Source organism: Choloepus didactylus, chromosome 7, assembly GCF_015220235.1.
Source record: "Choloepus didactylus isolate mChoDid1 chromosome 7, mChoDid1.pri, whole genome shotgun sequence".
Classification (NCBI taxonomy): Eukaryota; Metazoa; Chordata; class Mammalia; order Pilosa; family Megalonychidae; genus Choloepus; species Choloepus didactylus.
In genome coordinates, this window is record NC_051313.1 from 22,925,923 (window position 1) to 23,070,101 (window position 144,179).

General features: G+C 41.7%; 1 long non-coding RNA gene across 1 annotated transcript; it reads left to right on the forward strand.

Annotated features, from left to right (window-relative positions):
- Positions 1-19,589: 19,589 nt before the first annotated feature.
- Positions 19,590-87,608, forward strand: LOC119540373. Its single transcript, XR_005218083.1, has 3 exons — positions 19,590-19,669; positions 76,688-76,787; positions 87,375-87,608. It is a non-coding gene; the product is annotated as an uncharacterized LOC119540373 (long non-coding RNA).
- The last annotated feature ends 56,571 nt before the right edge of the window (positions 87,609-144,179 follow it).

Consider the following 144,179-nt stretch of genomic DNA (forward strand, 5'->3'; position numbering starts at 1 on the left):
ATTGAAGTAAAAAAGAACACTGGGTACCTTTGTCTGTTTGTTTCCTTCCCCTATTTTTCTACTCATCCATCCATAAACTAGACAATGTGGAGTGTGGTCCTTATGGCTTTCCCAATCCCATTGTCACCCCTCATAAGCTACATTTTTATACAACTCTCTTCGAGATTCATGGGTTCTGGGTTGTAGTTTGATAGTTTCAGGTATCCACCACCAGCTACCCCAATTCTTTGGAACCTAAAAAGAGTTGTCTAAATTGTGCATAAGAGTGCCCACCAGAGTGACCTCTCGGCTCCTTTTGGAATCTCTCTGCCACTGAAGCTTATTTCATTTCCTTTCACATCCCCCTTTTGGTCAAGAAGATGTTCTCCGTCCCACGATGCCGGGTCTACATTCCTCCCCGGGAGTCATATTCCACGTTGCCAGGGAGATTCACTCCCCTGGGTGTCTGATCCCATGTAGGCGGGAGGGCAGTGATTTCACCTTTCAAGTTGGCTTAGCCAGAGAGAGAGGGCCACATCTGAGCAACAAAGAGGCATTCGGGAGGAGGCTCTTAGGCACAACCATAGGGAGGCCCAGCCTCTCCTTTGCAGCAACCGTCTTCCCAAGGGTAAAACTTATGGTAGAGGGCTCAACCCATCAAACCACCAGTCCCCTATGTCTGTGGTCATGTTAGCAACCATGGAGGTGGGGTAGGCGAATACCCCTGCATTCTCCACAGGCTCCTCAAGGGGATACTACATCTTTTTTTTTTTCTTGTTTTCTTTTTTTTTTTTTTTTAACTTTCCCTTCTTTTTTAAGTCAACTGTATGAAAAAAAAATTAAAAAGAAAACAAACATACAATAAAAGAACATTTCAAAGAGACCATAACAAGGGAGTAAGAAAAAGACAACTAACCTAAGATAACTGCTTAACTTCCAACATGTTCCTACTTTACCCCAAGAAAGTTACATAATATAGCAACATTTCTGTGAACTTGTTCCTACTATATCCATCAGAAATTAACAGACCATAGTCATTCCTGGGCATCCCCGGAACGTTAAATAGCTTATCTGTTCTTCTTGGATTATTGTTCCCCCTTCCTTAATTGCTCTTTATTGTTAGTTCCCCTACATTCTACATTATAAACCATTTGTTTTACATTTTTCAAAGTTCACATTAGTGGTAGCATATAATATTTCTCTTTTTGTGCCTGGCTTATTTCGCTCAGCATTATGTCTTCAAGGTTCATTCATGTTGTCATATGTTTGACGAGATCGTTCCTTCTTACTGCCGCGTAGTATTCCATCGTGTGTATATACCACATTTTATTTATCCACTCATCTGTTGAAGGACATTTGGGTTGTTTCCATCTCTTGGCAATTGTGAATAATGCTGCTATGAACATTGGCGTGCAGATATCTGTTCGTGTCACTGCTTTCCGACCTTCCGGGTATATACCGAGAAGTGCAATCGGGGGATCGAATGGTAGCTCTATATCTAGTTTTCTAAGGAACTGCCAGACTGACTTCCAGAGTGGCTGAACCATTATACAGTCCCACAAACAATGAATAAGAGTTCCAATTTCTCCACATCCCCTCCAGCATTTGTAGTTTCCTGTTTGTTTAATGGCAGCCATTCTAACCGGTGTTAGATGGTATTTCATTGTGGTCTTAATTTGGATCTCTCTAATAGCTAGTGAAGCTGAACATTTTTTCATGTGTTTCTTGGCCATTTGTATTTCCTCTTCAGAGAACTGTCTTTTCATATCTTTTGCCCATTTTATAATTGGGCCGTCTGTACTATTGTCATTGAGTTGTAGGATTTCTTTATATATGCAAGATATCAGTCTTTTGTCAGATACATGGTTTCCAAAAATTTTTTCCCATTGAGTTGGCTGCCTCTTTACATTTTTGAGAAATTCCTTTGAGGTGCAGAAACTTCTAAGCTTGAGGAGTTCCCATTTATCTATTTTTTCTTTTGTTGCTTGTGCTTTGGGTGTAAAGTCTAGGAAGTGGCCGCCTAATACAAGGTCTTGAAGATGTTTTCCTACATTATCTTCTAGGAGTTTTATGGTACTTTCTTTTATATTGAGATCTTTGGTCCATTTTGAGTTAATTTTTGTGTAGGGGGTGAGGTAGGGGTCCTCTTTCATTCTTTTGGATATGGATATCCAACTCTCCCATCCCCATTTGTTGAAAAGACCATTATGACTCAGTTCAGTGACTTTGGGGGCCTTATCAAAGATCGGTCGGCCATAGATCTGAGGGTCTATCTCTGAATTCTCAATTCAATTCCATTGATCTATATGTCTATCTTTGTGCCAGTACCATACTGTTTTGGCAACTGTGGCTTTATAATAAGCTTCAAAGTCAGGGAGTGTAAGTCCTCCCACTTCATTTTTCTTTTTTAGAGTGTCTTTAGCAATTCGAGGCATCTTCCCTTTCCAAATAAATTTGATAACTAGCTTTTCCAAGTCTGCAAAGTAGGTTGTTGGAATTTTGATGGGGATTGCATTGAATCTGTAGATGAGTTTGGGTAGAATTGACATCTTAATGACATTTAGCCTTCCTATCCATGAACATGGAATATTTTTCCATCTTTTAAGGTCCCCTTCTATTTCTTTTAGTAGAGTTATGTAGTTTTCTTTGTATAGGTCTTTTACATCTTTGGTTAAGTTTATTCCTAGGTACTTGATTTTTTTAGTTGCTATTGAAAATGGTATCTTTTTCTTGAGTGTCTCTTCAGTTTGTTCATTTCTAGCATATAGAAACATTACTGACTTATGTGCATTAATCTTGTATCCCGCTACTTTGCTAAATTTGTTTATTAGCTCTAGTAGCTGTATCGTCGATTTCTCAGGGTTTTCTAGATATAAGATCATATCATCTGCAAACAATGAGAGCTTTACTTCTTCTTTTCCAATTTGGATGCCTTTTATTTCTTTGTCTTGCCGGATTGCCCTGGCTAGCACGTCCAGCACAATGTTGAATAACAGTGGTGACAGCGGGCATCCTTGTCCTGTTCCTGATCTTAGAGGGAAGGCTTTCAGTCTCCCACCACTGAGTACTATGCTGGCTGTGGGTTTTTCATATATGCTCTTTATCATGTTGAGGAAGTTTCCTTCAATTCCTACCTTTTGAAGTGTTTTTATCAAAAAGGGATGTTGGATTTTGTCAAATGCTTTTTCAGCATCTATTGAGATGATCAATTGATTTTTCCCTTTTGACTTGTTAATGTGTTGTAATACATTGATTGATTTTCTTATATTGAACCATCCTTGCATGCCTGGAATGAACCCCACTTGGTCATGGTGTATGATTTTTTTAATGTGTCTTTGGATTCGATTTGCAAGTATTTTGTTGAGGATTTTTGCATCTATATTCATTAGGGAGATTGGCTGGTAGTTTTCGTTTTTTGTAGCATCTTTGCCTGGTTTTGGTATTAGATTGATGTTAGCTTCATAAAATGAGTTAGGTAGTGTTCCATTTTCTTCAATGTTTTGAAAGAGTTTGAGTAAGATTGGTGTCAGTTCTTTCTGGAAAGTTTGGTAGAATTCCCCTGTGAAGCCATCTGGCCCTGGGCATTTATTTGTGGGAAGATTTTTGATGACTGATTGGATCTCTTTGCTTGTGATGGGTTGGTTGAGGTCTTCTATTTCTTCTCTGGTCAGTCTAGGTTGTTCATATGTTTCCAGGAAATTGTCCATTTCTTCTACATTATCCAGTTTGTTGCCATACAGTTGTTCATAATATCCTCTTATAGTTTTCTTAATTTCTTCAGGATCTGCAGTTATGTCACCTTTTTCATTCATTATTTTGTTTATATGGGTCTTCTCTCTTTTTGATTTTGTCAGTCTAGCTAGGGGCTTGTCAATCTTGTTGATCTTCTCAAAGAACCAACTTTTGGTGATATTTATCCTCTCTATTGTTTTTTTGTTCTCTATGTCATTTATTTCTGCTTTAATCCTTGTTATTTCTTTTCTTGTACTTGGTTTAGGATTGGTTTGCTGTTCATTTTCTAGCTTCTTCAGTTGATCCATTAGTTCTTTGATTTTGGCTCTTTCTTCCTTTTTAATATATGCGTTTAGTGCTATAAATTTCCCCCTTAGCACTGCTTTTGCTGCATCCCATAGGTTTTGGTATGTTGTGTTCTCATTTTCATTCGTCTCTATATATTTAGCAATTTATCTTGCTATTTCTTCTTTAACCCACTGATTGTTTAGGAGTGTGTTGTTTAACCTCCAGGTATTTGTGAATTTTCTAAGTCTCTGATGGTTATTGACTTCTAATTGTATTCCATTGTGGTCAGAGAATGTGCTTTGAATAATTTCAATCTTTTTAAATTTATTGAGGCTTGTTTTATGTCCCAGCATATGATCTATTCTGGAGAAAGTTCCATGAGCACTAGAAAAGTATGTGTATCCTGGTGATTTGGGATGTAATGTCCTGTATATGTCTGTTAAATCTAATTCGTTTATCAGATTGTTTAGGTTTTCAGTTTCTTTATTGGTCTTCTGTCTGGTTGATCTATCTATAGGAGAGAGTGATGTGTTGAAGTCTCCCACAATTATTGTGGAAACATCAATTGCTTCCTTTAGTTTTGCCAGTGTTTCTCTCATGTATTTTGTGGCACCTTGATTGGGTGCATAGACATTTACGATTGTTATTTCTTCTTGTTGAATTGCCCCTTTTATTAGTATGTAGTGGCCTTCTTTGTCTCTCAAAACATCCCTGCATTTAAAGTCTATTTTATCTGAGATTAATATTGCTACACCTGCTTTCTTTTGGCTGTAGCTTGCATGAAATATTTTTTTCCATCCTTTCACTTTCAGTTTCTTTGTGTCCCTGTGTCTAAGATGAGTCTCTTGTATGCAACATATTGATGGTTCATTTTTTTTGATCCATTCTGCGAATCTATATCTTTTAATTGGGGAGTTTAATCCATTTACATTCAACGTTATAGCCGTGAAGGCATTTCTTGAATCAGCCACCTTATCCTTTGGTTTATGTTTGTCATATTTTTCCCCTCTGTCTATTAATATCCTTTATTGTACCCATACCGAATCTCTTTAGTACTGAACCTTTCTCCAAGTCTCTCTGTCCTTTCTTTGTTTCTCTGTCTGTAGGGCTCCCTTTAGTATCTCCAGTAGGGCAGGTCTCTTGTTAGCAAATTCTCTCAGCATTTGTTTGTCTGTGAAAAATTTAAGCTCTCCCTCAAATTTAAAGGAGAGCTTTGCTGATAAAGTATCCTTGGTTGGAAATTTTTCTCACTCAAAGTTTTAAATATATTGTGCCACTGCCTTCTCGCCTCCATGGTGGTTGCTGAGCAGTCACTACTTAGTCTTATGCTGTTTCCTTTGTATGTGGTGAGTTGCTTTTCTCTTGCTGCTTTCAGAACTTGCTCCTTCTCTTCCGTGTTTGACAGTGTGATCAGTATATGTCTCGGAGTGGGTTTATTTGGATTTATTCTATTTGGAGTTCGCTGAGCATTTATGATTTGTGTATTTATGTTGTTTAGAAGATTTGGGAAGTTTTCTCCAACAATTTCTTTGAATACTCTTCCTAGACCTTTACCCTTTTCTTCCCCTTCTGGGACACCAATGAGTCTTATATTCAGACGTTTCATATTATCTATCATATCCCTGAGGTCCATTTCGATTTTTTCAATTTTTTTCCCCATTCTTTCTTTTATGGTTTCATTTTCCATTCTGTCATCTTTGAGGTCACTGATTCATTGTTCAACTTCCTCTAGTCTTGTACTATGAGTGTCCAGAATCTTTTTAATTTGGTCAACAGTTTCTTTAATTTCCATAAGATCATCCATTTTTTTATTTAGTCTTGCAATGTCTTCCTTATGCTCTTCTAGGGTCTTCTTGATATCCTGTCTCCCGTACTATGGTCTCATTGTTCATCTTTAGTTCTTTGAGTAGCTGCTATAGGTGCTGTGTCTCTTCTGATGTTTTGATTTGGGTGCTTGGGCTTGGGTTATCCATATCGTCTGGTTTTTTCATATGCTTTATAATTTTCTGTTGTTTTTGGCCTCGTGGCATTTGCTGAACTTGATAGGGTTCTTTTAGGATTTGTAGACCAATTGAAGTCCTTATCTCTATTTTATCAGATCTACAGCTTCGTGGAGTACACTTTCTCTAACTAACCAGCAGGTGGCGTCCACGAGCCACCTTTTCTCCACTAGCCAGTTCTCCCCTGCTTAGCCTTTTTGGTGAGTGGGGGAGTGAGTCTTGTGGGGTCCAATTGGTGTACCAAGCTTGCGTTTGTAGTTGGTGTTGCCTGCCCTGTATATGGGGCGTGTTTCTGGGCAGTCAGGGAGGGGGGGTGGCCCTAACAATCCAATCTCCCTGGTGATCCTAGAGTTTTAAAGCTGCTGCAATAGTCTAATCCTTCAGTTCAGTCCTGCCACAGTTTTTCTCTGCCACTGACCCACAAGTCCTTGGTATTGGCGTATGGCTCCTGAGACTTGCAAGTGGGCCCCTCTTCCAGGCTGTGCACCCCGGGTCCTCTGTTGAGGGATGACTGTGCTATGTCACAGGTGAGTGCCGTCCCCCCAGGGCAGTTCTGGGCTGCTGGGCTGTGTAGGGAGGCTCCCAGTCTGCTGAAATGATGGCTGAATGGGGCTTTGTTAATTCACACTGCTCCACCTTCCCAACTCTGGGACAATCAGCTGAGGTTGCAGGGAAGGCTAATGTCCACGGCCAGTTTTGTGGTGTGTGCCTGTTATTTGAAGCACTTCCGTCACCCTGGGTTGTCTGGGGCAGCTCTGGGCTATGGGGTTGGCGATGGGCAGGAGTGTTTCCTGTCCACCAGGATGATGGCTGTGAGCGGACACCCCCCTTTTCTTGGGAAGTTGTGTTGTTTAGTGAATTTTCTCAGCCACTGGATTATTGCCTTTTGTCTCAGAGCTCTCTTAGTTCTGCTCTTGACTTGACTTGCCCAAATTGCAAGTCTTTGAAGCTTTCTGTATTGGGCTTCTTAGAGTACTTGTTTTAGAAAAAGAAAAAAGGATTAAAAAGAAAAAAAAAGGGCCCTCCTCAGAGATCTAATGGGTTATTGAAATGCTAAGAGACAAAGCAACCAGGGCCATTAAGGAAAGGTCCACAGGGCAGAGAGATCAGCTTTTCTTCGGGATTTGCATATGCGCCTCAGGGCCTGAGCTCTGCCCTTCCCCTTTCTATGTTCACCAGAACTCCAAAAATCCTCCGCTTTTATTTTGGAGTTTTTCATGTTGTTTTTTTTCTATGCCTGTCTCCTCTCTGCTGGGCTGGCTGCTCTCAGATTCTCTGGTGTCTGGTCTCAGTCTATCTATGGTTGGAGTTTGGATCAGTAGAATGAGTTTCCGATAAGGGCTGCCACTGCAGTTCTCCCTTCTCCTTCCCGGAGCTGACAGCCCCTCCTCCCACGGGACTGAGCCTGGCAGGGAGGGGCGCGGGTCCCCTGGCTGCAAAAACTTACAGATTTCGCTGATCTCAGCAGTTCCACGTTTTCATGAGTGTTGTATGAAGTATGCCCAAAGTCAGATTGCTCTGTGGTGTCCAGTCCACGCAGTTCCTGGCTTTCTACCTACTTTCCTGGAGGAGTAACTAAAACATACAGCTCACCAGTCCGCCATCTTGCCCCGCCTCTCTATTTAATTTTAATTTTATTTTTTGGAGTAATGAAAATGTTCAAAGATTCATTGTGGTGATGAGTGCACAACTATATGATGATACTGTGAACACCTGATTGTACACTTTGGATGATTGTATGTTGTGTGACTATATCTCAAAAACATGCATTAAAAATAGATCAGAAAACCTCCTCCATGTAGTAAACACTTACTTGAATTAAGGTGCATCATTAGTAAATGCTGTATAACTTTTTGCAATTTATAGAGTTCTCCACCTAACCCACAAAGGACTTTAGGATTTGAGTAGACTATCCACAGCAAAGGTGTAGAATCCCTGTGAGAAACATTCCCTGGGAGAATGTTTCATGCCACCTTCTCCCAGCAGTCAGGAGATTTGCCTGAGATCACACTGGCCTGCGGGGAGCCGGCCCTCTGCATCCCTCTCCTGATTCCCCATTTCCCGTGCGTTTCTTTCATACACTGCCTCAGCTCAGCGAACATTCCACCATGGCTCGCGTAGCTGGGAAGTAGCGTGTGGCACCTCTTGTGTCAGTGGAAGAACCCAACCGGTCTGTTTTCAGTGTGAGCGGAGCAGCCAAAACCACTGCAAAGAAGGGTTGGAACTCTGATCTCTCACGAGCTCCCAAGAAAAATAATTGCTTCTGGAAAAGGATTAATGATTTAAGTAGAACTCGTTATCTGTTTTCTTGGGATGAACTCCCTGTTATTAGTCAATGCAAACTTGCTTGGGTACCACATTGGAACCAATGACAGAGAATGTCGGTTCTGCAACTTATAAGAACCATAAAGCAGGCACAAGTTCATCTCAATGTTTCCATGAATGGTGACTTTTATTCCAGTTATTTGAAGCTTTCTTGATTATAATTACTTGAAAGGGATCCAGTTAAAGCAGCAGGATTCTGCGGTCAATGATCTTATTTCCAGTGACAGAAAATATATTTCATAGAAGAGCTATGTCTATTTTTCTTAACTCTCTTTCTTGGCCACTTAGCCAGCATGAAGTCCTGGAAAATATTCTCCACATGCTCAAGGGTGGGGAAACTGTGCATGAGTATATGTGCATGTGAGTGTGTGTGCATATATGCGCAAGAGAGAGAGACAGACAAACAGAAGGAGGGGAGTGAGGGGAGGGGAAAGAGGGGAGGAGAGAGAGACAGAAAGAGAGCCAGCTGCCTCTGAGTGTGTTAAGTAACAGTAAGCATGGCTGGTTAATAGACCAAACTGTTAGGAATGGCTTTAAGGCTTAGGTCTGGTTTGGGCTGCTAAAGAAATGTCATTTCAGTGATGTGGGTGTTACATAGTGGGTTCTGGTAGATGAGTCCTTGGAGACAGTGGTCAAGGCTACGATATCCCTCTGGCAGGACTCAGACTTTGCCTCCTCCACAGAGGTTGTCTCCCACTGTGCAAGGCTGGAGCACACAGTGAGGTCCGGCCTCTGGCAGGGCCAGGGTAGGGACACAGTTGTTGGGGTCAATGGGCAAAGATGTGTTGCTGCCAACAATGAAGACAGTCATTGTTAGAAAGGTGTACAGGATAGGAAGGTCGATTCCTGGCTTCTCTATGGTGACGTGTGGTAACAAAGGAAGCAATTTTTGGAGGAGATTGAAATGTCTATGGGTATGCAAAAAAATTTTACTAGGTATGTCAAGGATTGCAAGCACTGATTTCAATAAATAACCTAGGAAATGGAATATCAGTTAGAGGTCTTACCATTTGACAAATTTAATCATTTTCAAGACAGTTTTTAGGTCCTCAGGCTTGTGGGCCATAGACTATTTTCATGGCTGGATCACACTCTTGGGTTGTAAGCAGTAGCACCAAAAGCATTAAAAATGTCCACAGACTTGATTGAACAGTTGATTCCAGGAATTTATCCTAAATAAATAGTTAAGAATAAGTGCAAACAATTAACTGCAAGAATTGCTTTTGAAACTTGTTTGTATTAGTTGAAAGTCAGAATAAATTAAATGTCCAAACCAGGAATTTGTTAAGTAAATAAATTATGGTGATCCTCATCACATTTAGTCATTAAAAATGACAGGATAGAAATATATATATTTACTCTGAAGCATTTCAAGCTCACAGAAAAGCAGAAAGAACGGTACACTGGATATCTGTTAACAACGTGCTACTCTCTCTCGCTAAACTTCTGAAAGTAGCCTACAGATGCTATAACATCTCACCTCTCGATACTTCAGCATGCCTTTCCCAAGAGCAACGGGGTTCTCTTGCACAACACCACCATTACGATATCTAAGAAAATCATCATTAATTCAAAACCATCATCCTCAAACAGACATACGCAAATTGTCCTAAAAAAATCCTTTACAGCTGTTTTTGTTTGTATTTTTTTCTAATTTTTGGATCCGAATTCCAATGAAGTTTCATTCATGGCATTGAGTGTTATGTATTTTCAGTTCCCCTCAATATAGAACAGTATCCCTCTGTCCTTCAATGACATTGGATCCTTTGGACCGTCCAGGCTGGCTGTCCTTCAGAATGCCGCACATTCTGCATTAATCTGACTGATTCCTCAGGATTTGATTCAGGTGAGACATTTCAGGCAGCACACACCTTGGGTGCAGTGAGCACCTCCCACTGCATCACATCAGGGGGCTGGAAATAGCAGTCCATCCTCTTGTTGGCAAAGCAAACCTTGACCATTTGCCTAATGGGGTGGCTACCAACAATCTTCATTTTCATGCACATTACCCTCTTTGTAATTAAGATGGGGTGATATTTTGAGATGTAGATGCATATTTATCAATATGGAAAGATGTTCGTGCTCTATTAAATACAGATAGTAACTTATGAATTATAGGGATCTCAATTTGTTAAAATAATACACTCCCAGAGCAAGTTCTAGAAGGATATGTATTCTAAGGCATTTACAGTAGTTGTATCAAGATTGTGTGATGTTAGGTGATTTTTATTTTTCTCTTTATTTGACTATTTTTCTTAACTTTCCTATAATGGCTATATACAATTTATATAATTTTTTAAAAGTTAATAAAATGGATTGGGATGCAGCCGATGTTTTATAGTCTGACCATTTTAAATAGCCTGCCTGCTTTGGTGACACTAATGTTAAATATACTGTCTGCATAGTTGAAGCTAGTTTTATTATTATACCAGTTTCTACCAGGCATATTTCCCTGGGAAGGAGCAGTTAAATTAATTCAGGATGGAATGCTCATCCTACTTTTTCCTCCAGAATTTTAGTATGTATATCTTCATAAGTCCAGCGTGCCAGTCACGTAATTTAAAATAAATTCATTCCAGAATTTAAAGCACCAGTTTCTTTCTTGCACCAGGATACGGTTAAAATGCCATAATTCTGCCCAATATTTATGCATTTTGCCCCCACAAGTGGCCTTGAGGTCACTTGACTTCTTCGCAGTTGTTCTCTGACTATTTCCGTGGAGGAAGTAACTTTACACAGCATAGTCATGGGGTTCTGGCGAGTCAAGGTCAGGGGACCTAGGCTCATCTTGTCTGCTGGCACGTAAGTGTAAGCCAGGTGGTGGGGCCACCAAAGACCAGTGGCGGAGGACTCAGGGACAAGGCTCTGGAAACTGTCTTGGCAAAATCACAGAGCCCAAGTTGGCCACATCCTTTGTTATGGATACGCCGTTGTTGTTGCTGGAAGCAAAGGCTCTCCATGGAAGCTGACCAGGCAGGAGGCACCGATGTTGGGTTCTCTCCTTGGGGAAATCTTCATTTCATCACTTGGAAGGCAGACAAGCTGGTGCAAAGGGAAACCCACACCTAGTAACTGATACACAGCCTTGACGTCCTGCTGGGAGAGTAAGAACAGGGAGAGATGGCATTCTGCAGCCCATCAACCGTAAGCAGGATGTGAGGAATTAAAAGAGAGTTGCAGTGGGCAGTCCAAGGCTAAAATTACCTACTGAAGCCACCTGATATTTTCCCCTTAAGAACAAAAAGAGCACCCTTTGCATATACTTTTAAGAATAAACCCTCTGGAATAATATTTCTGGGGAATATAATTAGATTGCTTCTAAGGCAGAATTGGTGAGTGGTGGTAGAGTGCTTGGCTTCTTCTATTTTAATGCCGATTCCCACCAACCCTGGTACCCCATTTTTCTTACTGCCATGCTCCTTCCCACTTATACCTTTGAAATCAAGGAGTAAACTCACCCTGATAACCAATGTGGAGTTGAAAGAACTCTAGACTAAGCATCCGACCTGGGTTCAAGTTTCAGTTCCATCACATATTGGCTGTATGAACTTGGACAGACCTTTTAACTTCTCTGAGCCTCAGTTTTATCATCTGTAAATGGGAATCAAAATCCAGTATTTAGCATAGGTCTTGATACCAAATCAGAGAAGAGAAGGGGATGGGAGCTGACATTTATTGAGCATCTTCTAAGTGCCAGGCTCTGTGCTCTGTGCTAATTCAACACGAGCCCAGGCTATGGTCACCATTTGGAGTCTAATGTGTAGACCTGTTGAGTGGCCTGGCGAGATGGGCCTCCCAGAAGCCTAAGCTTGTTGAGGAGGATAACAAGCTTATCCCAAAGGAAGAGCAAGTTCAATGGACAAGCTTGGTGCCATAACAAGTTATTAACAGGGAAGAGTTTCTGAGAAAAACATAGGTTTATCATTCATATATATAGCCAGGCACAGCCCCTCACAAACTTACATCAGAAGACTGTGAATAAGTGGAAGGTATATGTGACAAAAAAAAAAAAAAAAAAAAAAAGGAAAAAAAAAACATTTTAATTAAAACATTGTGAAAAACCTAGGCACAAGCAGCAGAGCTTTCACACCTTTGTAGAAAAAAGTAACAGCAATGAGAGAAACATGGCATTCTCTCTGTGGTAGTTTATATTCAGGATTCCCATCATCACTTCCTTCCCTTCTGATAGGCCATTCCCCTGCTGGGAAGTGGAATCTCTTCCTTCCATCCCCTTGGTTCTGGACTGGCCTTAGTGACTGGCTCGACCAATACAATGTAGCAGATGTGATATCCAGAGATTCTAGGGCTTGGTCATAAATAGCCTTGCAGCTTCCGTTTGGGTTTCTTGGGATGATTTCTTTTGATCTGCCGTGTAGGAAACCCATCTACCTTGAAGCTGTCATGCAAGAAAAGTCCCTGTCACATGGAGAAGCCCTGGAGGATGAGATGCCACATGAAGAGAGCCAGAAAGAGGCCAAGGGCCACTGAGGCACCAGCCATTTGAATGCAGAATCATCATGGAAGAGAATTGTCCTCTGCTAGAAGCCTCATGGGAGTGCCTTGGGGATCAGAGATGAATCACTCAGCCAAGCCCTCCCCAAATAAAGGAAGGGAAGGCTATCTGGTGTGTGTGTGTGTGCGTGTGTACGCGTGCACTGCAAAACAAGCTTGAAAGCTATTTCTGTAATATAAAACAGGTTTTAAAAGTTATTTCTGTTAGATAATATAAAAAAGCTATGGGTGGGAGTCAGGGGTGATTGAGATAGCATGCCCAAAGGGGAGAGGACAAGAGGCCTGTAGTTTAGGCTACAAACAACCTTCTGGTTATACTTGGGGCTTCCATAGGAAGAAATTTCAAACTAAGTCAAGAGGCAGGCAATACCTTGGGAAGTTATGGGTGAGTGCTCACAGATATCCTTAGAGTTCAAATCAAGAAGTCTTCAAGAGTTCAAATCAAGAAGGCTTCGAGAAAACCCAGCTCCTTCATGTCCAGAATTGGTCCTGGCATTCCAAGGATTTCTGGGATTTATAGTGAAGTGGCTTCAGTGTAGGGGACCCTGGGGCAGTAGAAAAACTCCTTATATGCTGTTTTAGTTTCCTGGGCTGCTCAAGCAAACATGCTCTACCCATGCAATGGGTTGGTTAAAATGATGGGAATTTATTAGCTCATTGTTTTGAGGCTAAGAGAAAGTCCAAACTGAAGCATCATCAAGGTGATGCTTTCTTTCCAAAGACTAGCATTCTAGGGCCGGCTGCCTGCGATCCTTGGTCCCTGGCTCCTCTGCCACATGGCCATGCACATGGCGGCCTCTCCCGGCCTCTCCCTTCTCTTCTGGGTCCCACTGAAATTCAGCTTCTTGCTTCCTGGGGCTTTCTCTGTCTGAATTTAATTCTGCTTATAAAGGACTCCAGTAATAGGATCACGACCCATCCTGAATGAGCTGGGTCACACCTTACCATCAAAAAATCCTATTTATAATGGATTCACACCCACAAAAATGGATTAAGTTTAAGATCATGTTTTTTGGGGTGCATACAGCTCCAAACCACCACATATGCCTATGACTTATTTCATTTGCTCAGAATAAATGTTTCTTCATTATGTAGGAGAGCAGGCTGAATGGGAAGTCTCCTTGTGAGGGAGTTACAATGAAAATAAAAACCATGTGAAAGTGATTGAGTATAAAGAAAGACATCAGGTCTTTTTGGCTAATGGCCATCAGCCCCGCAAGGCCCCTGCCACCTGTTCTGTGTGTAATAGCTGCACTGGCTGATGGCGAGCAGATCCTCAAAAGGGGTGTGGTCCTGATGTTCCAGAATGTTCAGGCTCTCTTGGCAAGAACTGAAGGATACATGAAGTGATAATTTGGCCGCAGTGTTGGAATTACAAGGGAGTGGATGTGCTGGTGCTGAGTTGAAGCAGACATGTCTGCAGATAGAGCGATACTTTTATTCCTCGGATCATGGAGAGGTTATCACAGCTCTACTACATGACAAGTTTACGTCAATTGCTTTTTCAAGGAAACATCCTCTTCCTCGTTGGTTTAGGTGTGCGGACACACGAGTCCCAAAGCAGGAGACAAGTGGACACAAGGAGGTAATTATTCCTTGTATTTCTTATATTTGACCATGCCTTGCACCCTTGGATGTTGTTTGTGTTGAATTACTTTCTTATTAGCCAAGAAAATCATCACTCCTCTTTAGAGAGCCATTGTGCTCTATTTTTCTGTGGCTTTAATTTAGAAAATTGGTTTTCACTAACTTGAAAACAATGTGTTTACAGGCTCCGGGTTGTCTGCCCACTTGTGAGTGGGTCTTGGGTCAGGTCGCTCAGATTCTCACAGGATCCATTACTCACCTGCATTGTGGTCTGTCATGTACACCGTGTGCCAACTGGAGGTAACTGTATAGCAGGCTTTTGTCCACTGCGAAGGAGCAGGAAATCAAAGGTAACAACCACTTCCTCACAAATTCAGCTCTCCGTCTCACTGAGTAGATCCTGGTTTGATTACTTAAACACTGAAGAGAAAAACAAGTTCCAACCTCTGTGGGCACGCAGAAGCCAGGATGCCATTTGAAACCTTCTGGGGCCACTGGTGGGGCCTGGTTTTCACCTAAGTCCATTGCAGTGTAAGAGAATCTTTCTATAGGAAATTAGTAATTGAATATGTTCATCGTCAGAACATGCAGGGAATTTTGTTAACCATCACTGCACAAAATACGGGGCAGTTGAAACTGGAATTTCCCTTTATGCTTAACATCCCTGAGATTGGTTCCCAGACCCAGGGCAAGCTCAATCACTGCCCTGGGCACCGCTGTCGAAATTGAAGGCTTTGCCTCTCTGAGTCTGCATCCCTGTGGATGGGAGCATGGTTAGTCAGGACTGCATGGCCCAGTGGAAATGAAAAAGCTGCACACGTTCAGCTCTTACTGCCTCTGGAGATTTGGGGCAGAAAAGCTGATACAGTGTCTGGGCTGAGACATAGTAAGACTGAGGCTTCATATAAAAAGAAGATGGGCAACTCCTTGGGCATGCTGATGATGTCCAACATGGGCAGAAGAGAGATATAGAAAAGAAAACACCCAGATGTGCACACACTTTGCAGGGAAGGTCCAAGGGCTGGGTCTCCGATAAATGCTACTATTAGGGTGATGTACAGAACTTTGCAAGTTCTTTGAGATTACAGCTACAAAAATTCAAGGAAAGAAAATCAGAAAGCAGCAACTCAGGAGAGATGCAGAGAAAGCTCCAGGGATCTGAATTAATTAGCTTGACATCTGGTGGGGGAAGGGCTATATTTTACCTCCCTATAACCGAGCTCTCTTGTTTCGGCATGTTCCAAACAAATTTTTTTAAATGCAAATTTTATTGAGATATAGTCACACACCATTTAATCCACCGAAAGTATACAATCAATGATTAACTTTATCATCCCATAGTTGTACAATCAATTTTAGAATGTTTTCACTACTCCAAAAAGAATAATAACAACTAGACATAAAAAAAGAAAACCCCAAACACCTCATGCCCCGTATTCTCCCCTATTGTTGACCCCAAGTATTGGTGTGGTACATTTGTTGCTGTTAATGATAGAATATTAAGTTATTACTATTAATTGTAGCCCGTAGTTTGCAGTAGGTACTTTTCTCCCCATATACCACCCTATTATTAACTCTTTGCAAAAGTGTAGCTTTTTTCTGGTCATGACAGAACTTATTTATATTTGTAGTCCAAACAAATTTAAGGGAGGACAAAAATAGTTCTTCAGGAAGAAAAAGTGTGAAAGGAGGTGAAAGATAAAGAAGGACAGGAGAAGAGAAAAGTAAGCTATAATAAAGTCACTTATTCAAAACTTGGAAGCAGAGGGTGTGTAAGAATTCTATCCAAATCTGTCTATCCATCCAGCCTTCCTTACATCTGTCCAACTAGGGAAGAGAATAAGAGAAGCCAAGTCTTGCTGCCATACACCATCCTTTGAAAGTGGTTTGCTTTTTTTAATGCTTCCCAGATGAGTGCTTTAAAAATTTCTATGTGGTCCTTTCAAAATGGAGCCTTTGAGTTGTTAGGGGCGAGGGAAGAGGTGGATTCAGCCTGAGATGGCAGTTGTTCTAACCAACGACTCCTTTGCTGATGTGACGCCGTAAGGAGAAGCAGGGAGTCGGGGGTGAAGGGACACAGACCCAGCTTTCTCTCTACTTTAATGCCTGGACTGGCGACACCTTTGGTGAAGCCCAGTGGGGAAACATATCCCTGTCCGTGTTGTATCGTTGGGTGGATGAATAGAGAGCTTTTGTCTCTTAGGATGTTAGTCCAGCACCTTCCATCAGAATTAAGTTCACTTGCAAATTTAAAGCAACCCACCTCCCTACAACCATTCCTTCATCCCTGAAGGATTATGTTACTGTAATCAAAGAAACTCCAGATAGCAAAGGGCTTGCAGGTTATCCGGTTCATCCTCTGAGAGTGCAGGTTTCTCCCTTCTGCACAGCCGCCGCCGAGTGCTTGGTCCTGGTTTCCAGCGTCCTGAGGGAGGGAGTCTCCGTGCCCTTCCCCGGGGAGGCCGCTCTCTAATCCAGCACTTCTCGCCGCCAGGAAGGCTTCTCTGATACTCATCTCGAGTTTTCCCTTCTTTAGCTGTATCCCCTTACAGCTGGGCACAGCCTTTGTCCCAAGCCTCCCCCGGTGGCTGCAGGCCGTGTCCCGCCTCTGTGGACTGCACTGATTAAAACCCCTTTCATGCTGTTCACTCTTTTACACCTCTGTCCTCAGCTCCGGAAACTGCACAGTTGCTTTTGGGGGTTTGCCCTACAATGTTTTGTTTGCATCTTCCCACATACGTGAACATGGAGCAGATTGTCTAATCTTCAAAATAAAGTAGGGTGTTTTTAACAACTTGTTTTTGTAACTTTTGTAATCCCCCCCCCCAAAAAAAAAACCTACTTAGAAATTTCTTGTGTGTCTCCCCATGGGCTTAATCTTCACAGATCAGCTTCGTGATAGGCATGACAATGACAAATTAGTGTGCCTAGAAATGAGAGGAGGAGATATTTAGTAAAGAAAGACTCAGCAACAAGATAAAAAGTCAACTTTAGGGGAAAAGCCTGCAGAATTTTCTGCACTGCAGCTTTGTTTGGGTGTGTATTGTCAGGGACATCGAAATGAATGTCTTCCCTTTCATCATGAGCATGGACTGGGGGTGGGGGCTGGGGGAAGGCTCCTGGAGGCACCCCACAATCTAGGAGGTAGCCTGTTCATGATGCCCTGAGCTCAGAGCCACCCATGGGCAACTCCACATTCCTGAGTCTTCCAGATGGGTCCGGGAATTATTACACGTATATTATGTCTAACTGGGAGGGTCCCGGATACCATATCTGATGTGGAGGGAGAGCCCCTCAAGTGGGAGGGAGAAGCAGGACCTGATAAGGAGAAGCTGGGGAGTCTGGCAGTGTTCTTATGAAAAGCCAGGGCTCTGGAGGCAGACTGATGTGTTGGGGTCCTGGCTCCATCACTCCTTGAACTTGGCAAATGACTTAATCTCACTTCAACTCAGTTTTCTCAACTGTAAAAAGGGACAGTAATCATAGATACGTCATAGGATTTTGGTAAGGATTGAGTTCATGCTTGTAAAATATAGCACAGTGTCTGGCATATAGTAAATCTTCATAACATGCCCTCTCTTTACCTAGAATATGTCCCTGAAAGTTGAAAAAGGCTTTCCCAGATTTACTTATAAGGATGCCCATTGCGGTAATGTTTATAAGAGTAAAAAATTGGAAATAACCAACATATCCAACAACAGGGCAGCAGAGTGTGGAAATTTTTAGTAATAAATTTCATTAACAAACCATTTAAGTTAATTTAGAAAAGCAGAGTACAAAGTTGTATAAATAATGTGATCACAATTTCAAATATACATGTATATATAACTCATATATATATTCCACACAAATATACAATATACACACATCGAAAAAAGATTAGCTGTAAATGCACCAAAATGTTAACAGGGATTCTCTAATCAAATTGTGTTGATTTTTTTTTTTTCTGTTATCAGCAGGTATTATTTTTATTTTGCTATTTCCAGAGATGGCGTGTTTTATTGTCTGGGGAGAAATGGCCTCTGTGAAATAAACTTACATAATTTATTTTTAAAAATATGAGTGAAAAACATCTCATCAGTCTAAGCTTCTACAAAGCCCTGTTGCTCCATAGTCAGCATTTAGAATGCTTTTATCATCAGCCAGAAGGAGAGGTGGAAAATGAAGGCTGTCATCACGCTGCTCATCGGAGGTGGCACGTCCACCGTCACGGCCCTTACAGCTTCCCTACCCCGGAGCTCTCCCCACTCTTTGCTCTTGGCAACTTCCCAGAGTTTCCTTCTTTATACAGGTCAGACCTTGTCACCCCCTCTGCAGACATAAGACATTATTTATTGGCTTCAAAATCGATGGCTCCAAATTTGAATTCTAGCCTCTACGCTTGAGCATTTCATGACCCTGAGCATGGGGAAAGAAGGAAGCAGAATCTATATTTATTAGGTGTACCAGGATGCCTTTTATGTAAAGGCCAAACTACAGCCCACACAGCCGGAACGTGGCGGGGTGGTGACCCAGATCCGAGTCCCCTGTCCACCCCCTCGGCTCTTTTCTCTGCCTCTAACAGTTGGCCTCTTGTGGGTCACTTTTCTTGTCTGTAAAGTAGGGGTGGTAATGAGGGGATTAATGAGGTAAACTATTTCAAAGTGCTTGCAACATCATGACGTGTGTCCAATTTGAAATGGCGTGACTGTGTGAAGAAATGGAAAGGGCAGACTTAGAATCATGAACAGAACTTCAGGGTCCTGAGTCCTGGACTAGTATTCCCTCCTCCAGTACACACTCTCTCTGATACATTCTGTAATTATTTCATGAAAGGAAGGATTTCGAAGTGAATGCATTGTCCTGGTTTAGAAGTTTAGGAGTAAATGAATAGCTTAAAAAAAAAAATAAAGGAGTATTTCAGGTTCAGGTCAAAAGGAATTTCTGACCCTGATAAACCTTTTCCCTTCTGTGTCTATCCTATTTGGTGTTCAGTGTCATATCATGAAAGATATTTTTAAGTGAAAGAATTGACTGATACTGATGATTTTAAAAGTGAAACCATATGCCCAGTCACCTCTTGTGAGTGAACAGTTGAATGGCTTCTGATGTTTTTTCAGCCTTTGCCTTGTTTGGCTTATTTAGGTCACACAAGCAGCACGGTCAGCGGCTGGGTCTTTTCTACATCTTGTCAAACCCTCAGAATATCTGCTGGATGCCCAGAGAAGCTAACGCCTCACGGTGTCCTTACTGCGGCCTCCTGATAGGTGAGTAAATCTTCTCGGGGTACCCTGACTCGGGCTACAGTTTCACCTCCTCCTCTCAGAATAGTAGACACTGGACAAATTATGTTTTGCAAGTGGGTTATTTTAAATAGCTGAAATGCCATATCTGATATGGCCCATGGCTATGATATTTATATTATGGGCAACATCACTTTTCTCCTGCCAACCCCAAGGTGGCCGAAGGAGTGCTCTGGCTCCCGCGGTGGCTAAGTGCTACAATATGCTTTGTGTCTGTCCCTCTGACCTTGGGAACCCAGAGTCGGTTTCTAAGGATTTCACTGTTGGCTTCATGCATCATGCTGGGTCCCTGCTGTGGCCCACATTCTGAATGTTTTTCTAATGACTTTTCAACTACTTCCTTGAAAAAAATTGTTCATTTTTTAAATCATCTGTTGGTAATTAGGGTGAACAGCTATTTGTCTTCTATTCTAAGACCTAGACCAGGGTTTCAAGAGCAGTGATGTTCAAAGTAACCTCTATTGTGAAGGTATATCCATTGGGAGAATTTTGGTATCACTTAGATTCTTCGATCTGGTCAATACCTGGTAAAGTTGTTGATAATGACAGTGGAAAGCTGTAAAGTGATTTAAAGTTACAAAGCAACCTGTGGCTATTAGTAATTCATCCAACAGAATTTCCTAAGGGTCTACCGTGTGCTAGGTACTCAGGATTTAAATATTAGTAGTGCATGGTCCTACTCTTGAAGCTCTTTGGGAAGTAAAATACAATATTTTACTTGAGCAATAACCTGGTGAGGTAGGATTTATGTTTCTCAGATATGATTATTTTGGCTGGGAGAAGTTCAATGGCATGTCAGCATTTTCACATTAGTAAGTTACACTTTTAGCTTCAGTTTCCCCATCTGTAAAATGCGGGAAATAATTCTATTTGCTTTCTCATGGTATTGTGAGGATTATATCAGATACAGTGCTTGTGGTATATGGTAAATCTCATTAAATGCTGCCTCTAACAGAAATGACAGGAATAATTATGATTACAGCTATACTATGAAGCTTGCTTACAGCTATACTATGAAGCTTGCTAACTAGGCATTTTTATAAGATCCTGGAGAAAAATGTCATGTTTACAGAGGTGGCATGGCATCAAAGAGGTTAAGTCAGTGTCCACTTTTTGCTGGTGATTATGGTAAATATATATGACTTAGATACATTCATTTATTTATTCAATAATGAAAATTTATTACACGTATATTATGTGCCAGACATGGATATGGGTGCTGGAAGCTTACATTCTAGGAGCTATTTAATCTTTAGAATAATCTCGAGATATTAGTATTACCAATATCTGCATTTTACAGGTGAATGAAATGAGACTTTGAGAGGCATTTAATTTGCTTAAGCTCACCTGGCTGGTAAGTGGCAGAGCCAGGATGCTAATTCAGGCCCTTTGCCATCAAGTGGTGCTTCTTCTATTAGTCTTTAGCAAGAGAGCACCTTCATCCCAAGGTCTGCTTTCCTTTCTTTGATGCAGGGATGGAAGTGACCACAGATCACCATATATGCTAGGCAAATGGTAAGTCTTATGCTATTCTAAATAATTTATTCTGAGAGTTCCAAACAAGAAAGTTTTTTAAAAAGTAAGAAGGTCACAGATTGGTAAATTTCCTTATTGGTTTGTTTTATAGACGGGTCAATGCTCATTCTTAAAATCACCAAAAAATATTCAGCAATCACATTTTTTTTTTCTCACAACCAGTTCACTGTCTAATAACATGCATGCCTAGAACCTCTTTCTTTTCATATAGAATAAATGTTGAACATAAACTCAGGCAGTCATTGGCTAACATAGGACTTTTTCCATGATACTCAGCAAATCTGTGTTGAACTGAATTAAGTTCTTTTGCATTCTAAAACCAGTGGAATTGCGTATCAGCTGATCTGCATTCTTCTTAAAAGATCATCCTTTGTGTATACTACTTGAAGAGAGCTATTTAGTCCAGATTAGTTCTCTTTTCTTTTGGTAAATGAATTCTAAGTCCCATGTCATTTCCTCTTGGGTATTATTTATTTTACCATTTTAAGGTTATATTTGTAATTCAGCCCCAGTCTTGCACCTAAGGTGCTTACTATACAGTGTTTTTGCCCGGCTTTCGGATAGAATTGCTCCCTGTCTGGACCTGCACGTTTTACCCCCCTAATCCAGCACAGCAGGGTCCTGGCAGCCACTGAGGGGGTGTAGGCTTGTCCCATACATCCAGAAGTAGGGGCTTGAGGGCCAACAGATTCCTCACAGGGTAAACTTTAAACACCCTAAGAACGCGACCAAAGAACCTACCAGATCTCCTGGAGAACTGGCCTGGTTCATAGTCCTTTCATTCATATTTACAGTTCTCTATCTAGTCTTTTCCACAGAACTCCTTGAAAATGTGTAATCACTCTCCCCACCCATGATACAAGGGCACTGAGTTCCAGATAAATGGAGTGAGGCCATCACTAATTTCCTATGGCTGTCTTGAATCTTAATCCTGAATTCTACCCTCCAAAATCAGCTGAAATTAAGTAGCATATTTTCCCTCTGTTCCCAGTTTCATGGATCAATATCTCTAATTGGTCTATTTGTACTGATTAATGTTCTCGAAGGCAGATCCCCTACAGAACATCATACGGTACAAACTGAGTCTTTCCAGCCTTACCATCCAGGGGGCAGACGGGTGGTGATAGCATCATGACTGGAACGTTGCAGGCTCTTTTTGCCACTTGCTAATGTGTGCCCCCCCCCAATAATACTTGTCTGAGTTGGAGGGGGTGTTGCATGTGTGTTTACCCCTGTCCCAGCTCTTTCCAAGTCCCTCCACCCATCTGCTTGGCATCTTCATGGATGCTCTGGATGCCCAGCCATGAAGTGACCTCTGGTGATGAGGGAGAATGCTGTGTTATGCTTGAGCAGAGGAGGCTTAGATCAGACCTTTCCATGATCCCAAGCTTTACAGAGTTTTTAGATAAGGGTTCCCATCTCCTTCACTTATAACCTTCTTCCTTTCAAGGTTGGGGAAGGGTGGGCACCAGTCAGGTGGGGAAATGAAGTAACAGACAACATGTTGGCTCCATTTCTCCCTGCGGCCAGTGCTTCTCTCACCCGGGCTCCCAGGAGGCCCCTGGGCTGCAGACAGACGGAGGCAGAGTCTGTCCCACCACTTGGCCACACGTACCCAGATATATCTGAGTCCCACTTAGATTCAACCCCCCTCTTGACTGCATGTTCCCAAGGGGACAATAAACTATTTATAAGTACTTTTAGGGAAAATCATTTAACTGTAATGTCAGTGATGGAAAAACTTTCACATGTGAATGAAATGGAGCCTCTTTGGGGCAGAGAAATGAAAGGAAAGAAAACATTCCTGAATTTCTGGACGATGAACTAATGGTAGTAAGAAAATAACACTGTTCTGCATTCAGTACAAATGAAGCTTCTGCTTAATCAGAATCTCAATGAAACGCCATATATCGTTACTGTCAGTGAACAATTGTTCAGGAAATAGAGAAGAAATCTAAGTCCCATACTCTGATATCTATCTCCACTTGCAACCTGTACATTTCAGAAAGCAATGAAAAATGAAACTAATCACGGTGTAAACTAATGGTAGATGTTTCTCACACTGATTCCCTCTCCTCACCAGGGACCTATTTTGGGAGATGGTCATGAATGAGGATAGACCAGACACACTTGTCTATGTGTGCTGGGCAGGCTGGGATGGGTGTCGGCTTGTGCCCAGAGGGTCTGGATGAAAGGAACAGCTGCCCTTAGGGAGCAGGACTAAAGCTATTACCCTGGCAATTGCCAGTGAAAATTCTTAGGTGGCTACTCCTAAAAGCTCAGTATCCATTTAGAAATTAATTGCATTTGACGTTGGAAGCACACATCATGGATCTCATGTGGATGACACTCCTTTGAGGTCTACAATGCTCACTGCTGTGCTGCAGATGTGCTCAGACCTTGTAACTACAAAATATAATTGGGATGATCCAGTTCTTTGCAGCCAGCAGATGGGAACCAATCAGCGGGAATCAGGAAATGGGAGGAATCTTAAAAACTCCTCAGTGTGGGTTTGGGGAGCTCAATCACTTTCCCCAGAAGTGTATTGTAATGCCCAATTTCTCCCAAAGATGCTCTTATTTTGATGGCAGCCACTTACAATCATCTGCAGTAATTTGAGCAATTATTCTGGGTTAAAGCACTGATTTTCTGAGAGCTGTTTTTTGGGTACTACTTGGTTCTTATATTCCTTGTTCTGCTTCTTTTCCTTTTTGTCTCACTTTACAGGTTTATGGATTCAGTACTTCAGAAACTGTGAGCTTAATCCTGGGAGTAGAGATTGAAATTCTATGCTTTAAATAACATTTTTTCAACTTCCGGGCTGCTGCTACTCTCTAAGATGACTCTGTGGAATCATATTGCAGGAAGTGAGTTGGGGACTCTTGTGGTCTGCCAGACTCCTTTACTTGCCCTACACGTACCACTTGTCCTTTCAGAGAGTTTGTGTATTTCCCCAAGGCAGCCCAGCTTCACTTGGCTCCCATGCCTGTCAGCTGACTACTTGGGTTATATGTCCTGACGTTACTGGACTTTGTGTGTGTCTATTTTTGGTTTGTGGATTGCTGGACTTTCGTTGCATATTCAGAGCAGGTTGTTTTCAGTTAGTGCATTAGTGAAGGTTTTCTAAAGAAACAGAACCAATAGGATATTTATTTATTTGTTATAAGGAATTGGCTCTCCTGATGTGGGGACTGTTAAGTCTGAATTCCATAGGGCAGGCTGCAGCTAGAAACTCCCATAAAGGTGATGTGGAAGTCTGCAAGTCTGCAGGGGAAGCTAGCTAGCTGGAAATTCCAGCAACAAGCAATGCTGAAGTTGGGGAAGAAATTCTTCTTCTGACCTCTGAAATCCTCAGTTCTAACTTTTAAGACCTCCAACTAATTTGATGAGGATACTGTCCACATTGCTGATGGCAGTCTCCTTTGCTGATTGTAGATGCAATCCCTTGATTGTAGATCCAAATTGCATCTACAAAGTACTCCAAATAGCCTCACAGTAACAAGCAGGCCAGTGCTTGACTAAACAACTGGACACCATAACCTAGCCAAGTTGACACATGAAATTAACCATCACAGTTAGGGTAGAGAATTTGGAAGACAGCTATGCCAAAACATCTCTATGCATTGAACTGAATGTGAAAACAAGCTATAAAGATTTTACTTAATGAGAATCCTATGCTTTGGTGAGTTTGCAAAGTGAGTTTGCAAACTCAATAGCAACCCAATTTAGGGAAGTTTTACAAATATAAATAGAATTCTTCTTCATTTCTGTCTTTATAGTTACACCATCCCCTTGAGGATGCAGCATTGGAGTAACCAGTGCTTTAGTTATTTGGGAAAAGTAAAATTCCCCTTGCCTAAACTGGTCTTTTCTGTGCTTGGAATACCTCACATTTACACTCAGATTCAGTCAAATAACCCAGCCAGTATCTAGTATTAAAATCTTTGAAAAATTGCACAAAAAAGGAAAGAAAGAAAAGGAAATAAAGAAAACCCTCTTTCCCTGCCAGCCCTCCCAATCCCCAACACCACCAGAACTTCCACAGTCTTAAATTTGCTTTCCGTTAAGACAGTGATTACACAGCAGCTGTTCAGCCTCTTAAGAGAATACACGATATGGTAATAAACATCATTTCAGAAATATGCTTTTTGTCCACTTTACTAGGAAGCACAATAAAATTCTGTATGTTCATTACACTTTTTACTCCAGGCACTGATTTTAACGAGGGCCCCATTGCAATTGGTTCACTCTCTACCTAACAAATGGAAATGTTTGTTTTGTCTTTTCAATTCCAGCCACCCCTGACTTGAATTCTTTTATGCAGTGTATTGTAAAATGCTCTTTGAAGTCCATGTGTCATCCATTTAAAACGAACACTGCAGGTCAGCATGCACTGCTCCTGTCTTCAATTTTGCTCAGTGTCCCAGTTTCTCTGGGGAAGGTTCAACTCTGACAATACCCTTCACTTATGGTATGGCAATCCATGCATAATGCTGGGTTTACCAGATAGAATCTGAAATTTGATGGCAGCTAGCTTGCTGATTGTGTATGGAATTCAATTTATAGGAAAATAGAAGGGTGATGATTTTAATAATGTCAAATGTCTTGAAAAGTAATTCCTGGGTGTCTCATGGGACATACATACTTAGTGGTGTGCGTAACAGTCAGTGTGACTCCCTTCCTCTATAGCTCCAGACAGTCCTGGGAAAGGCAGGGAGAAGACAGAGTGATTCAGGAAAGTTGTTTGTGGATGCAGATATATGTGGAAGGGGAAAGGAACTGGCATTTAAAGATGTCCCAATATATTTTTTGGGACTCTATTTGAGAGCACAGAAGTGACCAGATTTGTCCCATATGCTAATGTTGGATCTGGACTTCTTAAAAGTTACAAGTAAAATATTCTTTAGGAGACCATGTATGTATAGCCATAGTGCTGTATGGTTTACAAGGCATTTTTAAAAATCTCTTTTATATTAATTTAATCTTTACAACGTCATTCATAAATTGAGACTAAAATTTCTATTTTCTAACAACAACAGAACACAGGTTTGGAGGAGTGATATTGGGTTCAGACCCCTGTTCTGTCATCTCTTCTAACCTCCCTGATTGGGCTTAGCACGGTGACAGGCACATAGGGGCTCAATAATTATTTGTCCCACCTTTTCCCTCCATCCCATCTTTACCAGTTAGAATGATTAGCTTTAGGGAAAGAGACTGATTGTAAAGCTGAAGCTCAATACCATTTGTTTATTGAATAATCAAGCTAATGAGTTTTTCAACTTGGTTCTGGTGATAATCAGGGAGGGACTGAATTGGGCTTGTAGAACATAAGGGTAAAATTAGTCATTGAAGAGAAGGAAACCACAGGGCACCAAGTAATTTGAGAGATGTTTTAATTATTAATATTTATAATGTGACATATTATTTATAGTTGAGTTGATAGATGACATCAACCATTTACTTTTTATATTTATAAATTTATCTAAGCCTGTGATTCACTTAACACTCGAATCTTGAGCCTCTCATTTATGAAGTAGATTGGTCTGACCAGTCACTGTTGAGTTGAAGGAGACTCTGAAAGCCACCCTGCCTTCCCCTGCATTTTACAGACAGAGCCAGTGACTGCTTCAAGATCAAGCAGATAAAACTGGACCTGAACCCAGAGCTTGTCTTTTGTTACATGACTTCTTAGCCCTGGACTAATGCATTTTCCATTATATATTGCAGGTACTTTGACTTATTTCTGTGAGTTAAAAAGAAGTGGTTATAAATTACAATGTGTGGCCCTTACCTGGATCCTGCTTCAAACAAACAGCAACTTTTTTGAAATGGTGAAATTCAGGAGACAATTGCAAAATAAACATTGAGCCGATACTAAGGAATTAAAATTATGCTTTTAGATGTAATCATGGTATTGTGGTTATGTTAAGAAAAATATAGAGCTTATCTTTAAGAGATCCGTAGTGAAATATGAATGAATGAAATGATATGAAGTCTGGGATTTGCTTCAAATTATACAGAGGAAGTAGGGAGTGGGGGGGGTAGATACATAAGAAACAAGATTTACTGAGTTGATAATGGTTGAGTTGGCTGATGGGTACAGAGGTTCATTATGATATTCTGTCCATTTTAGTATTTGTTTCAAATTCTCCATAATTAAAGAAAAACATATGACTGGTTACATTTATGTGTACACTTGGTGTTTCCAGTGTTGGGTTTCCTTTTTGTCTTCTGATCTTGTGTGTACCAACAAACTGTAGGTTTCTATTTGTACTTCTCCTATGAAATGGGTCTGTTTATTTCAGAAAGACATTATGAATCACAGAATTGCACACGTATGCCTTTTTGTTCTCATTGTTAGAAAGCTTAGGACAACAATTCTGACCTACCGCATTTGCTCGTTCTCTCATTCACAGAGCTGAGATGACACTGAAATGGACTTCTCTGTTTTCTGCCAACTTTTCCACAAGCAGGAAATCTAGGAGAGTTAATTTTGGAGGCTGTATGGTGTAGTGACTAAAATCGCAGGAATTAGATGGTCTGGGCCTGTAGCTCAGCTTTGCCACTAACTATTGACAAGTTGGTTTTTCTGAGCCTCAGTTTCGCATATGTGCAATGGGAATAACAGTATAACTCAACTCAGAGATGAATGTGAGGATTAAATGAGATAATACTTTTGTGCCCTTAGGAACAGGATCTAGTACATGGAAAACACTCAATACATTTTTCATTTATTATCAACAGATATTTATTGAATGCCTATATGTGTTAAATGTTAGGCTGGGAAGGGAACTTTCAGTGGTGTTTTAGCTTTGCTTTGGGTTGTAGCTTAACAAAAATCGTCACAATTTTTTTCCAATCCAATTATTTTTAACCGTTTTTTGTGATATTTTATATTATTTGTATAAGCCTTCATAAATTCTTTTCAGAATAAGATAGGTTAAATATAATAAATAAATAAAAATATTGCTTCTGAGATTATGTTTATGCCTAATTCTAGGCATATGCTAAGTAATAACTTGAGGGGTGTGCCGGTTTCAATGTATTATATCCCCCAGAAAAAGCCATATTCTTTGATGCAATCTTGTGGGGCAGACATAATAGTGGGGATTAAGTTGGAACCTTTGGATTAGGTTGTTTGCATGGAGATGTGCCCCACCCAACTGTAGATGATAACTGATGGGATATTTCCATGGAGGCGTGGCCCCACCCATTCAGGGTGGGCCTTGATCAGTGGAGCCATATAAATGAGCTGGCTCAAAGAGAAGGAACTTAGTGCAGCTGTGAGTGACGTTTTGAAGAGGAGCAAGCTTGCTAGAGAGGAACGTCCTAGGAGAAAGCCATTTTTTGAAACCAGAACTTTGGAGCAGATGCCAGCCACATGCCTTCCCAGCTAACAGAGATTTTCCGGACGCCATTGGCCATCCTCCAGTGAAGGTACCTGATTACTGATGTGTTACCTTAGACACTTTGTGGCCTTAAGACTGTAACTGTGTAGCCAAATAAACCCCCTTTTTATAAAAGCTAATCCGTCTCTGGTGTTTTGCATTCTGCAGCATTAGCAAACTAGAACAAGGGGTAAAGTAATTGATAAACTGGTCACCCCCAGGTACCTGCATAATTTAAAATTCAAAACCACAGTACTGAGAGAACAAAAATCTGTAATCAATGAATGCTGGAACTTGCGACAGAGAGAATTGCTGGATTTCTAAATTGAAATTTATCTCTTATTGGCTCTTAACTCTCCCTGCTATTATTCTGATTTCTTTATATCTTCCACCTTTCCTATTTAATTTCTATCCTATTTAATTTTGCCTGCTTTTTAAAAATGTCAGCAGGGAAATCAACTATGTCATTATACTATAGACCTCTAATGATTTAACAAGGTTTGATCCACAGTATTAAAGAACTCTTCCCACTATGATGGAGTCCATTGATGGTTATTAGCTGTAGTGGTTGGCCAGAACCCATAGGACATTCTCGGGTACACAGTGATGTATGGGTCCTCCTATGCATGGATTTCTAGGTCCTTCCTAAATCACAACTTGTTAGGCATGCTGTCTATGAAAATGACTGATGCACATCAAGGATCAGTCAACTGGATTTCATATTTAAAAAGCACCATTGGTTTAAAATGAAAAATTTCAATACAGAACATAAAATAAGCAAACACCTAATCTTCGAAAAGAAGCTATAGTTAGACAATACATTGCATTAGTGTCAAATTTCCTGATTTTGATAAGTGTACTGTAGTTTCGTAAGAGAATGTTCTCTGTCTTAGGAAATGCACACTGATGAGTTAGGGGTAAAGGGACACCATATATCCAACTTACTGTCAAATGGTTTAGAGAAAGAGTGAGAAAAAGAGGAAGAGAGCCCAAATGGTGAAAAATGTAAAAATTGGTCAATCTGGATAAAGGGTGTATGGAAGTTCCTTGTCCTATTCTTGAAGCTTTCCTGTGCATTAAGATTACAAAAAGGAACTAAAGAATTCTTTACTTAAAATGGTAAGATATTTTTGGAATGATGTTTCACTCTAGAGATATATTTTCTCCCGACTTGTAGTCACTGTTAAAAGTGTGCTTCTCTGCCACAGTCAGAGGAAAATGTCTATTAGCACTAGTGTATCCTGGCATTCAATATTAAGCTTGGTATGGGAATGGAACTTCGAAGAAAGGATGCAAAATAAGGCAAGTTTCTGGTATTTAAAGGCCAAGTGAACTTTTAATGGTGACATCATGATCATCACAAACCAATTACATGAAATGACCTCATTCTTCAGATTCCATAGAGTTAGAGTAGGTAGTTTTAATTACTAATTCCAGACCTTCCTCTCCCACACAGCACAATGTTTTGATAAGAAATATGCAAATAACAAGTCATTTTCTTCACTAAACTTAAAGTGAAGTACAGTAATTGTGCTGGGCCATGGCAAAGGGGTCCCCCACTATCTACCACTCTTCCCAACAGCAAAGCTACTAGAGGAAATTTCAACCCACATCTGAAGCTATGAATTGAGAGGTTTTCCTCAAATGGGTTAATTACCTGATCTTCCAGTCTGTGGGAAAATATATCATAAGGGTAAAATCAACAATTTCCACTTGAAGCAAGCATTGCTGGTGTTGCTATCCACTGAGTTTGTATTTTAAAATCATTGTGCATAGAAGCATGTGACTGAGGGTTGGGATTCTACAAAAATACATGCATATGATCAGAAAAATTAGAGCAGTCTTGGAAGTTGTAAGTTGAAGTGCCAGTGAAAGATTGATTAGAAGTCATTTCAAACATTTATTGGAATCATGATAGCTCCTTTAAGTATCCCAATTTAGATATGTCCTTAATCTTAATCTGCATGTCTGTGGTTGTGAACCCATTGTAAATAGGACTTCTTGGAGATGTTATTTTTGAGTTAAGATGTGGCCAAAAAATGAATGAGGGTGGATTTGAATCCATATTCCTGGAGGACTTAAAAAGAGAAGAAACCAGTAGCCGGGAGTTGGAGAATGCCACACAGGAAGAAGCTAGAAGTCAGCAGAATCCAGAAGAGTAGACCCAAAGAGAGAGCAAGATCAAGCAGAGATGCAAGCTCAGGAACCCCAAGGATGGCTGCAAGCCAGTGCCAGAATGCTACAGATTCCAGGGGAAAGCAGCCTTGCCATTATCCTGATTTTATACTTCTTCTAGCTTCAGAACTGGGAGCCAATAAATTCTTGTTGTTTAAGCCAACCCCTTGTGTGGTACTTGTCATAGCACCCTGGCATACTAAGACAGCGCCACACATGTGAAATAAGAATCTATTGCAGGCAATACATCATAGGAGAGATGAAAGGGAAGAAGAACACGTGGTTCCTGTGATCAGGTTGCATGTGGTTCTAATGGAGATATAAGATGAACACAGCTAAAGCAACAGAAGACCGGGTTGAAGAGGGCTAGTCCTGGAGTTGGTGATCTCAGCTCAGTCCCCGATTAGCTGTGTGACCTCAGGAAACTTCTCCATCCTTCCTAGTCTGCCATTCTCTCATCTGGGTATGAGAGGTTGCTCTCCAAGTTCCCTTCTAACTCCAAATTGTATTTTATATTATTACATTATTAAAGTCTCTCTCTCAAGTGGTGATAGCATTGCTAGCAATTTGTTATATACGTGAAACAATTTCTTAAAGATCTGCTAGTCTTATACAATATAAGAAATTGTTTCTGAAATTTTAAAATGAAAGGTTAGTCTCCTAAAGTTTTTAGCAAACTTTACTCAAGTAGATTAGAAAACTCTTGGAGTTTGTATTTTTAGCTCATTCTGGCATTCAAGCCTCAGTTATGCCAGTTGAAAACGACATTGTTTTTTAAATGCCAGAATATGAAATAGTCTTAACACATAGATGCAATGATTGAAAAAGCTATTAATATAATGCTAACACGAATAAAATGAGGTACATGTTATCCAACCCTAGAGAAAGAGAATTTGAAAATTCAATTAAGTAGGAAGAGTTGGATGCTCCCATGAGAAGTGACATTAATTACAAGCTCACAAACTATCACTGCGGTTTTAATTCCAGAACATGTTTATCACCCCCAAAGAAACCCATACCCATTGGCAGTCAATCCCCATTCCCCCTCCCCCACCCACACACCCCTTCAACTTGAGAACCTGGGGGAGGGAATCCCTCCTCTCCCCAAAACAAAAGGAGTTGGTAAACATGCCTGTGTAATTGCTATTTCTTTGTGTTACAGATTATAAAGTTTGGTTTTGTTGCTTTTCACCATATAGATAGGCCCACTTCAAGAAAGTCTCATCTGTGAAAATCCCTACTTACAAAACATGTCAATTCCAGAATGATCATTTCCTTCAAGGTTTCTTTACACAGCCAGCCCTGTAAACACATGGAAAATATGAGCTGATTCCCCAAACATGTTTACTATTCAAAGTGAAGTGTATAGTAATATCTTGTTGAAGATCCCAAGAAAAACAAGCAAGTAAACAAGCACAAGAAAAACCCTTCAAAACTCAGAGATGCTAAGGATTGATTAGAAAATTAATTCCATGGAAAGTCTCAAAAATTAATTCCATGGAAAGTCTCAAGACAAAATTATGGTCTCATATTTTCAATGGCAATATATTAGGTCTGCAGTCCCTTAGAGACAACTCTGAAATACAAAAAGCTTGGAAACTAACTTTTCCCCCAATACGTTTGATGGCAAGACTTGAGCTGACCTGAACACTTAGGTAGAAAACCTGACTTGAACTGATGTGAGTCTCTTCATCTTCTGTTTATCCCACTTAATGTTGACTATTTGTGCTTTTTACAGCAAAATATGTTCGTGTTTGATTGTTGAGAGCTGTGCCAGACCCCACTGGAGTGTTATGTCATATGTAGCAGTTACACATATAACCTTTCTAAATAAAAATTTCTGAATTTTGAAATATCATGTGGCCACACAGATTTCAGATGAGCGATTGTGAACAATAATATTTGTAGCTAGTTCTTTGAGCTGACATTTAATCCTCCCTCTATATAGATTTATTTTTAAATCAGTAGTTCACACTAATGGTGTAGGTTTTGTTTGATTTTTAGGTGTTTCTCCTTTTGCCTCTTTTAGTTTTCTAAGCATGTGATATTTCTTCTTTAGCCTGCTAATATGGCAGAATACATTAATTGATTTACAAATATGGAGCCCCACTTATATCTCAAGAACAAATCCCACTTGGTCATGGCATAAAATTCTTCTTATTTATTGCTGAATTCTATTTGCTAATATACTGTTAAGGATTTTTGTATCTATATTCTTGAAGGATATCAATCTGTAATTTTCTTTTTTTGTACTGTCTTTGCTGTTTGTATCAGGGTAAAATTAGCTTCATGAAACAAATTAGGAAATATTCCCTTCTCTTCCATTTATGGAAGAAATTGTGTAGACTTGGTGTCAATTCATCTGGGCTTTGAGACTTCTTTTCTGGGAGTAACTAAATTACAAATTCAATTTCTTTACTAGTTATAAGACTATTCAGATTACCTGTTTCATTTGCGTGACTTGTGTTACTCTGTGCTTTTTGAGGAACTGGTCCACTTCATCTAAGTTGTCAAATTCGTGTGTAGAGTTGTTCATAATACTTACTTCTTATCTTTTTTGATGCCTCCAGGGTCTGTGGTGATATTCTCGGTTTCATTACTGACACTGGTGATTTGTGTCTTCTCTCTTTGTTTTTGGTCATTCTTGCTAGTGGTTTGTCAAGTTTATTGATCTTTTCAAAGAACAAGCTTTTTGTTTTATTGATTTTCTCCATTGTTTTTCTGTTTTCATTTTCATTGCTTTCTGCTTGTACCTTTATTATTTTCTTCCTTCTGATTACTTTGGGTTTATTTTATCCTCCTTTTCTAGGTTCTTTAGCTTGGAGCTTAGATTGTCAATTGAAACTTACCCTCTAATCTAATGTAAACACTTAGTTCAATGAATCTTTTGAGAGGCACTCTTTTCCTCTTTGATCTGGCTCCATTCTGTTTAAGTGTGCAATTCAGTCACTTTTAGTATATTCATGAGGTTATGCAATAAAACCATGATCCAATTCCAGAATATTTTCATCACCCCAAAAGATGTCCTCTATCCATCAGTAGTTGTTCTAGTTTGCTAATGCTGCCGGAATGCAAAACACCAGAGATGGATTGGCTTTTATAAAAGGGGGTTTATTTGGTTACACAGTTACAGTCTGAAGGCCATAAAGTGTCCAAGATAACATATCAGCAATCAGGTACCTTCACTGGAGGATGGCCAATAGTGTCCGGAAAACCTCTGTTAGCTGGGAAGGCACGCAGCTGGCGTCTGCTCCAAAGTTCTGGTTTCAACATGGCTTTCTCCCCAGACATTCCTCTCTAGGCTGCAGTTCCTCAAAAATGTCACTCGTAGTTGCACTTGGGATATTTGTCCTCTCTCAGCTTCTCCGTAGCAAGAGTCTGCTTTCAACGACCATCTTCAAACTGTCTCATCTGCAGCTCCTGTGCTTTCTTCCAAGTGTCCCTCTTGGCTGTAGCAGCTTGCTCCTTCTGTCTGATCTTATATAGCACTCCAGTAATTTAATTCAGACCCACCCGTAATGGGCGGGCCAACACCTCCATGGAAATTATCCAATGAGAGTCATCACCCACAGTTGGGTGGGGCACATCTCCATGGAAAATCTCAAAGAATTACAATCTAATTAACACTGATAGGTCTGCCCACACAAAATTACATCAAAGATAATGGTGTTTGGGGGACATAATACATTCAAACTGGCACAGTAGTCACTCTCCATCCCCATCCCCACTGGCCCCAGCAAGCACGAATCTGCTTTTTCTCTTGGTGGATTTTCCTATTGTCTGCCTATCATATAAATAGAATCATACACTGTGTGGCCTTTGTATCTGCCTTCTTTCACTTAGCATGTTTTCAAGGTTCGTTCATGTTGTAGCATGTATCAATACTGCATTTCTTTTTTACATGGCTGAATATATTCCATTGTATGAATATACCACATTTAAAAAATCCATTCACCAGTTAATGGACATTTGGGTTGTATCCACTCTTTGGCTATTATGAATAATGGTGCTATGAACCTTCATATATATGAATGTGTTTCTTTTTTTTTTTTTTGTGTGTGTGTGTGTGTGAAAGGAGATGGTGTCATTTGTTTTGCTGTAGAAGTCAGGAGGGTATGTATGGTGTTGATTTAAATAGCTCTTTTTAGCCTGAGATCTTCTCTTCTTGTTACCCCATCAATCATCTAGGTGAGGGGTATCTGGGTAAAGGATGATGCATTTGAACAGTATATCTTACTTTTTATTCCCCCACTCTGGTCATTAGACTACTGATTCTAAGTTTTGTTTATTTCTATCTGATTCAGGTTCATGGCTTGAAGGGGTCCTTTTAATTCAAGACTTATATAATGATCTATGAATGAAGAAGCCAACTCTATGCAAAGCAGTAACATAAAATTCACTAAACAGTCAACAATATGATACTAGTAATCATTTAATAATAATATTCAATAGTGTTTCCAGTTACATGGTACTTACGTGGGTTCTGTCCCAAAGGTAGAAGGCTACCTCTCCTGTAAAGCCCTGTGCAACCATTACTGGGTCTTGAGCAGGCCAATGATCTAATAGAAGTTATCACATTTTAGAAAGAAAATCTGGCAATTGTGCAATAAAGAGATGGAGTGAAAGAGAGATGGACCCAGGACTATCTGTTAAAAAATGTCACAGGAGCAAAGTGCTTTATAACTTGCTGGTGGTGGTATGAAAGCAAGTTTGAAAAATAACACAAAAGGATATCAGAAGGCAGAATCAAAGGAACATGATAATTTGATGAATTATTTTTAATTTGGGATGAAGGAAACGGAGTGTTAGAAATTGTTTATTAAAATTTACCTCTTCTAGGGGGCCTGCTCTGCTTTTTTGCCTGTGCTGTACTGCCCTCCGTTCATGAGGACGCTGAACGCCTTGGTATATTGCTGCCTTCACAAAATGCCAAGTTGCCTCATGCTGTGTGTAGTTGCTTCTAAACTAGCCTGGATGCTCCTCAAAGGCAAGGTCATTTCACTTATTTCTTTGTGCTTCGTGGAATCTGGTTCTGGTCTTCTGCGCACAACAGGATTTCAAAAATATTGCTGATGGATCAATTGACTTACAGGGGAAAAGAGAGTAGAAGAGAGAGAAAACCACTGCAAGACTGATTCAGGGAAATAGACAGAGTTTCCATTTTTCCTTCTGATGGCAACAGTAGAAATAATCAAAGGAGACTCACTGTGTGAGGTGGATTCTTCTAGAACAGACCACCCCGTCATTTAATCAAGTCTGGTCAGTGTTCCAAGGAGCTTTTTCTTCAGGCTACAGCCCTGTGCATGATTCTTGGCCAAAGGCCTTCCACAGTCTTCATTAATTCACAGGCACCCCCCCGAAACACACACATGTGCATATACAAATGCATATAAATATGCACACGTGTACACACACACACACACACACCCCAGTTGGTAAAAAAAAAAAGGGGGAAAAAACTATATTGAGTTAAGGAGATTGTTTATATGTTTCAGTTTTTCAGCATCTGTGGCTGTCATCTGTTTTCAGTTTGGTCATTTTTATTAAGGCAAAGTGGCACATGCTGTCATAGGAACTGTTCCAGCTCACGCTTCCCAGCAGGTCACCGGGCATCCCGTGGTGGGCTGAGACATGATATGTTTCCTGCCAGTGGTTGAGGTTGAGGGAAAACTGCTCAGCATCAATTTCTAGTTCAACATGGAAACAGACATGCCATGGACAGACATGTGAAATGCTGAGAGAACAATTACTCCATTTAAAGAGTTGGTCTGTTAATTTCACGAGTAATGATTAAGCATTCATAATCCCTCACAGTGATTTTAATTTCCCATGGCAGTTAGGTAGCTGGCCTGCTATCGGGAAGCTTGACCTTTGGGTTGTGTCCTTCACTTATGGTCCACCCACGTGCCCAGTCTGCTCCCTGTGACCCAGTTCCAGCCTCTGGGACCAGGTCACCTGGCTTTGGGAGTATAGCTTATAGTCAGAGGAGAGACCAAGCTAATTGGTCCATACTACAACCAAAGCAGTGATTTTGAGCTTCATTACACCAACTAAGTAAATGACCACAGTCATTTGGAAGTGGAGCCTGGCCACTGTAACTCAGTCACTGGCAAACTCTGGGATAGATTCACTTTTTTATAGCCTTCGAAGGAGTATCTGGTAGTAGTTGAGGCAGCATATGTGGATCTTCTCCCATGGACATCTCATCAGACAACAGTGAAGGACAAAGCAATGCTCCATGCACATTTTCCTACAGTAAAAAATGTGGCAGATATCACTGACTTTGAGAGTAACCATCTTGCCCTCTCAGCCTGGAAAATGAGGAGAAAGCATGGTGGGGTCTGAGACTGGAGATTCCTGGATATTTGGCACCCTCTCTCAGTGCCTCCCAGGCCATAAGGCAGCCTAATATTGTCAGAAGATGGGCAGTGAGGGACCTAGACAGAGACCAGCAGGGGCCCTTTAAAGGCAAGATGTCTGTCCAGGGAGGGTGGCTTGGGCAGCTTGGCCTGAGTTGCCTCCCCTCAAATGTCAGCAGAAGCCCTCTTGAAGGTATCTGAGAAATTGTGCTACAATCCTTCCATTGCTGCTATGATAATGAGCTTCAAAAAACTTTTGGATGCTCTTCCAGTTTGCTAATGCTGCTGTTTTGCAAAATGGATTGGCTTTTATAAAGGGAGTTTATTTGGTTACAAAGCTACAGTCTTCAGGCCATAAAGTGTCAAAGGTAAAGCATCAATAATAGGGTACCTCCACTGGAGAAAGTCCATTGGCATCCGGAAAATCTCTGTTAGCTGGGAAGGCACGTGGCTGGCATCTGCTTGCTCCTAGGTTAAATTTCAAAATGGTGTTCTCCAAAATGTTGCTCTTGGTGTGTTTTGTCCTCTCTTAGCTTCTCCAGAGCAAAGTGTCAGCAAAAGTCTGCTTTCAATGGCTGTCTTCAAAATGTCTCTCTTAGCTGCAGCTAGTGTCTGAGCTCCTTCTGTCTGAGCTTTTATATGGTTCCAGTATACTAATCAAGACTCATGCTGAATGGGCAGGGCCACACCTCCATGGAAACAATCCAATCAAAGGTATTACCCACAGTTGGGTGTGTCACATCTCCATGGGAAAAAACCCAATCCAAAGATCCCAACCTAATCAACACTAACATGTCTGCCCCCACAAGACTGCATTGAAGAACATGGGGTTTGGGGAGGCATAATATATCCAAACCAGCACAGATGCCAAATGTTGAGGCTCTTCTAGACTTCCCACCCATAACTTGGGGCCTCAGACTGAAACTATGACTACTATTTCCTTGATAATCATAGTAACTTACCTAAGTTGCCTCCCTGATTCTGCTGTCTCTGTAGGTCACTAATTCATTTGACCTTGGGCAAAAGCTTAATCTCTGAGCTTCAAGCCTTTTCTGTAACTCATGGGGAAAACACTGTTCTTCTGAAGGAAGGGAAACAATGAGGACTGAAGTCTTGCTTGCATGTGGCTATAAAGTAGATAAAATATGTATGGTGTGTACTGTGGTACTCTGCTTAGCCCTCTTCAAGGCTGGTGCACCCAGTCCCTGGCTGGTGGGAGTACAGGTTGCTGATAGCTCAGAGCTGCCCCTCTCACTGGGAATTTCCTTCATCAGCAGAGAACTGTCTCATCCAAGTTTACACCCTTTCCCAAGGGGTGGGCTGCAACCAACAATTAGCTTCTGTAGGGATCTACAGGTCTGTCCCCTTTGTTTCATTTTGGGACAGCTCTGAAGGGCCCTCCTAGCTCTGAGCTCACCATAGAATCTGCTGGAGTTTAGCCTGTACATTCTTCCACACACTTTGACAGGTATATCTCCCAAGAGCATTCCTCAATGAATCTTCTGTGTGTAGTGTTCCATTCCACAGTTGAAGACACTTGGTGTCAGGAATGGTTTCTGGTAGTAGACTGTAAGAAATGAATCATTTGCAGGCTGGATGGCAATGAGTACCCCATTACTGCTTGTAGGTGGAATATGGATGGCCCCTGGCATGCTATACTGGTGTCATTATTAAAAATTTCACTGGTGGTAAACTGAGTGGGGGTATTGGTGGAAAGGGACACACTGGTACTTGTGAAGTATGAGGGAAATTGTAACTATAGATGTTGGGGTTTGAATCATGTCCCCTGTAAAGACATGTCAGCCTATGGGTATGAACCCATTTTAACTAGGACCTTTGAAGATGTTACTATTAGTTAAGTAGTGGACTCGCTTGTAAAGAGGATCATATTTAGATGAGGCCAAATTGAATCAGGGTGAGCCTTAAACCATATGACTGGAGACTTTATAAGGCAGAGGAAATTCAGACTCAGTCAGAAAAAGGCACAGGAGGAGACCAAGGAGATAGAGCACCGTGAGTTGGAGACAGATGCAAGCCAAGCAACCCCAAGGATTGGCAGATGGTGGAAGAAGGGATCAAAGATTCAGAATTGGGTAAGCCAACAAATTGTGTGGCATTTGTCATAGCAGCCCTGGCAAACTAAGACATAGAGGTACTATGGGATTAGGTGGCCATTGTTGAGCATTACGTATTCACCAAGGAGAGATAATGACAGGCTCAGCTGATTAATTACCAAATAAGGCAAAATGTGAAATTGGAGGGCCTCCTTGGCAGCATTTAGGAAGTCCTAATCTCTTACAGTTGGCAGGCAGACAGACAGGACCAGGTTCAGGACTTCATCATTAGAGAAGCAGAGCTCCAGAGAAGGTTGAATTTCCATCCTATCAAGGTAAGTGCCCAGATAGAAAGAGAGCAGAACCCTGAGGCTTGGACTGGGCAGTTGTGAACTTTGAAATCCCCAATTCCTTTAAAGCTGCTGGCCTGAAGAAAGTGAACTATTTCCCCTTTGTTAAATATTATGGCTCTTCTTTCCTGGAAGATCATGCAGTAGTTGCTACAATGAGTGCAATGTTTGTCCTCCTCATCATCTACCCTCCCCTCCCTTCCTGCAATCAGATAAATAACAAGGATCAAATCTCAGCACAGCTTGACTGAGGATGTGCTGGGCCTAGTAAGAGAGGAGAGGGACTATATGCCAAAGGAGCTGCATGGCCTGGTTTATATGGAGCAGCAGAGATGGGCAAAGCATGTGTGGGCCTGGATCCTGAGGGGGACCAAGGAGCAGCAAAGCATCAAGCTGGGTAAGAGAGAGTTATTAACACAGGAGCACTCTCCTTTGACACAGGATTAAACACCCTGGCCAGGACTCTGGGGGAGAGCACCAACATGCTGCAAGGCTCTTGGAAGCTTGGGGAACATGGCGGCCCACACTAAGGAAACTGGAAATGATTGAACTTTCCTGACAGATGGTGGAGGGAGGGATCAAAGATTCAGAATACCAGGCATGCTAGCATAGATATGTTATGTAAAGCTGAAAACCCCACAGCTAGCTCTATTCCATCGAGGACCTGGAGGACCCTGTGTTTTCCAATATGGGGTGCCTGAGAAAGGAGCACCAGCTGTCTTGGGACAACCAGTGGGCCTTTGTCCTCTGCAGGCCAAGACCGATGGTAGGAGATGCTGGGCTCTCTGACCACAGTGGAGCTGATAGGATCTCAAAATAATGGAGGCCAGCAGCAGTGCCTAACAAGCAGAAGCTGGTAGACACAATTATTACAGTGAGTGGCAGTGGTGGTCCCAAGGGTTCAACCTGCAGAGAGCTATGCAGACGGACAGTCAGAAAACTGAGGGAAGCTGCCCCACTAAAAGTTTCTTGACTGATTTAGATCCAGGATCTGGAATCCACTGACCAAAGGAGAGGCTAGGTACCTGTGAAGAAGGACCCTGCCACCTTGTGGCAGGTGTATTTAGTAGTAATCTCCCCCAATCTTTCCCCTATGGCCATTTTTTTGAGTGCATTAAGGGAAAGGAGAATGCTCATTAAAACTTTCAAGAATTGTTGGTGACAGGGTCTGAACTGTCATGGATACTTTATCCAAAGTATCATCATGATCCTCCATTAGAGTTAAGGCATATGTATGTCAGGTAATAAGTAGCATTATGTTCCCACATCCATTGATAGTGGTTCTGCTCAGTCCATGGACCTACCTGATGGTCTTTTTCTTGGTCCTTGAATATATAAGTGAAATGAACATACCTGGTAGCTAGAAGAACTCAACATTATTTTACTGGCTTCTGGGTAAAAGCTATTGCAATGGGAAATGCCAAGTGGAAGCTTCTGGAATTGCCTCCCTCCACCACCTACAAAGATACTAAATAAAAAACAATAATGCATCCCAGGGAAAGTAGTAGAGATTAACAGCACCTTAAAAATATGAAGAATGCATAGGTGGTGGCCTTGGACATTTCGCAGTTTAATTCAGCACACTGGCCTCTCTAAAAATCAGATGGATTCACCAAGTAGCAGTCCCTTGCAGTTGCCTCATATAGTATCTTTGCTAAAGCAAAGTAACATGTTCTGCAACCACTGATCTGGCCAATATGTTCTTTTCCAGTTACCAGAAAAGAGTATTATATGCAGTTCACATTCAGGTAAAATAGACAACACTATACTTTTACAGTTTTGCCTCAGGATTATGATAATTTTCCCACTTGCTTTCTGAAAGGAACTGAACTGTCTGGAAATTCAGTGGTTCCATATATTGATGAAATATTGCTCATTGGAAAGGATCAGCAGGAAGTAGCAAGTATGTTGGAGGCCAAATCAGAGGATGGGAGACAAACCCTATGAAGGGTCAGGAGTTGGTAATATCAATGAAATTGTTTAGGAGACCAGAGTTCTGAGGTGTGTTGGGACATCTCCCTTAAAATAAGGACAAATTGTTGCATCTCACACCTCCCACCATTATGAAAGAAACATAAAACTCACTAGGCCTCTGGGTTCTGGAAGCAGCATAATCCACTCTTGGAATATTTCTTGGCCCATTTACTGAGGGATATGCAAGGTTGCCAGATCTGAATGGGGCCTAGAGCAGGAACGGGCTCTGCAGTAGTTTTGGGCCATGCAATTTAACGGAGTCTATGGTGCTAGAGGTAACTGTGGTGGCAAATTTAGTATTTATGGCAGATGCAATAGGAGAATCACAGTGTAGACATCTAGGGTTGAAGAGCAAGGCCAACATGAAAAGCAGCTCCTGGCTTGCTACAGTGCCTGGGGAGAGATGAAGCAGCTGACCACGGGACATCAAGTTACTTGTAGCCAGTGTGGCGCCTCTGGAGTTAGGTTCTGTCACCATCACTGGTGCCCCAGAACTTCTCCCACAGCTCACACAGTGGAGGGAAGCTGACGATCAGCTGCAGAGGAGAAAAAGGCTGAATGTAGTTGTGGTTCAGTTTGGGCATGTTGGTAAATGTTGCACCTCTCTCCTTCCCTCTCCTGTTATTTATTTCTTACTCGAAACCACAGCCCTTGTTGGTCATCTTGTAAACATTTATCAAATAATCATAATATAATGGATCCTGGTAATGGGACATAATGGGGATGTGAGAAGTTCGAGTAAGGAGATACGAACCCCAGAGCCTCATGGGCCAAGTCTCCTGAACACCCTCCTTGGAGAGGGTGCTTCACTACGTATCTTGCAAACATAGTCTATTTAATCATCTCAGGTGGGCCCAATTCCCACATGGCAAAGAAACTGATGGTCACAACGAGAGATTTTGCTTTCTCATGTGCCACATGATCTCTTCAAAGCTTCCTCATTTCACAAGTATTGCCCAGCAACCCACTGATGGCGGTGAGCAGTACAGTTAGCCTGCTGTTTGTTGGGTACTCTTAAAAAGGAGGTGTGTGTACTGTATCCTAAAGCTGTTTGAAGGACAAGCAAGAGTTGAGCTGCTCCTTCTGAGCTCTAACTCCAATCAAGACAATCTTTGCATCAGATAACAGGAATTTTTTTTTTTTGGAGGAGCGGGGAGGGAGTGAGGGAGAGTTGATATTCTCTACAGTTCTTTGACTGAACGGGAATGGTGTCATTACTTGTTGCTGCATTTGTTAGCAAGGACATGGAGAAGCATTAACTGTAAGAATCGTAGTTTTGGAGGTAGTCTTCTCTAAGGAACTCCACCATCATTTCCTTTTCTGCTTTTCACTATATCATAGTCATGGGCAATATTTCCCCAGAGTGACATGTACCTAGAGAGCTACTGCAGGATCTGTTTTGTTTTGTGGCTTACAGCATGCAAGGGAACTGGAGAGAGAGACTTAGGGAGACAGGCAGAAAAGGAGAGATGCAAAGGCAGATATATATAGAGAGACCTATAGAGAGACAGAAACAAAGAGAGACACACAGAGGAGAGGAGGAAGTGGGAGGGGAGAGGAAGGGAAGGAAGAAGCTCTAGTAGAGGGAAAAACAAGGCCACGTCCTCTCCCGCTCCATGCCAATGGGTAATGTGCTGCTAGGAGCAGTCGGCCAGGAGAGCTGTGGGTGGGGGCCAGCGGGAGGCGGGCTGTGTGGCAGAGGGGTGCTGAGCAGGGGGGAGGGGCTGGCGGAAGTGGGCAGTTCTGGGAGCAAATTGCTGGAGCCAGCACAGAGCTTTGCTAATTAAAGCATAAGATCCGTGAGGTAAGGAACAAGTGACTAAAGATCCCTCCAGAAGCTGCTCTTGGGTTTTGAGGTGAATGTGTTTCTGGCACATTTGTTGAAATGAAAAAGATTTAAGATTGTAGGGCTTAAGAGACAAGAGAGCCCCTAGTTAAAGTACAACAAAAGGGTCTGTCCTTCCCCTCCCACCCCCAGGCACCCTCCTCTAGGGTGTTTGGATGAGGAGGTCTGCATCTGTCTGTGTCCGGCTTCCTTCTCAGCTGTTGCCTCCATCTCCTTACTCCACCCTGGGCCTCTCTCTGCTGCCTCTGCCACTCCTGGATCTCGGGACTGTCCCTCTCTTGCTTTATTCCCCAATGTACTGTTACTACTAGGGTTTAATGCGCAACAGCTTTCATTGAAAGTTTGGGAAAAGAGGAAAGGGCTGGTAGAATGTGCAATAATTTGCAACACCTCAGAGCATCTTCTTGCCTTGTCCTTCACCAGCTGCCACGGGGCTGGGCCTCCTCTCCCCTGACCTCTTGGAATGTTCTCCTCTTCCTCCTGTCGCTGGTCTGAATTTCAGTTTCCCCTCTGGAGTGTCTATCCTTAAGGACCACAATCAGACAGGAGGCCCAGGCTCCCCACTCTCGCTGTTGCTGGACTTCTGAAGGATTCGGGGATCACATCTGCTCTCTTCAGCCCTTCATAGTCCCTCTTTTGTAGGGAGGCTTGGATACAACGCACTTCACCCCAAGCAGCTTCCTAACTCTCAGAGTGAAGCATGATGCGTCCTTGAATTCTAACTCCTCATTTGACATTTTTTCCGTTCACTGTCTTTTCTGTTTCTGGGGGCCTGTGGGAACCCCCAGCATAGGGCATTCCCCAAGGGCCTTGAAGATTGCACACAACAGCTTGTGTAACCTAGGTCAGTTGAGGTTTGACCTATTCTCCTTGTAATATCAGGTGCTAAATGTAATCTATACCCAAAACTACCTCCTCCCTGAGACTCCCTGAGATAACTGTTATCTACAAGATAATCTATAATCCTTCTCTCCCCCTTGTTGATTACAATCAACCCCTCCCTACATTGCATGACTCCACTCCCTGCCTTATGCTCTATACCCATTGGAATGTCGAGCCCTTATAACCAGCCAAAGGGCGGACTATTTCCACATTGTGCTCTGAACACACCGCCACTCAGAGCAGATCCTGAATCCATTCAGAGAAGCTCCTGATTTCAAGGCAACGAGACTCTACTTCCCCACCCTGTAGGTAAGCCCCATAATACAGGCTCATGTCTCAGAACATGTCCGGTGCTTTCTTTAGTCCTTTGGCTACAAAAGCCCTCTCAGGCTGTGACAGGGCCCTGAGCCCTCTGGCTCACATCAAGCTAATTCTGTAGATCTAAGCTGGGGGCATCTGCTCAAGACTTTGATCCAGCCTCTCCCCCTCTAAAAGTCTAACCCAGAGCCCAAAAGAAATTAAGAAATAGGCATGCAATTGCATATTTGTGAGAGGAAAATGTAGAAAAGAACTTGTGCATTAACAGGGGAAGAATTGACTAAATTTCAGACCATAATACAATAAATTACTATGCAGCCATTAAAAAAAGAATGAATAGCTCCTGTGTTAGCTTATCTAGAACAATAAAATGAAAAACCAATTTATTAACCAAAAGTTTGAATGTGCCCATCTCTCTTCTTACAAATACAGAATAATTTGAAACCAAATGATAAAAATGAGGGGACTGAACTAAATATTCCCAAATAACCTTTCAAATTTGATTATTTTGAGAATATGTATTTACATGCAAGGTATAAATAAGATTTTTAAAATATAAAGTGCCTACAATGACTTATGGAATATATTAAACACTTACAACATATAACTCTTATCTAAAAATTTAATTGTATCAGTTAGTGTATCCTATTGCTCCCAATTTCTTTTTTGTTGCTGTGTTTGAAGATGCTTATTGGTTTAAAAGTATTAGTGAAATCAAAAATTCTTTTCTAGAAACTTCAGAAACAATATATACTTAGAAAAATCATTCTTTCTTGATTTGTTGATATCTAGTTAAACACATATATACAGCACTTAATAACATTTACTGGCCAGCAAATTAGCCACACAATATCCCTGTGATCAAGGTGGGATAAGGTAGGGAAAGAGACAACTCCAAACCCCTCGACCAGGGCTCAACACTGCTGGTGCTGGTTTAACTCCAGGTAGTCTTATCTCACTAGGGCGGGAGTTGTCTGCACTTGCCTGCTTCTCATCTCCATGTTGACCCACCCAGGACCACTGAGTTTAACAGATAAGTAAATGAGTAGGAGGAGAGAGCTGGGACTGGTATTTTGGGAGCATATCTATCAATGAAGTCATTGACCGTTTGCTACACACCCTTTAGCCAACAGATTGTCCTGCCTTTATCTGACATGAACCTACGGAAATCCCAGCTGTAACACTCTGACACAAGACCAGAATGCTGTTGAACCCATAGTCTTATAGTATATTCAGAAATGCAAGATTCGGCCCTTTAAGAAACTGAATTAGCTTTCAGATCAAGACAAGAGTCTACTTATTCCAAGGAAGCAGTAATTCAGTAATAGTTGTCCTGGTGGCCTAAAAAAGTCAGGGCTGCTTCCAAAGGTGCCTGATTTACTCCTGGGATGTGATTTATATACTGGGAAAATCTGATGTGGTGTGTCTTTGTTCTGGGAAGCTCGGAAGCAGGTCAAAAACTGAGAATTCAGCACATGATCTAGGAATACATTGCAAAGATGCAACACCACTTGAAACGAAAATGACAAAAGCTCCACATTCTGGAAGAGATTATTTGGTGCATTTTTATTCCTCTTCCGTTTTGCAACCCTTGATCTAGGGAAGCGAGTTTCTCTAACTGGAGTTGCTGCCAGCCTAACAAGCCTTTCCCACAATATCTAGTGTAACTCAATCACCGTGCGACAGTCTCTGAAGGAACTGATAGCGACTACCCACACGAGAAAGAAACCTCTTTACTTCTAGAACACTGTCCCTTTCCCTTTATTCATTCTCTTGCCGTGTCTGTTTTCAGTCTGTCCAGGGAATGTTAGAGATTTGAGTTAGATGTGTATTGACACTCAAGTGCGGAATGTTCCCATTTCTCACCCTGCCAAAAGTGGCTAAGAAAGTACAAGCCAGGAGCATAAGATGTAGTTTGTCACCCGGAGTCTTCCCTCTGGGACAACCCGCTCCCCTCTGCCCCCCTTTCCCACAGCCCCAGCCAACCCTTTCCTTGTTTAGCCTTGATTTTGGTGTTCGGAAGTTTTGTTAGTTAATGGACAACAGTTTATGAATTAGGGATTATAGAGCAGCATGAGAAAGAAACAGAATTGGGGGGTCCTTGCTCTCAGAATGCCTAAAATCAAATGGTTCCATGTCCCATAATCTTTTTCCTCTTTCTTTTGGAGTCTTTAAGGATAGTCTCTCAGCTGTCCTCCTTGCTTTCCTGGGTCTGCCTTGGGGCACAGTGAGATAATCACATATTATTTCTCAATAAGAAAATGTGGACAGACTCAGAAACCTTTGTAGTGTTAATCAGCAGCTGCCGTGTTGAATCATGTAGACATTTATATGGCCTTGGGACCAAGACCTTAGAAAATAGGGAATTTTGACCAGCATGGTCACCAAGGGGAACTAGTAACCTTTAAAAAAAAAATCTAGAAAACCTCAAATTATGCTGCTCTTAGTTTTGTCATCTGGCTGTTTGCTGATGAAGTGGGCTTCCAAGCCAGGTGATTCTCCATTTGGGGCAGTCAGCAGTATTTAGAGACCAGAGACCAGGACTTCTGCACCACAAGTCCAGCTGGCAAGCCAGGATTCTCCAGCCTGGAATGTGGGATGCAGGGATCCAGGACAAACAGGACCAGGACAAACAGGACATTGAGCAGGAAACTAGGTTCTGACTTGTGGTTTCCAGCCCTTCAAATTCTCAGAAGTGCATAAACCAACATGCCTGCTTCATGCTCTGTTAGCTGTAGAATGTATGTTTGGGGAAACTGTTTCTACAGCTCCTACTCCATTTTTTCCATGGCTTGTCTGCACTGGGACACTTCCAATTTTTCTATCTCCCAGGAAGGTCAAAGGATGATTCCTGTAACTCTTGATTCCTTTATGGTGCTTGACATGTAGTAGGTGCTCATAAATATTTGTTGATTAAATAAGTAATTGACCAAGTAAAATCCAAAGAAAAAGAACTAATTTCCAGAGCTCTAAGACAGTCATCCCCTCTTGTAGAAGGGCAGAAAGTCAGTCTTAGCTGATTTTACTCTTCTGCACACATTTTGCTTTCTTACTAACACTTGCTGGTTAGTGACTATGCTTTCAATTAGTGAGGAGGCTGTTTAGGGATGGGTGAGCCTGCCACATTTACGTTTGTTGAATATTGCAAACTCCTTTGAGTTCAAAAAGCCCAGCGCATGCTTGGCAAGGCAGTTTCCCCTCAATGTTTTAAGAGCATGTGGACTTAGATGGAAATTTAATCTGCATGTTCATTTACACGTAACTCATCAAGACATTTTAATTAGCTCTTTGAAGTGTGGAGAGTCCTTTCAATCCATTTTATAGAAAATGTTAAGCTTTTCTGGAGTTTTCATGGGAAGCTGAGTTTGGCCAAGATAAGCTTACTGGATACAAGACCCCCCAAATATTTCATATTGATGTGAATCTCATATCCCATATCAATGGGTTCTGTTTCTACACCAACCTATTCCTTCATTTTTAAAATTGATTTTATCTTTAAACTTCATGGATAGAGGGACAAAATTGAAGCTTGAAAGGGAAATAACATTATGAGCTTTTGATAGACAAAAGTTGGACATAGTCAGCCTTCCATGGCACTCTAATGGAGGACAATGGTGGTACGGTCAATTCAAACTGGCCCTAAGGAAAAAGAAAGAAATTATTTCCTATGGTTTGGGGATGACTAGTGTCTCTATTATTTGATGAACATACCCAGAACCATTTGTTTTATTTCCATTAAATCCATCAAATAATGGCATATTTTGGCAGAGTGGCATGGCCATATTTGCTGTTTTCTTAGGAGGATGTGGCAGTTGTAGAGAGTGGATCTGAGGGAGGGCTGGTTTAGATGGTTCATGCAGTGGTCTAGGAGACAAGGTAGAAACAGCCACAGATTTGAGAAATACTTGGAAAGTAAATTAGCAGGACTGAAGGACTAGGCAGATGTAGTGATAGTAATTGTGGGAGGGAATGTAGGGGGAGAGTAGGTTGGGTATGAGAGAGAGATGGTGAGGTCAACTATAAGCATGCTGACTCTGACATCTGAGCTAAGATGTAAGGGAGATATTGGGTTTATAATTCTGAAACTCTGGGGAGGGTCTGGGCTGGAAAAAAATTGTCAGTTACCAGTTTATAGCTGGGTAGTCATAGGCAAGAGGTGGGTGAACTCATTTGTGAAGGTTAGTAGTCCGAGTTTGTAATTTTGGTGAATCAGTGAAGGAGGGCTGGAGGGGGGTGTGGTGTAAAGAAGAGGTAGATTGGTAGAAATACAAGAATGCTTTTAGGTTGAGGAATAGGAGACTGTAGAGAAAGGAAAGTACGAAGATTTAGGATTGGGATGGAATTTCTCAGAGAAAAACGGTAGGGACAGGTTGAAGGACTGGGTTAAGACTGGGTAGAGTTTCAGCCTGTGCGAGAGCTGAACCCAGAGGGAAGGAGAGGAATGAGCAGAAAGATAGAGAATTTTGAGGTGGATATATGTGTATGTATGAATGTGTGTGCTTTAATTTTCTCAAAAAGTAGTAGACAATGTGGTTGGTCAACAGTTAGTAATACCAAAAAGCTTAAAATATGAGAAAGCTTGAGAATAGTGAGTGGTAAATACACACAGACACACACACACACACACAGACATATTGATGTGGAATAAAACATAAATGAAATATTTGCTCAGAGAAATGAACAGAAACTGCCCAGGCACAGATTAAAGGTCTTCAATTTCTAGTGACCCTCAGTTGCAAGTGGCAAAAAGCCAATCAAGCCTTCAGTAAAAAAGAATATTTATAGGCTCTCAGGGTTGGACATCAAACAGTGTCCTCAGGATACTTCAGTCTCTGCTTTCCTCTGAGTTCTCTTAATTCTAAGGCAGGTAGGTGCTCCTGTGTGGTAGTAACAGATCTAACTTACATTCAATTTAGAAGGATAAGATTGAGCTTGAGGTGCTGGCATTTAAGATTTCTGATGTGCAACCCTTCTGCAGGATAACATCTTGTAGGCTCACAACCATATGAATGATTAACTCAAGTAGGGTAGAGATGCAAGTAGTATGGATCATAGAGGCCAAGGAAATGTGGGACCAGGTTCAGGGAAACATCACAAGGACACATTCAAGATGATCCTGGAGTTGGGGTAGGGAGACCTGCTTTGAATTAGATGCCAGAGTTTTCAGGGAATGAAAGGGAGTGACTGGGAGGTTGTTAATGCTTGTAGGAAGGAAAAATGGTACATGCTACAAACAGATGGCACAAGCAGGTGGCTATGTTTTCCCTCAATGAAGACAAGGATGAAGTTCAGAGGAACATTAGAAATTAGGAAAATGCTGACTTTCAAGTGACAGAAACCCAAATACAATTAGTTTAGACTAAGAGGCACTGATTGCTATAAGTGGTCCAATTAAGGGGAGGTATGGGTAGAGCAACCCCCAGGGTGACTGGATCGGGGAAGTCATCCTCAATGGCACTCCCTTTCTCTGTCATCCATTTGCATCTCATCACCTTTCAGCTTCTGTTCTCAACAGTATGACACCTCTCATGCTATCCCTCTTAGCTCCAATGTGAAAAAATTCAGAGGAGACTTCTGGAACAGCCCAATTCTAACTGGGCCAATGATGTGGGGAAACTATGTTGGTTGAGTTGGGGCCAGAAGCTCAACTCTAGACCAACCACTATGTCTGGAGAGGAGGGACCTGTATGACTTTCAGAATAAGAGTCCACATTTTTATCATGGCCTACAGGCCTTACACAATCAGCTTCACTGCATCCTTTAATCCCCTCCCAGTCACACGGACTCTCTGCTCTTCCTTGAATACATCAAATGTGCTTTGGGATGACTATCTTTGCCTCTGCTCTTCCAACAGATATGCTTTCCCTCCAGATGCCTGCTGACATCCTCCCTCACCTCAGTCAGGCCTCTGTTCATGGAGCATCTCCAAAGAAGTGTCTTCCCCAATGACTCTATCCAAAATGGCGCTGTTCCCCCACTAATCTCTAGCTCTCTGTCTGTTTCTTCATAACCTTTGCTATGACATCTTCTATATTTGTTTTTATTGCCTCCTTCAATAGACTGTAAGCCCAATGGGAGCAGGAAATTTTGTCTGTTTGGTTTATTGCCATACCTTCAGCACTCTGAATACTGCCTCAAGGTAGGACAACTCTAGTGAGATTTAAACCCTTGGGCTCACTCTCCCCACAATTGGCCAAGGACCGCATCCTTGCTGGCTCCTTCCACTTCCCCATTCTTCCTGTTTCAGTTTCCCACAGCTGCTGCAAAAAATATCACAAACTGGTTAGCGTAAACAAGAATTTATTGGCTCACAGGTTTGGGGCTAGAAGTCCAACATCAAGTTATCGCCAGGCCATGCTTTTTCCCAGAGACTGTAGCATCCTAATGATGGCTTGCTGGCAAACCTCAGGGTTCCTTAACTTGTGGATGCATCTCTGTCTCTGTCACTTCTCCGGCTTCTATCTACATGCGGGACTTCAGCCATATTTGATTATGGCCCACCCTCATTCGGCTTGGGCACACCTTAACTAATAACATATTCAAAGATACTGTGTACCAATGGGTTCAAACCCACAGGACTGGGGGTTAGGGCTTGATCTTGTCTTTTGTGGGGGGTCATGATTCAATCCCTAACACTGTCTCACACCCTGCCTTACAAGATTTTCCTGAGACTTTCCCCATAATAAATCAGGTACAACTGAATTCCTATCTGAGGAACTGCTCCAAGGGACACTGACTTAAGACATTTGTATTCAAGTTATTTGCTTTATGTATTTTCTACTGAAAATTTTAAAATCAAATCATCTACTCATTAAGTAGGGGCATAATAAATTATCCTGGAATAAATGATGGATATGCAGTCTCTTCTTGAACCATAAGGTTGAGACTCTGGCAGAGGAGGAATGTACCAGAAGAAGAGGGTGATGTTACCGTGGGCAAACCAAATAATCTGATTCTCTGATGGACCATTCCTCCTGGCCCATGGAGCTTGGGATATTGAATAGAAGCATCTGTTCTAGCAGTTCTTGGAAGGAGAACCCAGTTTTGGTTCAGGCAAGGGAGTGAAGGAAACAAACATCCAATAAAGAAGTGAAGGGTGTGGAGGGGCTTGTTTATTTTGGCCAAAGGGAAGCGTAGAAAGGTTTGGAGGATCAGAGGGAAGATACAGGAGAGAGGAGGAAACAGAGAACAGTATGGAGATGAGAGTTTGAAGAGGAGACACTCCTGGAGAGTGCTATGCTTTGGGTGGTAGCAAGACATGACAGGGAGGAGATTATATTGATTCCAAATGGTGTTAAATCTGGACTAGTCGCTTTAGATTTGGCCTCATTGGGGTAGGCTGGGAGTGGAGCAGTCCCGGCAGGGTGATGAGCCAGCCGCCTAGGCCTCCTGGTGTCTGGTGTCTGCTCACAGCTTCAGGGACAGTCTGAGCAGCAGATTCTTAGGAGAGTAGGACCACAGCACCTGCGAGGGGAGTCTAAGAAGCTTGCATTTGGTTAGAGTCTTAGAAGATTTTGCCTCATGTCTATGTTAAATATAGAAGTTCAAACAGGAATTTGAAATAGTGTTAACATTAACTTAGCAGTGCTAAGTACAAGCAATTATCAACCTTTCAAATGAGAGGGTCAGATCTCTACAAGCCAGAAATATTTTACTATGAATCTAGGATTTACTCAGGAAGCTAATAAAATTTCTGAAAATTTCTGCAAAATTTTGTGTGTATGTTTTTATGCCTGTTTTGGTACAGGATCCTGAACTTACACAAAATTCTCAGAAACTTCCAGGATTCCAAATGATTAAAATCTATTGTTATAACTTTAGCAAATGAACAGACCTCCCTCCCGGTTTTTTGAAAGATTTTACATTAGTCCCATCTCTGTGGCTAGTTAGCTAATATTGACATCTGTTGGAGCCTTACCTTGTTATAATGTTTTGTTTGGAGTATTACTAAATCATTGTGCATCTGTCCTTACCAGTAGCTTGATGACAGGGAGAAGCATTCTTCAATAGGTTGGGTAATGAGTAGAACACTCCATTTTAAATATTTTAGTTGCTAATATTAAATAAAAGCTAATACTAAAATAAAGCAGGTAACTCTAATACAGATATCTTGTCTTGTTCCCTAAATGGAGATTCAGAAAGAAGGATTCAGTTGTAAGTTATTTATTGAAGGAGCATTGTCAGAAAACCCTCATAAGGGAGGGCATGAGGCAGGATGGGGAAGGAGCTGGAGTTGAGCAAGTATGTGGTCCTTGGACTGATTGTGGGGAAAGTGAGCCCAGGAGATTTCATCTCACTGCAGAATTGTTCCTCTTTGAGGCAAAAGGGCCAGGCTTTAGTATCTTTGTGTTAGTCAGTCATTGGACACCTACTGGCTGGGCAGGAGGGTAAGATAAGGATGTGATGGTGGTGACAGTGTTGATGATGGTGATGGTGGTGGGGGTGGGGGTGGTGATGGTAGTGATGGTGGTGGTGATAGATGGTGGTGGTAATGGTGGTGGTGGTGGTGATAGTGGTGGTGATGGTGATGGTGGTGGTGGTAGAGATGGCAGTGGTGATGGTGGTGGTGATGGTGGTGACGGTGGTGATGGTGGTGGTAGTGATGGTGGTGGTGATAGATGGTGGTGGTGATGGTGGTGGTGATGGTGGTGACAGTGGTGATGGTGGTGGTAGTGATGGTGGTGATAGTGGTGGTGATGATGGTGATGATGGTGGTGGTGAGAGTTGTTGTCATAGTTTCTCAAGGCTGCCATAACAAAGTACCACAAACTAGGTGGCATAAAACAACATAAGTTTATTGCCTCACAGTTCTGGAAAAAAGTCTGAAATGAAGTTGTTGGCAGGGCTATGCTTCTTCTAAAGTCTGTAGGATTCTGGCACTGGCTTGCAAGCAATTTATGGTGTCCTTTGGCTTATGGCATAACTCAATTCCTTCCTCCATCACATGGCCATATTCTCTCTGTCTGTGTCCAATTCTCCCCTTCTTATAAGTTCACTAGTCATATTGAATTAAGGCCCACCTTAATCCAGTTTGGCCTCGTCTTAACTAAAAACATCTTCAAAAATTCTGTTTCCAAATAGGATCACAGTCACAGAACCTGGAGTTAGGACTTGAACACATCTATTTTGGGGGACATAATTCAGTCCATAACAGTGCTGATGATAGTGATGGTGGAGATGGTGGCAGTGATGGCAGCGATGATGGTGACGGTGGTGGTGTAACCACTCAAAGTTTCCTAGTGAAGTAGAACCAGTCAGCCAAGGGCAAGTCTCTGGAATCTTTACATGTGTAAGCCATTAACCATGTGGCAGACTGAGTTACATACCCCAGAAAAAAACTGTTCAAATCTTAATCCAGTCCTCTGGGTGTGAATCCATTGTATATAGGACCTTTTGAAGATGTTATTTTAGTTAAGATATTGCCAGCTGAATCAGGATGAGTCTTAATCCTATTACTGGAGGCTTTATAAAGAGAAAGCCATGGGATGGAGCCAGAAGCCAGAAGTCAGTGGGAACTTGGAAGAGAAAGGAGAGGACATTGCCATGTGATGGGAAAGGCAAGGAACCCAAGGACTGCAAACAAGCCAGAATGCTACCAACCCTGGGAGGAAGCAGCCTTCCAGCCTCCAAAACTGTGAGACAATAAATTCCTATTGTTTAAGCCAACCCATTGTGTGGTATTTGTCTAGCTGATGGGAAGCTAAGACAGGTTTGGTACTGGGAGTGAGGTGTTGCTATTACAAATATGACAAATGTGGAAACAGCTTTGGAATTCAGTTATAGGTAGAGGTTGGAGGAATTGTGAGGTGCCTGATAGAAAAAGTCTAGATTGCTTTGAAGAGACTGTTTATAGAAATATGGACATTAAAGGTATTCCAGTGAGGCCTTATAAAGAAGTGATGAGTGTATTATTGGAAACAGGAGGAAAGGCGATCCTTGTTATAAAGTAGCGGAGAACTTGGCTGATTATACCCTAGTTTGTTGAATGAAATTGGAACTTGTAAGTGATGAACTTGGATATTGAGGAGATTTTCAAACTAAGTGGGGAAAGTGTAGCCTGGTTTCTCCTTGCAGCTTATAGTAAAATGGAAGGGGAAAGAAATAAACTGAGGATTGAACTGTTGAGCCTAAAGAAATCAGCAACTGGTGATTTGGAAAATTTTCAGCCTAGCCAGATAATGTGCCCTGAGACTAGGGCCAAAGTGGCTCCATCAGGGCCTTCCCTGAGCTTCTGGAAAGTGAGTTCCAGAGAACAGGGCTCCTCTTGAGGGCTTAACTGAATAACCTTTTGCTAAAGAGGATGTGGCTGAACATGGATCCAGTCAACCATTTCAGAGGAGGTCATAATTGGAAATGCAATTATCCAGGAAGGATCTGTGGAAAATCCTTTTGTCTGATGGTTTGGATCTCCTTGAACTAAACACAAAAACAAGGTTTCTGCAAAATTTTTATGGACAGAAGCATTACCAACCTGGACCAAAAAGAACAGAGAAGGGATGAATTGAAGGAAGACTGATCCTGAAGGGTAGAATCATGGAAGTAGAGGTCAGAAGAGAGGGCCCACTCACATGCGTGGAAAGGGAAGGCACCTGGAGGAGGCAGACCAGCTGCCCAGCCCAGGTGTTTGAACAGGGTGGGGCTCCCACCCCTGGAGAGAGATTGGCTGCCACTCCAATGCTTGGAGTGGGTGGAACTTAGGCCCCAGAATTTGAGGAGAACATGGCCACTGTGCAAGCACTTGGGAAGGGTGAGGCCTTCTACTCCATCAGAGGACAAAGCATCAAGCCTCAGGTGGATCTAATGAAGTTTGTCCTGCTGGATTTCTAACCAGTTTGGAAAATTAGTTAGACCTATTTTCCTTCCAGTTTCTCTGAAATGGGAATGCCTATCCTATGCTTGTTGCATCATTTTATTTTGAAAGCAGATAATTTGTTTTCTAGGTTGCACAGGTCCATGAGACAGAGAGAAATTTTGCTCCAGGAAAGACCACACTCATAACTGATTTTGATGAAACTTTGGACTTAAGTTGAAATGACTTAAGGCTTTTGGGATGTTGTGATGGGATGGATGTATTTTGCATGAGAGAAGAGATGTCTTTTTGAAGTCGAGAGGGCACACTGTTGTAGTTTGAAATATGTACCCCAGGAAAAAAACATGTTTTTAATCTTAATCCAATTCCTGTAGCTGTGACTCCACTGTAAATAGGACCTCTTGAAAATGTTATTTTTGGTTAAGGTGTGGCCAACTGAATCAAGATGGGTATTAATCCTATTATTGGAGGACTTATAGAGAAAGCCATGGAGAGGGCTAGATATTGTAAGACAGCTGGAATCCAGAAGAGAAAGTAGAGGACATTGTCTTGTGATGGGAAAGGCTAGGAACCCCAGGATTGCCAGCCAGCCAGAACACCACTGGCTTTGGGAGGAAGGAAGCCTTCCATTTCCAAAAGCATGAGCCTATAAGTTCCTGTAGTTAAATCAACCTATTGTGTAGTATTTGTCATAGCAGCCTGGGAAACTAAGACAATTCGATATTTTGCATTCTTTGCTTTTGGTACTAGGTCCTGGAAATCTGGTGTGCAGCTCGTCTCAATTTGGCCTAATCACTTTTCAAATGCTCCATTGCCATGTGTGGCTAGTGGCTTGCATTGGACGGCACAAATGGTCCACTTTTTTCAGGAGTTTTAACTTGTGTCTGGCTAAGTGTGGTTTTCTGTCTTATTTCTCTTTTCTATTGTCTCAATTCTTCAAATTTTGTTTAGTAGGTGGAAATCTGCTCCTCAAGGGCTTAACAATGTGCAATAATAATGAAGAGGCCTACAAAGGCAGATGAGGGCACCCAAGAGTCTTTGGTGTCTGTCTGGAGAATGCAAAAGAGAAGCAGACTATCTTTTTAAAAATAATTTATGATTGTGATAAATCTAATGAGTCAAGAGCCCCCGTCACCAAAAATAAGATGCTTCCCAATAATTGCAAATGTTGAATCCTTGAAATGTTCCAAGTGAATATGAGTCTCCAACACTTTATTTTAGCCATTCCACTGGCCTGGAGGTAGTGGGGGCAGGCAAGTCTGAAGACTCACCAGCTCATGGAAGCAAGCCAATGGGAAGCTGTGGAAGATTGGTTCCAATTAGTCTGAGGTTAGCAAGATGTTTAGCCTCATTCCTGCCTAGAGGCCGGGTGCTAACACTTACGTAATGCAAATGAAAAAGTAATGAAAGCAATTTACATATATAGGGCTTCCATGTAAAATGCTTCCATATGCATTATCTCCTCCCATCTTTGACTTGGACTTCAGAGGTAGGTAGGACTTGTATCATCTCTCCCCATTCTACAGGTCACTGTGGTCAGTAACTTGCCTCTGGTCACATGGTTACAGTGCCCGAACCTGGACATGAAGAAGAGTCTTCTGCCTGTTACCTAGTCCCGTCACACCCACACTATGTGGGTGGTTGGGATTGCGAGAGATGCAGAAAGCTAGATGTCAAATCGCTTTTACAGTTATACGGTCAAGACTTTTCTTTCTTTTTCCTGACAAGCTCTAAGTAGAAGGCCCTTCCACTGCTTTGAATCCATTATACATGGATTTACCTTTGGCAATTTGAAAAATTCTGGGCATTATGTTGCTGCACAAATTACACCTGCATGCTTCTCCTTTCTGAGTTTACAAAAGGCATTGGATTGAGACTCAACTTGCCCTTGGCAGAGCCTAGCCACTCTCTCTCGAGTTCGTAAGTCCCACGTATAACATGTACCCAAGAAGAGGAACTTGAATTTGGACCCAGAGCCCCATTTCATTCTTTTAGGCTGTGTGTCAGAACTGGGTGAGAATTTTAAGCCCAGAAGGACAAGACAGTTCCAAGTTTTCAAAGACAAACATAAGGCCATCATTTGGCTTTTGAATATCATGTAACTTGTGGGATACTAGTTAAATAAATTAACACTCAGAAGGTTTCAAACTTTCAGTGTCTCAAATCTTACTGCACATTAGAAAATCTTCAGAAACTGCTACAACTATACTGATTCCAGGCCCATCCTACAGAGATTCTGAGTTAATTGATTTGGGGTAGAGCTCTGGGTATTGGGGTCTCAGATTATTTTATTAATATTTCGAGAAATATTGTGGTGGGGTTTTTTTTTTTTTTTTTGTAAAACAAAGCAAATTTTTAATCTTTACATCCATGCAAAATCTTAAGTATTCCTGGGAAAATCAAACCATTTCAAAAATGCAATGTATCTGCTCTTTAGGAAACTTGAAACAATACCTCCTTCTGTGCACCAACCTTCTTCCCATCCCCACACAAAAAAACTTACCATTTTCCAATACGGCTTTTAATTTCTTCAAAAGGTCAATGTTGCTTAATAGAAAAACTATCCGTTATCACACAATCACTACATTGACCTTATCTTCCCCCATTTCAAAGCCCAATGTTGGTTTGTATTTTTGAGTGGGTTTTTCATTTCCTTATTGCAAGCTTGGGAGGCAAACTTCACTAGCACTTTATGCTCTGCACATATCTAGAGACAAACCATACACACAGAATAGGATGTTTGTGTTTACAACCTGTTTTCCAAAGTCATTGCACTATTTGGCATCCCCACCAGCAGTATATGAGAGTTCCAATTCCTCCACATTTTCACAGATAGTTGATATGGTCAGTCTTTCTAATTTTAGCCCTCTAAATAGGTGTGTAGTGGTATTGCGTTGTGATTTTAATTTGCATTTCCCTAATGGCTAATTATGTTTTGCACCTTTCCATGTGCTTACCTGCCATCCATAAATCTTTGGTGAAGTGTCTGTTTAAATCCTTTGCCCAAGTTTTAAATTGGATTGTTTCTTTTCTTACTATTGAGTTTTGAGATAAACACACATATGCATAATATACATATATACATACATTTTATATATAATACACTTTTGAATTTTGATAATGTCTCCTCTCCAACCTGTACAATCTTAGAACAGGGAAATTTCTTAAGAAAAGAGGACACATTTTAAATATGTAAATTCTTGGCATCCAGTTGAGATGCAAGCACTTGATGGATACTTAAGCATTTCATGGTGGTGAAGAACAGTCGATATGTCTTGCTCACACATTTGGAGACTATGCTTCATAGAGTTGAATATTTTTTTAATGTTGAGACCCTGGATCAACCTAATCTTATTTAAAGAGGTCTATATGTACATTATATATCATACAATTTGCAACAAAAATACTTTTAAGATTTTTAGAGAATGAAAATTTGGTAGTTTCCCCCAAGGATTAAATCAGGGAGCATTTGCTTCTGAATATTTAGCAATCTATTTAGAACACCAGTTTAATATTTCCCATGGACTGTCTTTGTAGACCATGTTATGTAATAAATATACAATTTTTAAAGTACTAGGGTCTGTTTACCAAATGCAGAATGTGTTGGTTATATTGGCAAAGGGTAGAAAGTTATTCTGAAAATAACTCTAAGAAGTTCAGAGCAATTGGCAACCCGAACTGAGCTATCTTCCAAAGCTTATTGTCCTTGGGAATAAACATTGTTTGAAAAGTGAAGGGGAATAATATACTAAACTGGCTGTGGAAGCTCTGTGGGTGTTGGTTGACTCAATCACATGCAAGTAGGTTGCAGCAACTCCTGTACAGCTGTGAGAAAAGATTATCCTATCGGATAAAATGATACCACATGCAGAATTGTGGCACACAATACTAGTCCTTTTAATTTGAGCTTAGTGTCATGTTTAGATGCAATGGACGATTTCCAGCAGAACACTTGGTCTTGAAGATTCTCCAGTTCTTCTTCACTCTTTGCTGGATGTCAACTAAACAAACCCAGAAGTTCCACTCAAAGAACCACCCATGAAGATGCCTCAGCTTTGTTTTATCCCCCAATTCTGGTGCAACTAGATCTGTCTGGTTGCAATTTTAAGTTAACTTCCTTTGGTCTCACCATCAGAACCCAGTTGTTTTATCCCACCTGAATGACAAAGCTTCCCAAATGAACATCTAGACTTTGGCAACTACATGATTGAGTGCTTTACTCATTTATAAAACAGACCTATTTTGTTAGAGCTCGCTTGTTTTTCAGATGAGATTTACATATGGGATTCTATGTGTTTCTCTGTTATTCGGACAATAAATTAAACCATCAGAATCTTATAATAACCATCACTACCACCATCCACATGACGATTCATGGAGTGCTTACTAGGTCCTAGACATTTTGAACATGTTATCTTTAATTTTGATGATAATCTTGTCAGATAGGTCTTAATTCACCTATTTTACAGGTCAGGAAATAAAGCTATGTGCTTTTATTAGAATATGGAAAAAATAGTGGAAGCACCACCATCACTATCATTAATAAAAATTTTGAACAAGTTCATGGTACACATGAGAAGATAGTGTAATTATACTCATTTAAATGCTTGAAAATATGAAATGGATTCTAAAGGCTTTAAGATCATTGGAAGTCTCTGCAACCACTTGAAGAATCAAGCATTTCAACATCTATTATTACCATTTTTCTTCTTGGTAAAGAGAGAAAAGGATTGTTTACTTACTTACATGAACTCCCAAAGTTTTGTTACTTTGCTTCTTTTGCCTTCAAATTGAATCAGTATTATGTTTTTTAATTGATGCTTTGCTCTTTTTAAAATTTCACAATCAAATATTATTTCATTTATTGGTATTGGAAAATGACCATTTAAAAGCCTTCCATTCATCCCATTCAGACACAAATAAAGAGGACAACTTCCTAAAGCTAAGGAGAACTGTTAGGAATTGAATCACCTCCCACTCAAAAAGCTTGTTCAGGTCCTAATTCTGGTCCCATGGGTGTGAAGCGTTTGTAAATAGGACCTTTGAAGATGTTATTAGTTAAGGGGTGCCCAAACTGAATTAAGGGAGGAAGGCCTTAAGCCAATATGTCTGAATCCTTATAAGCAAAGGAAATTGAACAGAGAAGAGAAAGCCATGGGGAGCAGACAAAAGCTGGAAGTCAATCAGGAAGAGAAGGGAAAAGATGCCACCATATGCATTACATTGAGATAGAAAAGCCAAGGAGCCCCATGATTGCTGGCCAGCCAGAAGATACTAACCCCAGAAGGAAGCAAGCTTTCTAATCTCTGAAACCGTGAGGCAATAGATTTCTGCTGTTAAGCCAACACATTGTTATGTGTATGTCAGAATGTGGGAACAGATAAAGCTGTTATAATGTAGACATCATTATTTGTGGGAGCTGGCAAGGTCAGATTAGATAGAAATTGATATCATACAAAATTTATCAGTTCCTCTTACGTGAGGAAATGAAAGAAATTAATATTGTGTTACTGGATTATGGTAGTTTATAAACAGGAAGTGCATAAGCTTTACCAAACTCAGCAAATGATAGGCATTAAGCACTCAGATTTTCACATCCCTTAAAAATTTGTCTGATATGACACTGTATGAGGGGAGTTATGAGAACTGCATTTGGAAATCGTTGTACTCTCATGAAATTCTATAACATCTCTTCATAGCACTTAGTTCTGAATTATCCATTTATTTGAGTGATCAGATGACTACTGGCTAGTTCTCTCACTAGACTGCAAGCTGCTCGATGCAGGTGCCACATCTCCTTTGCTCACCATTGTACAACTGCCCAGCATAGGGTCTGGTACATAGCATCTGCTCAAGAAAATTTGTTAAATAATTGTTAAATGAGTGAACAAATCCTTGTCCTGGGGGATTATAGTCTGAGAAGGAGGCAAGTTAGACACAACATTTGTATGCCTCCCAGCTCCACAAGTTGGAAGAGGTCAGGGGCATTGCTGGTGGCCCATGAGCTACAAGGGCCTCTATCTCCTTCTAATTCTTTCCAGCAAGACTGAAGAAAGAGGGTGGGATAAAGCATCTAAAATTACCATGTTATGATCAAAATGAGGAAAGTGACTTTCAGTTTCTCAGAAGAAATAGTAACTTTTCCATCTGAGTTGGGGCCAGGGACCTACACCCAGGGTACTCTCCTTTTTAGGAGATGGGCCATGAGACTCTTCTTCTAGAAGCCTCTGGGGAGTCACCTCTCTTCTGCTGTCCTATCCACTTAAGATGAGACCTGCTCAAGCTGCAAGGTGAGACCTGAACTTGTGGTGAGTTGATGCTGTATGTACCCCAGAAAAATATATTCTTAAAGTTAATCCATTTCTGCGGGTGTGAACCCATTATAAATAGGAACTTTTCACAAGGCTACTTTGGTTAAAGTGTGACCCACCTCAATTAGAATGAGTCTTAATCCTATTACTGGAGTCCTTTATAAGAGAATGAAATTCAAACACAGAGAGAAAGCCATGGAAGCAAGAAGATGAAATCGACAAAACCCAGAAGAGAAGGGAGAGACCAGGAGGCATGGCCATGTGCCTTGCCGTATGGCAGAGGAGCCAAGGATCGCTGGCAGCCAGTCTTCAGGAAGAAGGCATCGTCTTGACGATGTCTTGATTTAGACATTTTCCCAGCCTCAAAACCATGAGCAAATAAATTCCCATTGCTTAACCTGACCCATTTTATGTTATTTGCTTTGAGCAGCCTAAGAAACTAAAATACACCCTTTTCACTTCCTTTCAAAGATAGGAAACAGAGTCCTAAGTTGAACATGGAAATCAGTGGAAAGTGGAGCTCCATCTATGCATTTTTAATAACCATCTTGGTTGAATATTGAGTACATTTTCTTTATATTAAGAGACAATAGGTTGGCAAATGAAAACCAAATTGAATAATTCAGCCCAATTAAAGAAGGAAGTGTGAAAAGTAGCTTTAGCTTTGAATATGGAAAACTTTGTGATGTAGATTATTATAATCAGCCTCTCCATGTGCATTTGTATTTTAGAAGACATAGTTAACTCTTAAAATAATAAAAATAAACCACCCATGCTATATAAAACTCTGTTTTTTTTTTCCCAAATAAATAGTTAGGTAAAATGCACAAGTAAGTAAGTTTAAATCACAATGAAGTTCCAGTAGCAGTAAAGTCATCCATAATAACTTGGTACATGATGCCATTTTTAATGTATGTGGTTATAAAAGACCTTTGAAAAGATATGTCAGAAAAAGAGGAGATCCCTAAGAGCAAAGAAAGCAGCACATTCCCTCTTTCGACGTCACTCTGCCTCCAGGTCTCTGAGGCCTGAATTTGGGGAGAGTGAGCAGGCACATGACTGATTCCACTTGCCAGGTTGCTGCAGAGGGAAGAAAGCCAACCTCTAAGGCTTGTGGTTCTGAAGAAAGGACTCCAGGGCTCCAACAGCAACCTTGTGATGCTTTTGTTGTGTAGTTTCTCCCTGGATCCCTTTATCCAGGTTGTCATTTTTACTCTCCTTAGACCCAATTGATGATTTCAATGATTTCTCCAATATAATCCTTGGGTCCTGGTTCTGATCAGCAGAATAGATGTTTGTTTCATTTTTCAGATATGCCCTTGATTGGTTCCTCATTCCCAGCCTCCATATTTTGCATTTTTTCTGAAAGAACAGCATTTCCCATATGCTGTATCAATCCTGTAATTGATCCAAGCCCCTTTATATTTGATTATACTGCCGAAAGCAATACTAGTGCCATTTGCTCTCTTAAAGAAAAATGTATGTCTCTTCTGAGTAACTGTCTATACTCCAATGCAACTAAAATCCTTGTGCCCACAAATGAGCATACCATCTGAATGAACAGATACTCATTTGTATCTGTGCACTATCCTTATTTGAAAACTCAGTGTCCAAAATTCAAAAACTCCAATTTGACAAAGTAGATTTGTAGATTGAATCATTGGCAATGTCACTTCTCTCTGGGTGCTTCTTTATGCTTTTGTTTAAAAGTGTATTCTATTTGGTTGTAAGTTTTCTTAAAAGAAGCCAGCACCATGAAAAAATGTTTAATAAATGCAACTGGTTGGCACAAGCATTGCCTTTTGGTACTGAGAGTAGAAGATATGCCCCATAGATGGAAATTGATATAGAATCAGAATTTCAGAATACGAAGGAATTTTTGAGCATCTGGTTTTACATTCTCACTTTTCATATGAAGAAACAAAGATCAAAGATATTAAGTGTCTTGTTATTTCTCATTCTTTTGACTAAGAATAGAGAAGAGACTTGCCGGAGTTTATAGTTATTAGCATATTAGCTGAAATTAGAACCAGTTCTTCAGACTTTCAGTCCACCATGCCACTTCTACTCCTAAACAGGCAGTGGGTTCATTAGGCATGGATGGGTTTATTAGTAAGATGTGTTATTTTGTATAAGCAGAGGGTAAAAGTGGGAATGGCAATAGTTGGATGTGCAAATAGTAGGGCAAGGGGGTAGATTACTGTATTTCTTACATTCTTTTATTGTGAGTAAATTAGATTTTTTAACTCAAGGGGAATCATCTTGACTATATTTAGCAAATTGGGTGATAAAAGATCATGTAAAGCTATCTAGGTTTATGGAAAAGTTATCTGGGTTCAAGTTTTATCCTAAATTGAAACCCTGTTAGTTTTCCTGAAAAGTATACTGAAGTTCAAGAATTTTTCTATTTTCTTTCCCTGTATTGATTGAAGAAGTGGCAGAAATGAAGTTACAATAAAAAAAAACTGATTACAGGAAACATTTTTCTAATAAACTAATCCTGTAGCAAATCCCAAAATTAGTATTGGTAGGAAGGAAAATGGTTGTCCAAAGAAGACATGATTCTCCTGATGATTCCTGCCAAAATTCCAGCTGCAGGTTTATATAGAACTTTCTCTTGCTTATCTAAGCACAATTTGAATTTCGCATACATTGGGTCTTCAAATCGAATCTGAATTTTTTTCACCAACACTATCCTCCCCATATTCCCAGACCCCCTTTTAGTCCCTTCTGCTGACCCCGTGAATTGGAAGCTCATCAACCTCTCAGGTCATTTTCAGGGATTGCAGTAACAAGGGGCAAAAATATCAGGGCTTCAACTCTGTCCAAGTTCAAGTGAACACAAGATCACATAAACAAAAACACACAGGGGGTTTGCAGACATAACATCCATCAATTCCTTTGAATTGATTTTATGTCTATAAGCACATGAGTTTTCATAAATTTATTAGAATAAAACCAGGTTTCAGGGTATTAAGTAGAAATATTGGGGGAAAAATTTTAACCAAAAATAATCATGCCTCATTTAGATCTCAGGAGCTATTGCTCTTTGACAAAGCAGTTGCAGTTTTAAGTAATGGGCAAGTGGGAGCTATATGCACTTTCCTTGGCAGAGTTGATGTTAAATATTGAATTATTGCTTTAAGCAACACATTAGCCAATCCTTCCTTTGATGGAAAAAGTACCTACATCGAATCCTTTAAAACCCCTCTAGGGCATATTTGTGTGGGGGCAGGGGTGGGGGTGGGCACACAGTGTGGGCCTTGCGTATGTGTGTATATTTAGGGGATAAGTTGACAAAGGTTGGCTGTCCTTCCATGCAGTCTGTGCCACAGTAAGAATGAGATGCTGAATATCCCCATGCTTGAATTTGATGAATCTCAAACAAATTGGAGGGTTTTAAAAACTGTTTTCATATAAATGGGAAAAAAAAAGGTGATTTGATTTTTTTAAATGTCATAAGTTGCCAGCAAAAGTGGAGGATGCCTATTTAAATTTGAACTTCAGATAAACGACAAAAAATTTTTTAGTAGAAGTCCGTCTCAAATATTGCATGGGACATACTTATACTAAAAAATTACCGCTGTTTATCTGATGTTCAGATGTAACTGGGTATTTCGAATTTTTATTTGCTAAATCTGGCAACTCTTTAATGAAGTTAATATATGGAAGTCATTCCTTCAACATCATTTAGCCACTGATTAAGCATAGCTCAACTGTGCTGTTTAAAAGGAAGGGAGTTATTTCAACAACAAACACTTCAGGGAGTTACGGTCTGCTGTTATGTCAACAACAAAAAGCTCATGGGCTTGATTTTGCCTCGGTCTTATTTTATTGAACAGTACAATCCAAAACCTTTGCAGTTCCTGCATTCATTTTGAGGAAGGATGCCACAGTTTAGCTATTCTCCTTTCCTCGGAGACAAAAGCTTTGAGAAATTAGGACCATATTTGAGTCCTAGATACACAGAAGTATGCTTTTCAGCAAAATGCAATGTATTGTTTCAAGCTGATTCCTCCCCCCACTTTTCCTTGGGAGAGAAGTACAGTGTCTTAAACTAAAGCACACTTCAGTCTTCTCCCCGAGCTTGTCTGGTGCCAGCAACCACAGCACAGGGCTTTCATCTGAGCTTCAAAGTGCCACTGAGGGAGTTTGGGGGCTGGGGGTGGAGGAGAAAGGAGGGCAAGCCGAGAATGCCGAAAGGGAAACAAACAAACAACAAAGAAAAACGGGCCAGGTCGGGCAGAAGGAGAAATATCCAATCTTTCAAATATCACGTCCCCAGGGCTGGGCTGCAAGATGCAAAGCCCTTTCCAGTTCTCCACCATTCTATATATTTTTTGTTACTGCCACTTCCCATGCTGAGAAGATTCTTGTCATCCCTCACATATTTTATCCACAGAAAAGCCTGCCCTGCCCTGTGCTCGGTGATTGAGGCTGTGCCCCTGGTGTGCCACTCTATCAGCCGTTCCCAAGGCTGGCTAGCCTGGGAAAAGCTGCATGGACACGTTCCAAAATCAGCATAACATGCATTATTGTTCTTACTCTCCCTGATTAGAGTGCACACAATGAAAACAACAGCGACAGCCTCCTTTTCTAACCCTCCTCCCAGGACAAGGCAGTGCTTAGTCTGTTTTTTTTTCTCTGGGTCGTCCGAAGAGTTAACCGCTTCGGTGCTGGGGGTGCCCCAGACCTCACCGCAGCCGCCCTGCCTGCTTCTTTGTGATTCTGGGAGGTCACTCGCCGCCTGGGCGCAGTGGGGAAGCAGACAGGCTCGCCCTTCCTCTGGAAATCTGGGCAAGAGTTAATGCACGAGGCAGAAAGTCGAAAGCTGTGTGTGGGGCTGCTTGGCCAGCTGTGGCACACATTCCAGGACCGCTCGCTGCAGACCTGAGTTCGGTCTGGCTCCCTTGGTTTTTCTTATGTGAAGTGGGGACAGATGTAAAGAGGTGGGGGGGGGGTTGGTTTGGGGGGACTGTTGTTTTAACTTTTAAAGCCACAAAACCTGCCTGCCTAAAACCTAACTGGGTTTAGTTGTTCAGTCTCAATTAACCATATGAAGCTCTTCTCAACCTTCTCTGGAAACCTTAAATAAGATCTTTGTAAACTTTTGCAAGTATGTGGGGGAATTGGGAAATTGGGTTGGGAATGGCAACTTTTACTTTAAAAGCTACCCAAGTCCTGCTACAATAAATATTACAGTGAAAAATCTGTTACAAAAAAAAAAAAAAAAAAAGGAAGACTTCCAATATGCAACTCATGAACTCTTTGTTTAAAATAGTGGTGGATACATGACATTCCAGTATAAATGAAGAATTTCATTGCTCTGCTGGAGTGTACTGTCATGTAATTGACCTTAATTTAAGAGTGAATGGATGAAAGGTCGGCAAGTCTACCTGGCATCTGTCAGTACATTCAAAGCTCTTTAAAGTTGGCTCCCCTTAAAGATCCAAGTTTCTTTGAGACTGGGCCTGAACTGAAGAAATGTGTCCTTCATTTAATCTTTGAAGTGCTGGTTGTTAGCGTTTGGTTATGTGTTTGTTTGTGCATATGGATGAGCACAGAGATGGTACTGCGTAATCAAGATCAGCTACATAATTGGCAGGGTTCAGTGCAAACTGAAAATCCAGGATCCCTTGTTCTAAAATTATTGGGACTTTCAAGATGGTGATAGCATGAAACCATGTGAGGGCCCTTTGCAGTGTGCGGCTCTGTGAGATCACAGATCAGACACGGGTGATGCTGGCCTTGGGTATAATCATTACTGCACTTGGACTGAAGTCACTAGATTCATGCCTGGAGCTTTTGCGATACTTAGGAGAGTTCAGTTCAATTAAACATTATTGAGTGCTTACTACCTGCCAGGTGCATCGGGCGGAGCTGTCTATGGTATATAGATTTATAGGCTGTGGGTCTATCCTTAGGGATTTTACCATTTAGACAGAGGGCTGAAATTAGTGCATAGGTGACCTCAACAAAAAGCAAAACTACACAGAAGAATGGGGAAAATTGGGGCTAAGAAGGGAGTGTATTTGGAAGGAAAGCATCAACAGCAGCAGATATCACACAAAGGCTGAGTGCAACTGAGACATGATACAGGTATGGATAATTCTATTTTTTGTTTGTGTTCATCAACATGCCCCTTCCCCTTACCCCCAATTTCCTTTACGCTCACTTTGCAGGTTTGGAATTTACTGATTTCATTTTTAATTTTTTAGTGGTCACCCATGCTTTTTTAACATACACAATGATACTGTTTCTTTTTCTATCAAAAATCTAAAGATATTTGCTCTATCATTCATCCTTCCGAACCTGACAAGGATCCTCACTTTCAAAGACTAATTTTAGCTGACACAATTTTTGGTTGAGTTTGGGGGGTTGCTATTTTGAAACCGGTATCTTTCGATATGAATTGCATTTTTCTATTTTATTTTTTAAATATTGGTTGCAGGTTTTTAATAAACATAAATAGAAATTAAACAAAAAACTAGTAATTCCCATTATTTTAAGTTTGGCATCATCTTAGATATAAGATACAAAAATTTGGATTTTATTTGACCAGGCATGGGCACATATGTTTCCTTTTTTATTTGGGGGACTTATTAAATGAAGGAACAAAGAAACAAAATTGACAAAACAGTTTCCATTTCCTTGGTCTGTTCCAAGTTTTGTATGTACCAGCTTAATATTCTGGATTTTTTTTGTTAGTATAAATTTTACTGTGGAAAGTGGAGTTCAGATTTACTGCAAGTGGAGTTCAGATTTACTTATTTTTCTCCAAGGTGTTAAAATGTGAATGTATTGCCTAATTGAAATATAGAAAAGAAAGGTGAGGGAATATGGGCAAATTAATATGACATGAGAACCCTAATTATGTCGCTCTTTGAGATTGGTATAAAATATGATGATAAATTAGTAATCAAACCTATTCATGCTAGTTATCTTTATTTGGGGTCTCCTGTAACTCATACTCTTCATATCCCACACAGATATTCTTAGTCTGTAGAAATATTTCATGCAACCAGTCACAACTCTAGTTGAAAAGGACTTTAGTGCCATTGTGGAGACAGCCATTATTTGCTGTTTCTGATGTCTGTCCTGAGACCAAACATTACATACATTTTATGGCCTGGCTCAGGGATTGGTCATGAATTTGCCTTCAGCCCAGTCAAAGAGATGAAAGGTAAATGTTTACCTTTGAGTCGCTATCCTTGACTTTGAAGTACTTTTAGGACATGAAACAAATAGAGAATGACCCCAAGCAGTGTAAGCTCTTAGAAATGCAGGGCTTCCCTGCTGATATGCAAATGTATCTGCCCAGTTAGAGACTGGATTTCATTCTCCTGCTACTTAAAAAAAATGATCCACAAGATCACTAAACTTAAAAACCCATTGTCATTGGTTTGTCCACACAAGCGGAGGCTCCCTTTTTCTTCCTCCTTTTTCTTTTCTCTCCTTCTTCCACGTGAGGCCAGAGGCACGTCCCAGCTGTAACACAATGCTGACATAAATGACATTTTGGCATCCATGCATCATCTTCCAGAAATGGATTCCTCTTCTCTGTTAAAATTGTTGGTCAATGATTTGTCTTGCTGCAACTACATGATCTCAGGTGTCTCAAGAAAAAAAAAAAAAAAATTAAAAGAGAATAAAATGAAATTAAACAAAAATTTCAAACCAACAACAAAAACAGAATTGTGTTACTAGCCCAAGTCATGGTTTTTCTCACCAACCACAAAAATCTGTTCCTTTATAAGTAAAGTTTATTCCTTCAAGCACAGGTTATTTTATAGTCTCTTTTATTCTACTGTGGAACTCTGTGGATGTAAATGTTGGTTAGAATAAATTAGACTATTTACATTATTGCATTATATCACTCGTATTTCTTTCCTGGAAATAGAACTCTTTGCTGGTGCTCACACTATTTAGTCAACCCTTTTTGAACACGTGTTTAAGCAGTCTGGGTGCAGAGACCTTTCCTCATCGATAACCTCTGCGCACCCTGAATTGTTCTAACCATGGATTAGCTGTCAAAGTCAGAAGTGGAGGCAGAATGCAAGGAAAATTATTGGAATGGGAGCCAGAACTCTTGTCGTTTGACTTTGGCTGCATTGCTTAGTAGCTTTGGGGCAATCAGCCCATTTCTCACCATCCCCACCTCCCAGAACTGATGTGACAATTGAATGAGCTAATGGATGAAAGTGCTTTATAAAGTGTACTGAAATTTTAGTTGCTAACTTTTTTTTCATTGCATGGAAACTCCGTGAAGATGAGATTTACTATTGAACCAAATTGGTTTACAATGAGCAATGCTTTTAGAGGCTTATTTATTTATTTTTATTCACCTCTGCTTTAAGCATTATCTTTGAAGCTGTTTAAGAGGGGTTCCTTCCCCTCCAAAAACTCAAACATTTAAACCTCAGTAATATCCCTTAAAATAAGCCAGTGTGCTTCACCAGTTGGGCACCTGGCTGCCAGCTGGAATTTGCCAATAATTAGCCAATTAACTTGTAGGTAAAATAGGGGAGCTGGAATAGAACTCTTAGGATAGTTTCCAACTTTAACATTCTATAATTTAATTATTTTAAGATTCTTCCATTAGTATTCTTTTTAAGTCCATGATGGCTCTCTTTACTCTGCTAATGAGTCATATACCAAAACCCCAAGTCCAGCAACAGAAGGAGTGTTAGATCTGGTGCAGTTTGTCTGAGCCCATCAGGCAGAATCACCCTTGCCTCAGTGTCATCACCAAGGACACCTCACAGCCTCCTCCTCTAACTCATCCTCCAGCCAGGTGCTGCCAGAGTGAGGTTTCAGAAACAGACCTGATCATGCCACATCCTGTATAAAACCCTCAGTGGCTCCCCTTGTCTGCCGTAGAGTGTGGCCTGTGACTCTAAACAGGACCCTCTAGGTCAGCCTCACCTGCACACTTTTCCCTCAGGAGATGTGAGCTGCTCACTGTTCCCCCCATCACATCACCCCCACCCCCATAGTTCCCCCTTTCTGTAAGGCTGGAAAGGCCCCTTTTCTGCCTAGAGCATTCCTATTTATCCTACATAGTCCAATTCAAATAGCATCCCTTTTGAAAAGCCATTCTTGACTCCCTTTGCCAGAATTAGCCATTTTCTTTACTGTAATTCCATTTAACTCATATTTATTTCTATTTTTGCACCTACCATTGAATTATAATGTGGGAGTTCCCTACTAGATAGAACTGCTTAAGGATTCAGGTGAGATCCCATTTCTGCATTAGAACCTGTACCTTCTTTATTCCCAGGTATTGAGCACACGGTAGGTGCTCAAAATATTTTGTTAAATTGAATTAAATTATTGCTTCTTGTCAAGGAACTGAAGCCAGCAGTCAGGTTCAAATGGTTTTTTTTATGTGGTGGCTTTTGAGTTAATGAAATGGTGAGACATGCTTTGGCACAGCTCTCTGGCTCACCTGGGTTAAGTTCCAATGCAAACGGCTGAGTTGTTGTAACTTGCCGTAAAACACCCACTACCCACTGGGCTGTGTGCTATGGGCCCGTGGAAGGCAGCCAGGCCCAGGGCTGGTGTGTACCTGAACATACTTGGGTTACGTTTCTGTTGCCATGGCAGTTAGGCAGCCTCTGTAATTACTCCCTCCAACTGGCAGCCTTGCCTCCCAGGGTGTATTCCGACCAGGCTGGCCTCCCAGACCGGCAGCTCTTGTTTGAGTTGCCCCCAGGTCGCCTGGGAGCTGCCATGGAAATTGCCTAAGTCCACGTTGCTGGACTGAGAGTTGTAAATTCTCAGCCACATTAATAAACATGGTAACCGATTGGGGGAAGAGCGCCTCAATTGGGGTATCATTTCATTACTTGGTGTGCTCACTTCTTCTGCCGTCCTTATAAATCAGACCCTTTCTTTTTTTGCTGGATAATGCTAGGAAGTGAAAGATCTGGTTCCTATAAAGGACTAGGCTGGAGCAGGGAAGGAAAAGAAAGGGGTAAAGTGGACACTGCTGGGGATGATGGAGGAGAAAGCACACTTGCTTCGGGAAGAAAGGCAGTGATGCCAGTGATGGAAAGAGGGATGGTGCAGAGCCTGGCTTTTAGCCTACAAGGGTTTGTAAGGCTGATGAGGTTGGTTTCTCATCCCTTTCTAGTGTCAACACAAGCATCCTAACCCCACGAGGAGAGCTCCCTCTGATACCACTAACTGGTAATTGATATGTGCATTGCCTATATTTGTGGTTGTCTTGATTCAACAAAGAGTGAAGCTTCCTGGGTGCAAGATCTGTCTCTCATCCCTCTTTGTCATACCTGTCAGGGTTGCTTACACCTGATCTTGTGCAATGACTTTCGAGCCTGGAGAAACTGGAGCATAAATGTTGCAAGTGTGAATCCTTATCCTCCAGGGAGGTGGGTCTTTAAAAAGGGGCTCAGTAACAATATTGTTTTTAGAGGAGAATCCTGTATAGTGGATGAAAGAGTACCTATGATATCTCCATGTTTATTTGAAAACTAATTGTGCAAAGTCTGAACCATCAAATGGTTTGTGCAAAGCCTCAATCATATCAGGGAAGAAAGCAATGATATTCCCAGGGGAACCTCATTCAGGAGGAGGGGATATTGGATCTGGAGGACAAACACCAACCCTGTGCTATCCATCACCATAGCGGCCCCATGTTTTGCGTGTCTCTGCTCCTGCAGCTCTGAAAGTATACACAACACAGATTGCCAACTGCCCTTTGAAAGGGGTGCAAAGAGAGGAGGGAAATTGCAGTAAAGGTTCTTATCAAAGGCAAAATGCAAAAAACAAAACAAAACAGAAAGCAAAAAGCAAAACAACAACAAACAAACAAAGAACACCAAAAAAAAAATCAAATTTACACACACACTCACACTTGGGTTCCAAGGAGATGCCCACATCTGAATAGAAAGCCGGAGTGAAATCCCATGACTTTACCTTATTACTCCCCTTGGCAATGGAAGTACAGTCATTACGCAATCTTCAGAAGCACTGTCAGGAATAACCAGGCTTGTAAAAATAAAAGAAATCACAGTGGATAAATGGATTATTAGAGGGATATACTACCAGAGAGCTTAGAATATATCCTCCATCTTACATGTACAAACTTTATAAAGGCACAATTTAATGAAAAGTTCTATTATAAAGGGTTAGGTCCTATTATAAAGGGTTAAGAGAAACAGCATACTTAAGAGACTATTTCTAAAAGTTTTCTGTGAGGAAATGTAAGATACGGGCAAGGAACACCATCCAAACCCAGGTCTTAAATCTCTTCTCAGGTGGTCAGCATGGCTGCTGATACACTAATGGGTCCCCAGTGACATTTCTCAGCTAACAGGCTCGGGGTACCGACATGTCATTTCCTTCCTGTTGCAAAATGCCAGTGCCCTCTGACTGTCTTTCACACCCAGCAAGTTGTTCTGGTGCGCCGTCATATTAGGAAGCCACCCTATCAAAAAGGCATACGAGTCCATCCCAAGAAATGTCAAAAATATTGTAAATATTAGTGATGGGCCAACGTCAGAAGTGTTGCACTTTTAGTCTGGGAAAAGAGCCAAGATTTTGTGAGCTTATATAAACACTTTTGGTCTCGAAAAATTAGTCTGCATATCTTGCAAGAACAGGTTCTCTCCCAAGAATTACAATAACATTTTGGTTAGGTGTACTTGAAATGATATTTTTTGGGGGCAATTTTAGTTTTTGCATTTTGGCCCACAAAGGTGTATATATTTTTAATAAGAAAACCAAATTGGTTTTCATTGTCCAGAAAAGTTATTTTATCTCTGAAAATTGGACAAGAAGGTATTTGCCAGCTTTTATTTTACTAAAATTAATTCAACATTTTCAATGAATTCTAATGCAAGCATTATATTCAGGAACAATGCAAGTATGTAACAGGATTCTCCTGATGGATACTGAGCAGGTGTGAATTGATTGTAAAGCTAAAACAATACACTGTTAATACATTGTGTATTGCACTTAATTGACACTGATTTGGACATATGCAGGTAATGTTTTCATTCAAATGCAATAAGTGTATTTAAAGAGTATATCTGGTTGAACACCCTTTTCACTGAGATCCCATTTATCTGTAAACCATGGAAATATGGTTTTTCAAAGAAGACTCATTTAGATTTCAGTTGCAAATCTAGTAAAGTGTAAGGGAGGAGACATATAGTACAGAATTTCTCAAATTACATTCTTTGGGATATAAATACAGTACTCCATGGTAAAATAATTTTTGGAACTAAAGTCTAGACACATTTCTTTACAATAGGACTTTTCAGAGGCTTTGGAAAGCAAACGTTCAATTAGATTTCTTGAATCAGGGATCATCCTGAGAGATTGAGTGGATGTGAATCAATTTTTGGGGTGTACTATTACAGTGGAAAGTACATTATAATTGGGATGAGAAGATTCAGGTTTAACATTCTGATTCCATCCTTTATTTGAAGTGTGACTTTGATAAAGCTATTACAAGTAGGTTGGGAGGAATGACCTTTAGCGGTTTTTGTCTTTAGCATCTTATATAAGTTTTCTATACAAGGGCTATGTCTTATTTTCTTTATTTGTTGGACATAGTGCCTGACACTCAGCAGACCTTTGATAAATATTGATTAAATTGAACATCTGCTTTTAATTTTTGGGAATCATTAATTCAACCAGTTTATCACTGTGTTGCTCATTTCTTCTCCCTGAACCTCAGTTTCCTAGTTTATAAAATTTAGACATTTGATTGTTAGATTTCAAGTCTTTTCATTATTAGCATTATTATTACTATTTCTGATAGTGCACGAACCTTTCTTCACATGAAACTTTATGCAGCTATTCAGTGTACAAAGCAGATAAAAAGTGGTGTGGCTCTGCTTGAATGCCTGGGGACTGCACAAACTGTCTCCATCCTCTCCAACCCTGGCCACCCTGAGTTTTATCCTTGTCCTGGAACCCCTAGGGCTTCTCTAGAGCATAATTTGAGCAATCCTTTTATAATTAATCTCTGAAGCTTCTTTCAGGGCAAACATCTTAGATTTTTTTCTGGAGCGTTCTTATTGCTAAGACTAATAAGCTTTGGGGAAAATAAAAGGTAGTGCAACCTCTCCCTATCTGGAAAGAATTTACTCTTTTCATGAAACAATCACAGTCTGAAACAAATGTAACAGAATCAAGCATATACAAAACTTAAAATACCAGCTCCAATTTTAGCTTCAGTAACATATTTGAAAATCAAAAAAGAATTTTTTTTTTATTTCCCTATGTATAAAAGACCTTAAAAACCTACAAGAAACCTCTATTTATCCTTGGATTAATTTTTATGGTGAAGACTGAAATAATTATTGTACTTTATCATGGTTTAATATTCCCTCATCACTGTAATTCATATAACCAAAACCAGAACTATGTAAATGTTCTACATAGATTCATAAAACCAAGAGATCGGTTTATTAATTATCAATGCATATTAAAGTGGCTAAAATTTATCTTAGCATTTCAGTTAATACCTGGTGAAATGCCAGTGAGAAAAATATACTTGGGAGGCAAATTGCTGCTGAGAAATTACCAAGAAACATTTCAGCGACATTCTCACAGGAGACTGTAGGGCTTTTTTCCTGGTACATATATTTTTTTAAATGAAATTTTATTGAGCTATCTTCACATAACATATAATCATTCAAAGTGTACAATCAGTTGTTCACAGTATGGTCATATAGCTGTGCATTCATCACCACAATCTTTGAACATTTTCAGTACTCCAAAAAAGAAAATAAAAATTTAAATAAAAAAGAACATCCAAAACATCCCCCCATTCTTCATTTACTTTTAAAAAATACTGTTTTGTTGAGATATATTCACATAGCCATCCACAGTGTACAATCAGTTATTCACAGTACCATGATACATTTGTGTTCATCCCTGGTACGTATTTTTTAAAGAGACTAACAAGTCTACACTGTGGGTCCATATCAGCCTCTCGGAAGATGACCTCTTGGAGATTCAAGTGTTACTGATACTATAGAAGGAGCAGGCATGCTGAAGGCAAGAGCCACTAGCTGTCATCCTCTATGCCTACAAGCTGTGGGAATCACTACCCGTGTTTATAGGGTCTTTATCTTCCTCCCTTATCTTCCTCCTTCCAGGTGGAGTGGACTCCAGGCAGGCTGGTTGCAACCTTGAAACCACCAACTTCATCAAGCCTAGTTTCCTCATCTGCAAATGGCATCAAATGTGTATTAGGAGCTTGTTGATTTAAAAAACAAGTAGTAGAGTGCTTTGCAGATCACGTTGTTTCCATATGAAGATTTGTGCCAGATACATTTGAAGACTGGGCTGTGTACCCAGAGAGGGATATTAGTATTGGTTTACTGTGGCGTCCTGGGGAGAATGTTTTATTCTACAGCTCGTGATCCTGGGATTGCTTCAAGAGTGAAAGACTTGGGTAGGGAAGCAAGCAAACACATAAAGCAGGCAGATGCCTCCAAACTGAGGGGCAGACGAAACAAAACCTTTCTAATTTTGAGATTAAGGGGGGAAAGTAAAGGTAAAATAAAATAATCCCAGAAGACCAAACTATGCATTTGCAAATTTTAATCTGAGCACATCAACCAAAAAAAAAAAAAAAAAAAAGAAAAGAAAAAGAAAGAAATCTGGAGCTTATTTTTTTGTGGCAAAGAGGCGATGTGTGAGTACTTTCTTGAAAGCACAATATGGGGAATTTAGAGTATAAGAGGAGAATGTAAGAACCTTTGAATAATCGCCATGTTTCACTCAGTATTGTAAATTGTGTCAGTTTCTGGGTTTCACAACTTGCGGGAAACAGGGAACTTGGAGTGTCTTTAAAGATGATTAAAAGAATGGAAAATAAGTCTTTGGAAGAAAGGATTGAGGGTATGGGCACAAATTGAAAGGAAAGTGAAAGAAAAGCCCTTTGAACATGAACATATTTAAATAATTCTAAAGTCTTCATTCTGTTTATTGCTTCAGATTATTTTATGGAGAAGTTCCTTTCAATAGAAGATTACTAATATTTTATAACACTTCCATAAGCAAAGTGTGAAGAACCAAACACAGCAAATGAATCAAAGTAAGTTCCAGAGGTAACTACCATGTTTTTTCTTTTAAATTAACTATCTATGTAGAACACAGAACTTGTAACCTTCTAGTTGATGAAAATTAAAGTTTGTGTATACCGTATGATGTGTACATATGAAGCCCTGCTCTTCTATAATTGCATTGTGTCCTGCTCAGATACTGTACTGGGTTAACTTTTCTCTGAGTCACTAGCAATTTATGACAGACAAGTAGAGGAATAATTCACGAATTTACTTTAAAAACATAACCTGTAGAATATGTTAGGAACAATCTAGCTCTAAGAATTAGTTAAGTGAGGCAAGCACCAATAGAATTAAAACTAGTTTATGCAGTGTGGCCAAAAGGGACGGAGGGTGCTATATATTAGTAAGTATCTGGGTGTGAATCTTGGTTCTTGGTCCTTGACCTTGACCAAGGTGCTTAAACTTCTCTGAACCTTAGCATTGCCATCTCCAAAGAAAGGATATATATATATATATCTCCATAAGATTATTCTTGGTAAATGAGAAAAAAAACTGTAAGAATTGAAGAGATAATTCACTTTAAATATTTGAACAATGCCTAGCATGCAGTAAGCTCATTTAAAAACTAAGGCATTTTTATTATTCTATGAGAAAGAATCTAACACAGTGCCCAGCACTCAAAAGTATTAGTTGAACCTGAATCTAATAAAACAGACTAAAAAGAAGGGATGGAACTCTTCAATATAGAAACATAAGTATTAAAGGGAAATATGTTAGAAACTTATAAAATCTTGAAGGGAACTGTTAGGATAATTAATCATCCATTTGCCAAATCCAGCCATACATGTTAAAATGGGTAGAGATATTGATTAGGTGAATAAAAGAAAAGCTCACACATAACACGTATTAAAATTGAAGGCTCATTATCCCAAATCATAGTAAAGGATAAAATTATAAATAGATTCAGGAAGGGTCAATAAGAGATAGATTCCTGACAGGCTACCAGAAGATACAGGTGTTTGCAGCATGTCCCTAGCCGCTGGCGGCTTCTACCATGGGTGGGAACCACACCATTCCACTCTGGTCCTTGCACACTGCATGGCAGAAGCTGTCCCCTTTGCTTTTGCTCACGGAGGCTGACCACGCCCGGCCATGGCTGTGAGGTGTCATCTAAGGCCACTGCCTCCCTTGGCTGGCACACTGGAACTCCACGGTGTGTTTCACAAGAATTCACGGTGTGTTTCACAAGAATTCCTTGCACATTGACTACTTAGTAGATGCTTTTCAAATACAAAAGGGCAATTAATCTTTGGGCAGCCTGCCAGTCCTCTAGCTTGATATGTCGGCCTTGTGAATCTGAATGTATGAAGTAGACAGGGGTAGGAGTAGTGGTGATATTAAACATCCTTCCTGAAAAAAGAGGGATATGAGCTTAGAGAAGACACTGAAATGTGACAACCAGCAAACATAAGCAATAAGTCCAAACACTCTCCCCAGCCCTGATACATACTTTGAGCATATATTTTAACCATAGATCCACATCATGCTTCAGACCAAACATTTACCTTAATTTGGAAGGCATAGAGAGAAACTAAAAGAAGAAAGCAATGGACTGTGGGTTCATGTTCTTTCTGCAGAAATGCGAATCACTCTGATAACAACACTTGAAGGATGGCAAGCAGAGAAGATCTAAGCAGCTGGCAATGAAACAAATTTGCTCCTCCAACCCTAAGCCCAGGAGAAAATTCACATTTGAGACTTGGTTTTCAAGTGCCATTGCCAGCCTTCGAGCAAGCCTGGGGAAGAGGGCTCAAAATCGTAGCTGGTGCCTGCAGGCTTCCAGACTTTAACTTAGTTTCTTTTGCAAACCCTTGGGATTAACCTTTAATGATGTGGAGAGCAATGCCTATGATGTCATTTTTACCTCCCTACCCTCAGTCAAAACAGAAAAAACTCCACCAAAGTGTCAGGACAAACAGCAGATAACCGAAAGCCCTCCCCGTCAATCATTTGCTTTGTGATTGGCTTCCAAGGCTTGTCCAGGTCATATTATAATCTTTTATTGGTGTCTAAGGTCACCAGGAGACAGGCAAGTGCATCCTATATCAGGAAGTGCAGTGAGCCTCGGGAGTGAGATATCTGGCTTGGGTAGGCCCTGTGGCCGCGACACGGAAATCCAGGGAAGTGAGTTAAGCTCAGCCAGACTCCAGGCGCCGCGCTGCCTCACAGCAGATAGAATGAAGTAGAATAATAGAAGCTTTCCTGCCATTCTGAACATTAGGTTGAATTCCGGTCAGACATTCCAGTTGGGTTTCTGGAGGCTGTTTTCTATTCAGCCCCCACGTTGCAGGCTGTAATTCACGGGAAGGGGCTCCAGGGAAAGGCTGGCCCCAAGTTCAGCCTAGATGGAGCCAGGGGCGCCCACCTGCAGGAAGACAGATTAAGGGGCATGGGTACCCATTTGGTGGTGAGTGCAAATTTTAGTGCTTACTTTGGGATCCCAGGGAAATTACTGCCTGGCTGGTTTAGACCTGGCAAGCACACATAAACACGAATACTTACATTTCCACACGCTCCCTCGCACAGTGACTAACCACGTCTGTTTAACTTCAGTGGAGAAGGAAAGAAAGGCAGCGATGGCCAACCACCGTCTCCTCCACCCACTAGAGAGCTTGTGTCCTGGCAAGATAAGCTCTCAGCCTGTCTGCTTTAAGCTAGGCTCATTCTTTTCACAATCGATTCCTATCCGAGGCCCTAAAAGTTCAGATGACCTCAGTGCAGTATAAATCAGTAGCTTGAAAACTTTTCCTTTATTGTATAATGGTAAAATGCAGTTGTTGAGGGGGGATGGAGTAGTTATCAAAAGTCAGTTCAAAGGAGGGAAACTTCCCATTTCTTTAAACTGGTAGCAGTAAACGTCAGGAGGGCAAAGTTGTGATAATGCTTGGCTACGTTTTCACTTCTAAGGATTCCCTGGTCCACATGAAGACATCAAAGCAGCAGCAAAATCTTTAGCATGGAGAGGGGTGAGATGTAATGCTGCTCTGTGTTATCTAGAGTACTGCAGTTTATATATATTTGGTTTTGGTGTTGGCAAGAAGAATGATTCTAAGCACAGGAGGTATTTTAAGAGAAAGCAAGATGCTGCACTTGTGACTAAGGCATCCCTTCACCTCCCATCTGCTCCACCCCACAGCCCCACACAGGGCAGCTCATAAAGGCACAGTGTCAGCTGGACAAATGACTCTGGCCATTGGCTTTCAATGGCAGGGAATGACCTTGCAGCTCTTGGAAGGATCAGCATGTTGTTGATGAGCTCAGGGCCCAGCAGAGCCACTGCCATGATGCAATGTTCACTAAGGGACCAGTGAGGGGAGAAGCAGACTCAGGCCACGGCTACACATCATGGGCATTTAAAAGAAAGAACCAGTGCAGGAAGAAATAAAACAATTTAATATTCCCAAATACCTAGAGAGTTGACATTTAAAGTTCACGCAACCTTAGAGAGAGCACTTCCAGTGCCAAAATTGTGTGACTTCTTTTGAAATGATAGTCTGAGTTGTCTTCTTATCATGAGAGATTTGTATGCCTTCTGTGGTCATTCTTCGAGAGACTTCGAAAAGTGCTAAGGCCTTAGAAGATGTGTAGAAATGGGGACGGCATAAGTGGCAGGGTTTTACTGAGTCAAGATCTTATTTGAAGAAATTAATCATCTAGAGAATCTGGACAGAATGAGAAAGCTTTGTCCTGGGGCCAGTTTGTGTCTGCAGGGATAGTGGTGGTCTGGTGTTGTGGGTGGAGCGCCACATGAAAGAGGTCTCTGGACACAGCTCCTGGTGCTCAGGGACATCCACTGTGGACACAGAGCACAAGGCAGGGGACAGTGCAGAGTGTGTGGCCCGGGCCTCCCGGCAGCCAGATGCCACCAAGCACGCTCAGCCTCCAGCTACCTGCCACCCTGAGCTTGATCACACTCCAAATCACAGCCACAGAGGCCTGAGAGCTTTGATGCTTGGTCAAGTACACATTTCTGGGCACTGTGAAACTGTGTCAGGTACGTAAAATATCACTTCTTAATTATGGCTGGAGCTGTGTGTTTGGGGCAGGGGGGAGGTGAGGGGGCAGGCGCGCAGGGGGCATCTTTGTAAAGACCTAAAAACCCGTAAGACATTTTGGACATCAAGCATCAATTACAAAGTACCACTTTGATGAGTTAAGAGTAAGAGAATCAGAACCAGATGCATTAAATTCCCCTTGAAATACAAACAAGATTAGAAATTAAGAGAAGCCGTGCAAGGCATTTTTGCTTCATGCAGCCAAAACATATGAAACAGAAAACTCACTGGAGATATTCAGCAATTAGGTGACAGCTCACCCATGCCTAGATTTCACTTCTAATTTGGCTGTGGAATAGCTGGGGAGTTCTATGTGTGGGAAACATAAAAATGTTCACTGGATGCCAAAGTAGACCAAAGAAAGATCCTTTCAACATGCACCTTATTGACTTGCTTAGGTAAATAAGTTAACCTGAAATTCCACAGAAAATGTTTATCAGGTTGCACGTAGGTAGACGTGAGCAGTTGCCTGTGTGTCTACATTCAGGCTGGCCGAGGCACTTAATTAGAGACACTTGGTCATGTCTGACAGCTCTTAATAGGTACTTAAAATGCGCACGCACACGCAAAGGCATCCGTTTGTGCGGACGAGGCATTCTGACCCCGAGGTGTTGATCGGCGCTTTGGAGAGTTGCTTTTCTTAGTGATTACTCACTGCCACATGACACGGCAGCGGCCTGTCCGGCTGTGACAGCAGGCGGGGCTGAGGCTCAGGCGCCTGGAGAATACGGTCCCAGCACTTGGGTGCCCTCCAGCTTCCATGCACAGGCTGCAGAATAAACAAACACGGGGCTCCAATTTTATGCCTAGTGGCCTCGCTGGTGTTCCCGAAACAGAGTTGGCTCTGTTTATTTACTCACTGTTCCGCAGGGTTCCCTTGGGAATGTTGGAGGCAAAGGTTCTGGATTCCCAGACAGGCTGCAAAGAGGAAGCAATGGCTTCATGGAAACACTGTCATCCTCCTTTAGATCTTCTCTGTACCCCAAAGTGTGGCTTAGTCCTGCCCCTCTGCTAGCAGCACCAAGAGTGTGCTAACTGGCTATTCCACTTCTAGCTAAATACCTAAAAGAATTGGGAACACGGACCAGAACAGATATTTGTGCATCCATGTTCATAGCAACAACATTCCAAAAAGATGGAAGCAACCAAAATGTGCATCAACAGGTGAACGGATAAACAAAATGTGGTAAATACACATGATGGAATATTATTTAGCCTTAAAAGGAAAGGAAGTGCTGATACATGCTACAAAGCATGGATGAACATGAAGGCAGCAAGTCAAGCAAAATAAGCCAGAAACTAAGGACAAATATTGAATGATTTTTTTATTTGAAATACTTAGAATAAGGAAATTCATAGAGACAGAAAGCAAAAGAGCGGTTATTAAGGGCAGGGGGAGGGTGGAATTGGGAGATACTGCTTAATGGGTGCAAGTTTCAGTTTGGGAAGATGAAAATGTTCTAGAAATAGATAGTGGTGAAGTATGCACAAAATTGTCAATGTACCAATGTCACACAGAATTGTACACTTAAGACAGCTAAAATGATTTTTATATTACATATATTTTACCACATTAAAAAAAAGAAAATAAAGACTAAAGAGTGTGCCAAGCGGGTGAAATCACTGCCCTCCCCCCCCAAGTGGGACCTGACTCCCAGGGGTGTAAATCTCCCTGGCAACGCAGGATATGACTCCCGGGGATGAATCTGGACCCAGCATCATGGGATTGAGAACATCTTCTTGACCAAAAGGGGGATGCAAAATGAAATGAAATAAAGTTTCAGTGGCTGAGAGATTCCAAATGGAGTTGAGAGGTCACTCTGTTGGGCACTCTTACACACTATAGAGACCCTTCTTAGGGTTTAATGTATTGGAATAGATAGAAGTAAATGCCTGAAACTATCAAACTGCAACCCAGTAGCCTTGACTCTTGAAGACATATGTATAAAAATATAGCTTACAAGGGGTGACAGTGTGATTGTGAAAGCCTTGTGGATCACACTTCCCTTTTTATAGAGTGTATGGATGGATAAGTAAAAAATTCGGGACAAAAAACTAAAGGAAAAATGGGGGAGCGGTTTGGGTGTTCTTTTTTACTCTTATTTTTTTATTCTTATTTTCACTTTTTCTGGTACAAGGAAAATGTTCAAACAATAGATCGGGGTGATGAATGAACAACTATATGATGCTAATGTGAACAACTGATTGTACACTTTGGATGATTGTATGGTATGTGAATATATCTCAATAAAATTGAATTTTTTAAAAAAAGAGTGTGCCAAGGTGAGTAGTGCGAGCATAGGCTTGAATTCAAATTTGGGCTCTACCATTTGCTGTTTGAACTTGAGGATGCATCTTTCAAACCCCAGTGTCCTCATCTAGGAACTGAGCATAACAATATGTCCTCATGGGTTGGTGGTGAGAGAATGTAAGAAATTGCCTGGTCTTTTTCCTTTGGTCACTGAACCTGGTTGGCCAACCTCACTGTCATACCCTACTGTTCAGTCCCTGACACAAAGCTGGTAAATCCTAAGGTCATCCTGAGTTCAGCTTCTTGGGTCACATGGTTTAAATCATATTGGTGACTGCACATGAACCTGCTTATTCTCCTCGCAGTTAAGTTTTAGAGTCTGAAGTCAGATGAAATTCACTGGATCATTTAAAAGAAAGTAAAAGTGTGAGGTCACAAACTTTCAGATGTAAATTTTTAATGATTCTTGTCTTGTAAGCACCATGCATAATATATCAATTTATGCAAGAGAGATTTTTAACAGAGCTCCTGGCATCCCGTCATGGAGAGATTCTAGCCCCATCGTGGAGCATCTTGCTGAAATGAGAGGATCCTCAAAAAAACATTTGGAATGAAGGATGAGGCGGGACATTCTTAAGAAATTGAAAGTAAAATTAAATTACTGTTTTCAGTATGTTTCCTATTAGCAAAGGAACTAATAGAATTTAAATGTTAGACATTAGGGGGAAAGGGAGTTGGCAGTATGCTCCATGCTTTACATTTCTGTCTTAAACCCTCATAATACTCTCAGTATGTTTTACATTCAGGTTTCAGAGGTGAGGACAAAGGCTCTAGGAGGTAGGGTCACCTGCCCAAAGTCACACAGGTGATGAGATGTGGAAATAGGGTTTGGACCCAGGGCTTCTACTGCACAGTACATTATCATCAAGGAGGTAGGTAAGGTTGGTTGGAGCTCAGGATGGTAATGGATTTGGATTATACATTTATAAATATATCAGTAATGTAACTGACAGCTCAGTGCCTGTGACTTGCATTTGGGGAGTTCAATGATACAAATACTAGAATCAATTTATCTGTAGTCTTCCATGGGAGACTACATTGCATGGTCAGTGTGTGCTATAAGTCAACCTACTACAAAGCTAGGGCTGAGGCTATGGTTCTCTGGGACCTCTGTCCAGCTGCTGCTCTCAGGCCTGGACTATCTTGTCTGAGATTCCCCTGGAGTTTGGTCAAAATCAGATAACCAAGAACAATGAAAGGGATATAAGCTCTGGAGCCAGATCTAAGAGTAGCTGTGTGAACCAGGACAAGTTACCTACTGTTTTAGTTTCCTTGGCTGCTCAAACAAACACCATGCAATGGGTCAGTGTAAACATGGGAATTTATCAGCTCACAGTTTGAAGGCTAAGAAAAAGTCCAAATCAAGGCATCATCAAGGTCATGCTTTCTTTCAGAAAACTGGTGTTCTGGGGCTGGCTGCCAGTGATCCTTTGCTCCTCTGCCACATGGTAATGTACATGGTGGCATCTCCTTGCCTCTCAGTTCTCTTCTGGGTTCTATTGAATTTCACCTGCATACTCCCTCTGGCTTTCTCTTTGTCTGTCTGTACTTCATTCCTCTTATAAAGGACTCCAGTAATAGAATTAAGATCCAAACTGATTGAGGTGGGTCACACCTTAACTGAAGTAACCTCATCAGAGTGTTCTACTTACAATGGGTTCACAGGAATGGATTAAGTTTATGAACATGCTTTTTTGGGATACATACAGCTCCAAACCACCGCAGCTACCCTCTCTGCGCATGTTTTCTTATCTATAAAATGGGGATAACAAGAGTATCTTCCTCATAAATGATTTTAGGATTAAATGAATTAATGCATATGAAGTGCTTAAACAGTTCCTAACACACAGTAAGCCCTCAAAAAGTGCTGAATATTATTCTATAGCAATTGTTAGAGATACATCATGCATCAAGTATGGTAATATATCTAGTAATGCTTTGTTCTTTGATGTTTCCAGTGATTAAAATGCATGTTTGCAACAGAAGAAATCATTTAACATGTAAATTATGCAACTGATAATGCATATAAAATTCCATACATTAAGCAAAAAAACATAGATTAGGAACAATTTTGAAACATGCCTACCTATAAAACCATATACTTAAATATTCAACAAAGTCATAACATTTCATTAGTCTTCCTTGGCATTAGGAATCTCAGCTTGACTTTTAGCTTAAATTGTCTGTGGAAAGCTAGAGTAGGTTGCTTATAGGTCCAAAAGTTGTGGCTTATTCCAGGTAGACCTTGATATTAGCTTTATGTTCTATTCACTCCAGGCCAGATGATTTTGCACATCTTTTCCCTAAGAGAAGCAATAACTGAGAAGGATCTTCTTACATGGTGGTGGCAACCCTTTGCCCCCTTCAGACTCACTCCTACGTGTCAGCCGCAAGTGAACTGTAGGTCTAACCAACCAGCCAACCAACCAACCAACCAACCAACCAACCAGTCACTCAACCAGATAGCCAAACAATCAGCCAGCCAATCAATCAGCCAGCCAGCTGGCCAACCAACCAGTCAACCAACCAGTCAAGCATTGTAGGGGAGTGATGTGGTATGTGGAACACATGTGGTTGAGTTAGATTTATAGATAGTTGTCCACCAAAAGGAGGGCAAGAATTCTGGTGCTAGAGGTATAGTTAAGATTTTTCAATAATGCTCATCCTTCTCTGAATTCCACATTATTATTTATAAAACAACCACCATTTATTGAACTATTACTATATACCAGGTGCTTTGCTAAAGATTTTATATATATCATGTAATACTCACAGTAACACTGTTTGTTTTTATTACTCACATTTATTACTCCCATTTACAGTTGAGGAAACAACTCTGTAGAGCTTAAACGGCACAGCTAGTGCATTCTGGAGGCATTGGGCCAGTTATCTGCCTGTAAAAATGAACTCTTAGCTTCTATGCTACACTACCTCTCAATTACATTCTATAATAATCAATAGGTCTTAAAGTGGATTCAGAAAGCAGAGTATCGATCATCTAAAACAGCTGGGACTGTTGGAAATCTTGTTCCTTCTCAATACAAATCTACTTTCCTGGGCCTTCCTTCTACCTTTTCTAGGTCTGCTATAAACACACAGAATAGTCTAATCTATCTTCCACAAGATAATCCCAATTTATCATTTACACTTTAGTCTCATATGTGACTCAAATATAAATTATTCCTGGCATAGTTGGAGACAGTGTAGCATCGAGGAAGGAGCATAGGTTTTATAGTCAGAAAGTCTGTTCAAATTCTGGCTCAATTACTCATTACTTAATGAAATCCTAAGGAAGTTACTTAACTTCTCCGGGCTTCAGTTTTCACTTATTTCATAAAAATTTTATAGGATAGTTCTGAGAGTTAAGATTGAGATGGTAGCTATAAAATGCCATGTAGTAGGTATTCAATAAATGTTAGCTATTAACAGTTAATCTTTTCTCTGGTAAAGGAGCCAGATTTTACTACTAAGTTATTCTTAGGCTGTTGGTCAGACTAGAGTCTTCTCTAGCCTGTAGTACAGGGATGAGTGGCTTGTTGTGTGTATAAGTAATAGAAATAGAGCAAGTTTTTCAGAAAGAGATGTTAGTGGTTATATTTGTTACCATCGATGTGGCTATTGTTTGTGTGTATTTGAGTGAGATTTAAACTTTCCAGATCCAACTCACTAAGTTATTGTGGCCACCCAAACTATACATGTGGATACTGGTCAAGTGTTCAAACAAAATTGGAATCCTAGGGTGTAAGGTGGGGTATCTGAGCTAGAATCTGAAATCTCTCCTTAGAGAAGTTCAGGGACTGTCTGCCCATTGTATAATTCGACCAATGGTAGGGGAATTAAGGTGGTACCACAAGGCCAGTTCTGAAGAGCAGAGGTTTCTTCAAGCAAATGTCCCTCTTTGTAGCTAAGTGCATACATCCCAGCTCACTTTACAGTAATGAATGCTGTTGGGATGGAAACAACTAACTGTCCTCTCAAAATCTGTTCTCACCATCTTCCACAGTAATAGAATTGAGGTTGCTCATGGCTGCCCAGTCAGGGCTGCATCCCCCAGGTCCCTTTGCAGCCAGGTGTGGTCATGTGACTCTTGTCAATGAAATGTAAGCAGAAGTGATCTGTACAACTTCTGCCTCATTTGCTTAAGAAGAACTTCCTGGCACTGAACTTTCATACTTTCCCCCTTTCTCCAGACTAGAATTGTGAAGACAAGAGTGTCCCTGGGAAGCTGCCATTAGCCTGAGTTCCTGGATGACTTCATGGAGCAGAGCTGTCCACTTCCCTGAAATGCTGACCTTGGGGCTGTTACCTGAGAGAAGAATAAATTTCTTTTTCTTTCAAGCTATGTTATTCTTGATGTCTTCTTGTAGTACTTAGCCACTTGCTTTATCTAATGTGGCTCTGAATTTTGGTTTAACATCTGGAGTCAAAACATTCATTTGTTTCTTCTTTATTAAACAAAAATTGTCTGTTTTATTGGAGCCACTGTCCCAACTTGAAGAATAAATGAAAAATTAACTTCAAGGGTCCTTTGTCTTCGGAATAATGTGCAATCAGTGGGGACCACCAGAATTTCCAATGAACTCACTCCTTGGGCAATGCCAGTCCGGCCCTAATTTCCAGGTTTGGTTAAGATGACACAAGTTTGGTGAAGAGGTAGAACTAGCTGAACATCTTCCTTGTTTCATCCTGTTTATAGCCTCACCCAAACTACCCACCCCAGAGGGTTACCTGCTGGAGCTTCCAGACACTTCCTGTAAGTTGGGCTATGCTAAATACTGTGTTTTGTCCAACCATAAAGCCATTTTAGTCCTGTGATTTCAAGTGTGGTATGGAATACTCCGATCAGTTCCCTGGATCTGTCAGCTTCTGTAGGCTTTCCCAAAGAGCCACAGCCATGAGCCACGCACATTGTCATTCTCTCTGATATGCTCTATGCACAGGAAATCCCATGTGAAATCAGCCAGGGGATGGATGCCAAAAAGAGATCATATCCATCAGAAGAAGTCGATCAATTTCCTCCAGTAAGGAGTTGTTCTAATAGCCAGTAGTCTCCTCCAAAAGAGATAGTATACTTTCTTCACTTACTGATAAGATTCCCACAGGATCAGCATCTATGGAATCCTGGGTTGCTTTTCAGAGGCAGCTTTAATCTTCCTAACTTCAGCATTTTAGCTTGTCTAGACATACATGAAGTGCAAATACCAAAGGTTAAAATCTGTTGAATAATAGGACGGCATATAATATTGCAGTATATTGTAATTGTGATTAAATGATAGAAATCTCTCAAACTCAACATATTTTAAACTGGACAACTGATCTCCACTCTCCAGCCTCTTCTACCATCTTCCCCACTTCAATGGATGGCAATTCCTACTTTGTAGTTGTTTAGGCCAAAAAACTTAATGTCATCCTCAACTCTTCTTTCTCTCTCCCCTCTCAATCAATGTATCAAGAAATCCTGCGAGCTCTGCTTTCAGAATTCATTCAGAATCTGAATTATTTGCTCTCCCTCCACTGCCACCTCTTGTGTGGATTCAGCAGCTCCTAACTCCTCTCCTAGCGTTCTCCTGGGGTTCCACCCCCACTTCCTGACACACCTACTGTCTGCTCAACAGGGAAGCCAGAGTGATCCTTTTAATGTGAAAGTCAGGCCACTCCTCTGTTCAAATATCTTCAAATGGCTCTCCATTCTGCTCTGAATGAAAGTCCAAGTCCATTCAGGGACCTGTAAAGCCCCCCACCCCCTTTTTTTTTTTGACCTCATCACCTACTACTCTCTTCCTCTTGCTCCAATCCTGCCCCAGTGGCTCCCTTGCTGCCCCTGGATGACACCAGGCATGCTCATGTCATAGGGCATTTTCTCTTGCTAATTCTTAATGCTGTCTCCTTGACGTCTGCTAGGATAACCCCTTCATCTCCTTTAAAACTTGGCTCAAATGTCACCTCCTCAATCAGTTCCCCTCCAACTACCCTATTTCATCCTGCCAGTAGCCTCCCTACCCACATACTCTGTTCCATGTTTCATAGCACTTCTGCTTTCTAACACACAAGGTGATACTTAGTTAGAGTGTTTATCATCCCTCCCATCTATCACTAGAATGTAAGCTCCATGAAGGCAGCAGGGATTGTTGATGTATCACAAACCTAGAAAAATGTGTGGCACACAGTAGGCCCATTTTATATATATATATATATATATAATGCTAGAGGAATGAATGAATGAAGCCTACACATGTTGAGATTGATCCTTTTATGAATGTGAAAAGAGCTGGGATGATCACCTTCTCCAAACGCTAGTGTCTTAGCTTCCCAGGGATGCTGTGACAAAGTACCATAAGCTGGGAGGCTTAAAAGAACAGAAATGCATTGTCTCATAGTTCTAGAGGCTAGAAGTCTAAAACCAAGGTGTTGGAAGGGCCATGTTTTCTTGGAAGTCTACAGGGAAAATATCTATTCCCTCCTCCTCTCTGGGCTTCTGGTGGTGTCTTCCCTCCTCCTCTCTGGGCTTCTGGTGGTGTCCTGCCGCCCAGGCACAGCCTTCTCTTCCTTAGCTGTCACATGCCATTCTCCCCTCTGTCTGCCTGACTGTTCAGTTCTCCCCTCCTTACGAGGACACCCATCATATTGGGTTAGGACTCACCCTAATCCACTTTGACATCATCTTAACTAATAACATCTTCAAAGATCCTATTTCCAAATAGGATCACATTCTGGGGTCGGAGGTTAGGACTTGAACCTATCTTTGGGGGTGGGGTGGGGCACAATTCGACACAGAGCACCAAGGTTGCCAAAGTCACTTTTCTTTTCCAGCAGGAGAATGGGACTGCAGAAAAGCACTGGACCCAGAGGACAAGACTGTCCTGAAAGTGGACCAAGAAGTGTAGAAAAGAATCTCGGGACGGCAGCCCTGGTAAACTCTTTCTACATTACATTTCTGCATGATCGGCTTGAGTGTTGAGAATGCCTGGTTTGGGGAATTAGGACTTGTCCTTGTTTTTAATTAGAATCCGAGTGCCTGACAAAAGCTGTGTGGATCAAGTTCCCTGACTCCTGCACAAATATGTCCAGGTCTGGTTTCAGCTCTCCTTTTCCTTAGGTGGGTTGGCCACTGAGGGATTAAAGCACCCTGTGATTCGAGCCCGGGCTGTCATGGAGGCACTGACGCACGGGCAGTATCTGGGATCTCTATCCAGGCCCTCCACACTCACCTGCAGGCTGTGTCAGGGCAACCAGATGCCCGAGCCGGAGCAGCAGAGGCTGTTTGCTGTCTGTCCCCCTCTCCCATCCCAGGGCTGCCCTGCCTCTGATAGAATGCAAGTGAGGGAGAAGGGCAGATTGCATTGAAAAGAATACAAAGGAAGAGTGCATGTATGCGAGGGAAAGCTAAAGAAAGAAGACAGAGCAATGGTTGGGAGAAGGGGACTAAATGGGAAGAACAGATGGGTGAAACCAAAACAGAAGACAGGTTGAAAGGTATAAGGGGATGCAAGGTGGTTCATTTGCCCTGCGTGCCCCTTACTCCGTGGCATTTTCATGCATTATGCTTCCTGGTGACATGAGGAACATGCTATTTACTTTTTCTCTGCAAAATATGGTTAAAGCTACTTCATCATTCACATTTGGAGTCTTTGCCAATAGGGGAAGACAATATTCTCCAAAATTTGCAAGTACGAGTTGCTTTAAAAATGTAAGATTCAAAGGTTCTCAGTGGCCCTCAGACACTAACATGCTTTCCAAGACATTCCATGTTGGCCTTGAAACCTGAATGAGATGTATTCTTTAGAATACGTGCAAACCAAGGCACTCCCTACCACCTTTGTCAAGCTGGTTTCAGTCACGGGGAGATTGATGAACAGCAAATTACCTTTTCTCAGTTACCTCATGAATATAGACTCTAGAGAAGGAGCCGTAATTGTGAGGGAGCAGTGGGTTGACAGAAGTTAAAAAAAAAAAATGTGTCTTTCAAAAAAGTAAGAACCAATATGAAAGGGCCTTTTCTTGGGAGTGTTGGTAGAGCTCCGGGCAGCTTGTTGAAAGGCCCTGTGTTGTCCAAACAGCCTCCCATAGGGTAATGGCTGGAGCAGCCCATATAAAAGCAACCGTGGAAAGGTGCAAAAGTCATTAACAGGAGAGAAATGGGAAGCAATCAGCAACACTTTAAACAAATGATTACCATGAAATTACACTCCCAGCTTGAGATAAGTGTCCTGGGTCTGTTAAAGTGATATACACCTTAACGGCTTCGATGTGACTGAGGGAAGTTTTCCTTTCTGGTTTTATTTATTAAGTGTCAGACCACGGAGGACTGTGATGCTAGAGCAAACGGGGAGAGCGGGGCGCTGCCGGCTTCTTCCCAGGCCTCAGTTTAAGACTAATTATTACCTGCCTTCAGTACTTGTGCAGAGAGGCCTTTCAGTTATTCACTTGGACAGGTGCTTGTTCCCTTTTTGGAAGAAATGGAAACCTACTGGGCTGACTGAGTTTCATTCAGAATTGGTTTTGAGGAGGAAAAGCCAAGGCTTTTTCCTGCATGGGTGTTCGCAGCCGCCTTGGCACTCCTGCGGATGGCTCCTGGCCCCTTTCCAGAAGGCTGTGTCCCCCCCCACCCCGATCCACTCCCCCGGCTTGAATATGCCTTGTGACCTGGAAAGGTGCAAAAGTCATTAACAGGAGAGAAATAGGAAGCAATCAGCAACACTTTAAACAAATTATTACCATGAAATTACACTCCCAGCTTGACACCTTAGTTTAGGTCCCCTCATCCTCTCTGGCCTCTCCTTTGGAATCGACTTTTCAAAAGGTTCTCGATGCCGGTGGCTCAGACTCTGGTTGCTGTTGGCTTCTCCACCCACAACCCTGGGAAGCTCCAGATCTTGGCACTGCAGCTGGTCTAGGATCTCGTCTCCTGCATCCTCTACCCCCACCCCACTATCAACAGCGCGGACCATTGCACTCGCAGTGACACTGTAGCACCTCAGCTCTCTGCAGCGTAGGTTTCCGTTGTGAGCCTCTCCTCACTGCTGCTGGGCTCGAACCCGGGGCTCCACTTGGTGCTGCTCCTCACAGCCCACGCTGCTGCCCCGGGGCCCTGGCTGCAGGGCGGCGCAAGGGTCGGCTGCTCTGGCGGGCTGTCGGCTCCCCCTCTCAGTGCCCCTGGCACGTGCCCAACACTTTTCCATTATATTTGTTTCCTGGAAGCATTGTTCCAGCTCCTGATCGCCAGCCCAGAGGTAGAGCTTTGGGACTGGATGGCTCCTCTGAGAATCACTTAGACAGTTATTAAAAATAATTGTTCATTCCAGTTTCCCCTTTTTCCTTCTTGTATTAATCACCAGGGAAATCTGTGAAAAATAGGCTTTTTTTTTTTTTTTAGTTGGAGTCGAATAATCATGAATGCTCACTTTTGCTGAGTGGTGGGGTGGAGAGTATATATAACGCATGATGAATTCAGAGTCACGGAATAAAAGAGATTTTTAAAGATGCAAAGCATAAAGTTATTGAATCCTGATGACACTGTAATAGGGGATCTTCTTATCTATACTTTCAAAAATCTTAGAATTATAAAATATTAGCATTGAAAGGGAATATAGAAGTTATTGTGTCTAATCTCAAAATGAAGCCAACCATAGCATTAACACATATTTGAGATGTTGTTTTCCTGTCTCTTCAACTTTCCAGAACTAAGGAATGTGTGACCTCACAAAGAAGCCCGTTCCAGTTAAAAAGCTCCACCATTGTTACATAAAGCCTCTCTACTTCTTTCATTTCTTCCTTGTGTGACAAGGTTTCAGATTATTCCATATTCTGGTCTCTAACTTTGGATTCAGTTGCTCTCAAAATTTTGTTCCTAGTGTGCAATGGTGGCAGTCACAGAGTTCACTTACTAAACAGGACTCAGACCCCAAAATGACAATGTTTATGAATCTACTCTCTATTTCAGAAAATATATATGTATATACCATAGCAGCAGCATTAAATATAAAGGTTTTCATTACTGTCAAAGGTCACCTTATAGCAAGGGGTCTGGAAAAATCTGAGCCCACTCTGGACATGCTTTCTCTTTTGGATCAGGAACCCCCACCATGTGCATGGAACACCTCGGAACTAAGGAGCCCAAAACGGATTTGTGCCTGGGACTTCTTATACCTTGCTGGTCACGGAGGCATATTTCTTGCAGCCAGCACTAATGGCAGAACCCTTTGGGGGCTCACCAGGTGCAAATCATCAATCTCACTGTTATCAATAGACAATGCAGACAAACCGGTAACAAACATCCTGAACCCTGTCTTGGACTCCTAGTTACAAAGCAACACTATTAATCAGTACATTTCATGTCTGACCAGGGGTCAGTTTTGTGCAGATGCATCTCTTACTACAGCAAAATGTCTCAGGTCAATTTGAAACCTGCTGGAATTTACCCTCACAGTGTATCAGAATGGAACAACCACTCGAGGTGATCCAACTAGGTCAGCATGTGTGGCAGGATGATAGCTCCCATGTTCTGGACACTATCATCCACTATGTGTTTAAAAATATTTTTCATGATTCTGCTCTCAGAAGAAAGTACTGACACCCCCTCTTGCAGAGTCCAACTTAGGATGAGCCAATCTTGTTGAGGAAGGCAATCCAAGCAAAACTGTATTTCTCTAGCTGGTGGGGTCTGGAGTGGGTCTTGTCTGGCATTCTAGAGAGATTGGAGTGATTTCCAGGGAACTCTACTGAGAGTGCTTTTGCCCTGACTCTTGGCTTGCATTTCCTGCCTGGCCCTCTGGTTTCTTTCTTATACTGGAAGAGTCCCCCTTCTTAAACCCACAGTTTAAGTGACTGGGTCCTAATGTTCCATGATGTTCTTGCCAGTCCTATCTCCCAGTCCATCCATAGCCTGGGACCCTGCTGAAAATAAACTTTTCTCCTAAGTTGGTTCCTAATGCCCACTTGATGGGGTGCTGCCCTCCTCCTTGTCCCCAAGGGCCGAGCTTCTTGGATGGCCTCATTGTTTCCTGCAACATCCAGTTGTCCTCAGGAGATTACCCTTCTGTCCTCAACCAGCCCACTTCCTTGCCCCTCCCTCTCACCACTGACTCTTTTTGATAAGACCCCAGCATGCTTCATGTGTGAGCAAGCCTGCATTAAAATAATTCAAGCAGGAGTAATCCTTCAGAAGGAAAGCTAAATTAACCTTGTGAACCAGCTGAAAAACAATCTTAGAATTTTAGAACTGGAAGCATCTTTAAAGAGCACCTACCTGATGGTTTTTAAGGTTTTGTTTTTTTTCTTTTTTGGTAACTTAACCCTTTCTTCTTCCAAATGGAATACTACATGGAATTTCATGTGAAATTAATCAAGGTGGATCTGCTCAGAGGAGGAGATAGGGGTAGGAATTGGATTCATAAAATATAGACATTTTGGGCCCCTCATGCTCCCTCCCATGGGTCTCCCGAGGCACCACTAGGGAGCCCCTGGTGTATAGTTAGAGAATTACTGATCTATTCCAATGAATATTGGAAACCATGGATGTCAGAGATTTCTCTTGGGTTACGCAGCTAGTTACCGCTCATTCCATTATGGCTGTCTGAATCCTGAGATTCTTTTTCTGTATTTGTACCTCTTAGAGGGCAGAAGAGCAGAAGTACCAGGTTGCCAAATGACCAAAATGATATGACTTATTTCTTTATACTCGATTCAATTCAAGTTGGCGTTTATATTTTTTGGAGTACCCACTGTGTACACTGTGCCAGCACTGCAGGACGGGCAACAGGGGCCAAGACCCAGGTTCTGCCTTCTGGAAGAGATGCACTAATGGGCACATCCCTAACCACAAATACAGGTGGTCAAAGACTAAAAAGAAAAAGGATCTAGAATTTAAAGGAGGGGAAACTATATTTGGAGGTGAGGAGAGCAAGTAAATCCTTAGATGTGGTGTGGTATGTGAGACTGACCTTGTGGGGTTGGGAAGGGAAAGTGCCATGTGGGGAGTGGCATGAGCTAAGACACACATTTGCCCAGGGCTGCTCTGTGGTCCTGTTAAAAACTCCATTTAGGCAGCAGCAAGATGTCACTCATGATGCATGGACTGAGGTTGATTCCACTCAAACAAGTTTTAAAAACCACTAGGAAAAAAAATACATTGAGTTCAGGCAATAACTAGATTACAGGTTAATTTCACCGAATGCTCCCATTCCCTTCCTTCCATGCGTCTAAGTAGTTAATGTGTACACACTTTCTCCTAGTCTCATCCCTAGAACTAGACTGGGCCATCACAAATTCTTCCTTTGCATGGGACAAATTGCAAAATCTCTTTGTGAAAAGGAGGAGCCTCTCATTGGCTGTGTAGCTGTGCCTTACAAAAAACTGTGGACAGTCTTACCCATTTTCCTAATCCTTGCAAGCAAATCCCTTCCGAAGACAGGCAACTCCTAATTTTATCATATGCAAACTTAAGGGGTGAAAAATATTACTTCTTACAGGCTAGGTTAAATACCCATTTCTGTTTCCTTTTTTCTTTTGGCCAAGTTGCATTTGTTTTTACTCTCAATCAAATGATTGTCAAATACTTATTTTTGCTACTCTTGGTTATGTATTTATAGCCTTTCTAATTTTTAGAGAGGGGTAAAATTTTAGTAACAGCAGCAACTTCAATATTTGTAGCACTGATGTGTTGCTATGGCTTCTGGGTGGTGACTGAAGAAGGTGAACTGGATGTTTTTTGGTCACAGCTCACATGTTGATTGAGATTCCCCATGTTCTAGCCTCTGGGGCAGGGCCTGGGAAACAGATGGCAAGGAGAAATACACTTCGCTTTAAGGCATCTGCCACGTGAAAATCACTACAAGAGAAATCTGATCCCAGGATCTGGGGACCCCGGCGAGGGGTGACATGCTCCGGCTGGCTGCAGGAGAGGTCACGGGACACTCTGCAGAGGAGGTGGCTCTGAAGCTGGGTCTTGAAGGACGAGTGTGAGTTCATGAGGAAGAGGAGGAGTTGCCTTCTAGGTGGAACGTGAGTGCAGGCTGGCGGGCACCAGGTGCCTGGCACCACTGGGGAATACCAGTGAGCCCAGAGTGGACTTGGGGTATGTGGAGTTGGAAGGGAAGGATGCCAGTCTGGAATAGTTGACCGAGCCAGGAGAGTCTGATTGTGGATAATCTCAATGCTGTTTTAATGTATTTTGATCCCACATTTATTTTATTTGTAGACTTTCACAAAAGCAATGCATATTAATTGAAAAATTGGCATTTCCTTTGAGCTGAATTCTTTTGTAAGGTAAAGGTGGCTAAAAACCTAAAGGTTGACACTCACTGTCCTATCTCCTTAGGTCAGCACAGCATCCAAATTTAGTTGGTTTAACCTAGAAAAATTGCACGTGGTGCACCTGGCACAGAAATCCTTACCACACCATCTCTAACTGGAATAGTTGAGACAACAGATGAATGTTGAGTAGCATTAGATAGAAAGGGATTGCCAGATGTTTGGGTATTCAGAGCTAAACATGTACAAATAAGCTCTTATCAGAGAACCATATTACACCATCTTAAATAGCTAATAAAACAATTAAACAGCATTTTCTATCTAAGTACAATATAAATATTCTCTAGTACTGCAATGACAATTCCAATGCAGTTGGGAAAGGCCATATTTGTTTGAAATTATTTGAATATGAACATGGTGCTGAACTCTTTTGTACATTTTAGATATTTTACTGAAATAAAATATTTGCATTGGAATTGTCCCTAAGCAGTCCTCCTGCTATTATTTGGTCACATCCACAAAAAGGAGATTAGAATTCATTTAAAAACACAAAGAAATAGATTCCACAAAATCATTTAAATAATCTCCACAGAAATCCTGGCTTTTCTTTCCTTTCTCTTAACGAAGGCATGTCGTTGTTCAAACCCCTTTCCTTCTGTTTTTTCAGGTCGTGGTAGAGATTGGGCATATTGATCTGTGTCCTCTGTATCAGGGACATCGTATCTGTCACTATCTGCCTTTCTCCTTGCCATGCTAAAGAATGCCGATTCATGCTTAATGATGATTTTCGCTCCCTCTGAGACTGACACACAAGCCGATAGGCTTTTTGTACACGTAAAGAAACTGAGTCATAGCAGCAGTTCACCCTGTACAAGGCAATCCTAGAAATCCCTTTGAAGAACCAAAGTTTGTCTTTTGGCTCACTAAGCACATTGCCCTGTGTATTGACAGTTCCCGAGAACCTCAGACTCTGGAATAATGAACAACCATGGCAGCTGACTGCTTTCTGTATGGAGTAAATTCTGGAAGTAATTTGTAGAAGTTACAGAAGGAGCCAGGGTACAAGTAGCCCACACAATTCTCAGTAGGTAGTACTTTGTTTTAAAATTGGCACAGGGCCAAATGGCTATAGACCTTGTTCCCAGGAGAAGGACCGTCCATTTGTGGGGTGATGTCCCAGGGTTATCAGGGGGCAACCTGGAACCATTATGCAATGTATCCCTTTTTTAATGCAGAGGAATTTTAAGTGTGGGAATTTCAAAATCTGTTAAAAGTCCCATTATGTTAGATATTTTCTTAGACCCCAGCCAGCTAGAAAGAAAAAATAAAAATTCAAAGGAATAATCTGTATTCTGTAGCACATCAAAATAGTTCAAGAAAAATTCTTTATGCTTCCTTTCTCCCCTCCCACAGCAGTGCTCCATAAGCATTAGATTTTCTCTATCAATCATAATGTAGCTATTTTTTAAAAGGATAATGTAGTGAGTTGAGTGGTGGCACTCAAAAAGATTTGTCCATCTCCTAAGGTCCAGAACCTATGACTATAAGTAAAGATTTTGCAGACGTAATTGAGTTAAAGAACCTGAGATGAGGTCATCCTGGAATATCTCATGGTCCCTGTTCCAGTTTGCTAATGCTGCAGAATGCAAAACACCAGAGATGGATTGGCTTTTATAAAACGGGGGTTTATTTCACTACACAGTTACAGTCTTAAGGCCACAAAGTGTCCAAGGCAACACATCAGCAATCGGGTACCTTCACCAGAGGATGGCCAATGGTGTCCAGAAAACCTCTGTTAGCTGGGAAGGCAGCTGGCATCTGCTCCAAAGCTCCGGCCTCAAAATGGCTTTCTCCCAGGATGCTCCTCTCTAGCAAGCTTGCTCCTTTTCAAAACATCACTCCCAGCTGCACTCAGTTCCCTCTCTTTGAGTCAGCTCATTTATATAGCTCCACTGATCAAGGCCCACCCTGAATGGGTGGGGCCACGCCTCCATGGGAACATCCCATCAAAATCATTACCCACAGCTGGGTGGGGCACATTCCAAGCAAATCTAACCAGCACCAAAACGGTCTGCCCCACAAGACCACAAAGATAATGGCATTTGGGGGACACAATACATTCAAACCGGCACAGTCCCTAATTCCAATGACCATTGTCCTTAAAAGACATAGAAGGCTCTGCCTGATTTTTCTGTAAACCTACCACAGAGAGAGAGAAAGAGAGACAGAGAGAGAAGATGACTGCATGAAGATGAGGCAGAGACTGAAGTGGGGTAGCTGCAAGCCAAGGAGCACCCAGAGCCATCAGAAGCTGAAAGAGGCAGGAAGGATTCTTCTCTAGAACCTTCAGAGGGAACATGGCCCTGCTGACAACTTGATTTTGGACTTCTGGCCTTCAGAACGGTGAGAGAATACCTTTCTGTTGTTTTAAGCCACCCAGTTTGTGGTAATTTGTTAGGAAGTTAATGTAGATAATAGCTGTGATTTCTAAACATATCTTTTAATAGAGCATTTGAATGCACCAGCGGAGGAATTGAGAGGGGCTGGAGGGAGAGGCTAAGGAATGGGGGCTGAAGGTCCTGAGACTGTTCCTTCCTTCAGGTGTCAGGTAACTCTCAAATGTGCTCTGGCCTTGGGGTGTGCCATGTAGTGTGGTTTGCAGAGGAAATGCCAGTGGAGGCACAGCAGAGGATCCATCCCTCTTCATTAAAGCCCTGTCTGGTGGTTTGAAACTGTATGTACTCCAGAAAAGGCCATGTTCCTTTAATCCATTCCTGTGGGGGCAGACCTGTTGTGGGTGGGACCATTTGGTGAGGTTGCTTCAATTGAGATGTGACCCACCTCATTCTGGGTGGGTCTTAATCCTTTTACTGGAGTCCTTTATGAGACGATGAAAGACAGAAAAAGCCAAGAGTTTAGAGAGAAAAGCTAAGAGAGGACCCACAGAAGCTCAGAGAGGGAGCCACTGGAGCCAAGAGCTGAAAGCAGCAAAACCCAGGAAAGAAGGACCAGCAGACATCGCCATGTGCCTTCCCATGTGACAGAGGGGTCCTGGATGCCAGTGGCCTTTCTTCATAGTCCAGGTATCATCCTGTTAATGCCTTGATTGGGACATTTCCATGCCCTTAGAACTGTACATTTTAAGTTAATAAATCCCCATTGTAAAAGCCAATCCATTTCTGTTATATTGCATTCAGCAGCTTTAGCAAACCAAAACACCCTGTTAGTAGAAGATATTTCTCCTCAGGTAAGCAGGATATGAACAAAGGAAGGTTGTGTGACTCCAGCTCATTCTACCAGGCAGCTTTTCTAATTCCTTTTCTTACATTTGACTCCAAAATGTGATTGTGAGGTATTTCCAGGTTCTTGCATGGCTGTAGCAGCTGAGGTCAGAGCTGTTAGGGACAAAGTGATTTTATGCACCTAGAAATATAGGACAATCACCATACTCTTGTTTCTCTGATATCTGACAAAGACAAGATGGCAGATTGGGCATTCCTTCCCTCTGTGTAGGGGGTGGGGAGAGCTGGAGGGCGGGGTGAGGCCAAGGAAGGGGTAGAAGAAGGAGACTTAGGCAAGCAGAGAAGGGACTGGGAGGTAAGCCCAGGGCTGGTAACTGGGGACAGAAAACCAATACCTCTTTTGTTGTCAGGAAAGCCCTGGGCACAAAGAGTCAGTTTGAGTTTCACTTCAGGTCAGTTCAGGGCATTGCAAAAGGCAGTTTCTGACGGCCACTTTGACTGACTGACTCTGAAGTATTAAATCACAACATTAGGCCGCTGACCATGAAAGCAGAAAAATACAAGCATACCAAAAGAAGACAACAAAAGTCTTGCATTTGTATCTAATTATATAATTAAAATCTTTACTGTTCCATATAATAATTATGTGGCTTATGTTTGATCATGATGGAGTTTTTCTAATTGGTTAAAAGTTTTACCCATTCTTCTCGTGGGACAAAATTTGGTTTTATTTAGTCATTTTTCATTCAGGCATGCAAGGCTTCCATGCCGTCTGATTTTGTTTTATTCTGGTTGGGGTTTTTGGCAACTTCTGTGGTAATTTTCAGTTTTATTTCCTCCCTTCAGTGATGTCTTTAACTGTGGATGGTCAGTTACCTGCAAAGGGATTATTTCATAATCTTCCATTTCCTTTCCTAATATAAATTTTGTTTCTCAGACTCCATGATGCTTAGAAGGTGTTGTAACAGAACAGTTTCTATATGGCACTCCTGAGGTCTCCTGTTCTGGGTTGCTAAGGCTGCCTTTTTGCAAAACACCAGAAATGGATCGGTTTTTATAAAGGGGGTTTATCTGGTTACACAGTTACATTTTTAAGGCCATAAAGTATCCAAGGTAACACATCAGCAATTGGGTACCTTCACTGGAGGATGGCCAATGGCGTCCAGAAAACCTCTGTTAGCTGGGAAGGCACATGGCTGGTGTCTGCTTTGTAGTTCTGGTTTCAAAATGGCTTTCTCCCAGGACGTTCCTCTCTAGGCTGCAGCTCCTCTTCAAAATGTCACTCTTGGTTGCTCTTGGGGCATTTGTCCTCTCTTAGCTTCTCCGGAGCAAAATTCTGCTTCCAAAGGCCATCTCCAAAATGTCTCTGTAAGCTGAAGCTCCTCTCTCAGCTCCTGTGCATTCTTCAGTGTCCCTCCTGGCTGTAGCAAGACTGCTCCTTCTGTCTGAGCTTATATAGTGCTCCAATAAACTAATCAAGGCCCATGCTGAATGGGCGGGGCCACACCTCCATGGAAATTATCCAATGAAAGATCTCATCCACAGTTGAGTGATCACATCTCCATGGAAACATCCAATCAAATATCTCCAACCCAATCAATACCAATATGTTTCCTGCCCACACAAGACTGCATCAAAGTTAATGGTATTTTGGGAGATGTAATACATCCAAACCAGCACATCTCCTTCAGACAACCTGTTAGGCTTTGCAATTGCACTGCCAGTGGTTCTTTTTTCCTCCTTTAATCACTCTTGTTTGTATTTCCTGCAGCTTTAGAGCTTGAGTTTTCATGGACCAATTAATCAGGTTGCAAATTATCCAGGCTCTTAATTTCTTTTCTTCCTTACCTCTTATCTCTTTTTTATTTAGCTGTTTGTTTTGTGCCATTTTACAGATTAACTCCAACCACCATCAGAATGAAGCTTGTGGAAAGAAAGGTAAAAGGAAAATCAGTTACAAGATCTATTTGTTCATTGCTCTGGTTAAAGGTGGTAAGGGAGAGTGTGCTGAAATTTAGGCCTAAAAGATTTTACTTTTAGCTGTGGGATTGTGTTATTTTGGATTAACACAAATTTGGTAGGGATGGTGGGGGGGTGGTGAACATGGATTTCTCAATGATATATTAAGAATTCCTAAAGTCTAAGGTGGGACAAAGATTGCTTCCTTTATGTAAGGCAGTTGCCTTTACTGATAATCTATAGAATTATCTACAGATTAGATAATCAGGAAAGGAGAAGGGACCAGACTGAGCTGGGAATACAATTGTTTCTTTTGGGGGAAAGCACTGATATATATCACTTCAGGGAGGCAGGAATTTTGTCCAGTCAGAAAAAGTGCAAACTGCAGAAGCAGGGGAGGTGACCTTCTCCAGCGCACCTGGAGCCAGGTGGAGCCACCCTGAGGCTGGGAGGGGATAGGTGGAAGAAAGGTTCAGGGTGGAAACACCAACATGGAGAAAGGGTTGGAGTTTCTGAGATCATGACTGGCATCTAGTGGGTGGGGCGCAGGGATGGTGCTAACCCTCCTTTGGTGCACAGGACAGCCCCCCACAGCAGAGAACATCCTGCCCAAAGGGTCAGTAGTGTCCAGTTTGAGAATCCCTGGATTACCGGCATCATTCCTCTCCCACGTAATGGATGCACATTAAGATATCTTTTCTGAGGACATCCCTCCACGTCTTGGTATGGAACGATCTGTGCAAAAGAAGAGAATTACTGTAGATTTGGGCAGGCCAGAGCAAGAGGGCACACATGGTGGTAACGTCATCCTATGAAGCCAGTTTATGTAGTGGTTACATTCTCCAATGTGCATCCTGGAGGGCTTGAGAGAGAAAATGAAACTTTTGATGTGCTTTGTTTGAGCTCGATTAGCAGGTAGTGGGCAAAGCAGAGTGGTAGGTGCAGCAAAGGGTACAAAAGGTTGGCACATGATGATTAAGAAGACAGAAACTACCCCTGACACCAAAGACCCTGCAGTCTGTGGGAGAGGAAAAGACAGCTCTGTGAGACCCTGCAAAGGGGAGGCGATGAAGGGTGCACAAAGGAGGGGCATGTGTTCTGAACTTTAGGTCCAGAGTAGACATCATGGAGAAGAGAGAAGATGGATGAATGGACGGATGTGGTTAGCTACTCTCGGTGGGTTGCAGCAGATAATCATCGAGATCAGTTACAAACCAGGCAAAGTATGGATGGTTAGAACACACACAAAAGCTCTTTTTATCATATTTCTGAGGATATTGATAGATTTTTCCTATTTATACTGTTTGGAAATATGTATTGCAATGATTTCAATTTCTTTTTAATGGGCTAAGATGCACAATGTAGCATCTGTTTTATTACCATTTTCATACTTCATGCACGTGCTTTCTGCCTTCTCAATTTTAGCCTTTATGGAATTTTAATAATATAACGGACTGTAATGTTTTCAGTATTATGTTTTGCTGAGTAAAATGTTCTGGCCCTCAGTCTGTTGGAAAAATACATAAAGAAATTTATTTATATACAAATGAAAGCAAAACTAGGAGATCCCTTTGTCTGGAAGCAAAAGTCAGGCCACACAAAAAAGTTTCCTATGTGACTCTTCATCTAGGTAGATAATTTTTTAAAATGTGGAAATATGACTATTTTAACGTTTCAAATGTGACTATTGAGCCATATCTGTTGGACTTTTTTGACATCATTTAGTTGAACCTCCTGATTTTCAAGGTGATAAAATGAGAAACAGAGAGGCAAAATGGCTTGCACAAAATCACCAGTTATTTGCTACCAGAGCCAGAACCAGGAACCAGTGTCACAGTCAATCTCCTTTCAAGACAGCCACATTATTAGAAAGCTGGAATCTTACAGCAAAAGACACAAAAAGTATCTAATAGCTGTTATCTTGGAAAGCTTAATTCACGAGTGAAAACTACAAAATGAAAAATTAGCCTGTACCTACAGTGGGCAGCAAATGTGACCCCTGTGGATGTATTGTTCTGTGTGTGTGTGGGGGGGAGGGGGGCATACATATTTCTGGGGAGGTCAGTCAGTCAGTCAACAAACATTATTGATGGTGCTTTTGTGTTAATTTTCTGTATCTTCTTTACCACTTAGGAAATGAAAAGTGTAGGTTTAAGATATATATTATATTCTTAAAATACATATATTTTAATATATATTATATTGTATCCTTAAAAATATAAATTTTGTCCCATAAGGCAAATTCTTATGTAATCAGCATTTATAGGAAACATCAATCTATTCAACTCGTTGATGAATCCTAAGTGTCCATCTTAAAGCTCTTTCTCAGCCTAACCTGCTTCACACTTTGTCTGTTCAACTTCTTAACCATCCAGCATCTTCACTGAAGAATCTTAACTTGTGACCTCAGGGCTCTCTGTATTAATTTCCTGTGGCTGCCAAAACAAATGACCATGAACTGAGTGACTTAAGAGGAAAATTTTGTTTTCTCACCCTGATGGATGCTGTAAGTCTGAAACGAAGGTGTTGGCAGGGCCTTGCTCCCTTGGAAGGCCCCGGGGAAGAATCCATCCTTCCTCTTCCAGCTTCCGGGGTCTTTACCTCTGTCGTCACCTCACCTTCTCTTCTGTCTGTGCTGCTTCTCTTTTGTCCCTCATAAGGACACTCCTCATCGGATTTAGGGCCCAGCCGGATAATCGAGGACAATCTCATCTCAAGATCTTTTAACTAAATTACATCTGCGAAGTCCCTTTTCCAAATAAACTCACATGCACGGGATCTGAGGATTGGGGGCCACCATTCAGCCCCCCCCCCCAAGCAGCACCGTCAACCAACCATGCAGCCAGGGTGATGGACAGTCTTTCCCAGGATGAGGGCTTTTCGGTCTGTGGGACTTTCAGTGCTAAACCTGCGAAAGGGAAGCCCGTTATTATTACTCCAAGATAGTGGGTCACGCTCAAGCAGAGAGTGACTAACAGCCCCATCTTGGAGGCTCAGAAGTCATCCCTGCACAGGCTGCGGGGGAGGCGGGGGTGATGTCAGCACTGGAGGAAGCAAATCCCTCAGACATGGTGGCCTGGCCCCCTGTGGCCTCTGCTCCTCTTCTGACCTCTGATTTGAGGGCTGTGATGAGTGAGTCAGAGGCTTCTGCTGGAAACGGAGCCCTTGAGAGAGAGGCCCTGTCTGTCAGAGCCTGACTCCAGACTCAACTTCTCTTCACCTCATTCGCTGTGTCAATCCTGCATTCTCCTCAGGGATTTATCCTAAAAGCCTCTGGGGCTGAGGCGCTGGCTGGACCTGACCAATGATACCTCAGCACAGGATTCCTTACAGACTTAGCAATGATTTACATGGAGCTAAAATGCTTGCTTTTCCTTTGTCCTCCCCCTCCTCTCCCTCATTAACCAGACCTCCCGCCCCCACCCATACCGGCCTCTCAGCACTGGGGTCCAGGGAAGCGGTGGGTAAAGCAGGGGCTTTGATTTTCTGCAGGGGCAGCGTCTCTTTCTCTGGCTCTGGTTGCTTGGCCCAGAGGTCACCGGGTGAGCAGCAGCAGAGCTGACCCCAGCCCGGGCCCCACTGAGGTGTTCATCACAGCCAAGGACAAAGAAAGGGGAGTGTGGCATTCGTTTGCTGTGGAGAGATCTGGGTGCACTGGCCCACTACCTCGTTCCAATGACTTCTGACTTCAGAGGACAAGATAATCCTGCTTTCAAACCAACTTTATGAGCTTCTGGCCCTGCACATATCCTCTTCCGACTTACGCTTCATGGAGAGGGGGCTGTATCTGGTTGCATTTTTAACCCCATCTTATTCTCCATGCTGAAAAAGATAAGACTCTGTGGGCAAACAGCTGCTTTGCATTAGGTTAAGGCAGTAAATTAAAAAACAAAAGAAACATGAATGAAATGATAGGAAGAGGATGTGATTGTAATGATGACTTACCCAGACCTTGTACTGTTGTCACAGTTAGATTGATCTCATCTTTCGTTCACGCTGATTTTGCACCTTTTCAAGATTAAAATTTTAATCACCTAATTCAATGATTTCCAAAAGAATGTTTTGATCATTGCCACATTTAATTGTAATGGCTTTAAAAATTTATATACAGTTTTGGTTGTTGTAGTTGAAAGCAAACCTTGTTAGATATTCCTGAGAACCAATTTCCATTCATTCATTCATTCCATCTTGATTTACTTATGGTGTTTTTGAGTACATCATTTTGTATACTTTTCTTAGTGACTGCTCTCTGTACTACAATATACATATGACACTTACCACAGTCTACTGGTATCAACTTACATTTTACTGTTTCTAGTGAAGTGTAAAAAGCTTCATTTAGATCCCTTTACCTTACCCACTATTTAAATGTAATTGTCTTTATTTCCTTTACATACATTGAACACTACATCAGATAGTTTTATAGTTTTTCCTTCTAACACCAAACATGATATAAGAAACTCATGAGAAGGTTAGTATATTTGTCCATTTTGCCTTTACCCTATTTTTACCCATCCCTTGTTGTTTTATCCTTTCTGAAATCCCAAACCACCTCTGTTTTCAATTCCCTTCTGTATAGAGACATCCTTTAGTCATTCTTTTAAGAGTATGAATTCTCTGGGAATGTCTTTACTTTCCCTTCATTCATGAAGGATATTTTTCCTGACATGGAATCTGGGGTTGACAGTTCTTTTCTTTCAGTACTTGAAAAATATTGTGCCATATCCTTCTGGCTTTTATGTTTTCAGATGAAAAGTCCACTGTCATTTGAATCAATTTCCCCTGTGAATAATGCAGTGTTTCTCTCTGACCGCTTTCAAGAATTCTCCTTTGTCTTCAGTTTTCAGAAGTTTAAGTATGATCTGTCATGGTGGAGAATACTTTGAGTTTGTCCTATTTGGGGTTCACTCAGCCTCGCCGAGTCAGGCCTCACTACCACCACCTGGCAAACGTGGAGAAGTTATTTATGCTGCTTTGTAGCAGACAGATGGGGTGGAAGTTCAGTTCGCTCCTTGGTCCTGCTGACACCTTCCTGGAGAAAGTGGGACACTGCCTTGTTACCTCTAGTGAGGTATAAGCTCAGTTTCCCTGGGCCTTGTTGACACCAGGGGAGGGAAGAGGGGAAGTGGACAGTCAACTAGCCCCTCCTCCTACCAGCTCTTTTCACCTCCTTGATGCCAGCTGGGGGTGGAGGCTCCACTCCCCACTGGGTGCTTTTGACACCAGAGGAGGGAGGCGGGGCCAGAGTGCAGACTTGCCTTTCTTCACACCACCTCCTCCTCATTCTGTCCCATTGACACCAGGGGGTATGGAGGACCAACTCCCCAGTGAGCCCTGTTGTCGCACCACCTAGTTAAGTCTCGTTGACTCTGGTAGGAGTGGACTGTCGCTGGACACCATTCACACTACCCTGATGGGGAGTCAGAGCATTCCCTGCTTCTGCCGGTGGGAAATGAAATATTGGTTTCCTGCTTGGCCCTATTGGCACCACCTGGAAGGGGAATCTGAGCACCCTATTCGTTCATTTATTTAGGTGGAATTTATTGAACAACTACTATGTTTCCCAGATATTGTAGAAAGCACACGAGATCAGTCAGGAATCAAGAAAAAGTTGACCTGCCCTCACGGTCCTTGCAGTCTAATGAGGGAGACAGATATTAAACAAATGAATTTACAAACAAATATTTAAATCAGGTAAAGTGCCAAGAGGAATTATAAAGGAATGGGGTAGTTAGAAGAGTCTTCTCAGAAGAAGTGGTATTTTAAGTCTTGCGTGAGTAGGAGTTGGCTTGATAAAGGGTGTTTCAGGGAGAAAGAAAGATTTTCTGGTGCAAAGGCCATGGATTGGCAAGACTGGGCACCAGAGCAGCACTGTCCCATATTTCCCATAGAAATTTGAAGCATATGTAAGTTTATATGTAACTTTAAATTTTGTAGTAATCACCATAAAAAGTAGAAAGGTACAAATGAAGTTAATTTTATAATAATATATTTTATTTAACCCCAAATATCCCAAAATGTCATCGTTTCAACATGGGATCAATATAAACCATTAATGAACTATTTTACATTTTTGTTTTCATACTAAGCCTTCAAAATCTGATGTGTATAAATACCTTTCAATTGCTCAATGGCATATGTGGCTAGTGGCTATCGTATTGGACAGCACAGTTCTGTCAGGCTGAAGCGTTTGCCTTTGTGCAGAAAGTCATAAAGAGTGATAGCTGTGGAAAGACTTTGTGCAGAAGGTCATAAAGAGTGATAGATGCAGAAAGTGCAGGCTTAAATCAGTGCTCGAGAATAATAATTCCTGTGATAGCGAGGTGGTTGGAGATTGGAGAGACTGAATATGGGGAGAGTGGACCAGGCAGTTGCACCATGCCAGGTGAGGGATGCTGAGGTAGAGAGCATGAGGAGAAGAGAGTATTTTGGAGGAATAGTTGAAAGAGAGAATCACTTGAATCCACAGGGTTCAAAGCCTGATTCGTTGCGGTGATGGCTTAGGGTTCCAGCATGAGAATAGTTCTCATCAATCCCGGGACCACAGGAGCAAGGGCAGATTGGGGTGAGGGGATGTTTGGTTTAGACAGGATGAGACCAAGGTGCCTGCAGAACATCCTGTTAACCAAGACCTCAGCAGAAAGAGATGATGATCAGTACGCACCCTGATGGTGAGTGTGACAATGGGGAGAGGAGGGCTCCAGACGGAACCACTTCTCCACGTGTCCCTGGTTTAGTTCTAATTGCCCAGGAGGCATGGAATAAGAGAATCAACTCCAAAATCTTAACTTCATGAATTCATGATAGCAGCTACGAAGCATCATAAAAGAAATAATATTAAGAGAGATTAGGGAATCTATTTTTTTCTGAAGTCTTTAGATACAAGGTAGACACTCATTTAACTGGCATTAGTTTAGAGACACAACAAACAGGAACAGCTCATTCATTCCTCAATGTCTTTTTCAATTCATGATACTAAAGGCTGATGAAGAAGAAGAGGTTACGTGCCCAGTGTGGTGCTCTTCTCTTGTTTCCCAGCAGAGCCTACTGCTTTGCTCATTCATTCCTCTGCCTCCAATTAGTAACAGCTCACAGTGGCCAGAGACATAGGCAAAATCTTGTAGTCTTGGCTCTTTAGGAGGAAAAAAGTGGTATTTGGAAAATGAATGTGAGATTCTGAATGATGAGCTGCCAGGAGCTCGTAAGACCTGGAAGATATCATATTTTACTCTGTAACTTCAGACAGGAGCCAGGATATAGTAATAGTGTACATTTAGTTCTCAGAGCACTATACAATTATGATTATTTGCTTTGTAGAGATAAGGAAACTGAAGTTCACAAAAGTTAGTTACCTTGCTTGAGATCACAGAGTCAGGAAGTGTCAGAGAACCCAGATCTGGACCAAGTTCCAGCTGACACCAAAGCCCACACTCTTTATGTTTTATTATGTTCTGTAAACCTGCTTGGGGATGGCTTGCATTCTGAAAATCACCTGTGTAGCCACAGACAGGGAGGACATAGCATCATATTGGTGTAAGCAACTGATGTGATGTGGGTAAAGGCAGACAGAAGATCTGTAGGTTCGGAGGAGTAATGCTCAAATGAAGACTCTTGAAAAGAAGGTGAAGGAGGAAGGAAGGGGAGGCTGGGTGTTGCAAAGTCTGGTGCCTGGGGTAGGCAGGGAATTCCACTGGTGAAAAATAAGTCATGCCTGGGACACTGAGGCTCACTGGCTAAAGGATGCTCTTTGGAACAATACTACCTGGTACCTATTGAAATATTCTCCCACCAATTGGCAGAAAAAAACATGTGCTCAATTCCTCTAGGAGAGGGAGGAAGGGCAGAGCTGGAAGCTGTAAGAAAACTGAAAGAGGGGCCACTTGATTGGAAAGCCTAGTGAAAGAACTGCAATCAGATCAGAGAGGGAGAACTCTTACCTCTACAAAGACAACCATAGCTTCATGACCTTGGTAAATTACTAAACTAACCTAAGGAAAACCTGATGTCCTTACTTGTAAAATGGGGATTAAAATATTGACACTGCATGGTGGCTGTTAGGATTAAAAGTTAACCCCCTTTCACTCTTGCCTCTCTTCCAACCTTCTCCTCCTTTGGTGGGCACTGGTGTATTGTAGAAACTCCCTTGGCTAGAATGCTTATGGTCATAAATACATGGAGTTTTAATTTTGAGTCATAGTCCCCTATTCAGTTGGAAACTTGCTGGTTTTGGTTTACAAAAAGAATAATTACTGGTAACACCTTAGTTACCGTTTTTTCAGGCCAAAATCCTTGGAGATGATCCATGACTCCCCGCCAGCTCTCAGATCTCCACATCCGAAACAGACACATCCTCTTAGTGCTATCTTGAAAGTCCATTCAGAGCCTGACCACTTCTCATTACCTCTACTGTTAACCTGTTGGTGCCAGCCACCATCACTCTTGGTGGTCTCTCTGTTTCCATCTTGCCCCACTTTGGTCCACCTACTCTCAACACAGCAGCCAGAGGCATCCATTACATAAAGTCCATATCACGTCTCTCCCAACCCTCCTGTGGCTCCCCGTCTTACACCGAGTAAAAGCCAAAGTCCTTAAAAATGATCCGCAAGGCCCTCTACAGCCTGTTTCCTTCTGGCTTCCTACCTCTCTGATTTCATCCTTTACTACTGCTGTCCCTACCCCCAGTAGCTTCAGCTCCACTGGTCTTGTACTTCCCTGAGCATGGCCAGGTATCCTCCTGCCTCAGGGCCTTGCACTAGCTGTCCCACCTCCCTGGAATGCTCTGCAGGCTTGCTCCCTCATCTCCTTCAAGTCTCAGCTCAAATGGCACCTTCTCAATGAGGCTGTCCCTGACCACACTATTAAAAACTGCAATATTCTACTCCCTATTTGTCTTCTCTGATTTATTTTTGCACATAGTACTTATTACTTTCTAACACCCTATTGTACTTTATTGAATCTAAATGTTACCACTGAAGGTTTCTCTTATTATTTTATGGGTGACCAAGAAAGAAAAAAGATCGCCAAGTAAAATATTACTCACCATCAATTTTAAAATGCATACTAATTTATGTATGTTAAAATGTGAAAAAAGCATGCCTTAAAAACCAAGGAAGATGAATGGATAAACAAAATGTGGCATATGCATACAGTGGAACAATATTCAGCCGTGAAAAGCAGTGAAGTTCTGGCACATACTACAACACAGATTAACCTTGAAGACAATCATGTTGAGTGAAATAAGCCAGACAGAAAAGAACAATATTGTTTGATCTCACATATATGAAATACTTAGAATAAGCAAATCTTAGAGACAGAAAGTAGATTACAGGTTATCAGGCGCTGGGGATGTGTAATGGGGAGTTATTGCTTAACGGATACAGAACTTCTGTTAGGGGTGACAAAAAAGTTTGGATAATGGATGTTGGTGATGGTAACACAATATTATGAATGTAATTAGTACCACTGAATTGTACACTCGAAAGTGGTTAAAATGGGAAATTTTGAGTTATATGTACACGACTGCAATAAAAAATTAAAGAAAAAAACCCAAAGAAACATGATACCCAATTTACTCATTTATTTTGTTTAATGCCTGTTTATTCTACTAGAATGCAGAGGCCACAAGGACAAAGATTTTTGTCTATTTGTTCACTGACTAGAAAAGAGCCTGGAACCTAGCAGGCACTCAATGCACAGTTACTGAATGAATGTATAAGACACAGATCCTACCAAAAAATAACTAATGTGGTGATAAGACAGAGACATTTTAAGATAAGCATTGCCTAAAGAGGGCCAGTGCAGGAGCAGCACCCCAAACCTCTCCTCCAGGAACACCTCCAAAGAAAGGGACAGACTATTCTTGCTGAATCTTTTACTTTACTTTAATCGCAAACACATTGTGTAGCTAAGCCCCATATGTGTTAATAAATAGCAACAAGACCCACCTCCATTCTTGGCTTCACAGGACCAAGGGATACTTAAAAAGGAAAGGGAAGAGGGCTTAGGAGTAGATTAAGGATTCATTTTGCCGCCACTATACGGCACACACATTTTTTTTAAAACCCATGTGCCCACACTTGACCTCTTGTTTCCCTGTTTCACCCAGGACCTCTGCAACAGCTCTGTGACAAGGGCATCTAATCATTTCTAGCGTGCGACAACATTTGGTTCAGATTCCCTTATCAGCATTACCTTTTCTTCTCTCCTCTGTGCCCCACCACCGCCTTAAAGGAGCCCCAGAATGGACCTCCGAGATCAGCGACACGTCCACCGCTTCTTCAAACACTTCATGTAGAAAATCTTTCAGAGATGTGATTGTGTGTGGGACCCTAGCCCTGGAAAATAACTGTCATCGAGACCTTTGCGTCTGTTAAAGGAATTCATTCCGATGACACGGCGTGGCCCCTGGCAGATATTTTATGGTTAGAAAGAAGATTTTTTAAAGCATTTAATTATGGGCCTTCTTATGCACTTAAAATAAATTCAGGTAAACTTTATTGTATTTCCATTTGGCCATTATAAATCAGTTTACTTAAATATTTGAGAGTTTCACTGTGATTTCTCTTGATAGCATGTATAAAGAAGCTTTCAGTTAAATTTTTGTTAAGTTGATGTTTTTGCCTTTGAAAAATAAGTGGATAACATAGCAACTGGTGAAGATACTGCATATATTCAATACATTTTATTATATATGAGTAATATGAAATTAAGTCATTTCTCGCAGGTATTTTTCTATTTCTTACCGTCATCACCTCATTAAAGTTCAGGAGTTTCAGCTCCAACTGGAATGAAACATTAAATATGGCTTTTAATTGACACTTAGAAAGAAACTTTAAGCTGCTGAAATTGTTGCCTTTTAAAATCAGAATTACTTCCAGATTTCTATAGTACTCTGACTACAAAAATACTTTAAAATATGGCATATTATTGTAAGGGAGGAAAAGATGAAATTCCTATCTTTTTGTTGACCTTTGAAGCCTGTATGGTTCATTTGAAAAAGTGTCACTTCTTTGAAAGCTATTTTCTAAAGCTACATGTAAATCCATATTATTGGACTCTTAGTAACAGGAGTAACTGCTACTATTTGGCTCTGTTCCAGTTATTGTTTTGCATGCATTGACTGCTCTAATTCTTACCACCAACCCTGGTGTAGGTATTATTATCTCATTTTGGAGTTGACAGAGTGATGGAATTCAGCCAAGGCCACAAGACTTGGAGAAGACTTTCAAACCTGGATACCTCTGACACCAAAGCCTGTGTTCATAATCACAAGTCCCGTCTTGACTCTTACATATTTTTGCTCAAATAGGGGTGTCATTTGATAAGAAGACTGAAATATTATTTTTAAGTCATGTGATTATTCCTCAAGGGAATGTATTCAAACAATATCTCATACTGTGGTATTTCCTACTTGCATTGGTTAATCAATGCCGTGTTATACATACTCTAGATATAAATCTATGCTAGGCCCACTGAAAGAAAAGAATAACTATTATTTATTGAGCTCTTACCATGTGCTAGACAATATGTTAGGTCCTTCATATACATGATCTCACATAATATGCACAACAAGCCTATTAAATAGTCTTGAAAGCTTTTACAGTCTAGTAAGATTGCTGCGACATATACTTGCATGCACAAAATTGTGGTTAAAAAAAGAGTTAAATAACAATACACAGCACCATCAAGCAGCATGTGACTAATTTCCAAATGAATCCTATCAACAATATGTGCCCTACTTTCAGAGGAGGGTGTGAACCCTCTGGGCTGTCCTGGGCTAATCTGGACTCATTTAATGTGTCTATTTACTGTAGAAAATGGCAAAGTTTATATTCATTTGCTAAACTACAAAACATGAGATCTAGAAACACCCTTTTTGAGTCATTTTCTAGTTTTTCATTTATAGACACCACACCTCCTTTATCACCTCAGTAAGGTGGTAATATCTTATTTCTCATATAGTCCATGATAATTTATGCAGCCCTTTCATTTACATGGTGTTTTGGTTTGCTAAAGCTTCATTGAAGAAAGGCTGATGGCATCTGGGGTTCCTCTGTCATGTGGGAAGGCACTTGGCCATAGTCTGCTGGTCTTCTCCCAGGTCTAGCTTCTGGTTTCCATGGCTTTCTCCAAAATGTCATTGGGCTTCTGTCTTAGCTTCTCTTGTGGGTTCTCCTTGCTTCTCCTGGGGGAAAATTCTGGATTATATATGTTAGCTTCTCTTCAAACTGTCTCTCGCAGCTTCTCTCAGAGGCAAACTCTGGGCTTCATCTCTTAGCATAGCATCTCCAAACGTCTTTCTGTCCGAATCTCCAAGCATCTGGGTCCTTGTTGGCTCTGAGCTCTCTCTGTCCCTGAGCTCTCTTAAGGACTCCAGTAAGCTAATTAAGACCCACTTTGAATCAGTGGGGTCACACCTCCATGGAAACAACCTAATCAAAAGATCCCACCCATAATCAGTCTGCCCCCACAAGAGTAGATTAAAAGAACGTTATCTTTTATGGAATACATAACAGATTCAAACCAGCACATGTGGTTATTTACGTTACCCCATTTGATTGGCACACAAACCACATGAGACAAGCAGACCTAGGTATGTTATCTCCATTTCCCAGATGAGAACTTGCTGCTCCCTGAGGCTCAATGATTGCTCTGGTCCCACAGTAAAGGAGGGTGCTGGGAGCCCCCAGTGTTCTTTCTCCCGCACGCTGCTTGTCTGCAGTGCCCCTCCTACAATTAAGAACCTGACTCGATGGTAGTCTTCCTGATACCATGAGCTTTGTCCACTGCTGGTATCCTAATTTCCATGTCAGTGCTAAAACGCTTTCTTGGAAATAAATATAAAATAACGTTTCTTTGTTTTGTAGATGTGGAAGTAGCCCTAATGCTGGAAATCCAGGAAATGAGGTCAGTCAGTCACTGACTTAGTTTTCTCAGGCTGCTGTAACCAAGGGCTACAAGCTTGGTTGGCTTAGAACAACAGAAATGTATCGTCTCACGGTTCTGGAGGCTACAAGTTGAAATCAAGTGTTGGCAGGGCCACAATCCATCCCAAGCCTGCAGGGAAGACTCTGCCATGCCTCTCTTTAGGCTTTTGGTGGTGGCTTGCTGGCAGTTCATGTCATTGCCTCAGTTGTCACATGGTGTTCTCTCCTCATCTCTCTGACTATGTACAAATTTCCTTTTCTTCTAAGGACACCAGTTTTGCCTCATCTTCAAACACCCTATTTCCAAAAAAGGTCACAGTTATAGGACCAGGTGTTAGCCCTTGACACGTCTCTGGGGGAGACACAATGCAAGCCCTAACAGTCACCAATGGCAGCTAAGTCACCCACTTTGTCGCAGATGTGATTCCAATGCCTCTCTGTCCACGGTGAGGTGAGCTGATACTGGCTGCTTTTCCATGGGTGCTCATCAGTTCAGTTAACTAGTAGGAAACACTGATAAGTTATCACTACCCCCAGTCCCTCAGTCAGATGCAATGCAAGCTTCCAGACATTCGCAGATGGGTCCAGTTTGAAGTTATTCTTTTGCCCAGTCCTGAGCTGGCCTTTTCTGGATTCAGTAAGCAGGAGTTAAAGATCATGCTGATGCCTCTGTAGACCAAAACCAGGGGCAGGGAGCCTGGGAGTCAGGGTGGGTCAGGGGCAAAGAACAAAGGTGTTTGCAGCAGAGCAAATGGGGGTGTGCAAAGGGCTCAAGCCTTTCTAATGAACAGGGTCTGAAGAGGGTGAATTTCAGTTTGGACACTGCTTCTCCTGGTCCATCATCACAGTGGTGGTCTGCTGTGATGGAAAACAATGAAAGACCCTCCCACTAGGCGAAGCCTGGTGCCAAGGTCCCTTGCCTTCCCCACTCCTCTATCAGGCCTTGACTGATTCCTCTGGAAACAGTTTAAAAATCTGGGGGCAAACCTATGGCTGAAATAACTGCCCAAACTTGAGAGTCAGTAGAGACAAACTGATTCTCTTTCTAATTTTCTTTAGATATCAGTAATGGTCATTTTTCAAAGAGGTGCTTGGTGGGCCTGCAAAAACCAGCAGACGTTTTCATTTACAGCCCAAATTCAGCCATACTTTTCTTCTATTGGGTCAGGGCCATCTTAGACAGAGGGTAAAATTCTGGATACAGTCTGGGAAAGCAGAACAGCATAGAGGTTAAGAGCACTGCAGCTATTTGCAAGCCTTCAGCAAGTTCCTAAACTCTGGTTCTTAGTTTTCTTATCTGTAAGATGGGCTTGTGGCTGAATCTTACCTGTTAGGGTTGTGTGAGGACTAAGGGCCTATTGAAAGAAAGGGCTTGTGTCTTGGTTTGCCAGGACTACTGTAACAAATACCACAGACCAGTTGGCTTAAACAATAGGAATTTATTGTCTCATGGTTTGCAGACCAGAAGTCCAAAATCAAGGTGCTGGCAGGCCAGGCTTTCTCTGAAGTTTGTAGTTTTCTGGAGGTGGTTCAGTGTCTGCCTCTGCACCTGGTGATCTTTCTCCTTCTGTCTGCTCCTCTGACTCCTAGCACTGTGTTCGAATCTCCTCTGCCTATAAGAACTCCAGTCATACTGGACTCAGGCTCACTCTGATTTCGCCTCTCTTAAGAGGATCTTTGAAGATCCTATTTACAAATGAGTTCACACCCACAGGATCCTGTTTACAAATGAGTTCACACCCACAGTACTGGGGGTTAGGATTTGAACATGTCTTTGTTGGGATGTGACTCAATCTGTGTCTTAGTTTCCCATCTGCTAAAACAAATACCATACAGTGGGTTGGCGTAAACAGTGGAATTTATTGGCTCACAGTTTTGAGGCTTGGAGAAGTCCAACATCGTGGTGTCAGCAAGGCAATGCTTTCTCTCCAAATACTGTGGCATTCTGGAGCTGGCTGCTGGCGATCCTCGGTCCTTGGCTTTTCCATCACATGGCAGTATACATGACAGTGTCTTCTCCTTTCTCTTCCAGGCCCCATTGACTTCCAGCTTCTCTCTGCTCCCCATGGCTTTACCTCTGTGTCGATTTCCTTTGCTTATAAGACCTCAGCTGTATTGGATTAAGGCCCATCCTCCTTCAGTGTGGGCACAATTTGACTAATGACATCTTCAAAGGTCCTGTTTGCAAGTGGGTTCTCACCCACAGGACCAGGGGTTGGGGCTTGAACATGCTTTTTGTGAGGGACATGGTTCAACCACCAACAATCCATAATAGCTTGGAACAGGCTTGGCACCAGAGTAAGTGATCAAGACATTTTAGCTGTTCTTGGATTTACAAAAATTTTTTCTTTCTTTCTTTCTTTCTTTCTCTTTCTCTCTCTCTCTTTCTTTCTTTCTTTTTCTTTCTTTCTTTCTTTCTTTCTTTCTTTCTTTCTTTCTTTCTTTCTTTTTCTTTCTTTCTTTCTCTTTCTCTCTCTCCCCCTCCCTCCCTGCCTCCTTCCTTCCTTCCTTCCTTCCTTCCTTCCATCCTTCTTTCTTTCTTTCTTTCTTTCTTTCTTTCTTTCTTTACTACTCTTATTTTTCATACATTTAAAAAGGGGTTCTCTAATTCTTTAGCTTATTTTTATAGCTACTATAATATTTTATTTAGAATTGCTTATGCTTTAATTTAATTTCTGCCAAGAAACAAGTTGAGTTTTGTGCACTTCTCATGGGGGGAAGGGGCATACTTGTTTGAACAAAAGCAGGGTTTTATATTTAAAAGTTATTTCTAAAATGTTGAATTCTTTTGCACCATTTGCTTTACTTTAATGATCGAAACAAATTATCATTTCATCTCTGGGTAAATGATTTGTTGTCTTAATTTCCATTTTTATATTCCATTTCCAGAAATCTGCACATTGCAGAACATAGGGTACGTTTAGGGGGATGTTGTGTTTGGTTGTGAGCTCTGATAACTGTCCTCAACCCTCAGGAGTGAAGCAGAAGCTGCTACTCCCTGGTAGTCTTTTTCCAAATGTGTTTATGTTCGTGGGCAAACTCATGTCGCTGTTATTATGCAAGAAGGGCTGGGGGCAGAGTTTCTGAGACAACCAGCTTCGCTGGATCGTTTGCAGGCCCCCGCATCAGCCCGGGAGCCACAGCAGAGTTACTTAGGTCTGTTAACAGGTGGTAGGAAGCAGAGAAAGGCCAAGAACCAGAGTGAGGAAAGCCCCCTTTGCTTTCTGAACCCGCCCTGCCTCACTTGGGGAACCTGAAGACTTGGGAAGGGAGCAAAGCAGAAACAGAGCTAAGTAAGTCCTTGTCAGTTTGAGAGGTATTTTTCCTTCCTCAATACAATAATTCAAGTAAAATGAGAAAACGTATATGCTTTGATATTTTTATTGGCCTTTTCATGTCCTCTCTTTGTCTTACATGATTTGAATATCCAAATTTTCCAAGCATCACAAGAACCCATATATGTCCTTCCAGCAGAAAGTACTGAAGTGTACATCTCTTTTTGTTGTGTTTCAAGCACAGAGAGAAGCTATGAGCTTTTGTGTTCTTTCTATGTGCAACCTTCCTTCTGCAAATCATATAGGATTTTCATAATAATCCTTTTTTTCTTGCAGGAGGAAAATGTAACTGCAGAGCACATGTAGTTTATAACTTTTTTCTTTTACTGTTTGTATTTAGAGGGGCTCACCTGGCAGTATTAGTGATTGGAATACACAAGCAGGTGGGAGGGGGTGTGGGTGGGCAGGGAGTTTTTTAAAAGTAAAATTTAAAAACTCAGTGAAAATGAGTTTCCAGTGTGGTTGATAGTAATACACTTAAAAATTCTGCTGGTGGAGTATCAATTGGTAAATCTGTGGGGAAAATAATTTTGCCATATAACTCAAGAACACTGAAAATAACCAAGTACTTTGATTGTAATTCAACTTCTAGGGAATTATTTTAAGGAATTGATAGAACCATGGACAAAGATTTATACAATAAAATAATAATTGCAACAATATTTATAAAAGCCAAACAATAGAAACAATCTAAATAAATGTTCAAAAATAAGGAAGTGGTAAAGTATATTACAACTGATCTATTTGAGGTAATATTATGTAGTCATTATAAGTTTTTTAATAAGGGATTTCAATGACATGTAAAAATTCTTATGATAGAATGTTAAACAGAAAAAAGAAGCAGGCATTTTTTTTTTTAAAAAATGCAGTGTCATCTCAACCATGTAAAAAAAAGGTATGGAAAAAAAAATACTAGTTATATCTGGACATGGGAATCTGAGTTCCCACATCCACATTCCCACATTCAGACCAATAGGATTTCTTTTCTTCATACAGTGAACTCCATTTTATGAGAAAGAAATAAATCACAAGTGACTAAGTTAATGAGAAGAATTTGTTTAAAAGTGCACGTCCCAGAGTAGGTCTGTGGAGAGCAAGTTTATTCTCCTACAGCTCTTAAAAATGCCATGTTTAATGCTGACATCCAGGCACGTTACATTCTGAGGTGCCTTCTCAATCAAGAATGATTTTGCTCAGTATGGTTTTAATACTAGGTGAATACATTGTCCTCTAAATCTTGAAAAGCAGTGGTCTATGTATCGGGTATACACGGCTCTTGTGTGTAAGATGCAATTAACCAGAGCTCTGTCTTCTGCCATCTCTATGGGTAATGTGGAACTTAAAATCTTGTGGCTGCAAGTTTTATTGATTTCAGGAACTAAAAAAAAAAAATTATTAATTCCTTAATTAGTGCCTCTTACTTGGGCCCCAAACAGACTCCCATAAGAGAAGGTCTACATCTAAATGATGAGAACAAAGCAGTTTCCAAACTTCTTTTGGGCAACCTAAAATATTGATTCATGCCAACTGAAGAGGCAATTTCCACCATTAATACATGGGGCTGTGAGAACAGAGACAGACCACCAACGCTTTTCACACAGGCCACTACATCTCCCATGAGCCCCTCCTGTGGTGGGAGTTTCCCAGGGGTACCAACAGAAGACTGGCTTCTCTCCAGGAAGTGAAAGGCTCCTTTTCATACCCAGAGCAGCCATATGTTTTGAGTTGATGTTACTTGAAAGGTTTTGCAAAGTGGCCACAGGGCTTTGCTTGTAGATGGGACTTTGGACCTGCTTCTGAAAAGTGCACTCCCATGGCCATTCTGGGTACATTAACAGCTTCGTTTGCAATTAGGGATGCATATTTCAACACGGCCTAGAAGCATATATGAGCTCTGTATTGAAGACACACATTTAAACAGGCCACCGAAAATGTGCTCCTTCAAACCAGCTTCATTTTGTGTGGCATGTTTTTGAGTCCCATAGGCAGGGCTCCCAAGCTTTCCAGATTCAAATATTTCAAGAATCCCTTTTTCCAACCAGTGACATGACATCTGATTCCAGGTCACTCTCAATGACACCTGGAGCTTCCCAGACTTTTACACCACGGACACTTTAACTGCAAGAGACTGGATAAATCATTCGAGGTCTATGCTAATCACTAACAACAGTGGTCCTTGTCAATAACTTCCTCCGGGAGAGGAGGGGCGTTCAGTTTAGTTTTGCAGAGGGCAAACATTTTGCTGAATGTCTCATAAACAGCATATTAATTTCATGGGGGAGGAATGAGTCTAGGGAGAGTTGATGAAGGCCTTTCACATTTGATTTGGAGGGTTGTAGATCCCAGAATCACGAAGAGAACCAGTAGATGTTCTGTGCATAGTAGATCATTGAATGAATAAATGGATGAGCATAAATGACATGAGAAAAACAATGTAACAACAGTCTCTATATGGGTACCATATAAGGTATAAATTGACAGTTTGAGAAAATTCAGCCTGTGCAAGTGTTCAGAGTGGGCTAGATTTAAGTGAGGAAGTTGTGGAGAGATTTGAACCAGGTCTTGAAGGAATAAACTAGGTTGATTTTTTGGAGTTTTTGTTTGTTGGGAAAGAAGTATCTGTTTATTGGGGCAGAAGAATGCAAAAGTTCTCTCTGTGGGACAAAGTATGTCCCTCTGATTGTTGAGGTTTTTCAAATCATGAGTATGATAACAAATGCATGCTTACCCAATAAAATTCCAGCACATGGGTAGCTGTTGCCACAGATTCTTTTGAGAAGTCTATTCTACCATTTGTCAATAATGTAGGTTTTCTTAATACACCAAATCAAAACTAATTCCTCCCCAATAGAGTTTCCATTGCACGTTTTCTCTTTTTGTTCATTCATTCATTTGTTCATTCTATAATTATTTATCAAATGTCTCCTCTGTCCCGGACACTGTGCTCAGTACTGGGAATACAAAACAGACAAGACCTCTGACCCCAAGAATCTTGGTGTCTAGGGAATATAAGTAAATAGGCAATTAAAATACAATGTTCCTACAGCATCTCTATTGTACGTGTTTATTTAGAAGTCTGTTTCTATTTATTTTGATGACTTAATTTGAACTATGTGAGGGCACAGAGACTGGGTCTCATATATCCTTTGATTCCCTAGCATCTGGGATCCATCTTATATGCTTAAATACATTTATTAAATTTAATTTAACTGAGTAAAATCTAGCATATGATGGATCTAGAAGTAGTATCCAGTACTTATTTTTTTCTCATATTATGATGGAACTCTTGTTTTTTGGGAAAATACTGTATATACTGAGTTCAAACTGATCCAGATCTGAGTCAAAATGCTATGATTTTAAAATTTTATTTTAAGAGGAGTAGTGTTAAATAATGCTAAGGACTTAGAGTTTGTACTCAAAAGATCCAGATTTCAGTTCCTGTTTAAGTGATATCTTTTCTGAGACCCAGTTTCTTCCACTCTAAAATAATGCCATAAACAAAACCTCATAAACTTTCAAATGATTAGGTAATATACACTGTGGTGGTTTGGAGCTGTATGTACCCCAGAAAAACATGTTCTTAAACTTAGTCCATTTCTGTGAGTGTGAACCTTTCGATGAGGTTATTTTAGTTACGGAGTGACCCACCTCATTCAGGATGGGTCTTAATCCTATTACTGGAGTCCTTTACAAGCAGAATGAAGTTCAGACATAGAGAAAAAAGTCACAGAGGAAGCAGCCAGAAGCTGAAATCAATGGGTTCGAGAGAGAACAGGAGACACCACCATGTGCCTTGCCATGTAAAAAAACTAAAGGACTAAGGATCTCTGCAGCCAGCCCTGGAAAGCTAGTCTTTGGGAAGAAAGTATCGCCTAGATAACACGTTGATTTGGACTTTTCCTTATCCTCAAACCATGAGTAAACCTCAACTTAACCACTGCCAACTTCCCTGCCTCAGAGTTCTGGATGCTCTCTTTTTAGTCTGGGACTTTGTTGAGCAGAGAAATCAATCCCAGAACTGACGCAGTCCCCTCTCAGGCCAAAAGGATCTAATTACTGGTGATTATAGTAATTATTCCACCCAATTGACCAGTAATCACTGTAATTCCTAAACATTATTTTACAGTAATAAGTTGCAATGTATTTATTATTTGTACATGAATAAAGTAGGCTGATAGCTAAAAAAAACAACAACAAAAACATAAGAAAATAAATTCCCATTATTTAAGCTGACCCATCACATGGTATTTACTTGAAAGCAGCCAAGGAAACTAGAACATGCATGAAAATTGTTTTGTAAACTCTAAAGCGAGAAACAATATTGGGGTGAATCACAGGGTCGATTAGTCAAACTAACGGGTATTGCGGTAGGCAGTTATTGCTACTATTTTTTCAATTCATCTTTGCTTCCTTGGGGAACTGCTGTTTCCTCATTATGTGGGATTCTGTTGTGCCTTCTGCATCTGTCATCCCAGCACAGAGCCATGGCTGAGGCTAGGCCAGGGAGGCTCTGTCCCAGAGAATTGAAATCTTGAGCAGATACCCAGATACTGAAGGCCTTTGGAGCCAAGTAGTGTCCCAGAGAGTCCACTGGGCCCTGCTTATGATGTCTGAGGTACCCTGGTTCCTGTGCATCCTGAGGCCTGGGGTTAGACTTCCCCTGAAATCTGTGAGCTGCCCAGTATTCTTCTCAACAAACTCCTTTCTTTTGCTTAATCTAGTCATGATCACCTTTTGTTTCTTGCCACCAAAAAACGTTGATTAAGTTTCTTTCCCAGGTTGATTTTAAATAATTTTAAGAAGCATCTATTGCATCGTTGGGAGTGTGTTGCAATGTATGCACAATAATATAGGGGCTATGCTTTCTCTTTCTAAGAAGCTCAGTCTCCTTTCTAACCTGTTTCCCAAGCCATCTCAGGGCAAGGGTTGGGGGAGCTGGAAATAGTATCACTGTCACAGCTACACAGCAGTACTTCTCTGTGGGAGCACATGACTCCCATGAAGTGCATGGAAGTCCCAGGAGTGGCTCAGAGGGAGGCTGCAGAGCAGTCTTCTGGATCACTCCTTAACTCTGACTGTCTCCTTTCCTGCCTCCTGCTCCAGCTCCCTCTCTCGGTGATATCTTCTTTTCCTGCCAATGCCCAAAGAGGCAGCTGGGCCAGTGGTGCCTTCTTAAAACTGGAGTCATTGCCCTGAAACATGGAAACCCATGGGAAGATCTAACAGTGACTCAAGGTAATTACTATTCAATGTCAAGTGAGTGCGACAGACAACTAGGACCTGAGAATTCCCCTGTAGCTTGGGTTGTAGTTTGGGGGAGGCTTCTTGGAAGATTTGGGGCTTCCACTGGTTATTAGAGAATGTGTTGGGCTTGGGTAGACAGAGGAGTGACATGGGGTGTAGGATGTGAGAAAACAGAGATGCTGAGGCACTAATGAATAAGGATTTTTAATAGCACAAGAAATTGACAAGTCTGAAATGGAGGGAAGAATTACTACGGATCCACTGAGCTTACTGACCGGAAGCACTCACCTGAGTGAAGCACCTGGTCTGGTCTGGCCTGGATGGGTATGGGTGTGTGGGATACTGAGTCCCTCAGTCTCTGGGATGGCCTGGAGGGGGCTGGAATTGTGCAAGCCGCTGGAACAACCACCCCTGGCTGTAAGCAGCTCTGACCGTTTATTCTACAGTGCCAGGCAAATATTATCATTTTCTACATGTGCCATGAATTAAAAAGGTTGGGAAGCATGGGCAGAAGGCTAGTAGAAGATGAGATATGAAAAGCAGCATAGAGGAAATTGATGCTAAAGTAAAGAATTGATATTTCCTTGAGGTCAGTGAAGAGCTACTGAAGGATATTGATTAACACAAGATTGGCTTTATCATAGGGCCATGAACTCTTAGACCTGGGAGGGACCCAAATAGAAATCATTTCTCCACATGCCCTCAATCAAGCAGGAGAAGGGAAAGGAGGGAAAGACTATGCACATAATAGTGCCATTTGGAGACTTTTTCAAAACATGTCCCCTCCTCTTCCACTGCAGATGCTGGTATATCTGATGGGGACAGTGGCGGCAAATGGCATCTGTATATTAAGCTCTTTCTCCAGGTGAATAGTTTGGTTCCCCCCAACTAGACCCAGAGTTTTCCCAGATATGTAGACCAAAATGTACCCTGGTAACCTACCAACCTTCCTGTTCCTGTGGGTCCTGGTATCCGTTAGTCACTACCTCAGATTTCTTTGAGTCTGACATTCTGATACCACTTCCTGTCTCTTTGGCCTATTATAGTTGTCTCCTCCAACTCTCTATGGCAGCATTCTATTTCTGCCATTGAAATCAGGGAGCCTGAATCCATAGAAGCACCCCACACCCTCATCTCTGATCTGGAGACTCCCCTGCGTCTCTTCAAGAGCTTTCCAAGGACAGTTACACTTTTCTCACCAAGATATTTCTTACCTGGGGAAGCATCATATGGGTTTTCCTTAGTGGAGGTGGGGGCAGAACAGGGGTGGGGATGGCTGGGCAGATTGTACATAATATATCTGCTCTACCATTGACAACTCCCTAAGCTTTTGTAGTCCTTCTTCTTCCAAAGGAAATTCTCAGCCTCATTTACTGATTCAATTAACCAGCTAAGGAAATTGTGCTATAGCGGTGGCTGTTAGAAGCGTCTAGAGTGATTTCAAAATTCCTGATGTCCAGGCCACACCCCAGAAGAATTAAATCAGATTCTCTGGGGTGGACTCCAGCATCATCAGTATTTTTTAAAAGTGGTTCCAATGTTCCTCTAAGGTTGAGAACCACAATGTAAAGCCTAAGTAAGTATATCTGTATCAGTACATTCAGCCCCACCCAACCTTATATTTTGTGCTCCTTGGTCCAATCTCTTACCTCTACCCATGCGTTTTAGTTTCCAAGACTGCTCAAGCAAATACTGTGTGGTGGGTCAGCTTAAACAATGGGAATTTATTCACTCACGGTTTTGAGACCAGAAAAATGTCCAAATCAAGGCATCAACAAGGCAATACTCTCTCTCCGAAGACTATGGTATTCTGGGGGGCTGCTAGTGACTTTTGGTTCCTCTGTCACATGGCAAGGCACATGGCAGCATCCCCTGGTCTCTTTCTCTTCTCTTCTGGGTTCCATTTCAGCTTCTTGCTTCCTGTGGTTTTCACCTCTTTCTCTGTCTGAATTTCACTCCTCTTACAAAAGACTCCAGTAATAGGATTAAGACCCATCCTGATTGGGCTGGGTCACACCTTAACTGAAGTAACCTCATTAAAAGGTCCTACTTAAAATGGTTTCACACCCATAGGAATGGATTAAATTTAAGAATGTGTTTTTCTGGGGTACATACAGCTTCAAACCCTCTTGCCCCCCAAAAGACATGTTCTTTTTATATGCAAAATAAATTCATTTCATCACAATATCCTAAAACTCTTAAGTAATTTCGGAAACAAGGCTTAGTACAGTGTCATCAAAATCGGTTATGGGCATGGTCCGTCCTGGAGCACATTTCCTCTCTGTCTGTGGATCTGTGAAAACTGGAGAACAAGTTATCTGCTTCCGATATACAATGGAGGAACAAGTATAGGGCAAATATTCCCATTCCTAAAAGGAGAAATTAGAAGGAAAACAGGAGCCATAGTTCGCAAACAATTCCAAAACCCTGCAGGGCATACTCCATTAGATTTCAAGGTCTGGGGGTCATCTAAGGAATGACACTTTGTCCTCCGAGCCTGATGAAGCAGCAGCCCCACTCCTTCCAGTGCTTATCCAGCAACCATGTGCTTTCTGAACACTGGGGAGAAGGCGCAACCCTCTGCAAGCATCAAGATGGCAGCCAAGCTCTCTGCAAATGCCAGGGCACAGCTCCACCCTTTCAGAGCTCTGGGGTGGCAGAACTCTCCCTGAACAACAGGGCCAAAGCTTGCCCCTTCCAAGCACCAGGGCAGACTTACCTTTTCCACACACATGGTTCGGCTTGCTCTCTTGACCTGAGACGATGTCTTTGGTTCAGATTTCAGCTTCCATGGTTCTGCCCTTGAAGTGATTTTTCCTTTGATGTGTCCGTTCTCTGCCCCTTTCAGTCCAGGCTGGCTGTGGTTCTGGTCATACAGATTACACAAAACACTTGCCGGTTTTCCACATAGTTCACAAGGGGTCCAATCCATCAGACAAAAGAACTTTCTACAGATTCTTCCTGGATAACTGCATTTCCAATCCTGACTTCCACAGAAATTGTTGACTGGTTCCATGTACTGTTAAACCCTCATGTGAAGCATTATCTCTGGGGGATCACTTTCTGGAAACTCAGAATTTTCCAGACCATTAATTTCTAGTGTCTTTGTGCCCAGGAGTTCAGTTCTCAGCTTATCCCTTTCCTCTTGCATTTTACTATAAGCCTCAGGGAGAAACTAGGCTGCACTTTCCACACTTGGCTTGGAAATCTCCTCAGCTACATATCCAAGTTCATCTCTCTCAAGTACTGCCTTCTCTCTGCCATCAGAACTTAATTTTGCCAAGTTCTCTGTCATTTTAAAACAAAGATGACCTTTCCTCTGGTTTCCAATAACATATTCAGCATTTCCTTCTAAGGCCTCATCCGCAGTAGCTTTAGCATCCGTATTTCTATCAACAGTCTCTTCAAAACAATCTAGGACTTTTCTATCAAGCACCTCGCAGTTCTTCCAGTCTCTGCCCATTACTCAATTCTAAAGCTGTTTCCTCATTTTTTGGTATTTGCAAAAGCAGCACCCCTCTCTTCTGGTACCAGAATCTGTTTTAGTTTCCTAGGCTGCTCAAGCAAATACTATGCAATGGGTTGGCTTAAACAATGGGAATTTATTTGCTCATGGTTTTGGGGCTGGGAAAATGTCCAAAGCAAGGCATCAGCAAGGCAATACTTTCTCCTCAAAGGCTGTGATGACCCAGGGCTGACTGCCAGTGATCCTTGGTTCCTCTGTCACGTGGTGTTCTGGTTTGCTAAGGCTGCTGTGCTGCAAAACACCAGAAATAGATTGGCTTTTATAAAAGGGTGTTTATTTGGTTGCATAGTTACAGTCTTGAGGCCATAAAGTGTCCAATGTAACACATCAACAATCAGATACCTTCACTGGAGGGTGGCCAATGGCATCTGGAAAACCTCTGTTAGCTGGGAAGGTACGTGGCTGGTGCCTGCTCCAGAGTTCTGGTTTCAAAATGGCTTTCTCCCGGGATGTTCCTCTCTAGGCTGCAGCAGCATCTGGGCTTGTGTGGCTCTTTTTAAAGTGCTCCAGTGATCCAATAATGATCCACGCTGAATAGGTGGAGTCACACCTCCATGGAAAACATTCAATCAAGAGGCTACACCCTAATCAGAGGTGTCACTCACAGTTGGGTGGGTCACATCTCCAAGGAAACACTCAATGGCAGGGTTCCAACCTAATCAACACCGATATGTCTGCCCCTTCAAAATTGCATCAAAGCTAAAGGCATTTTGGGGGACATAATACATCCAAACCGGCACACATGGTAAGGCATGTGGTAGCTCTTCCTGGTCTCTTCCTTCTCTTCTGGGTTCTGTTTCATCTTGTTGCTTCCTGTGGCTTTCTCTCTCTCTCTCTCTGCATTTTACTCCCCTTATAAAGGACTCCAGTAATAGGATTAAGACCCTCACTGAGCTGGGTTATACCTTCTTAACTGAAGTAACCTCACCAAAATGTCCTACAATGGTTTCACATCCACAGGAATGGATTAAATTTAAGAACATGTTTTTCTAGAGTACAAACAGCTTCAAATCAGTATACCATGTTTCCTAAATTCCTGCTGATAAAAATTTGCAAGCTCATGTGGCTTCTTCAGTGAATAAACCTGTGTCCCTCAGAAGCAATTTCCCCTGAACTGGGAGGAGGGCTGCTGGGCTGTGGCTTTAGAGCTATGGCTCTCCAACTGGGTCCTGGGATCAACAGCAAAGTCTTCACCTGGGAAGGGTGAGCAATGCAAATTGTTGAGGCCCCCCCCCCCCCCGCCTGGTCCACACACACTCCAGCTTATAGAATCAGAAACTTTTGGCAGCAGACAATCCCCTCTAGGGCAGAGGCTCTCAGATTCAAATCTAATGTCAGAATCATCTGGAGGGTTTGTAAAAAACACAGATAATTATATCCCACACCCTACATTTCTCATTCACTAACCCTGGGATGGGGCCCATGTATTTGCATTTCTAACAAGTTCCCAAGTGATGCTGATTCTGCTGGTTGGGAAACCACACTTTGCAACCTTGAGCTCCCTTAGGATTACTGAGTAAGGTCTGAACAGGCAAGGGAAGGAAGTAATGCTTGTAGTGGCTTGGAGTTATGTACCCCAGAAAAACATGTTCTTTATCTTCATCCATTGTTCGTGTGAAGCTATTGTACATAGGACTTTTTGATGAGGTTACTTCAGTTAAGATGTGACCCCACTGAATCAGAATGGGTCTTACTCCTTTACTAGAGGCCCTAAAGAGAAAGCCACAGAGAGAGAAGCCACAGAGAGCAGCCAGAAGCTGGAAGTCAACGGGACGCAGAAGAGAAAAGAGAAGATGGCGTCAGGTGCATTGCTGTGTGACGGAAAAGCCATGGAAACCCAAAGATTGCCGGCCAATCAGAATATGTCAACCCCAGGAGGAAGAAAACCTTCTAGTTTCTGAAATTGTGAACCAATAAACTCCTGTTGTTAAGCCAACCTGTTTTATGGTATTTGTTTTAGCAGCCAGGAAACTAAAACACTGCCCAAAAGGAGGAGGGAAACAGGGAAGAAATACTCCAGTTTTTCTCTCCTCCCTTTTTCCCATCTCCATCTGTACCTCCCATTGGCTGTCGGGAAGCCAGCTGGCAAGGGAATCTGATGATAAAGTCCAAGGGGTCAGCCTCACCGCGGGCACAGCAGAGCCAAGAATGGATTTAGGTAGTAGGACAAAGGGAAACTAAGTAGCAGATCAGGTCACTCATCATGTGCCCTCTACCCCTGCTTCACTTGACAAACAATCTAGTTCTTCCTTTCAAATTCAGTATTTTCCGTAACTTGCCCGAAGTCGAACAACTGGTTAGTTGTAGAACCAGCACCAGGTTCAGGTCTTTTGACTCCAAATGCTTAATCTGGAAGCACCATGGGACAGAGATTGGAAGCTGTGTTTATCTGTGCATGCTGGGGGTGGTGTAGGAGGCTGTCTGCAAGCAGGGGAGACAGTTTGGAGCTTGTCTCAAGAATCTGGATAGAAAACTATAAAACACAGGACCAGGACGGAGTCAGCAGGGGCAGGAATGAAGGACTGGATTGCAAGGGCCCTTGAAAGGAAGAATTGCAGTGATTTCATGAGTGACAGGTTTATCCAAGGTGAAGAAAGACTGAAGAGGATGCCTAGTTAGGCATATGGGGAAGGTAAATGAGATTTAGATGTGTTAATTCTCTCAACTGAGGCACAGAGAATCAGAAGCTGGCCCTGGCAGCTGGCAGAGGCCGTGTGTGCTGCTCTGTCTTGCTTTCTCTCTTGGCACCACTTGTGACAGCAACACGCTCTGAAAGGACAGCTGGCTGGGGTTCTGGTGAAGTGAACATCACCAAGGTGGTCGGCTCCCCAAGAGCAGCCTGTGATGTTGACTTCAATACACCAGAGTGGTGTCAGATCCACCTGGGCTTGGGACACAGTCATACCTTCTGGGGCCTTTGGGGTCTGCACTCCAAAATGGGGGTAAAAATAATATCTACCTTTTTATTGTTATTTTTAGTTTTCTAACCAGCAAAACTAACTCGCCATAGATTTACAACAGGGACTCCAAGTGAAATAAAGAAAATATTGGCATCTCCTTTCCCAGTCCAGGAAGCAGCAAGGTTATCAACTTGCAGTGAATTGAATGGTGCCCTCCCCCCACCAAATTCATGTCCAATTGGAACCTCAGAATGTGGCCTCATTTGCAAAGTGGGTCTCTGCAGGTGTAATTAAAGTCAGGTTCAAGAGGAGATCATCCTAGACTAGGAGGGGCCCTAAATCCAATGGGTATATTCTTAAAAGAGACAGAAAAGGAGATGACACTGGAATCCAGAGCAGAAAGCCATGTGAAGAGGGAGGCAGAGATCGGAGTGATGTGTCTACAAGCCAAGGAACACTAAGGTTTACTGGGAGCCCCCAGAAGCTGGAAGAGGGGCATGGAATGGGTTCTCCCTCAGGGTCTCCAAAAGAACCAACCCTGCCAAACCTTGACTTCAGACTTCTAGCCCCCTGACCTGTGAGGGAATGCATTTCTGTTGATTTAAGCCACCAAGTTTGCAGAAATTTGTTACAGCAGCCCTAAAAAACGAAGACACTGCTTTTATAAGAAAATAGCACAAAGTGAATAAAAGAAGCTTCTGTTAAAGTTAATTGCGAGAGATTGCCTCAAAAGGAGGGCGCGACCACTATTGTAAGAAGAGGAGGCAGCTTTAGTCAAGTATATTTTCTCTTCCTGATAGGCTTAAAGAGTCAATAATCATTACCTCTTTCTAAAGTATGCTTAGATGACTCTTCTTACGTAGAAATAAGTCATTTCACCTGATCAAACATTCATGGATATTTTGGATCATTTGGAATTTTCAAGAAGCAGGGAAATCTTGTTTTTTTTTCCTTGGGAAGACTTTTTGATAGTGAGCCTTACCATTTTATAGTGAATATTCTCAAGGGACAGGTTGAAAATATCCATGTTTGTGCTATTTAAAAGCTAGACTAGTCTTCATACTCAAAATGCAAATGCAGAGGCAATTCCTGTGCTGGGCAGGAAAAGCTGTATCAAGACATTCATGTTTTTCACATCCCACATCTTTTCCATTTATTTTTAAGCCTCCCATGATAGGAACACTGGGTCATCTAGAATAAGCCAGAGTTTTCTAGCACTTAAAGAAAATAGCAACACTGCTACTCCTGCAGTGTTGAATGAAACAATTATTACTGAAAAATGGGAATTGATAAGCAATATTAACCCCTATTTACTGCAATTGTCAGACCTACATTTACATCCAAAAACCATGATTCCAGGGACTGTTAGCCACAGAAGCAGGTAGCTTTAATGGAATCTGCTGCACTAAACAACTCTGTGTTGTTTCAGTCCATCTACTCAGCAACTCAGAAGTAAGTAATAAATTCCCATTTTACAGATTATGAAATTGAGGGCCCAAAGAAGTTAAACAGTTTGCCAAGATTGCCAAGCTGGTAGGTGATAGACTTGGAATTAGCTAATTCTGATTCATTTCATAACACCTTTTCCCTAGATCATACATTGTCCACCCTCATTTCAGCAGGAACTCACTTTTTCAGATCTTGGCCGTTCCCTTGAATGTTTCTGATCTCTTGGGGCAGCAGTGTGATTCCCTGGAAAGAGCCCCGGTCTGGGTACTCAAAAGACTTGAGTTCCGGGTCCAAATCCACCACCTACCAGCCATTGCAATGGCTCACAGGACAGGTCTCTTTGATCCCCAAATAAATTTTTCCTGGACCCATCATCTCCCAGGGTGCTTGAAAATCCTGGCATTAAAACTGTGTTTCTTTTGTTTAAACCAGTGTTGAAATCCCTTCGAAAGTCTCACACATTCAGCCCTGTTTATCTATAAATATAGTTGTGTTAGTTTTTGAAACTGGTTTTCCATAGGACGGTGAACTGTGAGATGGGACATAAGACATGGATGCAAGGAAAATAAATTTTGATATTCAAGAAGGGGGAAAGAAAGTTTCAGAGAAGAAGCTTGCCTCAAGCTGGGAGGACAAAGCAGGGGTGCACAGTGAGAGAGAGAGACCTCTGCTATTCCAGGAGTAGGAATTAGTGCGAGGGCAGAGGAATGGACTGGGAGGGAGATGGGGTTAAGGAAGGGCCACTGAGGGCTTACATAGTTCCCCTTTTAGAATTTTTACCTAACGCTGGCTCTGAATCAGGGGTTGGGGCACATGGGAAGGGAAAAGGAGATTGGGAACAGAGAGTGCCTATATTTTAGTAGTTGTCCCCCTTACTTTGGAAATGGGTTGAAGAGCTGAAGGCTTTGGCTCTCCCTAAAAGGGAACACTGGCAGGCAGTGGTCCTGGAGGGTGATAGTAAAATCCAGCAGACCTGGAAAAGGGCTGCTCACACAGGTGGGAGCCGCCCCCTGGGGTGAAATGGGAAGTCTGAGAGACAGCAGGGTAAGAACACCCCCAAAAGGAAGGGAAGTTCAGAAGGGAAGGAAAACTCAGGATTGAGTTTAATGCCCACATTCAAAAGAAAAATGAGCTCTACCGTTTTGTGGCGAGGAAGGACCCAGAGCTGGGAAGAGCCTCAGGGGCTGCAAGAGTCACCCTGCCCCCCCACCCCCCCCACCCCCAGCACACCCCCCTAGCGCGATCTGCTTGACCTTCCTCTTGACCTGTGGCACCTTGCCTGGGCGGGAGACCCTGAGCCACTCTCCAGCCTCCACTGTGGGTGTTGAAGTGTTAGTCCCATAATCCAGCCGACGAGTGGTCAGTAAGACCGGTGCGTGGGGCACCGTGCAAATTCCACCTCTGTAGATAAGCTGTCCATGGTCTGGGGCTTTCCTGATCAAAAGGTGCAGACTAGGATTAAGATTCCAGATAATTTGAATGAGTGTCTGGGGAGAGGCCCATTAAATCCTTTGAGGCAGACTGTGTAACTTGTGATCTTTATTTAACGCACTCAGAGTCAGGGATTCTTTTCTATTTCGGATGGGTTTAGAGGACAGCCTATCTCCCTAATGGCCTGAAATATAAATATTGTGCACACCAGAATGAGGTATTTCCCCCATGCAATGCTAATGGCTGGCTGCTGACTCTCCTCTGGGAGGGCAAACTCTAAATACCACGAGTGTTTAGTTAATAATAATGATAATAAAAAAGGGCCATGTTATCTGCTCCTCATCTGGAGCACAAAATGAAATTGGTTAACTGCCTCCAGGCTAGGAAGGTCCTGACTAACTTTCCCCTGTAATCTATGTACTAGCAGTGGAAGTTCTGAGGGTCTCACCTCAAAACTTTCATTTCACAGATTTTCGAAAATTCTGTTTCACAGATTTTCCTTATAAAATAACTGGCTCCTGGGTTTCTCTTATGCAGGCTCTGCCTGGTTGTCCCAAATGGACGCAGTATGTCATGCCCTTACCAAAAGTGGTCCCCAAATACCTAGGTCCCTATCTGAGATTCTGTGAAAGATTCACTCACTGTGTTTTATCTCTTAGAAACTTAAGTCCACTGGAGTGTTCCCATGCCAGACAAGTCCTAAAACCCCGAGGGAACAGCCTCTTGAAGAACAAAAATCAGATGCAGCCCCCGCCCCCTTCCCCATACTGTGGTCACCCCCTTTCAATATGAAGAAGTTAGGGTGGTCACTGCCTAGACACCGCTGAAGATGGAGAAAAAGATTAAGCGAGAGGAAGGAGTAGCAACAAACAAGATTTAACAAGATTTCAGTCTGTGAATACTGAAACTTCGTATAAATATATATACATTTCAGTCTGTGAATACTGAAACTTTATATAAATATATATACATTTTTTGGATGCTGGGGTATTGGAATGGCTAGAAGGGGACAGATGACGTGGTAGAGCTGTCCCCTATGGCATCCTTTGAGGTTTACTGTGTGGCTGCTCATTGAATTGTGCTTTGAGGGTCTTCACCTTTTTGTATATACCCTATATTGCATAATGGGGAGGGGACTGAAGCTGTGGCACTGTATCCCATAGCAGGTTAGGTGATTGCCTGTGTAACTGCTGAGCTGTACATCGAGGGTTGTCACCTTTCCGAATGCATGTTGTATTTTACAGTAATGGAAGTGGCTGAGGTTGTAGAACTGTGACCCATGATATTCTTTGAAGTTTGTTCTCTGCTTGTTGAATCATACTTTGAGAGTTGTCACTGTTATGTATATGTGTTCACAATAAAAAAAGGCATTAAAAAAAAAACATATTGTCACCTCAGTACTCTAAGCAATACCTTTGAAGGAAGAGGCCTCCCTAAATCTAAGAAGGAGCAAATGGAAGGTCTGAATTGGAAATTGTTTAGACTGGCCGTTAACTGCTTTAATAATGTTGAGTTATTTGCATGGTTATACATTGACTTTTTTCTTTTTCATGTGACATCTGAAGAATGAATTCTAGAAACTAAGTGAAGAAATAGCTAATTTTTTTTAAAGGAAAGCACATTTATTTTGTCTCCCCCCATCCTTTTTCACTTTATAAATTGTTACTGAATGAATGAAACATATACACAAGTAGATAGAACTCTATGCTGAAGCCTTCATCCCCATCACCCCCAGCTTCAACCACAATCAAGTCCTCAACTGTCTTGTTTCACAGAAATCTCCACCAAGTCTTCTTTCTTTTTATTTTGAAGCAGAATTCAGAAGTCATTTCATTTCATCTTTAAATATTTCTGTATGTTCTCGAGCTCATTTAAATTCAAGTACAGAGGAACAATTTAATTCCAGCAATAAAAGAATCTTTGAAAAATACCCTCCTTTGAAATAAAAATTCTCTCCATTTTCTGAAAAAGAGTGCCCCTCTATTTTTTCTAGAATATCTTCTCTAACATGATTTTTAAGAATCGATTTTTTGGGGGGCTAGGGGGAGGTCTGGGGAGTCCCTGAAAAGAACTGTACAAATTTAAATTTGCTCTTGGCTCTAAGTAGAAGCATCCACCATTTTCGTGGGTTGTAAACAGGGACTAGCTGATTTTTTAATTGTGTCACATGATCAGCAGCTTTTGCAGTATGGGGTGGCACAGGGTATGCTTAAATCCTTTAATGAAAAACACAACATTATTTGAAAAAAGGGTTTGATATGTTTTGATTATATTTGTGCTTTATAACTTTCTACTTCTCTAACAGAAATCTAGACGTTTACATGCTCCTGGCAACCAAATTGCCCTTTAAAACTTGAAATAAACAAAATCTCTTTGATGACTGACCCTTAGTGTCATAACTAGGGAGAAAAGTGTAATGAAAGGAGCTGGCAAAAACCATGAAAGTTTTATGGAACAAATGCTACCAAAATAGAACCACAAGCTTCTACTTGGTGACAGTCAACAAAATGTGTTTTCCAAGGCATCTCTAGTGAAAACTAAGCTGAAGTTGTATGTCAAATATTGTTCAGTTGACTTTGCTGGAGTTGCACTAAAAAAAACGTCCTGGGTTATAAAACTAAAGCCACGTGTTACTCACCTAGTCCTTCCATCAGATATGCTCCTCCCATTTATATTTGGAAATCTAAGGCAGCATTAGCATCTCATGGGTAAATTAAAAAGCGCCACATTTCTCTCTTCCCCAGGTCAGCTACTCTCTCAGTTCCTTCTTCCTTAGCTCAGGAAAAGAACCCAGAATCTGAGCTCCTGCGAGAACCTGTCTGATTTGAGCACTGCCAAGAAAACATGAAGTCATTCACCCCACGCTGCGGTGCAGACTGGCTGAACAGTGGGGCTGGTCTAAAGGGGCAAATGGTTGGAGTGCTGAGAACCACAAGGAAAACCATTTTTTTTTTTAGTTGAATATTTTTATTGCTTAAAGAACAGATTTGGAATGTTCACACACTTATGAACAGTTTTGAAATAATCTACTTATATGTATATAACATTGGCATTTTACTTTGCATTGCAAATCACATTTCCATCCATTACCGTAAATTGCTTATTTGATCTTTAGAGCAACCCAAAAGTTTTGTTATCTAAATTTAAGGTACATAAAAATTGAAATTCAAAGAGTTAAGGGAAAGGGTCCAGGGTCAAAGAATTATTAAATATACGGCCAGGAGAAGAATTAAATTCATCCAAATATACATTTTGTGTTACTGTATGTTCAAATATAAAGTGAACGCCTGTTTAAAGCCACACAATTAAGGAAACCCATTTTAAATAAAAGGTTTCACTCAGCATCCACACCACCCGCACCTGGTTTTGGATCTCCATTTACCTCGCCTTTAAGGAAGCCTCGGGTTATTGTTTAGTTAATTTAAAAGCAGCAAGACCACGCCAAAAAGCGAGAAGGCGAATGGGGCGGTCCCAGCTCCCTTTCGTTGAGGAGGTTATCAGCACTCCGGGACATCACCAGTCGCCTCCTGGGAACGCGCCTTCGTTTGGCTAGTGCCTGAGGACTGACTGCAAGAAGCTGTCTCCTGATACTGAGTTCCTTCCTTCCCTGCTGACAGGCAAGCGCCACTCCCAAGTTCCCTGCGATATTCCCGGCCCAGCGGCATTGTCGCGCCCCGACTCCCATACCCGGGACTAGAATTGTGGTTAGAAAGAAAAACAACGTCCCTGGGTGCCGCAGTGTAGAATGGCAATGGGAGGAAATGACAGAGACACAGGAAACAGGGAGAGTGTTTTCTTACACAAACAAGCCCGGGGAGGAACAGACTAGGGCAACAAAGGGAAAGCCAGGCCCACGGGAAAATGTGGCCCAGCAGGGGCCTTGGGGAGGGGAGTGGGGACAGGGGGCCTGGGCCTGTGGCAGCGCAGCCAGCAAGTCTCTGGGGGCTGCTGAAGTCTCAGGCAGGAGAGAGGCCAAGGAGGAAATCTAAGAATATACCAAGCCCCTGGGATCGGAGCCTCCACGCAGGGCTCCCTCATCCCCGTGGGGACCCCTCCGCTGCCCGGGGCCACCCAGCAGGGACTCCACATGGGCCGGCGCACAGCCTTGGCCCTGGAACCGCGCAGCGCGACGTCGCCTCCTGCGCAAAGCCTGAACTCCTGGCCTCCAGGGTGCCGCCGCCCCCTAGTCCGCCCTGCACGGTTGAGGAGCTGGTTTCCGCGGGGCGGGCCTTGCCTCAGTGGCTCCCTCGCCTGGTGCCCGCCCGCGCCCTGTGATGGTTACTTGGTTTCCCTTTGCTCGCCTGTCCCGGTGACCCGCGGCTTTAGCACAGAACCTGCGCTTAGTGGGCGCTCAGGAAAGGCGTGCTGACCCGAAGTTCTGGAACTTCCTGCCTGGACTCGCCCCCAGGTAGGACCCTCCTGTTCCTGGGCTTCTGATGCTGTCCCCTCCCTGGGGACCCATCTTGGCCACTGGCAGAATGCGCAGGGCCTGATTCTGTAATTTCCCTTTAGAATCCCTTTAAAACTCACACATTCTCCCAAAAGATAAATGGAGATTTGAAGGTTCTCTCAGGGCTAAAGGAAGGACTAGCTGAGGCCAGGAAGGCCCGGTTCAGACAAGGTCACTCCCTGCTCCAGGCTTTCATTGTGGGAATACTCTCCATCTACACTACGGAAAAGTCATATTTAGCAGATACAGTTTGCCATTTCTTCCTTCATATTTTGTGATTCTCCTTAATTTTGCGCAACTATTCAGTGATAGCCACATACCTGTACAACTTCGTGAAGTGAGGTTTTGGGAGGAAGGGAGGGATGTGGCAGCAAATGGAGGTGTGGCCTGCTCAGGAAATCACCCCAAGGCACTGGAGGAGGAATTTCACATTGGGGGTCCTCAGTGAAGAGCAGCCAGGTAAGTGGGGGCCATGGTGGAGCAGGAAGGGAGCAGTAATCAACTGGATGACTTGAAAGCAGATGCAAGATGGAGGGAAGTGACCCCACAGGGGAGGGACCAAATGGCCTTTGGAGTCACATGTTAATTGAGTGATCATTTGTTTAATGGGTGTCCCTCTCATTGATCACAAGCTCCTTGTGGGCAGGAACTGTGTCCAGAATTGTAATATGTTTATAAACTTTTGATTTTTCTTTTGGATGTCTTTTTTTGGGGGGGGGAGGTATTAATTTTTTATTTTATTTTATTGATACTGTTCACATACCATACAATTATCCAAAGATCCAAAGTGTACAGTCAATTGCCCATGGTACCATCATACAGCTGTGCATCCATCAACACAGTTAATTTTTTTTTCAATTTTTAGAACATTTTCATTACTCCAGAAAAGAAAGAGACAAAAAAAAGGAAACTCAAATCCTCCCATATCCCTAACCACCCCCTCCATTATTGACTCATAGTATTGGTAAGTACAATGGTTCCTGATGAAAGAATGTTAAAATACTACTAACTGTAGTATATAGTTTGCAATAGATATTTTTTTCCAATATGCCCCTCTATTATTAACTTCTAGTTATAGTGTCATACATTTGTTCTGGTTTGTGAGAGAGCTTTCTAATATTTGTACAGTTAATCACAGACATTGTCCACCACAAGATTCACTGTTTTATACATTTCCATCTTTTAACCTCCAACTTTCCTTCTTTGACATACGTGACTCTGAGCTTACCCTTTCCACCACCTTCACACACCTTTCCGCACTGTTAGTCATTCTCACAACATGCTACCATCACCTCTGTCCATTTCCAAATGTTTAAGTTCATCCTAGTTGAACATTCTGCTCATAATAATCAACTGCTCCCCATTCTTTAGACTCGTTCTATATCCTGATAACTTACATTCCATGTCTGTGAGTTTACATATTATAATTAGTTCGTATCAGTGAGATCCAGCAATATTTGTCCTTATGTGTCTGTCTTATTTCACTCAATATAGTGCCCTCAAGGTTTCTTCATCAACCCATTTTTTAAAAACGGTTTTGTTCACACACCATACATTCCGTCCTAAAGTAAACAATCAATGGTTCCTGTATAGTCATGTATTTATGTCTTCACCAACATCGTCACTATCTGTATAAGGACATCTCCATTTCTTCTGCAAAGGAGGAGGAAGAGTCAAAGAAGGTAGACAGGCAGGAGAAAAAGAAAAAAAGAGAGAGAGAAAAACAAAACAAAACAAAACATGACAGCTAGGAAGCAACAACAGGAAAGATAGCATTAAACTAAAGTAGAATAAGGAGTCAGACAACATCACCAATGCCAGGAGTCCCATACCCTTCCCCAATGTCCCGCCTCCCCCCAAATGCATTTAGCTTTGGTATATTGCCTTTGTTACATTAAAGGAAGCATAATACAATGTTTCTGTTAACTATAGTCTCTAGTTTGCATTGATTGTATTTTTTTCTCCAATACCACCCTATTTTTAACACCTTGCAAGGGCGACATTCATTTGTTCTACCTCATGTAAAAACATATTTGTACCTTTTATCACAATTGTTGAATACCTTAGGTTTCACTGAGTTGTATAGTCCCAGTCTTTATCTTTCCTCTTTCCTTCTGTTGTCCCACATGCTCCTAACCTTCCTCTTTCAACCATACTCACAGTCATCTTTGTTCAGTGTACTTACATTGCTGTGCTACCATCACCCAAAATTGTGTTCCAAACTTCTCATTCCTGTCTTATCCTTTCTGTCTGTAGTGCTCCCTTTAGTGCTTCCTGTACAGCAGGTATTTTGTTCATAAACTCTCTCATTGTCTGTTTGTCAGAGAATATTTTAAGCTCTCCCTCATATTTGAAGGACAGTTTTGCCTGATATAGTATTCTTGGTTGGTGGTTTTTCTCTTTAAGTATCTTAAATATATTACCCCACTTCCTTCTTGCCTCCATGGTTTCTATTGAGAAATCCTCACATAGTCTTATCAAGCTTCCTTTGTATGTGATGGATCGCTTTTCTCTTGCTGCTTTCAGGATTCTCTCTTTATCTTTGATGTTTGATAATCTGATTATTAAGTGTCTTGGCATAGGCCTGTTCAGATCTACTCTGTTTGGGGTATGCTGTGTTTCTTGGACCTGTAATTTTATGTCTTTCATAAGAGATGGGAAATTTTCATGGATTATTTCCTCTATGATTGCTTCTGCCCCTTTTCCCTTCTCTTCTCCTTCTGGGACACCAGTGACATACATTCCTGCATTTCATTTTGTCCTTAAGTTCCTGAAGAAGTTGCTCATATTTTTCCATTCTTTTCTCTATCTGTTCTTTTGTGTGTAGGCTTTCAGGTGCCTTGTTCTCCAGTTCCTGAGTGTTTTCCTCTGCCTCTTGAGATCTGCTGTTGTATGCCTCCATTGTGTCCTTCATCTTGTGTGTTATGCCTTTCATTTCCACAGATTCTGTCAGTTGTTTTTTCAAACTTTCAATTTGTATCTTATGTACACTCAGTGTTTTCATTATACACTTCATCTCTTTTGTCACATCTTCCCTAAACTTTCTAAATTGACCCAGCACTAGTTTTTTAAATTCCTACATCTCAGTTGAAGCGTAAGTTTGTTCCTTTGATGGGCCATAACTTTGCCCCTCCTAGTGTAGGTTGTAGTTTTCTGTTGTCTAGGCATCTGGCCTCCTTGGTTACTCCAATCAGGTTTTCCTAGACCAGAATGGGCTCAGGTCTTGGAAAGAGGCAATAGTTTCAGGTCTTTCTGATGGTGTGTCTTAGAAGATTGGTACACCCTTCAAGGCCTCAAGTCACTGTGCTTTTCTTCCCAGCAGGTGGTGCTTGTCAGCCTGTCACTCCTGACTGGTGTAAGAAGGTGTGGCCCATGGCTGTTTTCCCCCAGGCTCTGGGGTCTGGTTCTGAATGGAAAGTGAGTTATAGAGCTTGGTACCACCTCTTTCCTCTTAGGGAAGATATACCCACTGGGGAGAGGTCATTTGCATTTGAATTGTCTCTGACTCTGCTATCTCCACCCTTGTCTGGGTCTGAGCACTGGGAATTGAAAATGGCTGAGGCTTTCTCCACCGAGCCAAAAAAGGGACAGAAAGACCCCCTTTAGGGTCAGTCTGCGGCCCCCTCAGTTTCATCTGTTGGCCAGGGACGGCACCTGGTCCTCTGGGCTCCCCCTCCCTCCCAGAGAGGTCCTCCATCTCTCCAAGGTCAGTCATCACCAAAAGCCTCTGTCTGCTTGTTGGGGATTCATAGGTTGAATTGAGCAGCCCATGCTTGTTAATTAAAACCCCAGTTGGAGCTCAGCTGAGCTATATTCACTTGCTCAGAGAGTGTTGCCCTCTAGCGCCATGAGGCTTTGCAGTTCAGGCCGTGGGGGGTGGGGGCTCCTGGCTTGGATCCGCAGTGTTTACTTACAGATTTTGTGCTGTGATTTTGGGCATTCCTCCCAAGATAATGAGTGGACAGTTTAGTTTGTCCCCCCTGCATTTATTCCAGATTATTAACTATTTGTTCCTGGTTGTTTATTAGTTGTTCCAGGGGGACTGACTAGCTTCCACTCCTCTCTATGCCACCATCCTCTCTCCTCAATTTTTGATTTTTAAAAAAATAATTTCTTATTTATTTATTCATTTCACTCAGTCATGACTCAAAATGATTATGTAAAATGACTTAATCATTTTACGAAATCCAAAAACATGTTGACTCCTGTCTCTGGGCAGAGCACTGGGTTGGCACTAAGAATAATGTGGGGCAAACAGAAAAAAATGAAGGTTCCCCCTTAGGATATGCTTCTATATGGTAGTTTCTAAAATGTACAGAGCTTTCCTGCAGGATTCACCCCTGTAAAAAGTCATTTTCATACAGCATGCTGAAAATCAGCCCCTGTATACGTACTTAACTGGATTTACTGAAGACTCCCCTGGTTCTCCCAGTTGGAATTCTCTCTCCTTCCTTGTCCTTCCAAAAAATACTTAGGATACTTAAGAATTTTAGCTCAGTTATTTCTCAGGCTCTCAGAGCACCTAAAACAATGCCTAATTTGCTTGAATTAAAGTGAATTTCTGAAGTTATGATCCATCTCTAAATCCATTAAGGTAGAGATGAGTCTACATTTGATGGTAAGCTGATGAACACAGCACCATTTTCTAAACATTCTGGAAGTTAGTATAGCCAATCACCTCTTGGTCTTGGGCAAAGACTTACAGGATGGGGATTTTGAAACTAGAAGGCAAGTTGAAGACTACCTGTATACATTTCTCATTTTATAAATAAGAAGAGAAGACAGAATAAGAATCAGCTTCTACTTTTAGCTCAGCTATTCAATATTGGTTGCTCTCAGGCAACTCCAACCAATGGTTTCTTAGTTTTCTCAGCATCTGCCTTACCTACCTCCCATGATTTTTAGGAGATTATAGTTATGAGGATGCTCTGAGAAGTTTAAAGGGCCATGTTAATGCAGTGCTTCTAGAAAGCTAGGTGTATGATGGCTCAATTTTCTAGTACCCGAGAAGAGGCTTCAGAGAAAACAAATTATGACTATTCTTTTAACTGAGATAATACACATAAAGCTCTTAGCATAGTCCCAGGCCCATAGTGAGTAGTGCTCAGTAAGTGTTTGCTATCATGATGATGATGGTGATGATAATGATGGTTAACCATTCTGGGAAATATAAGCATTTCAGAGCCCCAGATGGGCATTTGGAATTATCCTGTCATGGTTTATACTAAAAACTCAAGATGTATATGGGATATCTTTAGCTTGACTCATACAACAATTCAATATTTTCAGGTTGAAGGAGTAAAACTCATGCATTAACATCTAGAAATAATCCCAGAGAGAAAACTGCTTTTATTTTATTCCTGAATAAGTTGCCATCTTTCTTTATCAACATTGTTTAGGTCAAGTACCTTGGGTTGAAACTTTATTTTTAAGGATCAGATCTAAAATGATACTGTATGACCCAATGACTTCTATTTGATAATTGATGCACCATGGTGGGTACAGATGATTATGAGAATCCCTACTTAATCCTCACATTTCAATTGCTGGAGTAAAAAGATGAACTAATTTTTACCAAATAGTTGAAGCTTTAAAGAACAAATTCCTTATTTAAAAAAATTATGTATGTGTGTGTATGTATGTGTGTTTGTGTGTATCAAGCATTTTAGGAATAGGATTGTATAAATTTCAGACACTACTGAATAGGAATGTATTCTCTCAGTTTTCCCTAGGTGGGACAATTAAAAAAGCCACATAAATGTGTGATTGTTAAAGTGATTCTAAGAGGAAATTAAAAATAAATGTCTCAGGCCACTGTTGCCCATTCTACAACCTTCCTCCCCCATTTGTGTTTTTCCGTGTTCTTATTCCATGGGCTGATGTTTCGTCAGGGATATTTTATCGCTCACAGTGTTCCTAATCTGGCATTTGGATTATCCTTTAAACAGATCAAAACTGGAATGAGATGCCTTGGGACAAAGTGAACTCCATCACTGGATATTTAGTCAGACTCTAGATGGCCGAATGCTGAGGGTGTTGAAGAGAGCATCCTTTGGGATTTTATCCTGTATGACTAATAAAATCCTTTCCCATTTCTGAGATCTTATTCTAAAGCTCTAAATTAATCTAATCACATTTATCTTTTGCTTTTTAAAATCTAACTCTTCGTTTGTATGCAATAATTTGGCATTTTACTTAACTGTGTGCTATTTCCTTTTTTCTTTATGCAGTGGCATACTTGATTTTAAAACCACTTGAGAGCTTTTGGCGATACCTATAGGCAGGTGTCACAAGGGCAGGCCCTCTGGAGACTACTCAGTGGTGGAAGAGCCTCCCTGAAAAATGAGAGTCCAGAGTAGTATCGGAGTATGGATTCTAGAAAGTTGTCCAGGAAGCCTGATGGGCGTAGGCATAAAGGGAAACAGGGGCACAATAAAAATGATTTAGATGACAATTTAGGAAGCAAAAATCTGAGATGGTGACATTTGTAAAGACAATTAAGTGTTTTCTCAAGGAAAGTAGGGAAGACCCTTCCCAGGCCTTCTTTGATCAGGGGGTTGCATTTTGTTCATTGCAGCCTCATTAATGAAGAAAAATGCATGGGAGTCAACGTTGTCTCATAGGGTTATTCTCCTTCTGTGTCCTTGTCTCCTCACTGCTAGGATTTCAATTGTTTTAAATTTTTCTTGGGTAAGCTAAGCTCATGAATAGGGCCCTGCTTTAATTCTCTTAGAGCCCTCCAAACTTGCATGCCTTGCACAGTGGGGTCCTTGGGTGACTGGCCAGTTGTGCAAACACTGGCTCTGATGCTCCAAAAGTAGGAGAAGAAGCTGTAATGGCCAGTTGCTGAATTCCTTTCTCTATCACTTTCCGGAAGACTTGGGCTGTCAAGGAGCTCCGGACTGATTTTTTAGTAAATGAGAGAGATGGGCAAATAGAGAAACTGGGCCATAAACTCAGAACCGTAAGAATGTTAGAACCAGCACATACCTCGGAGATGGTCCATTCATTAGTTCTCAATCCCTGCTGCACATTAGAGGCATCTTGGTCACTTTAAACAACTACAACAACAAACAATAGCACCAATTTTGGAACTCTACCCTAGCCAGAAAATTTCTTTGAATTGGGCCCAGAAAACTCCCTTCCTCTTTTTGATAAAGAAGAGGCCTTCAGGTTGTGTTCCAGAGCAAGTGGTAGCAGAGTGAGGCTAGAACCAGTCTCAGGCCGGTGTTCTCCCACTAGTAAACATTTCTTTATGTGAGATTTTTCTCTCACCCCATTTTTT